Genomic DNA, 141,750 nt, shown 5'->3' on the forward strand with positions numbered 1-141,750 from the left:
CTTCCTTTTATTGAAATGCACACATACATAAGGCAACAGTAACTCAAACAGCCACTCATTACAAACAGGGTATGCAAAAAAGGATAACACACAATATCACAAAGCTCAGATCATCTCAAACTGGTTTCTTGAACATGACAATGAGTTCACTCTACTCAAAATACCTCCACAGGCACCAGATCTCAATCTAATAGAGTATCTTTGGGATGTGGTGGAACAGGAGAATCACATCATGAATTATCGTCACCAAATGTCTTTAGCACCTTAACTGATTCAGAACCACTGTCTTTACTGGAAGAGAAAATATATATAAAATCACAATTATGAAAACAAAGGAAATTGACTACAAAACCAACTCAAAATTTAGTTTTTTGAGGAGTTTTTTGTGGTTCTAATTAGGAATTAGATGTAGGATAAAAGTCGACATCGAGCTTTTAAAAAGGCTGTTTCTAGGGAGTTCACGGTGTCCAGTGTAAGGCTGTGGAAAATAAATCTTTGTGCCGCTAACTGACAAAGACATAGACCATGGTATGCCATAGACCAAAGTAAGTAATAAATACAATATTCGATAATAATAAATCATGTGGGCAGTTTTTGTTTTGGGGGGGTTTTTGTTATCATCGTCCCCGTTTTTGTTTGTTTGTTTGTTTGTTTGTTTGTTTGTTTTTAAAGCTCCCAGTTTTTCACTATTTACAGTGAAATTTCTGTCTTTTACACACAATAAAAATTATTGCTGAAATTGCACTTTTCTTTCTTAGTCGTGTGACGGATTCTATTTAAGTTCTTTACACTTCAAGTAAGGAGAATAATTTGGAGTTGTTTTCTTCATGGGGTGTTGGGTTTACTCTTTACTTAAGCTTTCCTTTCCACTTAATGAATGAAGCTGGGCTGTATGTGAACTATAATGTAAAATAAGTTTGACTCCCGTGCTTCTTTGTAGTCATTTTACTACATGATCTGCTGCATTAGCTGGTTATGCTTATGTTATCACTCCTCTTCTTTCTTTGTGATCAGTTAGTAGGTAACACTTTGAACATATATGAAGTCATAAAACACCTCTTGTCACTGCGCCAATTTCCCACTGCAAGACTGGCTGGCATTTTTCAATCTTGAATTGCTCCCACAGTTACCAGCAAGAGCAGAGCTGCTGGTGTGAAAACACCTGAAGGCTCAGGCAATCTGAATGACTGAATGCGGCTGTCATACAGGATCCACGTGTAACCAGGGTTATTACTGCTCTCATTCATTCCTTTGTGAAAATTAAGTCCTTGAAAACTTTGGAGACATGTTGTAGCTAGAGGACGTAAAAATAGAACCTAGCCTCCAAATTGAATGTAGTTAGTTTAGAGCCGGTCTCATTCCAGTCGAGTCTTCTTTTTCATGGCTCTGAAGCTCGTTCCTCCTTCCTCCACATGAGGACAGTGATTTGCATTTTAAGGTTTGTTTCTTCACGATTCACGAGCCTGCAGACTGTCAGCGACTTTGCAAAGATGATGACTTTTAGCAATACAAGCTAATTGGGTGGAGAGGCAGTTGTTTTTGGAAGTATTCCTCAAGCTCCTACATTTTCTCCATATTTTGTTTTTTGTTTTGTTTTTTAACTTACATGATGTCTAAGATTGTTGCAACTGGTTGCCATACTAATTTGGCAGATGGCGATGTGTCAGCTGCTCATAGTTTTTCTTTTAGTAAGTGTGTATTGCAGTTCCAGAAGCAAGAAAAGTGTGATACTTACTTTTTCTGCTGCAACCATTTATTTTTTTTGTTTGTTTGTTTGTTTTTTGTGATATATTATGAAGAAAGAATTTGCATTGGAAAGGGATGAACGGTGGTAAACTTTTTCCTTGAACACTTGTGAAACAGAAAGCTGCCTGTTTTAAATTCATTTCTGTCCTCCCTCTATCTCTGCTTCCATTACTTGAATTGCCAGATAGGATATAGGAACACTTTTCCCAGAGATGTGTTGCTTGTAAGACAAGCCTCTGTGCAGGAGGGTAAATGTAAAAGTAAAGTGATTCACAGTGGGGGTTCGTGTATCCCAGGCACGCTCCATTGCACAGTACAAGCCATCCTGTACATCATTTTTCATGGAAAGTAATCAGGAAAATGACGATATGGTTACAGCTCATGCATTTCTTGGTGTCTCAGTTACCGGGACATTTATGTTTAGTCTTTAACTTTTGACTGTACTTCTTTAGTAGCAACCAAAACCACATTTCCACTAGATAAACAAAATTATATTTTCTGTCCAATATGTGTGATACTGCATGGAGTTATCAGTCTTGGTGCATATTTGTGTGCTTTTTCTTCTCCACGGTATTTGCAGTAGAGATATTATTGTGAGCAAACTATAACTTACTAAAAGTAATAAGACACATGCTGCACTAAAGCCTTGGGCCACTCCTCATTTCTTTATATTTTCTGAGGAAAATGGGAAATAGGTGGAGCAATTTATCAAAAAATGTGGAACTATAAAATGAAAATGTATAAGGCAATAACATAGACTGTGCATTTATAACCAGCTTGAAAATCAATATTTGGTATGACCACATTTATTCTTCAAAAAACTCTGAACTTTCTTGTAACTTCCTTAAACAATCTTCAGGAATAGTTCTTCAGGCATCATAAAGGACATTCAGAGCTCTTCTCTGGATGTTGGATGCCTTTTTTCTGTCCTCTGTTAAAATGATCTCACACTGCTTTAGTCATGTTAAGGTCCAGGCTCTGGGGAGGCCAGTCAATGACTGATAGTGTTCCACTGCGCATTTTTCTATGGAAATGTGTTTGGGATCATTCTGGAAAATTAAACTGCTGCATTCAAATGCTTTCCAGATGGTATTGCATGGTGGCTCAAAATCTGACTGCACATTCCAGAAATTTTGACAGGATCCCTTAAACCAGCAGTCCCCAACCCCAGGCCACGGACTGGTACTGGTCCGTGAGTCGTTTGGTACCGGCCCGCAAGAGTTGAGGCTCTGGTGGGGAATTTATGATTTTCACTGTTTTTATCGTTAACTCGGTTTCCCTGGGTCTTTTCCCGTGTTGTAGTTGTGTGTCTTATTTTGAAAGAAATATTTACACGTTACCATAGTGACCACAGAGCATTAAGGGGCAGAGAGGAGGATGTTACTCTCAGTGTTGTTGGCACATTTCAGGAGGACGCTGCTAATAAGGTTACACAGTAACACAGTGAATTTGCATTTATTATTATATTTACAAAATACCACAGTTTTTGTCTTGGTCGTATCATTTTATTTTGGTGTATTTATCCGTGACACCTTAAAGGCCGGTCAGTGGAAATATTGTTGGACATTAAACCGGTGTGTGGTGCAAAAGAGGTTGGGGACCGTTGCCTTAAACCACTTGTTGAATTGCAGCCCCAAACCATGACAGAGCCGCTGCCATGTTTTACAGATGGCTGTAAACACTCACTGTTGTCTCTTCTGGCCTCTTCTCTACATACATACTTTTTTTTCCTGTTTCTTAAAAATATGGCTTTCAGAGAGCTTTTTATGCCCGTTACACCTTCAGACTTTCAGCCTACACAAACACAGCCGTGTATTTGCAAATTTAATTTGTCAGCAAATTGATTTTTGAACATTGACATGTTATAGCCTCCATTTGTGATTTGTATGTTACCCATGCACACAAGCAGCTTCTGTGAAATAGGCTCCTTTAGACACAGCACCTTACCAAGCTGATGTGATGTGTGTTTTTTTCTCAAGGTCACCCACATCTAAGTACTCTATTACTCTAGCTAATAAAAGTAGTAACCCTGGTTCTTCTCCATTTTGCGCTGTGCTGCAATTGTACTGTCACCTAGTTTCAGGAAATTACCCTTCAAAGTAAATCTAGTTTCACTTAATTCACCTCGTTGCCTTAGTTTGATTAACATTTAATGCGGTCAAATTGTGCTGTTTTTTTGTTTGCTTTAGGCCTTGCTTTGACCTGCGGTGCTCTCTGAATCATGGCAAGCTTTGTCTTTTTCTAGGTCATCCTGTGTGTGTGTGTGTGTGTGTGTGTGTGTGTGTGTGTGTGTGTGTGTGTGTGTGTGTGTGTGTGTGTGTGTGTGTGTGTGTGTGTGTGTGTGTGTGTGTGTTTTAAATCAAAGCTTTCTTCTTGTTAACACCTGCTCTATTTTCTGTACTCGGACATCTTATTAGCATTGATGCAGATGACACTCAAAGTTTCGCTTGCATGTGTAATTACTCATTAAAAACTACACTGACAGTGATTTATAGTATTTTAGTACAAGTGGGTTCTTCTTTCCAAGTCACATAAGAAAGTAGAACAAGGGGGGAAAGGAAGATGCTGAAAGAAGGAGAAAAAGACTGACAGAAAAAGGAGACCAGTGTTAATGAGATTGTCTGGGACAGGAAAGCAATTTGAGATGTTTGCCTTGCAGACTGCGATCAGCTGTCATGATTAATGGTCTGAATTTGTTTTTTCTGCCACTTCATTGCGCTGATCACCTCTTCTTTCTTTCTACATTTCAAATAAATAAGAGTCATTGCTGTAGCACTGATACACATTCGATGCACACAACCAATACAGAGACTGCAGGAGAACCGTAACATAAAAGCAACCAGAGAAAATTCAGAAACACTGTACAACCCTCCTGTACTTGATTTTCAAAAAAACCTATTTTCATTGCTGTGTACTTTCATTTCACATTTGACATCAAAACTACTTAGTTGGGGCTAGGAACAGATTGTGATTTGGATTAAAATACACCCCTTCACACCGTTTACAGCGATGTGCAGACTTACGGGTCAGTTAAAATGTGACACCAACTTGAAACTGGGGCACCAAAAGACCCCTTGAGCGTATCTCAGAAACCAACTACATGAAGACAAGTTCATATTTCTCATTTTATACTATTTGTAAACCTTTTATAAACCACATCTTTTTCTTAAATTGCATGTTTTCATACTTAAACTTGCTATTTTGAGTAGAAAGTGTATCCACACTTACAAGCATGGCTACCTGAAGTGCTCTATGAGGACAGTGGTGGATTTTTTTTCCTTATCTTGGTGCATAGCAAAAAGTGTTTGAATGAATGTTTCATTCTAAAGAGCTCACTTTTAAAGTTTGAACTGGAACAGGATGCCACCGTTGCAACAAGTCAGTTTGGGAAATTTCTTCCCTCCTAGATATTCCAAAAACAACTGTAACCACAGCAGCTCTTCATCTATGTTAAACTCTCATCTATGGAAGCAGCTGTGTGGTAAGAGTCACACCAAGATACAGAAACTAGCATGAAATCTCAGTGAAACATTGCAAACACAATTTCAGGTAAGTTCATAACACACCATGTTCAATTTAAGGCAGCATTTCTGTGGAGGGCCTCCAGCTCGCACTGGAACGGTTCGCAGCCGAGTGTAACGCAGCGGGAATGAGGATCAGCACCTCCAAATCTGAGGCCATGGTTCTCAGCCGGAAAAGGGTGGAGTGCCCACTCCGGGTCGGGGATGAGTTCCTGCAACAAGTGGAGGAGTTCAAGTATCTCGGGGTCTTGTTCGCGAGTGATGGGAGAAGGGAGCTGGAGATCGACAGACGGATTGGGGCTGCGGCTGCAGTAATGCGGACGCTGCACCGGTCAGTCGTGGTGAAGAGGGAGCTGAGTGTAAAAGCGAAGCTCTCAATTTACCGGTCGATCTACGTCCCTACCCTCACCTATGGCCACGAGCTGTGGGTAGTGACCGAAAGAACGAGATCGCGGATACAAGCGGCGGAAATGAGCTTCCTCCGAAGGGTGGCTGGCCTCTCCCTTAGAGATAGGGTGAGAAGTTCGGCCATCCGGGAGGGGCTTAGAGTAGAGCAGCTGCTGCTCCACATCGAAAGGAGCCAGCTGAGGTGGTTCGGGCATCTGGCAAGGATGCCCCCTGGGCGCCTCCTGGGCGAGGTGTTCCAGGCATGTCCCACCGGGAGGAGGCCCCGGGGCAGACCCAGGACACGCTGGAGAGATTATATCTCTCGGCTGGCCTGGGAACGCCTTGGTATTCCCCCGGACAAGCTGGAGGAGGTGGCTGGGGAGAGGGAGGTCTGGACCTCTTTGCTTAGGCTGCTACCCCCGCGACCCGACCTCGGATAAGCGGATGAAGATGGATGGATGGATGGATTTCTGTGGTACAATTCACATACTACCAAAAGAAAGTGCATGGCGTGAGCAGAACTGTGTGTTACGGGAAAGTGTACTAAAGGCCTGCATGTCTTCTGTCTTCCATATGGTGGTTTATGTTAGAAACTATTATATGCACGTCCAGAACGTTAAACCAGCGGTCTCCAATCTTTTTGCGCCACAGACCGGTTTATGCCCGACAATATTTTCACGGACCGGCCTTTAAGGTGTCGCGGATAAATACAACAAAATAAAACTAGTACCGGTACCGAAAAAAAAGAAGATTTATTCATAATACGTGTGAAAAGACCAAGGAAAACTGAGTTAACGATAAAAACGATAACAAAATAACGCTAAAAACCGATAAAAACCCTGAAAACCATACATTTCACACCTGAGCCTCTACTCTCGCGGCCCGGTTCCAAACGACTCACGGACCGGTACCGGTCCGAGGCCCGGGGGTTGGGGACCGCTGCGTTAAACTACTTTACTAGTTAAAAGTACTAAAGATGTATTATTCTCGTAAAAATAAACCCATCTATATACTACATCTATGTACTGCACTGCAGTGCAGCAAAGCCAGTCACAGTAACGCTGCATCAGTTTTCTCCGTCTCTTCCCTCACTACGGCTCCCAGTTGTCGTTTTTGTCAGACCGAAGAAAAGACCTTTGTTGTTTTTCTCATCATGAGGGATTTTTACTCTTTTAATCTGACAGTGGATTACAGCTGTAAATGGAGCTCGCCTACACAGACTGTCAAGAAAAAGCAGAGACACACAGAGAGCAGCTACAGTCAAGCGCCAAGCTGGATGCATGTTATATTTTAGGATTCGTTCAAAAGCAAATGATAAAAAGGTCAGCGGAAGTCCACATTAATATGTCTATTGAAGGTTGATCTTTCTATTGCAGTTTAAAAACAAATAAGTAAAAAGTAACTCCATCTTTTTTTCGATGCAGTATTTCACTTAGTGAGCAGGGTGTTGAGTCTAGACGACCCGCTGTACATGAACAGTCAGTGATTTTCAGAGGGCAGGCAGAAAGAGAGAGAAAGAAGCAGAGTGTGACAGAAAACAATAAAGGAAACGTGATTACCGGCACCTATCATTGGCTTGTTTGTCAAGACAAACAACATTCATGGCCCTTCCAACATTCTTCACCTCAACACTGATGATGAAAGCCAGAGCCCTGCTGTCTCCCTTTACCTCTTTTCTTGATACTCATATGCACACACACACAATATCATCTAAAATATATCTTCTTTTTCTCACTTCTTCTTCTGATACTACTTCTTTCACCAGTACATTTGATCTCTCAAGGGCCTTTGACACGCAACTGTGGAAGAAGCGAGAGAGGAAACTACCTGAAGTTCAGTTCCAGGTTACAGTAAAAGCAAAGAAGGTGAGTCATTCCTCGTGTCTTGCCTCCAGGTTTCACCCTGACTCTGCAAAGAGGGAAGTTTGAGGAAGAGATTTGTTCATACCATGGCTTCTGCTGATGGGTTATTCATGGGAATCTTATTCAAGTTGAGCTGTTGACTTGCAAGCAAGTCATATTGCTGAACTCCCAATTCTGTGTCAACCTCTCAGAGCAAATGATGGTGCAAGTCAGCAGTTTCTTTCCTGAGCAGAGCTCCCAATTGAGAAGAACGCAAATCAAAAAGTTAGTTTTTATACAGCGATAACTGGTAACTTCTTTACCACAAAGTCAGGAAGCTTTTCCGCCATTATCATTCAATTTCCTTCAGTGTCCAGTGTTGTGTGGTCAATTTACAGAAAGGAAACTAGAGACGATGAACAAAAAACACAGATTTTAATCCGCTCAGTAAAACAGATCTACACATGCTTTTTTTTTTTTAATAATATTAAAATATATCATTAATGATTAAAAAATAATAATTTTTACAAATCACAGTTGAAATAAAAGGATTGAGCAATGTGTAACTTGGTTAACTGTCCATATCTATAAGGCAATAAAAAAATAATTTTAAAAAATAGGTGCTGTATGAGCAAAGCAGCTAGGTTAATTTAGTACATTCATCCGAAAGTGACTTCTCAGAAAACTTTCCTGTTTTATTAAACAGGAACGTTGAAGTTAGCAGAAATTGCTTCCTCTCCTTTGTCGAGACTTTAATACAAACATGCAAAAGGAGCAATAAGAAAACTTGTCTCTTAAGATGACAAATCACAGTGGATTCTTTTACTTGCTAATGTCAGCTCTGTTTCCACAAACACATAGATTTTTACTGATTTTCCGTCAGTCTCAATCAATCAATCTCCCATCAAAGACCAGAGTTTTATCTACAACATGCAACAGGACATGGACATTAAATAGAAAGTTGCACATTCCAAAGGATTCAGATGCAAGCAGAGTTATTCCTGGTTCCAGAGACAACAGGCAACCTTCGTTCCAAGATGGCAGTAATTTAAAGGACAGTGCAAACAGGCAATGAGAAGCATATAATACATAACTCATATGGGGAGAGCGATCACTTTTGCTTTGGTTTTTAATCAATGTCTATTTTTATATTTCTCTGGACAAACATTGCTTCCCTGCTGGCTCTGACAGAACACCACTGTGTAACCACCTCGCAGAGCGACACTCCTATAAATTAATGTGATGGCAGTTTAGTGTGTTGTCACATCTGTCGTCAAGCCGTCTTATGACTCTACTGTAAAAGTCGAAATGGTGCTCTGAAATCAGTCTGCAGAAAAAGAAAAAAAAAACACCAAAGATCCTCAATAGATAAGCCTCCTTCTCCATGCTGACCATCACTTCTATTGACCTCAACAGAAAAAAAAAACCTCAATACCACCATGTTGGGGGACTGAAAAAGTAATTTTATTATTCTACTAAAAAGTTCAGTTCAGATTTCTAATTATATATTAAGATATTAATATTTGGGGGTCCCTCTATTGATTAATTATTGCCATGCAAAATCTTACAATGTGTGATGTTAAAAACAGTGTGGTGCAAGTTTACTCGTCAGAGGATCCAGGTCAAAGTTGAAATTCTTAGTTTACAGTTTAATATTTTAAACAAAGTTCACTGTCCTAAAGATGAACCAGCTTATGTTCATTTCTTCAGTTTGGTTGTATATTTGTTATGGCCTGATCTGAGCTGTTACTGACAGACTTACTGGTTGTTATTTTTGCAACATGGGTCATTGGTATCAGTCTGTGGCAGACAATAACTGGTGTTGAAGAGCATGTGGAAGTTTGTTTGCCTCATGAGTGTCCCATCTGAGATACTTTGTTCAGCTGACACTGTATTAACATTAGCTCGCTGTTGTTGTTGTTGTTGTTTTTTCTTTTCTTTATTCTTTTTCTAGGCTGCAAACACCAACTTTTTCTTTGTTTATGACCTCAGGCGCCATTGCCCTACAGGGACCTTCATGCTGGCATACTGTTCCTGCCTTTGTGCTTGTTAGAGCTTATACCAAACTCCCGGAGGAAATTCACGTAGAAGACTGGCAGCACAGAAGGAGAAGCCTACTCCTCTAATGACATAATGCATGAGAAAAGATGGACTGAAAAATGTACAACTGGTGTGTCTATCTACAACAGTGGGGAGGAAAATACAATGAAAGAAGGATGTGAGCAAATATTTATTCCCATTACTTGTAACAAATATGTCTAATTTTTGTGGTCATATCCTGTGTCACTTTTTTCAGAAAAAGACTTGCATTTTGTTCGATTCTCACAATGTCTGCTGACACAGTGGCTGAGATTTAAAACAAAGGAGGCACTGAGAAGAGAGTCAGCCTTGAATGGAAAGGAGACTGTGGGAATGTTGCCTATTAGACAGGTACCAAGTCACACATTGACATACATTTGATTACATGTTGCCACACTGAAGACCTGCACTCTCTCTCTTCATTCCTTCCCGTCACCCACAATCTGTGTTTAAATACACCAGCCTCTCCATCCTCTTGTGGTAATTGGATCCAGTGCAGGGCAGAACAGATGAGGCGGTCACACAGATGGCTTCTCACAGGCTTAATCATGCATTTCAGATTCCTCCTAACTGGCAATTGGAAGTTATATACTATTGGACACCGCGCATCAAGGAAAGGGGGTTTAGCCAGAGTCAGCCAGATGGCCTCTGAACCCTGCTCCAACCCAGATGGAGTGAGGAAAACGTTTACTGTGACAAAGACCCCTAAATGTTTCAAACATTTGGCTTTTCAGATGCCAAAGATTTAACAGCATTGAGGCACAATGATCAAGGATTAGTGGTGGGTTGTAATGACGTAGATTTAGCCAAGTTTGAATCTGTGGTACAAGTGTGGTGTCTTAATGGAGCATTCCCACGACTGAGACAAAACTTCTTTTCGATCCAATTCTTGTAATTAACAGAGTGTGACCATCAAATATATCAAAGATGGATGGATCGATAGATGGATGGATGGATGGACTTGAAATGCTGGCTTGTATGGTGATCTTGCCTAGCAACTGAAGACTCTTGAGCTATTTGTCTTTTTCTTATATCTGAATGCTCTACATCTAGGTGATTATGTCCACTCAAAGAAGCGTTACCGGCATCTTTCTCCTAACGCACCACTGAGCAAACATATTGTACTTTGAGTTTACACCTCCTGGGGCAGTGAATTGTGCCGTTTCTCTCCCCCCTCTGCTTTCCTCTGTTTTTGTCTCCACAAGTTCTTGTTGCTTTGAGTGAAAACTCCTGAGAAATGAAGGGAGATGGGGACCAGAAGAGAACGGTTTCTTAGAAAGAAGTGATTTATTCCCTTGACTTTCCACCGGAACGTCATGAATAAATTCAGTTAGGTAAGCATCTATACATGGCTTTCCGATTGTTTGGTCTTTTCCTTGGGGAGAAAAGATGGGAGGGGTGCTACGGTTCACAATGTGTGGATATTTTACTCTTGCAGCATCTCAGAGAGACAACTCAGCTCATATTTTACAGAATCTCTGCCCTACAAGGCAAAGTCTATACAGTTTCCATAATGCCCGTGTCATAATTCCAAATCTATTCAACATTTATCAGATAAAAGGGTAAAAATTCACTCTCAAAAAAGGTCCAAGGATCTGAGTAGCATTGTATCGAGACTTAAAATCTTCCCAAAATTAATCTTCCCAAAGTTGAATTTCTAACCAGACAAGAAGATGTCAACTGTATATAACACTACCTACCAGTGTATGAATGTGAGAATGAATGAATAGTGGTATTGTAAAGCGCTTTGGGTGCCTTGAAAAGCGCTATATAAATCCAATCCATTATTATTAATCCATTATTACCTTCTTCCATGGTAAATGAAGAACTTGTGCTTTTCGTTGTACAGTGGAGGTTATATGTGGTTATAATAATAGAGGAAATTATCTACTTTACAACATTTGATGTAAAAGCAATTTTAAAACAGCCCACCAAGACCTCAGGTTGGCTCATGATGTCCAGCAACAATAAATTAAATTAAGCACTGCCACTCAAGTTCTTGCCAAAAGACTCCCTTCTCCCTTTTCACAGTACTGTGTTTTTGTCCGTTAGTATGTGTGCTGTTTTTACTCAATCCAGCTCTCTGCTCTGGGCATACAGTAAAAAAGAAAGTGCACATTTAACAGACAAATACATGAGGTAAAACGTCAATAAATAGGATGTTAATTAGCCTGACTAATTTATTTTATAGGGGTGGGTTTAATAGTTTTCAGTAATCTTATTTAGAAAAGCCTTTAGTCTCCAGAAGCATCTTTTTTCAGAGTAGCCTGTAGGAGGAGCGCTGTTCCTATCCCCGTTATTTAATATACTGCCTTGGGAGCAGAACAGTCGCTGTGTTGTTCTTAACTGAAGTTATACTCTCCCATTCCCAGAGGTGCAACACACACTCTTTTAACTGTAAGGTTTTTCATGTCAGGACGCAATACAAAAATCTCCTGATCCTTAACGTTATCTAAAATCATTTAAGTATAACCTCAGGTGAAGGAAAACAGATTACACGCCTCATTATTTATTTAGCAACAGCCAAAATTAAGAATCAGTCCTGTGAAAAACCAAGTACACCCCACGATTCAGTAGTTTGTATCACCACCTTTAACAGCAATATGAATTAATCATTTTGTCTCTCGTGTCATTGAGGAGGAATTTTGGACTACAAAGTGAAAATCTTGTAAAATCGGGAAAAAGGCAAATATTGTCGGGCAGTTTAAATAGGGACAGGAAACAAGTTAACCTTCTCACTCAGATAGTACTATTTACCTCCAAATAAGCATTTTACCACTCTTTGTTTTTCTGGATTTGCTGTCAGTCTTTCCTACAAATGTGTGCCTACAATTCTTCACTAGAAAAACAGCACTGAGGAGTTTTAATGATCCTTGAAGCCAGCAGAACAGCCCAGCGAGCCGCATGAAAGGATGAACAAGAAAGGAAAAGTATTATTGGAATTTAGAGAAGCCATGTTATGTCTGTATATGAGAGGTATAAAAGTTACCATAAAATTTCATCATGAACTTGCAGTGTTTAGATTTTGAATTAATGAAGCCCTCCACACTGGATTAGAGCGCTGTGGATGCCCCGCGGTGCAGCATCCCTGAAGGCGGTTCAGGGTTCAGTGTCTTGCTTCAGAGCATTTTATCTGTGATGGTGTTTTATTATAGATGCAATACCACCAACTGAGCAGAGATTTCAGAGAAGTAACTGAGCAGTTTTTATTAGCGTTGTCAAAAAATATTAATATATATATAAATGATCATTAAAAACTTCAGGCGAGGGCGTTCCTATTCTACTGTATAGCACATAGCAAAGACACCCACTGTTTTAACAGAAAGACAAGGACGAGCCCCTCTGCTGGTTCTATGAGACCTACAGGCAAAGAGATGCTTTGAACATGACATGCTGATGTTTAGCAAGTATTATCTTTATCATGTCCAGCATCTTTATTTTGGCATGTTAACATATCAACACAGTAATTATAATTCATCCTGCAGAAGACATGAAGGTGGGGACCAGATTTCGTGGCTGCCATGCTTAAAATTGTCACGCGAGAGCACAAATGTCAAACTCATGGTGACACTGAGACACATGAAAATCCATTTTACGACTTGAGTGTTGATTATAAGTTGCGACATGTTGCTTTTTTATAGTCAGTCACTCTTGATGTCTGGGCATGTAAAATCTTTTACACATGCTTTGTCTTCTTAGCTCCTTACTTTAGCAGAAAGGCTACAGGAATTCCAGTCATTCTTTTTAAGATTTTATTAACGTTTATTACTGTATATTTAAAGGTTGAATACTCAGTGAAACTCCTGTGTATATAACTTTTTCATTAGTAATATTTTAATAGCATTAATAAAGCCATTTTACAACCTATAAAAACTAATAAATGATGCCTTATTTGAAAATGCTCCTACTGTTACTGTTCTGGATTATCTAACTCTGCTTACATTTTTAGAAAAACATGCACATAGTTGGACAAAGACTGTCTGGTGGATATTCAGAAACTGTGGGTATTAGCAAAAGTGTCTTTCTTTAAAGGACAGCCCACAGTGCTCTCTCTGTTAGCCTGCCGGCAGTATGGATACAAGGCCAGCATTTCATTTAATGTTGATTGATTAATGTCTCTGTAGTGAGAACATGGAAAAAGCTGAGGGTCCCATGTGACTCCATTGCAATATAGGAATAGAGACGGCGCTTGTTCCCTTGTACAACCATCTATGATTGTCAAGGAGTGGCTTAAATATGACTGGAGATGTCTCCATACACAGTGTTACAGGAGAAAAAATCAATACTAAATGTTTAACTCAGTGAGTTTCATTACTGCTTATCATGAGCAACTCCTGATTCTGGGAGCCTTTCTTCCCTCTTCCCTTGATGTTCTTATAGAAATCATTTTCCTTTTTGTTTGTAACGGAGGAAAAATATCCTGGAAAACCTGCTTTTAAACTATTTTCTCCAGCTCACAGGTGGATATGTGGGTGAGCGCAGCGCTTTGGTCTGAGTACACGGATACACTGCTGTTCTTTAACGTCCCAGTTTGAAGGCCTCATTAGAGATGTTCATCACTGTGTGGGGCTTCTGTATGCAAACATCTTTCTTCCTAACTCCCTGTGTGTGTCTTCTGAGATTCTCCACCAGTAAAACAGTGAGAAAACCCGGTTTGTCTGCAGGCTTGAAGTCAGCTAAACTTTTCTCATTAAACTGCAAAAGCGCTGCCAAACTCTTTCCGTTTTATTCAGTTTGTTAATGAAAAACTTTAAAGTTATGTCGAACAGGCAGTTAGGGCTTTTTCAGCTTCTCTAATGGTGCATGTATGAAGCAGAGAAAGACAAAGCCAAGTGGCTCCTGTGACTCGATGCAATTCCTCAGCTCTCACCTGATCTAAGAGTAATATTTACATTTATTTTGTTGGCATGGAATGTGTAAGCTTTTGTTTCTTTATTGAGGTAAGGTTTGTTAGGTGCACCTGTTCGACTGCCCATTAAGATGAATATCTAACAAGCTACCGACATGGGGGCAACGTGATGCTTTTAGGCAGGTGGACATGATCAAGACAACCTGGTGACGTTCAAACTGAGCATGAGAATGGGGAAGAATGGTGTTATAGGAGACTTTGAAAGCGGCACGATTGTTGGTGCCATTCAGACTGCCTTCAATATCTCACCTGTCTCCAACCAAGGATGTGTAGTAGCTCAAATCAGGGGCCATTCCTGTCATCTCAGAGCAGGACACTGAGGCTACAGTTCACACAGGATCCCCAAAATTGGACAACGGAAGACTGGAAAAACATTGTATGGTCTGGTGAGTCTCAATTTCAGCTGGATTAAATTTAACAAGACATAAATTGTCAATTAAAGTCAGAGCACATTAGCTTGGATAATATATTTTACACACTTGGGATGTTATGCAAATTACATGGGAAATATGGTGTCTTTTAACTCCAGCTTTTAAAGGTGACCTCGCTATTAAAAGTCCACATCTCACTGATTTGACACACAAACTGGCTGTGCAGATAACAGACGGCTGACAGGTATGACCACCATCATGTTTAAGCATTCTCTGTTTCATTTCCCTACCATACATTGTATTTGTATTCGTGCATGTCCAAATCCAAATCTGAAAAAGTTGGGATGATGTGATCATCATTTTGTGAGCTTAATATTTTATGTGTTGTCAGTGTCCTATTGTGAATAAAATATGGGTTTTATGGGATTTGCAAATCAATATATTCTGTTTTATTTGCATTTCTCAGTGCATCAATTACCTTCAGAATCAGTGAAAAATTTGCAATAGTTGATTAAAAAGCAAATTTGTGTTTGAAATTTCCCATAAATCTTTGCTGAAAGCACATGGAAAGTCACTTGAAATTAGTTTTTTCACTTTTATCACTTTCCTCTGTCTATATGAATGATGATCTGTACAGAGGTTGCTCTGTGTTGCTCTTTATTACAGGTCATTTTGTGCAAGCGAAATCAAAAATAATTTTGAATTTCACAGCTCACAGTGCAGGATTCCGATTGATTCCTTTGGAGAAGGAATTTGCCCTGGATGAGCTCCATCGGTGAAGGTGGTTCGTGTGTGCGTGTGCACCTTGAAGGTGCATGGGTATATCGTGAGCTTTACTGGCTTACATGCTGTGCTGCTGGGAGGTCTTGGTGAGCACCAGGATAAACACATACCTGCATACTCATTCAAATGCCAGTTTGAAATTCCTACTCCTGCTGACAAAGAATGGAAAGGCAAAAGTAAAGCTTTCCAGATGCCTCTGGCAAAAACATTAACTACATGTGAAATGCATTTGTTTCACATACTGTAGCTCCGGGGTGACTGCCTTCTCATCTGAGAATCACCTATTCATGGCGATGCTTTACGGCATACGCTTAGATATTTATTTGAGGAAATCCACTGAAAGAATACACTCTTTTAACTTTAATGGTAGCCATATTTCCTCTGTGTTTGCAATTATGTGAAAATCACAATCAATACACCGAAATTGCCTGTCAGCTCTGATAACCCTGCACAGTTACAGGTCTTTACCCCTATCTGCAAAGCCAAGTTACATAATCAGCGGAGCTGCAGAGCAACTCCTAAGCTCAACAAAATCAGTGATGCTAAACGATGAGGGAAGAATGCCAACCCCATTTAGGTTCTTTTATGTTTTTGGCTTGGCAAAGATATTCCTTGTACCTTTTCTCATTTTAACTACCCAGAGTTGGAGCTTTGCTGCTGACCATTTGTGCCTCTCTGTTCAGGGATCTGTCAGTATGTGGGAGTAAAATGGAGGTTGGCCTTTTTGCACTGTGGCCTGAGATCATGTTGGCTGAAACCTTGGGTCACTACAAAGTTCGTGTGAGCAGGCATTCTCTTCGTTCTTCCCTCTAAAGCTGCTATAATTTTAAGTTCAAAGAAATAAAAGTGAAACAAAAATACAGCACTTTCAGCTTCACAGTGTCACTAATACAGTAATATAGTTATATCAAACCAAGTGAAATTTAGATAGATAGATAGATAGATAGATAGCGACCGTGGCTCAGGGGGTTGGGAAGCGTATCTGTAACCGGAAGGTTGCCAGTTCGATCCCCGGGCTCTCTGTCCTGGTTGTTGTGTCCTTGGGCAAGACACTTTACCCTACTGCCTACTGGTGTTGGCCAGAGGGGCCGATGGCGCGATATGGCAGCCTCGCTTCTGTCAGTCTGCCCCAGGGCAGCTGTGGCTACAACTGTAGCTGCCTCCACCAGTGTGTGAATGAATAGTGGCATTGTAAAGCGCTTTGGGTGCCTTGAAAAGCGCTATATAAATCCAATCCATTATTATTATAGATAGATGGACTTATTTCATAATTTTCACTTTTTTATGAGATTTCTGACATCATGCTTTTGATATTTGATATTAGGCTCCAATCTTAGGACTGATCAGTTTTGGGGGTTTTTTGTTTTTTCGTAGTTTTTTCTGTCATAACTTCTTTTGCTTTTAGTCCCGTAGACTAATATATGATTAAAACATTTGCTGATGCTGCCTGCAGCGTCCAAAGCCACCCAACCCCAGCGGTGGATACTTTTTACTCTAGTCCATCTACCATTTCCCTTGCAGCCAGAACAGCATAGTTAATTCACATGTGGCATTCGATTTAGCATGTTATTGATCAGTTTTTCCAACACAAATTCAATACTGTAGAATCTGGGTTTAGCAATAAAAGAGGAACTGATTTAGTTTGTTGCACCGCCTCACACACTATGTAATTAGGGATTTGTTTTCTTTCTGCTTTCCCATGAGACACTGGTGCATGTGCGTTTACAAAAAAGAACAAGTACTGGGTCGACCATCTGCAACCACTGAAGGGTTTTATTTTGCTTAAGAACACTGAGCAAAGTGTGCATACGTGTTTGCTGCCACAGTGGATGAAACAAGTCTTCCAAAATACAGCCTTATCACGTCGTGAAACAAGGTAAGCAAGTGCTTCCCATTTTTTAAACAGTCCACATCAGAAGACAGGTAGCACTTGACTTTTGTTCAGGATACTGAAGTCCAAACTTGGGATCATAGTTTAGGTGAAGTTACACACTAGATGTTAAAAAGGTTCACTCTCATTACCATGACAACTCTCTGTTGTCATGGTAATGCCATCAACCTTTAAAGCATAACTTTAGGCCCTAATGACCTATGGGGGAGGACAGTCTCATCAGTCAGGAGTGCTTCATACAGTGAAATAAAGGTTTCTGTGATTAGTCGTTTTCTCATCATGGATTTCAATTTCTGAATCCAACTTGTGACTGCAAACCCAGTAGCAATCTCTGATCACTGCCGTCTCTGAATTTTACAGCTGCTCTTGTCTGCCAATGGATATAATGACTAACTGAATGAACAGAGTTGCCCCTCTGTCACTATAAATCCATTCAATTACACTCAGAGGTCAGTGAATAAAAATAAGGCACTGACATGGCCTACTGCACCTCATGTTTATATCAACGTATTGCTGCTGCACACCTTGAGCATGCATCATCTTGCAAGGGATTTTTTTGAAAGGTGTTTATGACCTTTATGTGGGTTCAGAGCATGTGGTTATGTATATTGCAGTCATAAACACGCTCTATCATTATATGCACTTTTTCTGTAAAATGTATATGCATGCATATATACTGTATGCATACTGACTAAAAACACAGGCTAAAAGCAGAAGCTGTTGAGATAGGATAAAATAATAAAAACATTTTATGAAATGGGAAATACGTTTTTGTAACAATAAGAAGAAGAAGAAGTAGTACCAGATAATCATTTTTTTCAGTGTATTGCTGCACAAATAGAAGGATCTCAGCTTCCTTATAGAAATATTTCTATATACAGTCTCTGTGCTGGTCTTCCAGTTCAGCCTGTTGTCAGTGTGGATGCCCAAGTACTTATACTCATCCACCACATCAACATCCTGTCCCAGGATAGGCCATGTAGCTGTCCTTTTCTCTCTGAAGTCTCTCTGTGATGTTATTCACATTCAGAAGCAGATCACTGTCGATCGAGGACACTGAAGATATCTACCTATTCGGAACCATGATAACAGGGTTCTCGCTGATCTCTGATTTCATTGCAATGTTGACCCTGTGCTAACTTGCATATGACAAATAAAACTGAAAACTGAAACTGAAGCTGATCGGAGCTGGCTTGACCCTGGCTTATCGGAGAATTAAGAAAGCGGAACCGGCTGTTCAAACACCCCCAAGGCTGCCCGCTGGGATTCCCATTCCCATTCCATGCAAGGCCACCTGGGTTGGCTGGAAGACTGTTTACTTAGCCTGGCAGGGCGAAGGACACTGTCTCAGCTGAACTATGGACACGCACACACATACATATACTGATACTGATAAGCACTCACCGACGCACCTCCAACGCTTACCTCCCCTCTGATGTGGACATCGAGTCAGCTGGAGGCGCAGTCGAAGATTGCAGCGGTCCCAGATCAGATGTACACACTGGAACACTTTCCCATGCTGCTTGTCTGTGTTTATTGTGCTACGGTGTGTTGATATCTGTGCATTCCTGTATTATCCTTTTGTGTAACACATTTCAATGTTTTTTTCCTCGCTACCTAGCCTGACCTGTCTCCCCAATGTGATGTTTGTGTATTGTATGTACGGCCGGCAAGGTCTGTCATCTCGGTTTTGGCAAAAGACCTGCAACTGACAAATAAAGGCTATCTCATCTCATCTCAGACCACTCCACAAAATCATCCCCTAGTGCTCTGTACTCCTCCTGCCCATCACTAAGCTGTCCAGCCACTGCAAAATCATCAGAGTATTTCTGTAGGTGGTATGACCCGCAGTTGTACTGAAAGTCTGAGGTGTACAACATGAACAGGAAGAAAGACAGTACAGGCCCCTGTGGACCGCCTGCACTTCACCAAATCAGACAAAGCACCACCCAGTCTCACATACTGCATGCAGCCTGTCTGTCAGGTAATCAGTAATCCATGAGATGATGGACGTGTTTGCTGACATTTCTGGTAGCTTCTCTCTCAGTATCAGCAGCTGAAACATGTTAAATACAGTAAAAAATCTGAGAATCTGATCCTCACCATGCAGCTGTTACAGTTTAAATGGGTGTAAGCTATCTGCATAAGAGATAATTGTCCTCTCTTGAATATATTGGTAAATGGAAATTCTTTTATGATCAAATCCCAATTAGTAATTAATGAACATAAATAATTTTTAAAAACTCAGCCATCATCTCTCATTCCAGAAATCCAGTAAATTTCAAGTAAATGAGACAAAGCAGAGGGAGACATTAAATACAGAACCAACCCATCCTAACCACTGCAGGTTATTTTAATGGGGAAATTATTTTTTTATTATTATATCATCATTCATATAATCAGAAGTAAAGGTGTATATAATTTTTTTTTTTAAAGCCTGAAGGCACGAAAGGAAGGCTGATGATTTATCTGTATTATTTGTGAAGAGTTGTGTTTTAATGTGTTGCTAATCAAGAGTAAATGCAAAAATAATACATGTGAGTGTCGTATTTTCCCCACGGCGCAGTGAACTGTGGAGAAAATCCTTGGACTTTTTTTCTGTGGGGAACAGTAGAAGTAGTTATTGAATGCATTTATGCTGTAAATATGGTTTATAGATTTTGAAGAGAACAGTTCTAGTAAAATAGCATGTGTGAAATGTGTGAAAGCTTTTGATTTTTGAATGCTTGCACTCTCAGCGAGGCCCGTGTTTTTCACCATCTCACCAAACAACATCTCCATCTTTTCCTTTTGCTCTTTATCTTTTTCTTAAAGTAACTACTAAGAAGTTGTCCAAGGGTGACCTCAACAGAGACGGCAAAACCTTTCACCGGATGGTTCAAAGAGGACATCTTCCCTCTGGAGCACTTCTGTGTGGATCCACATACAAAAAAAATGGGAAGTTTTCATCAGGAATAAAGTAGATATGTTATTCAAACTGTGACCCAGACGTGCTCCTCTTAGCTAATCTGATTTAAAGCTATTTTGGTTGAAAAAGGATTCAGCAGTATAAGCTTGAGACTGACTCTGTAGAAATAAGACATTACTAAAACATCAAATAGAAGCTTAAACTAATCATCTCACGCTGGCATGTGGGAAAAGGTCTTTTATCGCTCTCATTACTCACACACTGTGTGAGTTTAATGCACACCGTAGGCAAACGTTACCAACCGTGTTGTGATTTCTCAGGTGTGTTGCTCCAATAAGACCGGTCAAATAAGTTAGTGCTCACGTTCTTTATGAAGTCAAACTAAAGCTTAAATAAGGTTTTGTTTCAAAACCAGAAACATGTTATTCTGAAAACGTGAGGAGAGTTTAAATTTAAGCTGAACTTTGTATGTTTTCCTTATAGTAGCTTCACAGTTGAAGCACCTTCTTTTGGGATGAGGGTAGGGCATTGTCTATAAATGTTGGAACCCATAATAGGCTTGGCTTGCAGGAGCAGTTTCAGACAATCATGGTCTCTTCAATCTGTTTCAGATGGTGTGATTAGAGAGTGATCTGCTGCTGGCAGCATCACAAAATATCTCATTTTTGGAGCCGTCACAGTAATTTCTCCATCTGTTGGTGGAGACATAACGCCCCTCCTTAACGCAGGTAGAAAGGCAGCAGATTGGCCTCCTGCCTGATCCTCAGTGGGCGAGCTTTTATAGAAGGCATGTGTGCTTTTAGTATGTGGATATCTATAAGTAGACAGGATAGGCCAACATAGAAAGGATGGTGTTATCAGCTTTTCCTTCATGGACTATATACTTTAATCAGGGGGTTAAGCAGTATTTTCAGCACAGTCACAATCATGTAAAATCAGGAAATACTATAAGACTCGAATGCATTGCCAAAACATGCACAACTAATCATTTTAACATACTACGAAGTACTTGAATAAAAACCCAAGGCAGGTGCATGCAGAGGTTTTTTGCTAAAGGATATTCTTGGGAATCTAACCAGAGGAAGTAAGACGGGAGCTACATGGTACTGTCCTGCTTTAGTATAACAGATTTGTCACCACACATGTTCCGTTGTGCTATAATAAGATTAAAGTGCAAAGAGCACAGACAGAAAAAGAGAAGAGGTGACCTGAGAATCTGGGTTATTAACTTAAAAAGAAGTCAAAGAAAACTCCCACAATGCACTGTGAGTTTAAAGCAGCTAGGGCGACGTAGAAAAACAGGCAACCATACACCATCAAAAAAGCAACTTAAGTTCACCAACATATACCAAGTCACCACAACAGAATGTCACAACACCATATTTTATTAAAAATAACAATATTGATATTTTTATGATATCGAGAGAAAACCAGAGAAAGAATCAAATTGGTGAAATTGCCATTGAACTTTTTATAACTTTATGTGTTTTCTCTATTTTTAGACAAATGAATTGAATTCTAGATGTGTGTTATCATATATGAACACTACTTTAACTAAAACGCTAAATGTTTTAGTTAACTGTAACGCTTGGAAGTGTCGCAGTTCAACACTGCCCTCTGCTGGTTGTTAAGCTTGGTTCCAATGAGAAGTTCCCACATGCATAAATTGTATTTTTTCTCAGTTTTTTAAAATTTTATTTCTCTACAGCTGCACCAAATTGTTATACAATTCAAAAACTAGTGGGTCAGATGTCAAATTTCATTATGTTTTGATTTTACACATTATGCAAAATCATGTAAGAAAAATAAGCAACTCCAATGTGCTTTTCCTGGCTTAGATTACACGTAGCTCTGCACCATAAACTTGTTTTTGAAGAACATCTACATTCGTGATGCTTCTTGACAAATTTATTTTTTAAAACCCTTTCAAAAGTCTGAGTGATACTTTTCATATTCCAAGTAAATATAACCATGAATACACAAATGCTACCTTCTTGTGATAGCTACTAATACAACTGCCTACACACAATTTTTAAAGAGAAGCTGCACTCACAGCAGTGTCTTCGTCTTAAACATATTCATGTTGTAGTAAATGCAGTTTACTTCAATGAGAAATAAAATAGTCATGACACATTTTATAAACATGTATTCATCTTTATTGGCCAGATGAGTTTAGCTCAGACAATAACTCCATATTGTTTCAGAACATCTGTGTATTTTGCAATCTTGGACTCGACGTTCTTTTCTGCCTGCTTGGTCAGATTGATCAGTGTCTTTTTCTTGGTGTAGCGGAGCTTAGACTTCTCCTTTCTCTTCTCCTCCAGAGTGGCTGTGATAGCCTGGTACTTCCAGCCAACCTCATGTGCCAGACGCCCAAGGAGGGCGAACTGAGGGAGAAATGAAAAACCATATGAAAGCAACAGTTCACAAACTAAATGGTTGTGCCTGCCAAACTCAAAATTTACAGCCGAATAATCGTAAATGGAGTAACCTTATTGTCACCCTTTATTTTCTTTCCTTAACAAAAAACAACCTTGTAGGCTCACCTTGCGAGAGGGCTTCAGACGCACAACTTTAAGAGCAGCTGGGACAACCATGCGCTTCCTCTGTAAATCAAATAAAGCAAAATCAGATAACGAAGACAACAGCACATCTGAACTGCTATAGGCAGCGTGTCTCAGACATCATTTCTTTTCATGGTTACTATTCAGACAAGGCAGTTAAGATGTATGGCATCACAGACAGCACAGTCAAAGCCACTTGTGGGGGCCGTAAAGATTAAGGAAAGACATTACCAGCATACCTTGTCATAGGGTGGGGGGATACCATCAAACACCTTCAGCCTCTCCAGAGCAGCCTGACCTCTCTTGGTTTTGTGAGGCAGCATACCTGTTTAAAGAGAGATTGTGCTTTAAAAAAATAAAACAACCTCAGTTTCCATCAACATATGCTAAACTGAAAAAAAGTCAGATGTCTGAAGTCTGCTTCATCAATAGATCATTAGCTTTGCTATAAACAGCTTTACTGTGCTAAGCAAGTATCATAGATGAATGCAAATACACCCCTTCATGTGCCGGTAGTGTCACTTCCTCACCTCTAACGGTCCTCCAGAAGATCTTGCTGGGAGCCCTGAAGTGGTACGGACCACGAGAGGGGTTGGTGTTCATCCTCTTGCGCAGGAAAGCCAGGTACTTCACTGCAAACAGGCACATGATCCAGAAGAGATATACATTAGCCACATTACACATACATCAAGATACATGCAAGGGGCAACCATTGCTTTATTAAGTAATGCTGATGCCTCAGATGGTAGTGCATGTAAGGTTTTCTCATGGTCTGTGAAACTCAAACTAGTAAAACATCACCGACAACAAGCATTTTAAAGGACTGAAAATAGGACATAACCCTACTTACGCTTGTTACGGTAGAAGTTGCCAGAGATGTTGATGCCTTCACATCTCACCACCACCACTTTGTGGCCTAAAAGACAAAATGCCAAAAGTTAATCCCAACAGTTAAAGAGAGTAGCAAACAGGTGCAGATACTGTTTGTTTCCTGTCTCAGATGGTAGTGCATGTGAGTTTTCTCATTGTCGTTAAACTCAACCAAGGCAGTTAATACAGTCATCATCGACAGAATGACACAACAGCAGCCAACTATGAACACATTGTTCATCAGTCTTACATGCTGCAAAACACACTGTGCGACATGGATCTGACACAAGTCTGGAAGTTAAAGGTAAAGTTTCATCGTAGCATTGGTCGGTCTTTGTAGCCATCTGTGTGTCTGCATGTTTTGTGTGATTGCATCTGGACCATGTGTAGAAAGAGCATACAATGCTCTCTGCAGGACTTTTGCACAAACAGTCATTTTTCACATACAAAATGCAAGTGTTTTTTTAAAGACATTACCCACCTGAACTACACATGAGGACACAAATATCAAATTTTTTGGAATGGAAATCAAATACTCATCCTTCTAGTGCTCGAATAACCGTATAATTCCTAACTGATGCTATGTAACAAGAGCCAGTAACTAGAGAATTCCCAGAGCAAGTGGACATCATGAGTATTTTCAGAAACAATACTACTGACACTGTCCACAGTTCAGGTGTGTAAAACTATACTAGATTATGTGTTACAATCCAAACCACCTTATTTTGCACAGTTTACCTCCAACAGCACCCCACAATGGCTCAGCTATTTCAGGTTAGTTTGCACTGCATTCCTACTGAATGGTCAGCAGGTACAGCAGCAGTCTCATTATGAGATACTGCTACAAAATTTCTGACACTGTCAGGATATTGCTCCAAGGAGTCCATGCATGTAGTGTGATACAACAGCTAAATTCGAACCTCTTGACTAGGACAGTCCAAAAATCGCACAGTGTATACTTAACTTAAATTGTTTATTATCAAACATTTATATTGTTTATTACCAAAATTCCTATTAATCTCTGAAAACTTACCCAGAAGAACCTGTTTAGCCACAATGGCAGCAAGTCGGCCGAGCAGATGGCCCCTGCCATCAAGCAGCAGAACCTAAAATAAAAGGTGGGGGAAAAGGATATCAATGCTTTATCCTCACCGTGAAAAAACATCCTAGTAATTCCCCTATAATCTTGTATAGTAATGTTAATCAACTTGCATTTACTATCTACTTGACAATCGTCACATTATCAGCCTTGCACTAACATACAAGTTAAACGGTAATAAAACGCATTTAACCCCATCACTGTTTAATAAAGGGGTTTACTGTGAACTGAACTGTATTTCTGGCTCCACGTCACTGTGATAAATGGCACATGGGACACTATTGACTTGCCGGTTGAGACATGACGTTTGCTTAGCATCTAAACGAAACCGCGCTGACGATTAACCTTGTATTTTTTGAGTTGAAATGTCATGAAAGGTTCCCTACACAGAAGCAACGAAATACCACCCATTAAATTTAGTTAAGTTTGCCGGTACGTTTCCCATACGACCATATATCCAGTACACACGTTAAACCTAGCCTCGCAAGCTAACAGCGTTGACTCAGGGAAGCTGCCATGATGAAGGCACGCTCACTCGGCTATAGCGAGCTGCCTCAGACATTCCCTAAAAATAGGTCTCAGAAAAAACACTGAGCAAAACAACGACTACACAAAGCTGTCCCAAGTTATCGCCAGTCGCTTAACTGCAAAACACAAGGTTTTATTTTGCCTACAGAGCTGAAAAATGATATAATATCTCCAGAGCAGCTTCCCACCTTATTGAACCGGTCCGCCATGATGTGCGAAAAGAAAGACAAACGGGGTTGCTCGTGGTAAAAGGCAGGGGTGGGCGGAAGTGACGACAGCTTCCTTCGTTCTCGTGGCTCACAGGCTATGAAAAAATAGCGCCACTGTTGGGCGAATTAAGTTCAGTATTATAAATTATGTATACTATTATGTATTATATAATTATATATTAATTATATAGCAATCGCAGTTTTGCTTTGCTGCTCCAGGACCTGGACAACTTGTTGTAATTCTGCTCTCTACCAGAAAATGCTGAATGAGAATGTTCCATCATCAGTTTGTGCCCTGAAGCTCAAGCACACTTAGTTTAGGCAACAGGACAATGATCCAAAATGCACCAGTGTCCACTTCTAAAGGGGAAGGGAGAAAAAAATAAGTGGTAAAGTCCTTTCAAGCTTGAAAACTCAGTAGATGTACCTATGATATCAATTTGAATATCCTAGGTAGGCTAGGTAGGCAAAAAGCAAACAAAGAAAAAAGAAATCATAAAGGTGTTAAATACTTTTAAAGATCTTAATAGTATTAAATTTATATTACCCTACTTCAGATCAAGATGGCTTTAAGGAGCAGTTTGAAACACATATTGACCAGGTCACATATTTGTGGTGCCAGATAACTTTAATTATCTTTTTTTTTTTACCATTTTTATATCTCACATTAAAGGTGTGCTGGTTGCAGCTTAGTCAATTTTATCACTTGATTTGCTGCCTATTGTTGCTCATTGAAAACAATGTTTCTCACAAGTTCACAAACTGTTCACTGAAATAAAACAGTTGCATGAAGCACAGATTATATTTAGTCTTTTTCACTTTGGCATTGTACCTGTGACATACGGCACACCAATGAACAACATCACACAGGAAAATGTTCTTGGAGAGCATGCCATGGAACCCGTACTCATTTCTTTTAATCAATTTTAATACCTTTCAAGAATTTACATAAGTACCATCACTCAAACATTCATGACTGGCATAACACAGTGCACGCAGAAACTAGTGTGGTTACTAAATGAGTCTTGGACAGTGAGGAGAAAAAAAACAAAACTTTTGTTTTATTTTAAAGGCTTCACTCAGTCATCATGCTTCAGCTTTCTGATCTTTCCCTTGTGGCGGTCAATCTCGCGCTGGAGACGTTCAATCTCCTTTTTGTGGTGATCAATTTCGTCCTCATGGTGCTGCTTTAGTGCTGCCAGCTGCTCCTTCTCCTTGCGCCTTATATGAAGAAAGACAGATATCACGCAAGCTTATTTTCATGTAGAAGAGGTGGAAAAAGTGGACAAAAAACTGTCTCTATAAGTTGAATTTCATACTTGAAGTACATCTCCTCCTCTGCAGCCTGCTTCTTCCCCATGGATCCACCTGCCTCTCTGATAGAGCCTCCACCACCACCACCTTTCCCGGCACCTTTACCCAGCTCACCCAGCTGAGTGGGTGGGGAAGTATTTAAGAGAAAAACAAGTTTAGTGAATTAACTCAGCAACAAGCAAAAAAATAAACAAACCCCAAAACCCAATAATAAATGCATAAATAAAAAATAGAGCTCTGAGTATTTTCTATAAAGACATTTCTTTAACAGATGGCAGCTTAAAATTAAACATTTCTTAAAGTTACTTTCTTTCTCAACTTTAGTGATCAGGGCTTTCTGTGTGATATTAAGGTGAATCTGCTGGACACTGTGAAAACAAGCCCACGTTGAAGGTCAAGGTTTTATATTTTTTGAGTGGGTTAAAAGGCTTCTTTGTTTCCAAGGTGATAATGGAGATATCTCGAACAGACCAGAAACGCTTTTTGAGCAAAACCTAAACGTCTGAGAGGACAAAGCAGCTCACAAAACCAAATTCTTTTTCTGAATAGTCTGACAGGTGGCAGTGCATACAAAATTAACCCCCTTGGCATATATAACCTATAATTATTAGGTAATAATGTTCAATTAGAAAGCTAATACCACAGTGCTACAGCAGGTGAACCTGTCATTAAGGTTTTCAGCTAGCAAAAATGATGAGGCTAAACATGTCACACCGCTGTATAACGGTTACACGGTATTTGCAATGAAGTGAGGCGGTTGCAGGACGTTTATTACCTGGTCGGATGACATTCTCAGCTGTGAGGTGACAAAAGTCCTGATATTAGGCCTCAAAAACCTCGCCATGTTTATGAAAACACCACTGACAAGTAGTGTCGAGCTTGTCCTTGTCCACAAAAATACACCACAGGACGGCGCCATTATGTCCAAGGCGGGGGTGCCAACAGAAGATACGTTAGTTCAATTAAATGATACATTTAAAAAATCTATTCATACGATGATGTATTATTTCAATTTATCTGCTAAATATATTTCATATACATAACATGGAATAATAACATAGTGCAGAAAAAACACAGTGTTTAATTCCCGCAGTGGTATGGTCTTAAAAATGGACACCGCATTGCCTCTCTTTACGTAGCAGCTAACCTTATAATTTTTGTTATGCTACATACCAATAACGCAACACGATGTGTGATTTTTTTAATTCATTTTTTAATTAATTTAAATACTATATACATTCACAGCTAGTGAACAAAAAGGGGTTTAAAATGTTTTTTAAACAAAAAAACAAAATCAACAATAACAATGGTTATTTCTACTTTTTTACATAGCTTAATTAAATAACTTGTGAATTGGGTTTTTTTTAAATTGATATTTTAGTACACAGTAATTTTTTATCTAAAGAAATAAGTTTATAAAACATCAATTTATTTTTAAGCTGAGCATCAGGATGGGGAAGAAAGGGTATTTAATTAACTTTGACCATAGCATGGTTTTTAGAAGTACTTCAAAATCTGCTGATCCATTGGGAATTTCCCACACAACCATCTCTAGAGTTTACAGAGATTGTAGGAAGGCAACAGTAATTCAAATACATGAATGTACATGCCAAACCATGAACCAGATGGGCTACAGCAGCAGAAAATCACATGAGGTGCCACTCCTGTTAGCTAAGGAAACTGAAGCTACAAATCTCAGAAGCTCACCAAAACTGGAAAAAAAAAGAAAAAAAATTTCCCCTGATCTGATAAGACTTACCTTTTGCTGTCATATTCATGTTAGGGTCAGAATTTTTAAAACAGCATGAAAGCATGGATCTGTCTTGCCTTGCATTAATGGTTCTGGTGTTGGTGGTGCAGGGGATATTTTCTTGGCATCCTTCTAGCCAAAGATCAGAACATCTCTGTACTCACATGACCTCGAGTCTCCAGGTCTCAATCCAATAAAGCATATTTGGGATGTGGTGGAACAAGAGATTTGCTTCATGGATGCCCAGGAACTGTGTGATGCCATTATATAATTATCAAAATCTCAGGAATGTTTCCAGCATTTTGTTGAATCTATGCATTACAGATATGGTGTAAAATGCCTCAATTCATACAGAGAATATATCTATATGAATTAAGGCAGTTTTGAAGGTATAAAAGGGGTCCAACCAGGCTGTGCCTAATTAAGTGTCCAGTGAGCATTTTGTGTGTGTGTGTGTGTGTATACACACACACACACACACACACACACACACACACACACACACACACATATATATGTAAAATTAAAAATATATTCCAAAGTCATCACTGGATGTAAATCTTATCTTTTGTGTGATTTTCGCAAAATTTTTTCTAAGTAAAACAAGCACCCCAAATAAGATAAATGCTTAGAAGATTTTATTCAACACTGCAAAGAAAGCATACACCCCCTCTCTGAGCAAACCAAACTCTGGCTCACGTGGTGAAATCTTGCCATCTCCCTCCCATAAGTCCCCTATAAATACTTTGCTTACCAGGTATCGCTGGCATGAAACAAAGAGAAAAACCAAACAAAAACTATGAAACTCTACACGAACTTAAAAATTCAAATCACATTCAACATTTTTTTTTCAACAATTCACTCCATATATCATTACTCTAATCACCAAAGTTACATATGTACAGGTATGGTTGGACCCTACATGACAAGCAGGTGCTTAAGAAAATTAAAACAGCAGCCCCTCATTGCATGTAAAAAACAAAACAAAAATAACACGTCTAATGTAATGTTCAAACGAAACATTTCGCACCGCTCTGTTCACTAGGTGATCATTATGGGTACAAAGAGGAGAATTGGAGGCACTCGTATTTTGTCACTGTGACAAAGAATCTACAGAGTTTCTCTTTAAATAAAAATTAAAAAAAGCACTGAATTGATTAGTAGACTCATGAATATTCACTTGAACTTGACAATAAATGTTGCACTTGCTGTACAAATCAATCTGGCCCGTGCATCTGTAAAAAGCATTGTAATGAGTAAATATACTGTATGACTAATCATCTTAAATTAATATAAATAAAAAAAAAACCAACTTAACATTTAACAGCCAAATAACTTGTCAATTTCATTTGAGCTTACTTAGAAGGGAAAAAGAATGATGTACTGAATAAATTGTACAAAAATAAAAGGATTTCTAAAAACAAATCTATGAGTGCAATCTGAGAAATCTGATATGTGCTCTGACAATTGCTTTTTTCTTTACACGTTGTCCAGATCTATCACACACAGCAAGTGTGTAAATGGTTTTTCTGAATAAAAGAAAAAGAACAGTACAGGCTTAGATTTTTTTTATGGTTGCCTTGTGCTGATATGTTTTGGTTTTGTTTAAAACTAACTTTCAAAGAAAAAAAAAACAAAACAAAGTATGGCAAGTGAAGAAAAGGATAAAATAAGATAAAATTTGCTAATGGGGGGCAGAAGGGAAGGAAAAAGACCAGGGTGCATCACAGGGCCAGGAGCGGTCTGCGGAGGCCCTTCGGAGGAGGCAGCGGTCGCCGCTCCCCCTTCCTGCCCCGTCAGTCTTGCTTGGTGTTGCCCAGTGCTCTGAGGCGCTCAAGGAGAGGAGGGTGGGAATAGTGCCACATGGAAAACAACCAATCAGCAACAGGGAAGCCCAGGTTGTCTTTGTTCAGCTTGATGAGAGCCGAGTAAAGCTCTGAGGCTTTGCCCATGCCGCGAGCAAAAGCATCTGCCTGGAACTCAAACCTGCGACTCAGGACCGTCAGACAGAAAGACAGAACCTACAAAAGCGAGGAAGAAGAGAAATATTTAAACATCTCAAAACAACAGGGTTTAATTATTCAAACTTTCATGATCTCACACATACCTCGTTGTAAGGAGAAAAGATGAACTGGAAGATAATCATCAAGCCTATTAATGTGGGCTGGCTGTCATCGAAGCCAAAAGCTACAAACAGCTCCTTACGTCCAATCAGAACAGCAAATAAGGAGAAGCACAGGAAGGAATTCATCTGAAGAGATAAAAATAGATTCAGTTCAATCTCTGAATGTCTGTAGTATGATCTAATCAGGCTTTTATATGCTTTGGGATAAAACAAAAAGACATCCATCTGGGAGAAATCACCTGACTAATGACGATATTCTTGACGGTATGACCAAGCTTCCAATGGCCAAGCTCATGACCCAAAACAGCAAGGATCTCTGGGTTGTTGCATCCTTGTTTTTTGTTCTGTGACAGAAGATTCAAAATCAGTCACCTAAAATTTCCAACAACATCAAGCCTAAACATTAATACATTTAATACTTTGGGCTTTTCCCAATCCTTTATTAAAGGATTTTAAAAGCAAAACAGAGCTTAATGACAAAAAAGATATATATCTTTCAAGCTCTCAGACCAGTTGTTATCAAGCAAAAATCAACCAAAGTGTGTTTCAAGACAAGTAAGAATACTCTGTCTTTAAAAGTGTTTTTATGAATCAAGTGAAATTCTTCGCAACCTTGGGCTTGGCTTTAGACTCGCTGGATGTCTCATCACTCTCTGGCTGCTCAGGCTGTGACTCTCCAGCCTTGTTGAGCGGCGAGTAATCCTCCAGCAGTGTGTCAAACAGCACAATGCGTTTGTTCTTGAAGAACCCGTAGAAGTATGCATTGCTGTGTGAAGAACGTTTAGAACCTGGAAACAAGACAAAAATTCATGGATCTCCAACCAACCATCGCTCCACAATGTAAAAAAAAAACAAACAACATACTAATGATTGCAATGTAATAATAAGGGGCTTGATAATGTAAGGAAAAGACTCTAGAACAACAGAGAGAAATCCCCAACAAACGACCCACAATGAGCAAGCACTCTGTGACAGTGGGAATGATAACTAAAAAGACACATTCAAGACATACCTTCAACTACGTAAATTTTGGTGAGGGGGAAGCTTATGCTCTTGGCCATGGCTTCGATATCTGTCTTTAACTCTCCATCTGGCAATGGTGTGAATTTGTCAAACAGGGGAGCAATGTAATCAGCATAGATGGTTACAAGTACCTTAGAAGACAGAGATGACAGGATGTATTACAGGTGTAGTATCAACTATGTACTTCTTTTGAGTTTCTCACTAGTTATCTGACAAGAAACCCATTTTCTTATTACACAGTGATGCATTTTCAACGTTTTCACAGAGCAAGGCGAATGCGCCACTAACCAGAGAAACGACCAGGGTAAAGAGCCAAGCATAAATGAAGAAGTAGTCTCCGCCGATCTTTATGATGTACAGCAGCAGGGAGGTCACAGGAAGCAGGATGCACTGAGTGACAGCAAACTTCTTCACGGCATCTTTGAGGAAAAACCCCAACGTCTGAGAGGAAGAGCAGACATTAAAAGAGAACAGAGTAAACAGGAGATTAATACAGTGTGTTAGAGTTCTGATTTCTTTTTACTTCTTCACAGATTCTCCGGTCTTTGAATTCATTTTGGGTTTAAACAGACAAAATTTCACAGTCAAAAACTTCAGTCCATCAAAGTTCTTATTACATTTTAAATCGTTTGTGTTTTTGACATTAAACAACAAAGACACAGCTTCAATATGAGCTCTGGAGCCCATCAACTGTGTTAACTTCAATCCAATCAAACTCAAGTTAGTCTCGGCAACAAACAGTGAGTGCATTCCAGCCAGTGTACCTGCTGATTAAAGCCGTGCTTCTCCTCAATGACGAAAGTGTTGTACAAACTCCAGGGGAGTCCAGTTATAGCACTGAACAGGGTAGCAAGCGTCAGAAACACGAGGGACTGGGTGATCTCGTATTCTGGACCAAATCCAAAGCGAGCAGTCACAGAACCAGCGACAGCCCACAGAAATGGTATTCCACCCAGTAGCAGAATCAGCTGAAACCGTTTTGAGCACAATATTTTAAATGTGTGGCATACAGAATGAGTTACTAGGCTAAAACAACGGTGTCTTTTAGTTAAATGATCTTACCGTCCCCTCGGTCTCAGAATAGAGTCCAGACCAAAAGCTGAAGTTGCTTTTATCCAGCTGGTAAAGACGTGACTTCTCAAATGTTTCAGAATCCATGATCTTGCCCAGCTCCTGCGGTACATGGGTTGTTGTTCTATATATCCTCCTCTGCAGTGTAGGAAGACGTGCGCATAAAGTTACATTAACAGTGAAAATCATCAAGGTACTGATGTAGGGATCCAATGCGGTCAGTGTAACTGTCCAAGTTACGTATTTCAGATGTGCATTTTTCAAGTGTTAAACTCAAAACTTGACAAGTATCACATAATATAATCAATACTAATCCAATTTGATGTTTTCCTTTAAATATGTGTTTCAAAGAGCAACTTTTTAACTTGTTGAGTCAATACTATACAATCGTGTGAACGATATTGCAACAATTCGACCTTTGAGCTGGTAGGTGAGGCCAATAATTTGTGTGGGGGGTTTTTATACTAGGGATACCAAAATCTACTTTGAAGTCTTTTAGCTCTTAATCACTAAATTTGAACTAAAGAAATTTCACAGAACAAGTAAACATTGCCTACTGCCATGAATCTAATGATTTACAGGAAGGCCAATTGTGTTTGATAATCGTGTGAATCCTTGTCCATATTCTCATAAAACTTGCTCTCTGCACTCTTTCCATGTGTGTACTAGCATATCAAGACTACGTGATAATGTTCTCGGTTAAAGACGTTCTCTGTATTATTTGCTACATCAGTTCCTGTTCCTAGAGGAACTACACCCATCCCAACACTGTCGTGAGATACTTTTCAATGTGGCTTAACTGAAGTGAATAAAAAAATGTTTTAATAGGATTCAAATAGCTTCATATTTCACATCCACGTGTCTGGGCGTGAAATAGACCAGTAAACATTTCCAGCAAGCTGATTATGGACTCATAGCTTTGTGGTTTCGTATTAAGAAATCTTACGCTGTTGTGTTTTGAAACTAAATACCTAGAATACTGAATAGCAATAAAAGTCTAACCCTGCTAAACGGACCCCTTGGTCGCATCACATATTCAACTGTCAGAATATCCTATATTAAATGCAGACTTTATGAAAGACACAGCTCATAGTGAGTTCACGGGAGATTAAAATCAAACGTTTTAACCACTGTCAGCGGTTCGTTGATTTACGCTCTGCTTTTATTATAAAGCAAAGGGATTTAATCTGGTAAACAATTGACTCACCTGTCTGTAAGAAAGATATGCCTCCCAAAGGTATACTGTCCATGAAAACCCTAGGACAGCGTAAAATATCTGCTTTTCCACCGGCAGGTCAAACATAGTTTCAACCATCTTTGCTCTGTTACTCTAGCAGTTAGCTAAGCAGGCTAGCAGCTAATTAGCTTCCGCTCTACACACACTCACAGACAGCTCTTTAACCGTGAATTATGGGAACTATGCCCCTCCGTCAAATAGACAGATACAGACTAAAGTTTAGATCTTTGCATCCAGTTTTCATTCCTAAGAAAAGTCTAGGCTTTTACAACTAACATCATTCCATTCATCTCAACTACCGAGCCCGTTGGTTATGCGTATCAACGAATTCGGCACCCAAAGGAACGTCTTCTATAACTTGGTTCCGCAGTGGATTTTCTTAATTTGACTGACTCACTAAAGAGTTCAAATTTTTGTATTTCGAGAAAACACCTTTATTTCAACCCCCATTAATAAATATTCTACACAAATATTCGTGTAAAATGCAACTACGAATGCAAATGTATATTCACACTATTTAAACTCCTAATAAAGCATAATTTATGGTTTTAGAGTATTACTTTTTTTTTTTTTAAAGCACTAGAACTACACGTTTATTGCTGGCGGTAGCGGCCCCATTTATCCCATGAGCATGATAGCTAAACAGACGTGGCAGCGCAGGAAATGTTGACTTTTGCTACTTAATTCCTCTTCTCGGTTCATTTTGATTATTTACATGCAATCACCACCGATAAAATAACGGTTTTTACTTCAACACAACAGGAAACGTGTCGGATCCTGTACCACACCCATTTTATTCAGTACAAAGTACGCACACATATAAAGTATATATTAATGTGGCTTTTCATATCTATATAAATATGGATTTAAATAACTAATAATTTACCTTTAATTAAAAACACTTTAGACATGTAAAATTTTAAATACTAAAACCACACAGCTGCCCCCAACCCTTCCCGTGCACAGAATCTGTTTATTTGCAGTGTCGCATCTGCAAATTTTAACCACACATGTGCCAGGCAAACTGGATTCTGACAGACCTTCCGGCAGGGCCTCCTGAATACTTCTCATGAGCGAATACTGTAATTCACTGAAAATTAAGCCCAAAGAAGTGTTGCACAGCTAACGCTGGACTGTTTGGAGTTTAGGAGTTTGGGACTATAAACGATGTCCGTCTTTGCCTGATCCATAAAATAATGTAAAGCGCTAAGCTTACTTTTTCAGTTAACAGTTTTAATCTGAGGGAAGACAATAACATTTACCAAGAAATAAGAAAATTAGTAATTTACTTGGAAATTTAACAAATTAATAAACAATCCAGAGAGTCAAGACTGTAAATTCATTTCCACATTTATTTTATTAGAAAGTGTTACATACATGTTGGCCAACACCTGTCCACTGCAACCCAACACTGACTTATTATAAACTGAGGTGAAAAATAACCAAACGTATTCCTTCATGGACTTTGTAGTAAGGAAATATTTTCAGTCACATTTTCACAAAAGTGAAAAGGCCTTGCAATTCGCTACTGACCATTTCCAACAATCTGAAAAGCTGTACATTTATCTCAGAGAACTACAGTATATACACTTGTGACCAGGATTTAACATAATAGGTGTTATCTGAATGCTTCATTACAGATGTCTAAAAAACCCAAACAATCAGCTGGATCTAGTGTGCAGTGTTTAAGCTTGTTTTTTAATTTTATGCTAATTACTACAACTGTTCAGTTTGGCAACTTAAAAATAGCAAAAACATAACAGCATCATCATGGTTGGGAGAAATAAAAATACTGATACACAGCTGTGAAACTAAAAAGTCATTTACCATAGCCATGTTAAAAAGGTGCTCGGTTAAACTAACTTCCAAGAAGCAGTTTGCTGTTGTTGGTGTCTGTTGGGAAGAGGTCAGGGAGGGCGGTGGTGCACACGGGTCTGCCCAGGACCACCACGGGTCTGAGGTACTGAAGCTGTTTAATTGCCAGGTCCCCACACCCAGCCAGGGCTTTGTCCAGGATGGACTTCAAGTTTTGGACTGACGTGAAGTCCCCAGTCATAGAGTGGGGCTTCAGCAGTGGGGAATGAGTGCGTCTGCTGCGGGTGTGAGAGATTCCTAGCTGGTTGTTCTCTTTGACAGAACAACTACGTCTGAAAGTGTCCCGCCGTTTTGCTAATCCTGTATTTTTGTCTTTTGGAGCGGTTTCTTGTATGAACTTAAGAAATGAAGACTCAAACCCCATAGGCTTATAGCCAGCAATGTCAAAAGCCCGTGGAGAAGCACTACGAGACTGAGAGTCTTTTACGTTTGAAGGCTGTTCAGACAGCTCGTTCATCCTTTTCAGGGGCTGGCGAACGGGAGGACTGGACAACGTTACGGATCCATTTAATGTTTTACTACCATCTTTGTTGCCCGATCCATCTTGGAAGCCCTCTTCAGTAGTGAAACGAAGTGAACATGGTGGTGAGAGATCAACAGTGACCGGGCGGAGCAGAGGCTTGATTTTATCCAAGCTCAGTCTCTCCTCTGGTTTCTGAGTGCTTGGTGTTCCTGCAGCAGCGTCTTCAGCATGCCCGCCTGTGCTCGGCTCACCATATAGCACCTCGTCTGCACCAACGAGGACACCATTTCTCTCAACAGGTGGCAGCTCCTGCTCTTCTTCTCCAGGGAAGCTCAGTGCATCATGATTGTCCTCATCCTGCGTGTCCCCTTTGATGGAATGAAGACTCACGGGTGCAGGCTGTGCCCCTGCGCTTTCCGACTCTGCTTGGTACTCCATTTTAAGAACCCCATTAGGGACGCACGTGCCTGCAACAGTCGGTCTGGCGGACTTCCTTTGAATGAGTTCTTCGAGCTGCTCGGCAGTAAAAACAAGCTTATCTTCATTCTTAAAGACATCTTCTCGGCGCATGTGGTGGACCTTCAGGTAGTGACGGTTCAAGCTGTGCATGTACGTGACGACAGAATCGCAGTCCTGAACCATGCATGGGTAGGCCACTCGCAAGCAGCGATCCTGGCACATCTGTAGTGCTTCTTCGTGAGATCTAAACACGTAACTGCTGAAACAATTTCTTTTCGCTCGCTTTTTCTCTCCTGAGACCTTTTTCTCCGCAGCACCCTCATCACCCAGTTGTTCTGACGTAGCTGTCACTTCAGGCTTTGGACTCTCAGCCTGTGCGGTGGGTGAACCAGGTTCCTCTTTCTGAGGACTCTCTGGTGTGACTATAAGCTTCTTTTGACACCCGGTAATAGACTTCTTGTGAGTGCTCTGCAGACGTACCACCAGCGAGTCGTACAACTCGCAGTGACTATAAAGAGTGTGCTTTTTAAGCGCACCGTCATGGCTGAACACTCTTGTGCAGCCGTCATACTTGCACCTTAATAGCTCAGGTGGTTGCGAGTGGTAATCACGAGTGTGACGCACTAAGCTGCTTTTAAGGTGGTAGGAAGCATTGCAGTTTGCAAAGTGACATTTGAACTGGGGTTGAGGTTCATCTGAGTTTGGGAGAGGCCTTTTTTTGGCAGGCTCTTTTCTCACTTCTGGACTGTGGTGCACATCAATATCTTTTTCCAACAAAAGCTGAGAGCGATTGTAATGATGTACTAACTGGAGGTGGCGCACAAGACCTCCCTGGGTGGAAAAAGCTGCATCGCAATTTTTTGCCACACAATGAAAAGGTTTACTGAACTTATCAAGTATATAGCACAGATTACTTTTGGCTACCAAGCGTCTTGTCGTTCTGACTTGCTGTGTGGTCTTATCTTCACTTTCCTGTCTCTGCTCATCTTCCTCTCTACCCTTTGCCTCATCTTCCCCTTCCTCTTCAGATGGGGAGTGATTATCAAAGTCTTTTCCATTTTCACTTATCGCTGTTGAGTTTTTGGTCTCTTGTTGGTGTTGCAACTTGGGGAGCTCTTTCTTTTTTACCTTTAGGCCGTGGTTTGTCAAAGGCGCTGTTAGTTTTTTTTTAGATTTGGACACTTTGTTTCCCTCATGCTGTACAGATGTTACACTAATCTGATCTACGCAAGTCTCACTCATGTTATGGAACTGAATATAATGGGCCCTCAACACGTGTTTTTCCCTGTGGCTCTTGGAACAAAGGTGGCACACGTAAGGCTTAAAACAGGTGGTTTTCAAAGAAGTCAACCTTTTGGCCTGTTCAATGGTACGGCCATGTCTGGTGTTATAGTGGCGCAGTAAGCTGTAACTTTGAGCCGTTCTAAAGCCACAACTTTTCATCTCACAAACATAGGGCTTAGCACTGGCTAGTGATTCACTACCACCTTCCTCAGTGGTTGCTTGTTGAGTGAGGACTTTAACCTTTTCCTCTGAAAGATGTGGTCTCTTCTGAAGCAAGACAACAGGGGGCTTTGCCATAATTGCCTGATGAAGAGATATTTGAGACGTGTTTGAGTCCACGCTGGACTGAGTGGGTTCGTTTGGCAAACTGTCGGAATTCAGGTCCAGTCTACTGAGCCCGATGAGAATCTCTTTGAGAGCATCGTTTTTTGTTTGAAGGCTTAAAGAGTTTGTTTCACTGCTTTTGGGATGAGTGGAAGCTTTTTTTTCTTGGCAAGTGTCCACAGGTTGAAATGGAGTTGGGTCGTTTTGTCCCTTCTCTTCATTCTCCGGTTGATTTTCAGACTTTATCCATTTGGACTTGGATCCCTGCTCATTGTCATGTTTGTGTTCTTTGTTCTCCAGTTTGAGATGTTCTGGGTGAGCACATTTAAGATGTCTCTGGACATCTCTGGCTCTGGAAAACGTCATGCCACACTTCTCAAAGCCACAAGTGAATTTACTTCCATCAAAACACACAGCCACCAAAGTCATTGTTGCTTTGGGCTCTTTGACGTCAGATTCCTGCAAGGAGGAGGAGCAACTCACTGACGAAGCATTCAGGACGTCTCCATTTACAGTGTCAGATTCAACTGACTTAGTAAGGCGAATGGCTGCATCAGTAACAGTCTTAAAAAGTTTCCGCTTTGCCTTCCTTTGAGCCTCAAAGTCCTCTTCAGAGAAAGTGATGTTGTGTGTTGACAGATGCTTTATAAATTCCTTTTTGGACAAGTAATACTTTCTACAGTCAGTACTAGAGCAGGTAAATGCCGCATCTCTGAAATGCTGTGCTTCATGGTGATAGATCTGTCCCAAGTCAGAGTATGTGACATAACAGCCTTTGAGCTGACACTGGTAGTTGAGCTGATAGCCATGGGTTTGCTTGTGTGTGACAAGTTCATTGGAAGTATTAAACTGCGCACCACAGCCTATAACCACACACGCGTAAGGCTGATCACCATAGTGAACTCTTATATGTTTGCGATGATGGTAAGCTGAGACAAAATGACGTCTACAGAAGACGCACTTTTCCCGCTTGTCTCTCATCTGGTGAAAATATTTCACGTTTTCATCACCTTTGTGCTCCGACTTTAAGTGGACATACAAGTACTTGGAATGTTTAAAAGTTCGTGTACATCCAGTTCCTGGACAGGGATACTCATCCCTGTTCTGCAGTTTGAAATGTTGGTCGATGTAATCGAAAGTTACATGCTCGTCGCTGTCCACATGTTTCTCTGTCCCTGTTTTGGCTTGCTGCACAATATGCTGCAAGACATCTGGATCATGGGTGGATTTGTAATACAGCATTAGAGAAGGATCGATGGTGATCTCACCCGGTTCAACGTCGTCATCTTCTTCTATCGTTTTCTGTACTTCCTCAGTCTTGGCATGATTTTTGACAAGATGTGTTTCACTCTCAATGTGTTTTTTAATGTGAGGAACGAGTTTCTTCCGACTCTCGAACTTTTCCAAGCAAATAGGGCAGGGGTGGTTGTTATCCTCTGCATGTCTTTTTGAGTGGTGAATTACTTGGGTGTCCGAGATAGACCTTTTACAAATGTGACAGCAGAAGTTCTGTTTTTTTGCCTCAGAATCACCTTTGATGTCTGTTTGGTTAATAGACTGTTTTTGATCTAGCTGTTCATGACTGTCAAGACCTCCATTTATCCCATTTTGGTGCACCGATTCTACTTTAACAGTGACTCCCTGCAGCTCATGCAGTTTATCCTTCTCAACGGCCTCTTCCTCTTCCCCTTCTGACTCTGGCCTCAGCCCCAGAAGGGAGATGCAATGATATTTTAGAGTTTTCCAGTCCCAGAATTCGGGGTCAAAAGGCCAGTAAGCTTTCAGTGCTAGTAGCAACTCACAGCGTAGTGAGTTGGGAATAACCTCACTGTCCTGGTCATACTTTTGGTCTGGGCGCAAGTAGAGCTCCTCAAGACAGCTGAAGGCTTCCTGAGCAGGGCCAAGCAGGAACTCTGTGAGTTGGCAGGCACGCAGAACCTCAAGGTCGTCTGGAAGAAGGCAGGACACCGTCTTACAGACAGAGATCTTCGATTCCGAGTCATCCTGCTTTGGAAGTTGAAGGGCTTTCACGCAAAGCTCTACCGACGCAGGTATCCCTGGTTCCTCCGCCTAAAAAGTGATATGAAGAGTTATATTCCCATTATAGAGTGCTGGGAAATACAAAAAAATACCCTGTTACACTGGCTACATAAGCCTCTAAATACACTGCTAAAAAAATTAAAAAATTAAATTAAAATTAAATTAAAGGAACACTTTGAAAATACATCAACTTCAATGAAGGCAGCAGGGGGCTCATATCCATACTGATCTACACTGATAAGGACTGGTTACTGTGTCAGGAACAAAAGGATTCCACATCATTTGATGAAACTGAAAATGATAAACCTACAAAGTGCTGAATTCAAAGACACCCTGAAAGTCAAAGTGAAAAATAACAGGCACGCTAGTCCATTAGGCTAAAATTTGTCCTCCCAGATCTGGGCCAGGGCATCAATGAGCAGGGCATCCAATCTGTCTCATACATCTTTGTTTTCACTCTCCAGTCAAGTAAGAAGTAATGCAAATATAGTCTGCCTGCCCCCATAATGCCAAACAACTAGAGCTGGGCGATATGAGATTTTTTCATATCACGATAGGTTTTTTTCATTTCAGGCGATAACGATATATATCACGATATAAGCCAAATAACTATATTTGTAAGATTTAAATGTGCCATTGCTCACAAGTAAAATGTGAAATAATCAGCAGCTTGTTTTTATTTAAATATTTATTTCCCATAATAAGTTCAACAGGGTAGATGTACTTAAGGAACATGAGACTTTTTCAGATAAATAAAGGCAAATATTACAAACTACACAAAAGGCAGCCGCTAAAGCGTTTAAGTTTCAAAATAGAACAAACGAAACAGACTACTAAATTGTCAATTCCACTTAGAAACAAAATATTAATTCTAAAAATAAATCTTAGTTTGTTTTACAGAAGAACAGACAAAACTGACTAACTTTTGTCAATATCAAATAAACTGAGAACTAAAAGGAAATTCTCAATCTCTCCTTGTTGTATAGCTTAGCTTTTCAAACAGTTTTAACAGTTACTTTAGTCTGACAAAAGCCGAATGACGAATTAGCGCTTCCAGTCAGAGACTGAGGCTACGTCCACACGTACACGGGTATTTTTGAAAACGGAGATTTTCCGTTTTCGTTTTAAAAAATAATCCCGTCCACATATAAAGGCAGAAATGAAGGAAACCGCTGCTATGAACATGCCAAAGCAGCAGGTGGCGCTAGATTCCTAACCGTGCAGAAATGTTGGCCAATCAGAAGTCTAGAAGCCTCGGTGGGAAAAAGTAAACAAAGCTGGGGCATAGAAGCAGAACTGAGTCGTATGTGTGGAGGGACAGTAACTGTGTGTATATGTAAGCATTTAAACACTGCAGAGAGTAGAATTAACAGTAACAGTATTGTAGAAATTCATTTCACCGAAACAATAACGTGGCGCAGTGTGACGCATGCACCGGTTTATTGTATTTCCAGACTTGCTTTCGGCACAATTTATAGTGCACGCTACTCTATTTTTTGTCAGACTTGAAATAGCCGAAATACCTTCACACTACGGAACTTCTATGGCTCTTCCGTTCGACAATCTCTCCGGCGTTGGAACCATCATCTGTTTTCTCTTCGGTCACGCTCGGTTGATTTTTCTAGTCTGCACACTCATTTCCTCCATTACCCGCTGGCTGCTTCCCAAACAAACACACGTGCGGCTTGGCACTTGTGCTGTACGTAACAAGTCACGCGACGTGACGCTGCGGCTGTGATTGGTTCGGCTCTGCGCTACTTAATTTGGATTGGCTGACCTTTTTTTTTTTTTTTTTTTTTTTTTTTTTAAAGAGGACAAGAGCGGCGAAGTCTATCGCGATAGTTTAATTTCTCTATCGAGTAAAAGTTATATCGCGATACATATCGTTATCGTTCTATCGCCCAGGTCTACAAACAACCTGTTCCATTTTAGTATCACAAGTGTAAAGCACGGGTTTTCACACTCACCTCTGTCTGAATCACACGGACCAAGTAAAGCAAATGGTCGACTGTTTTGGCAATGGCACCTAGCTGAAGGCATCGTTCCAGAAGAGACACTGGTGAGGGGTCAAGCCTCCTCTGAAGCTTACTCCACAATAAAATCAACTCCCTTTAATTTAAAAAAAAGAAAAGAAAAAGTTTACACATATAGTTGTTTGTGAATGCAAAAATTACCAAAGAATCACTTTCTTTTAAATAAATTCCTACATCAAGTCTAAAAAAAAGAAAATTAAAAGAGAAAACTTGTCTTTAAAGAGAGCCCACTCACCAGGAGCAGTAAAGACTCTGCTGCTGTAGCTGCTGTGTCAAGAAAGTTGTGCACAGGATGAACGCTGTATTCTCCTCCCCCTCTGTCTCCAAATTACACGTGATCTCAAGTACGTCCTTGCAGTCCAGTCTCGATATCTACAGGAAACATAATGTTGGCTGCTCAGCAAACAACGAAAGAGGCAACACATCTCCAGTCACTCAACAAAAAGTTACAAATGCCAGAAAAATCAACATCCATGGATAAACGTGTATCTTTTTGTATATTTAGTTTTATGTCAGTCATATACTACCACCAGAATATGGTGATAAAATGTTCTCCCAGTATGATTTAATACAAAATTTGCTGTTTTCTAAGATGCAGACCTTTGAAGAAGTAGTGCTGTTGTAGCTGCAGTACAACATTTTAAAATGTTTAAATGTTTCTGGAGGAATTTCATGACCCCATGAGGACAGAAAATAGTCTTAAACTCTAATGGGGTGAGCATGCCCTTGGAGGCATATAGAAAAAGCGGGGTAACTGAGCCACAGAGGCAGGAGCGCAAAAAAGAAAAAAAAAAAAGAAGATAAAGCACATGCAACATCTGGATAATATTCTCATACTAGTCCATCGATCCATCCATCTTCATCCGCTTTGTCCGGGGCCGGGTCGCGGGGGCAGCAGCCTAAGCAAAGAGGCCCAGACCTCCCTCTCCCCAGCCACCTCCTCCAGCTTATCCGGGGGAATACCAAGGCGTTCCCAGGCCAGCCGAGAGATATAATCTCTCCAGCGTGTCCTGGGTCTGCCCCGGGGCCTCCTCCCGGTGGGACATGCCTGGAACACCTCACCCAGGAGGCGCCCAGGGGGCATCCTTGTCAGATGCCCGAACCACCTCAGCTGGCTCCTTTCGATGTGGAGCAGCAGCTGCTCTACTCTGAGCCCCTCCCGGATGGCCGAACTTCTCACCCTATCTCTAAGGGAGAGGCCAGCCACCCTTCGGAGGAAGCTCATTTCTGCCGCTTGTATCCGCGATCTCGTTCTTTCGGTCACTACCCACAGCTCGTGGCCATAGGTGAGGGTAGGGACGTAGATCGACCGGTAAATTGAGAGCTTCGCTTTTACACTCAGCTCCCTCTTCACCACGACGGACCGGTGCAGCGTCCGCATTACTGCAGCTGCAGCCCCAATCCGTCTGTCGATCTCCGGCTCCCTTCTCCCATCACTCGCGAACAAGACCCCGAGATACTTGAACTCCTCCACTTGGGGCAGGAACTCATCCCCGACCCGGAGTGGGCACTCCACCCTTTTCCGGCTGAGAACCATGGCCTCAGATTTGGAGGTGCTGATCCTCATTCCCGCTGCTTCACACTCGGCTGCGAACCGTTCCAGTGCGAGCTGGAGGCCCTCACCCGATGAAGCCAACAGAACCACATCATCTGCAAAAATCAGAGATGAGATTCTGAGGCCACCAAAGCGAAAGCCCTCCGCCACTTGGCTGCGCCTAGAAATCCTGTCCATAAAAATTATGAACAGAACTGGAGACAAAGGGCAGCCCTGGCGAAGCCCATCACCCACCGGGAACGAGTCCGACTTATTGCCGGCAATGCGAACCAAGCTCTTGCAACGGTTGTATAGGGATCGAATGGCCCGTAGCAATGGGCCAGACACCCCATATTCCCGCAACACCTCCCACAGGACACCCCGAGGGACACGGTCGAATGCCTTCTCCAAGTCCACAAAACACATGTAGACTGGTTGGGCAAACTCCCATGCACCCTCAAGTATCCTGGAGAGGATAAAGAGCTGGTCCAGTGTTCCGCGACCAGGACGAAAACCGCATTGTTCCTCCTGTATCCGAGGTTCGACTAACGGACGAACTCTCCTTTCCAGCACCCTGGCATAGACTTTCCCAGGGAGGCTGAGGAGTGTGATCCCCCTGTAGTTGGAACACACCCTCCGGTCCCCTTTCTTAAAGATGGGGACCACCACCCCGGTCTGCCAGTCCACAGGTACTGCCCTGATCTCCACGCAACATTGCAGAGGCGTGTCAACCAGGACAGCCCTACAACGTCCAGAGCCTTCAGGAACTCGGGGCGGACCTCATCAACACCAGGGGCTCTGCCACCAAGGAGTTGTTTAACTGCCTCAGTGACCTCGCCCCCGGAAATTGGCGGGTCATTCCCCTCATCCCCAGACTCTGCTTCCTCCTCGGAAGACGTCTCAGTGGGATTAAGGAGGTCCTCAAAGTATTCCTTCCACCGCCTGACAATTTTCTCAGTCGACGTCAGCAGCGCTCCGCCAGCACTATACACAGTGCAGGTAGAGCACCGCTTTCCCCTCCTGAGACGTCTGACGGTTTGCCAGAATCTCTTCGCGGCAGTCCGAAAGTCTTTTTCCATGGCCTCTCCGAACTCCTCCCACACCCGAGTTTTTGCTTCAGCCACTGCCCGAGCCGCATTCCGCTTGGCCTGTCGATACCTGTCGGCTGCCTCTGGAGTCCCACAGGCTAACCAAGCCCGATAGGACTCCTTCTTCAGCCTAGTGGCTCCCTTCACCTCTGGTGTCCACCAATTGGTTCAGGGATTACCACCACGGCAGGCACCAACCACCTTGCGGCCGCAGCTCAATGCAGCAGCTTCGGCAATGGAGACGCTGAACATGGTCCATTCGGACTCAATGTCCCCAGTCTCCCTCGGAATGCTGTTGAAGCTCTGCCGGAGGTGTGCGTTGAAGATCTCGCGGACTGGGGCCTCTGCTAGACGTTCCCAGCACACCCTCACTACGCGTTTAGGTGCACCAGGTCTATCCAGCGTCTTCCCCCGCCACCTGATCCAACTCACCACCAGGTGGTGATCAGTTGACAGCTCAGCCCCTCTCTTTACCCGAGTGTCCAGAACATATGGTCGCAGATCTGCTGATACGATTACAAAATCGATCATCGACCTACGGCCTAGAGCGTCCTGGTGCCACGTGCACTTATGGACACTCTTATGTTCGAACAGGGTGTTCGTTATGGCCAAACTGTGATTAGCACAGAAGTCCAATAACAGAGCACCGCTCGGGTTCAGATCAGGGAGGCCGTTCCTCCCAATCACACCCCTCCAGGTCTCGCTGTCGTTACCCATGTGAGCATTGAAGTCTCCCAGCAGGACAACAGAGTCTCCAGGTGGAGCACCCTCCAGCACCCCCCCCCCCCCCCCCCCCCCCCCAGGGACTCTAAGAAGGCTGGGTACTCTGAACTGCCACTCGGCGCATAAGCGCAGATGACAGTCAGGACCCGTTCCCCGACCCTAAGACGCAGGGAACAAACCCTCTCGTCCACCGGGAAAAACCCCAACGTACCGGCAGCAAGCCGAGGGGATATTAGGATACCCACCCCAGCCCGCCGCCTCTCACCAGGGGCAACTCCGGACTGAGACAGAGTCCAGCCCCTCTCCAGGAGACTGGTTCCAGAGCCCAAGCCATGTGTAGAGGTGAGCCCGACTATATCTAGCCGGTACCTCTCAACCTCACGCACTAACTCAGGCTCCTTCCCCACCAGAGAGGTGACATTCCATGTCCCTATTGCCAGTCTTGGCAGCCGGGGGTCAGTCCGCCAGGGCCTCTGCTCCTGGCCGCCACCCGGCACACAATGCACCCGACCCCTATGGCGCCTCCTGCGGGTGGTGGGCCTGCGGGAGGATGGGCCCATGTCTCCTCTTCGGGCTGTGCCCGGCCGGGCCCCATGGACTAAGGCCCGGCCACCAGACGCTCGCCCTCGGGCACCCTCCCCGGGCCTGGCTCCAGGGCGAGGCCCCGGTGACCCTATCCCGGGCAGGGTAAACTGTTCCCTCGGTGTCCTTTTCATAAGGGTCTTATGAATCGCTCTTTGTCTGGTCCCTCACCCAGGGCCAATTTGCCATGGGAGACCCTACCAGGGGGCAAAAGCCCCCAGACAACATAGCCCCTGGGATCCCTGTGACACACAAACCCCTCCACCACGATAAGGTAGCGATTCAAGGAGGAGCTCATACTAGTCTGATTTATAAAATGTATAAGAGAGCAAACTAAAAACTTCCTCCTGACAAAACAACAACTTTTTTTTCCTTCACTGTATTATAATAATGAATGTTCTCTCTTCATGGCAGAGAAATTATGTTATATTTATTTAAAAGGCCATTTTTCCATTTCACTCTCTCACACACACAGAAAATGCAATAGGACACTCGATCTAAATATCACTGCACCGCTGACTCAAGTTTTCTTCACAGCTTTATATTTATAAAGTATAATAGCCTCTTTCTTCGCTCACTTAGACATTATGTGTGGAAATGTGAGCCGTTTGATTAAACAAAACTATTTTTGTATCATTTTTTTAATCCCGAGTTCAAAGCTGTGTGGCTTTTGTATGAATATAAAAAAAAAAAAAAAATGCCCAACATACTGACAACTCTGTGTGTGTAATAAAATTACACTTCTTTCTTTTCTGATCATGCAAATCCTATACCTAGTCTGCACTTTTATCTGAAACACTGGCGAGACACTGTAATCAAAAGAATAAAAGGAGACAGCATGTAAAACAAATCCAAACACTGCTTAGTAGAGCAGGGCGATATGGCCAAAAATATTTATCACGATATATATTTGAAAATTTGCGATAACGATATAACCGACGATATAATTGATGCGAGACAAAATACAACTCCACAACATTACTAGCGCAAAAAGACAACCTTCCATTTATTTTCACTTAAACAAGAAGCTGGTTTTTATGTACATTTAAGCTTTATAAAAATGTAACAGTGCAAATGCAAATTCCTTGCTGAAAGTTTAACCAAAAGGCATTTCCAGTAGAAATGGGCTGACATATCCTGAGCATAACCATATATAATATCCACTGAAGTTAAAAATAGGTGCTTTGCAACATTAAACTGCAGTGTGCAGTACGCATTTTTCGGACCATAAGGTGCACGGGATTATAAGGCACATTAAGCGAAACAAAGCAGTCAGATAAATCAAACTTTATTAAACTCATTCTTCTTGCTTCCTCCACTTCTGTACCATTGATTCATTAATGTTGAATTCTCTGGCAGCTGTTCTATTCCCATGTTGTTGCAGTATATTAATGACTAACCTCGTATTGTGGATGGATTATCTCAGTTGTTCTCCTGACTGAAGTTTGGTCCGTTTACAGCATCCTGCCATGCGATTGCATTTGTCTCTAACCATGAAGAACCTTCACATTAACTTTTATAAGTGGAAAAGTGTTAGTGTTCGTCCTCCAGCTTCACTGTTTATGTTATGCTAACATAGCTGTATCGCTAGCGATCACGTAGCACATCATTATATACCAGCTAGCCCAACTTCAGTAACCCTACAAACGTCACTGCTGTTTAGTTTCCTGTCTTCATTTATGTTGGAAGTGATAGCAGAGCTGTACGTTTGATTTTTTTCAGAAATCTCTCAGTCAGAACATGCAATATCATGCTTAGGTAACTAGCGAAACTAGCGAGCTAACTTCCGCTAGCTTCCTGCTAACTTCTAACTCCGTTAAATGTAATAACTTTTGTTTTCATGGATGCCTGGAAGTTAAACTTTATAGTTACACCTGGTAAAGCAGCAATGCTGATCGTTTTATTAAAGATGAAAGAATTTAGACAGTTTTTAACTCTAAGTGATGCTGCAGTGTTGTTTGACCTGAAGCATACGGAGTTTAGGACCCAGATTACTCCCAGATTTAAGAGCATCTTAGTCCGACAAATATGACAATGACAACGGCCGCTTGCATGTTCTGCAAAAAAATGTGCTTTGTTGTGTATCTGACGGACAAACACCAAACCAGTTCCACATCACGGAAGTTGCACCATTTTTACAAACCAATTCTGGTTCATCTGTTTCACTCAACAATCGGCCATGTGCGTATGAAAACAAAGGCACTGCGCATGCGCGTTTTACTCCCATTCTATCGCGATATTTCATTTTCCTATCGTTGCCTAACATTATACCGGTATTACCGTGAACGGTATAATATGGCCCAGCCCTACTGCTTAGTACAGGAATTATCAATAGTAACTGACAAAGAATAATTATTATGCTAAGGTTCTTCTGTGTGCACATGGGTTAGATTTATGTACAAAGAAGCAGGCTAAAACACTTTTACAGCATACAATATAATGCCAAACTGAAACTAGGCCACAAAGCACCCAAATGTTCTATCGGCTGGAGGATTTTCTGAGTCCTCCAACTGAAAGCCAGAAAACTGAAAGCTCAATTTGCATGTGGGTTTGAAGCTCTAATTTTGGAGTCAGTGCAGAAAACCCTTATGAATAGGTAAATTTTTTACACTCATTCTAAAAAGATTTGACTTGCAAATATGCCCCATTTTTCTTTATCAGCTAATATCAGTTACAGATTGCTTGTGTATGTGTGACTGAATACTAAGAATGGATGCTTTTGTCTGTCCTCTGAAAGCTTTGGGAGGCCATCAGTCGTGATCACCTGGCACACATTCTGTGTCACACTGAACGCTTCTTATATTTTTGATACTCTTCACGTTGGTTTGGTGAAAATGATAAATGTAGAAACTCATTAATTAATTTACTGAAACACCCAAAAGTCACCAAAGCAACCAATCCCAGCTCACAAAAAGAAACTGCTGGAATACCTCCATTATGGCCTCTTCGTTGGGCAACAGGTGACAAAGCAGGGAGACATATGTCTGACGAAACGTGGCTTGATTAGAAAAGGTGCTGCATTCAGTGCAAGCTTTGGCCAAAACCACAGCTTTGGCAATCTCGCCCATCTTTTCCAGATGTTTCACCCGCATCTCCATGAAGCCCTCGCCCTCCAAGCTGATATATGCATTAACTAAAGACAGAATTCAAACAAAATCCAAGTCACAAATAAAGAAAAAGCCAATGTAGTTCTAAGTAACTATAGTTTTCAAATAAAAAGAACCTAGTTGATTAGATCCTAACCTTCTTCTGGGTTAGTCAGCTGCCCGGTGAGGAGAGATGTAAGGACAGGGTTGCTCCATGCCCCTCCCTCTCCTGTGATTTGGAGTAATGCTTGAAGGTCTGTGCTTCCATACTGTAGCAGGGTATCATGGGCAATCTGCACACAACACAAAAATGGTAACGCTAAATACAATAACATTGTTCGGTCAGCATCTTTATAAACATTCATTTTCATGAATACAAAAAATATAATTATTAAGGGCTATGTTCCCTTTATGGAGGCAGCAGTGCTGCTTTCTCTCTGTTGATGTGTGATAAAATGATAAATGAACAACTCAAAAGGCTGTCACAGTTTGTGATTCAGCACAAGCGATATTTCATTATCTGCTCTACACCAAGCGAAACGTTTGTCACTGTTCACATCTAAAAAGGAAAACAGGTGACAGCTCAGCACAGCCTGGTTTAGAATTACTTTTTCTTTGCTGACAAGTCTGTCTGTAGAAATTAAGACTTTTTTTCCTCCTTTTTGAAATGTCATCAATCAATCAATGTCATTCAGCATGTGGGTGAACTAAACTTAATATAGTGACTTCGCAGCCCAAAATCTAGTATCAAAGAAAGTAAGAGTACTTAAAAACCTATATGAGACTTCAGCTACAGAGCTATTACATTCCCATAAATCTTCTCAGTATGTCACAGTTTTGCTCAGCTTGAACATATTGAATCAATTTAGCAACGTATTCTGCCAACTCTTCAGTGCACATTTGCCACAAGAAATCAAGTCCACAGCCATGCGACCCACCCCATGAGACGGAAGCGCTTCACTTCATCCTTTGGAAACAAAACTGCTGAATGTAAGAAAAATTGAAACACTATTCTTTTTAAGTCTTGTATCTTTAAATCCTTTGAGAAAATAACTAACTATTTCAAGCCTGATACTGAAGATATTCACACCTAGATTGGTTTCATATTGAAGTACAGATTTGACAACCTGTGAAGAGTGAGAGGTTATAAAGACAGATGTTTTAGACTCACCACGGGGTAAATAAAAACAAAACAATGCTGTCCACACCAATTTGAAACAGCTCGTCTTTGGGTTTACTTTTAGGAGGGCTTTTACAGAAAACGCCCAAAGACTCAACTTGACCCCCCCCTTCACAGACACACACAAATTTACTTTTCTCTATGCAGTCACCCATCAGCAAACAATGCTTTGAAGGTCCTGTACCTGAACAGAGTGGTGGAACTGAACCCAGGCTTCATATGGGATTTCATTCTCAGGCACTGACAGCAACAGTTCAAAACAGCTCCTGTAGTAAAAACAAGGAGATGTTTTATGACACTATAATAAAACAGTGCAAAACAGAACAGCCAACGACAGTATGAAGAGTGTGCAGAGTATGATCCAACCTTCAAGCCACCATGGCCGCCCCCCTACAAGGCAGTGTTCCTAATAATTCAATATTAATATTCACTAATATTCCTGTACACATGGATCTGTGTGCATGCCAATTAATATCCTTATAAGTAAGTAAGTAAGTAAAATTTATTTATATAGCGCTTTTCACAGATAAAAATCACAAAGTGCTTTACAACACAGGAAATGGGAATATAAAAACAATATAACAGTAAATAAAACAATGTAAAACAATAAAACTATAAAAACAGCATAAGAAATTAATCAAATGCTTTTCTAAATAAAAATGTCTTCAGCTGTTTCTTAAAAGAATCAATGGAGTCCGTGCAGCGAAGAGACAGTGGGAGAGAATTCCACAACCGTGGTACCACAGTCTGAAAGGCCCGATCACCACGAGTTTTAAAACGAGTGCGCGGTACCACCAGCAGTCTCTGATCTAATGACCTTAAAGCCCGAGAAGATGCATGTGGTTTCAGCAGGTCAGATAAATATTGAGGAGCCTGACCATGTAGGGCCCTAAAGGTTAGAACTAAAATTTTAAAATGAAACCTAAAATTTACAGGCAACCAGTGAAGGGAGGCCAAGACTGGAGTGATATGCGATCTTCTCTTGGTGCCTGTTAAGAGACGTGCTGCAGCATTCTGCACAGTCTGAAGACAATTTAAGGCTGATTTGTTAAAACAAGTAAAAAGGCCGTTAGAGTAGTCTAAACGAGAGGAAATAAAAGCATGAATAATCATCTCAAGTTCAAGCTTTGAACTTAGGCTTCAGGGGATCCTTGTCCAACAAGGATCCCCTGAAGCCTATTACCGCTGACATTAGAGTGGGGTGCGCCTTCAACAGACAGCCGGTTGCTGGCAAAAAGAGAGAGGCAACCATTTATACCCACATCCACAGACAACTACAATTGTGGTGGGAAGCTGGAGCATCCAGAGAGAACCCACACGGACCTATGGAGAACATGCAAACACACTGAAACACTGCAGCTGACCAGATACAAAATCTTCTCGCTATGACGTCAGTGACAATAACTGCATAGTACACAAATATTGAAAAGTGAAGGTGCTTCAATTATTTTGTTTCGTTGCATCAAAACATTTTCAGCAGTGGCCAACTCGTTTGACCGTACGTCCACAGCTTTTTTTAATTCTTCAAGCACCATTCTGTAGGCTTGTGTAAAGATATTTGCACACAAATTGTCTAATTACCAAATAATGGTTATACAAATGTGTCCATTCACATACGAGTTTCTGTTCAGATAGCATATTGGTTTTAACCACCATAACTGCGCTTTACGTGTCAGTTAATAAGTGGGCTGATTTCACTTAAGGTCTTTGTATGTTATAACTTGGCTCTTCTCCATGGCTGGCTAACAGACCAACAACAACATAAGCAAGAGTAGCCCACTCCATCTGACAAAGCACACCCTCTACATGTAGACTGGCAGTCTGTGACTGCCCACAGATTCTTTTAGCTACCTCAAGAAAAAAGAAAAAAAAAAAAAACTCCCAAAAAACAAAACAACAACAGCATTCCATGTTTACAAGTATGTGCATCCCTCCTAACCAGAAATGTATGCTTTTCTTCATCACTAACCTAGCATTGCAAATTGTTGTGTAGTTTGTGTACAAGCAAGCGGCCACATGTTGCAAACTGCAGCAAAAACAGGTAAACAAAATGTGCATTCAAACAGTGTTTTTAAACCTAAAAACAAATCAGCATGCTGAAGAAGTTTAACATACCGTTCACATGACTAATACAGTTTATTCAGGATAACAGTGGATTTTCAGTGCACATGTAATGAGACAACTCCCTACACCTTTGATCGCATCATGCCTCTAAACCTTTCCTGGCTGAAGACGTATGACTGGTCCTAGCAATGAACACAAAGGCACAAATCTCTGACCTAGTTCAGCTCATGTTGAGAAAGTCACAAAATATCTTAGATAACTCATTTGTAGTACGAGACCTTTAATGCCCCTTCAAGGACGTCTTGAAGCACATCTAATCCCAAACAACAGCCACTCAATCCCAGTCAGTGTGAGCTTTGATTTCTTTTTGTTTTGGTTTGCAAATGACAGTTACTTAAACTAATATTTTTAAATGACAAAACCAATAATGCTATAGCCTTTAAAAAAAATAAATAACAATAATAATAATAATAATAATCATCAGTTAGTACCAGGAAGCACAGCATGCATATAACTGTGCACAAAATGAAGAACAAAATTAGCTGAGGTTATTATTACAGTTACCACTGCTTACGTTTTACACTTAGTATCACTGCATACCTCAGATTTAAACCATAGCTGTGACATTTACATCAATTTACAAAACCACTTATTTCCTGTGTTGGCAATTTACCCTCTATATTTCAGCAATGTTTTCCCATTTTCAACGTATAAATGTACTTTTATGCCCTGGGCAGAGGCAGGCTGCAATTGCACCAAATCGGTTGGAGGATTTCCATAATATTTAGTTTCTTGTTTGTACTCGGACTGTTGTGAGAAAGCTAAAAGTCTTTCATATTAGGAAAGCCACCTATTGTACTATGTCTCTTTCTGGACTCCTGTATGCATATAAAAGCTTTGCTCACTCTACAGGACGAGTGCTTTATTGGTGTTTCGTTACCCATTCAAATATGGGGGGAAAAAAAAAAAAAAAAAAAAAAAACACACGCACACAGTCATTGATATACATACTGCAAAAACATTTGTTTAATGTTCTTAGACCAATGACGTATCTGGAATATTTCATTTGTACATTCTCCCCAACTCCATGTTCTGCTTTGAATTTATTAAGCAAAGCAAAGAAAGAAAAAAAAGGAAGCGAAACTGAAACAAAAAATAAAACTGAACCCAACAGAAAAAGACATGTTAAGAAGGCTGAACGGAAAAAAGCGCCAGGATCATCAGTGCCTCGGAATAGCGGCAGGCATATGGAGAACACGAATAAAGCATTTAGTCAGATTGCAAAGTGTACTTGTGAGGATTGGCAGATGGAAAAGAGGGAGACTAGACTCACTCCCACTGGTTAATAGTTATTACCACTTAGGAAAGAAACAATCAGCGTTGGTGTCTTTAATTGTCAACGCTTGATCTCATTTTCAGACAGCACAAGCCTGCTGTATAGGTGTAATGACTTGAGTTTACAGAAAATGCTTGAATTTGAGCTACATTAGACAAAGTTGAGTGAGCAGGCTATTAAGGACTTTGTAAATAATTGAAGAAGCTGAGGGGAGTGCAGCTGTAGAGAAAACAATATAAAAAATTAAAAAAAATAAAGGAAAATGTGTTTTTATAATCTGTGTAAAACAATCCTTTCTTGAATTTTATTAATATAAAATATGTTTTGACCAAATGATTTGCCTGCTGATTGAGGAATTGGTATTATTGCTTCTCTGATCAGGAGTGAGGATATTGTTCGTGTAAAACTGCTCTCTCGGTGGTGCTGCAGGTAAAGCCGTTTGCAAGTGGTAAAAGATGGAGCCCTGCAATAGAACTGTAGTAAACAGGCTTCCTGTCTAACCAGAGAAGATGAAGGCTGAAGACACAAACTCTCAGAAGAGCTATTCACTGGAAACTAGTAGACAGAGAGAGGACAGGCCCACCTGCCCCATCCCTCTCGCTGTGGGGAATGAGGCACAAGGGGGGGATGTTACTGTGAACAGGTCTCAGGTGGCCCACCCCCACAGAACGCATGCAAAATAACCCAATCTGATCCTGCAGGAGGTGTTTGTATCAGACTCAGTCACTTCTCTAGTCTACTGCATTTCTTTTCTGTTTGGTGCTTTCACTTCCTTTTGCAGTGCACACTCAGAGCCTGTATGACACACTACCAAGAATGTTGATTCCAAGTTCCAAGTTCAACTTTATTGTCACTTCAACCATATACAGTTTAAAAATACACAGTGAGGCGAAACAACGTTCCTCCAGGAACCAAGGTGCTACAAGACAAGTTAGTGCAAAAATAATAATAATATATAATATATCTAGTAATAATATTGTGCAAAAGAGCATTTACAGGTTGGTGTGTGCGATGGTTTGGTGGTGTAGGTCAGTGTGTTTGCGCTTTGTGTTGGTTAGTCAGTCCAGTCTCAATGTTTTGAGGTATTTGAGTTAAGCTGAGTGATAATGTTAGTGTATGTGTGTGTGTGCGTGTTTATCAGTCAGTCCCTTTTTGCTGAGGAGACGAATGGCTTGTGGAAAAAAGCTGTTGCACAGTCTGGATGTGCGTGCCCGAATGCATCGGTACCTTTTTCCAGATGGCAGGAGTGTAAAGAGTGTGTGAGAGGGGTGTGTCCGATCAGCCACAATGCTGGTGGCTTTGCGAATGCAGCGTGTGGTGTAGATGTCCTCAATAGAGGGTAGAGAGACCCCGATGATCTTCTCTGCTGTTCCCACTATCCGCTGTAGGGTCTTGCGGTCTGATATGGCACAGCTCCCAAACCAGACAGTGATGCAGCCGCTCAGGATGCTCTCAATAGTTCCTCTATAGAAGGTGGTCAGGATCGGTGGTGGAAGCCGGGCCTTTCTCAGTCTTCTCAGAAAGAAGAGACGCTGTTGGGCTTTCTTGTGCAGGGAGCTGGTGTTGAGGGACCAGCCGAGGTCCTTCTCCAGGTGTACACCCAGGAATTTGGTGCTGTCAACGATCTCCACAGAGGAGCCGTTGATGCTCAGCGGTGAGTGGTCGCCTCGTGTCCTCCTAAAGTCAACAACCATCTCTTTTGTCTTGTCAACATTCAGAGACAGGTTGTTGTCCTTACACCAGTCCGTTAGTCTCTGCACTTCCTCTCTGTACGCTGACTCGTCGTTCTTGCTAATGAGACCCACCACGGTCGTGTCATCAGCGAATTTAATGATGTGATTTGAACTGTGTGTTGCTACACAGTCATGAGTCAGCAGTGTGAACAGCAGAGGACTGAGCACACAGCCTTGTGGGGCCCCAGTGCTCAGTGTGGTGGTGCTGGAGGTGCAGTTCCCGATCCGTACTGACTGAGGCCTTCCGGTCAGAAAGTCCAGGATCCAGTTGCAGAGGGAGGTGTTCAGGCCTAACAGGCTCAGCTTTCCGATCAGTTGTTGGGGGATGATCGTGTTAAATGCTGAGCTGAAATCTATGTACAGCATTCGGACGTGTGAGTCCTTCTTGTCCAAGTGTGTCAGGGCAAGATGGAGTGCAGTGGAGATGGCGTCGTCCGTTGAGCGGTTATGGCGGTATGCAAATTGCATTGGGTCCAGTGAGGGGGGCAGCAGGGTCTTGATGTGTCTCATGACGAGCCGTTCGAAGCACTTCATGATGGTGGGTGTAAGTGCGATAGGGCGGTAGTCATTGAGACAGGACACAGAAGACTTCTTGGGCACGGGGACGATGGTGGTGGCCTTGAAGCACGTGGGGACAACGGCACTGCTCAGAGAGATGTTGAAGATGTCGGTGAGAACATTTGCCAGCTGATCAGCACATTCTCTGAGCACTCTGCCTGGGATGTTGTCTGGTCCAGCAGCTTTACGTGGATTGACTCTGCGTAGAGTTTTCCTCACCTCAGCTGTAGTGAGACACAGGACCTGGTTGTTCGGAGGAGGGGTGGTCTTCCTCGCCGCCACGTCGTTCTGCCTGTCGAACCGAGCATAGAAGTTGTTAAGCACATCTGGGAGGGAGCCGTCACTGTCACAGGCAGGTGGTGTCGTCCTGTAGTTAGCGATGGCTTGTAAGCCCTGCCACATGCGTCGTGTGTCGCCGCTGTCCTTAAAGTGGTTGTGGATTCTCTGGGCGTGTGCGCGCTTCGCCTCTCTGATGGCCCGAGAAAGTTCAGCCCTCGCTCTTCTAAGCGCCACCTTATCTCCCTCTTTGAAGGCAGAGTCTCGGGTCCTTAGAAGTCCACGCACTTCCGCAGTAATCCACGGTTTCTGGTTGGGTCGTGAGATGATGATCTTGGAGACAGTGACGTCATCGGTGCACTTGTTGATATAGCTGGACACTGATGATGTGTACTCCTCCAAGTCAGTGAAGTCGCCGTAAGTTGCAGCCTCTCTAAACATGTTCCAGTCAGTGCTCTCAAAACAGTCCTGAAGAGCAGAGATGGCTCCTGCTGGCCAGGTTTTCACCTGCTTCAGAACCGGTTTTGATCGCCTGACGAGTGGTCTGTATGCTGGAATTAGCATAACAGAGATGTGGTCTGAGTAGCCGAGGTGGGGGCGGGGCTCTGCCCGATATGCGCCGGGGATGTTTGTGTAAACAAGATCCAGCGTGTTTTCTCCCCTCGTTGCAAAGTCCACATACTGATGGAATCTAGGAAGCACTGACTTGAGATTTGCATGGTTGAAGTCCCCAGCAACAATAAACAGTCCATCCGGGTGTGTATTTTGCAGTTCACTGAGCTTTGTATACAATTCCCATAGCGCTTCCTTAGCATTAGCGCTAGGTGGAATGTACACTCCGATAATGAAAACAGTGGTGAATTCCCGTGGTAAGTAAAAAGGTCTGCATCTAACAGTCACAAACTCCACCAGCGATGAGCAATAACTAGAGACTAGCACAGAGTTCTTGCACCATTTCTCGTTGATGTAAACACACAAGCCGCCACCGCGAGTCTTACCGCACAGAGCTGCATTTCTGTCGGCGCGAAACGAGGCGATTTTTGTAATGTTAAAATTAAAAAAAAAAAAAAAAAAAAAAAAGGCTGTGTATCCAAAAACATTAAGTTACACTAGTAAAAAAACATGTTGGTATTCCTTTTGTTTCAAAGCATAATAACTGAGTTTGATATACCTGACATGACATTTGTTGTGATATGACTATTACACATGCACACAATACGTATAGCCTTTGTCTATACAAGTTATATTGAAATGATTTCAAATTGCTCCCATGCATAAACCAGACATTCAAACTACTTTGACACCTATGACACCTCGCACACATTCTCATGAGATAATCAATTGCTTATCTCTCATAATTCAGTATATTTTACAGTACTCACAAAGCTAGCCGCTTCAAAACGAGGGCCACTCTGTCGGACTCTGCCGTGAGGTGGGATCGAGCTGAAGCAAAGCAGTTTATGGACAGACAGTAGACCTCCAGAAGAGGCAGCCCATGTTCCATGGAATTCCTGCTTCCAGCATAGTGCATCAGTGCCTGCAAAGACACACAAAGGCATCAGAAACTGAAAAAAATTGTTGATGAAGCAGATTTGAAAGTAGAGTAGAAATATGTAGTAGCAATGTTCAAAAACTACAACCAGAAGAGGAAGCATTTGCCATGGATGATCAAAGGTTTTCACCTTAGGGAGATGCCTGTCTATACCTGATTGATCCCAGCTGACACACTGTCTGGTGTGTGCCTGCTGTGCTCCAGATTGGGCCTGAGGGGACTTAACTGTTGCTTTAAAACAAAAAAAGGAAGGAAGACTTCATACAGTACATGATCATCACACATACATAATGATCTCATACTGTATATGACCATTAAATTTGAGTTCTTGGGATGATTCAACCTGGTATAATTTCACACAATTTAAAACAGAATCAAATTCAATTAATTAAATTAATATTACCTACAAGAAACAGGTGTTTTATATAACTCAACATTTACTGTTAACAGGGAGGAAGGTCTCGTTTCGCGCAAATACTCAGCGATCAGCTGTCCTTCAGGAACAGAGAAGTCAACATCTACACCCATCTGTCACCTGCTTGTAGTTGGTGGGTATACACATTAAATCATCATAGCGCTATCAGCATCCCAGGAGTCTCATTTGCCAGATAGAAGGAACTTTTCTAGGTGGTTCTCGTGCCCACAGAGGCACTAAATTAATTCCCCTCTGTCTAAATATACAGTACCCTCTCAAAGGAAGGTAGGAATAAAGTCTAGGCCCTAAAGACCTACATCAGTGTACTAATTACATCCCTGAGATTTCCGACTGGAATTGGGAGTCACACAGATCTTTTTGCCTTTGTTTTACGAAAACCTGGAAGATTGAAGTTAAAACTGTACTGAAATTGAGTTTTAGTGTTAAATCAAGTGTCATTTTACACAGTTACCAACACCAAACATGGGAACGCATACAATCTTTCAACTTACTTATAAGGGGGAAGTTAGAGCTGTTGAAATCATTGAGAAATATTCAAAAGCAGACCTGTCAGGGTGAACTAGCTAATGAATTACTCCTGCTATACCATTCTCAAAGGCTGCTGAACAGGTTTCAAGGGAAGCTCTCTAATGGTTGAAAAACTTGCAGAGTCCCTTAAGCAGCAAAAATGAAAGTGATACCTAGTTTTTAGTTAAATCAGATCCTTTAGAAAGCGGAAGCCACAGTAATTTCCCTACCATGATGACTAGATTTGTGTTTTAACTGGACTCCAATCTAAGATTTCTTTAAGGGAGACTAAAAATCTCCATTGTCGTAACTGACAGATGCGCAGGTTTAGAAACTGTCACATTTCAAGAGCACAGGAAAAGCGTATTTTCTTGAAAGTGGTCAAAATGCAACACTCCTTAGTAGCTAAACGCCCCCCAACAACAAAAATATTATGATAAACATATCTCGACGCTGCCCCGCCCCACAGGCATGCAGTAATACATGATCTGCAAACTGTGTCAATAAATTCATACAAACATCTGTATTACATTTTCTTCGTTGCCACCATAATCACTTCCCAAATAAAGCAAAGCTAAAAGACCTTTGATCTTTGAATGTAAGGCGACTCGAACCTGCAAATTGAGCAACAAATCACTGAGCTGCAAATAAGTCCAACGGCCGTGAGTTGTTTGGGTGTAAAAATAATAATAATAATAATGACAAAAAACACAAAAGCATATGCAAATATGCGCAAAAATAAACGTACTGCAATTGGGTGTAATCCTAACCTAAACTTGGCCAGTTAGCTAACAGGCCAGCAATCGTTGCTGGTAATTCTGCTTGCGGGATGCGAGAGGGAAAAAAACAGTCCTCGGTGAGCTAACGATAGGCTAATTGTAGCTTCGATGCTGCATGTACACATTACCTGACAGAAGTTATCGCAGTACTCCGTGGAAGACGCTACGGAGATTTCTTGTTGCCTGAGGACGTCCTCGAAAGCTCTCAGTGTGGCCAGCAGGTTTTCCATTGCAACTAGGGTATCTTCGGCCGTGTCCAGGGCCCAGTCGCTCCATTCGTGCTCTGGTTCGACATTATTCTCCGCCATCTTCACTCTCCACCACAGCGCGTATGCAGTGCAGTCTGACGACCCCATTCAATGCTGTCGGAATATTTAAATACGTCAGCTGAACTGACACCAAGATCACCTGAAAAGTAAGTAGAGGGGGTGGTAAGAGCAGAAATACAAAGTGGGCTTGTACTGTTATATTCAGGCCGTTGTTGCTATTCCTTTTAAACCGCAATATCGATATACTTTATTTTCTATCCAATATAAACTTTGCTCTCTAAATTTATGCGAACAGTAATTCAGTTATTCTGCTTGATTTTAGCTCTGTGTGCTTTTTCTTACATCCATCTCTTTCTATTCTATTTTTTTCAGTCTGAAAATAATAACCTTTATTACAGTTTTTCTCGGGTGGTACACTGACACTGATAGTTACGCAAAGCACCAAAAGGTAGCGTGACATAGAGCATAACACACCTGACAGTTTATCAGACCAGAAAAAAATCAACTGCACTGTACCCCCCCCCCCCAAAAAAAAAAAATCGTAATAATTGGTTGATCAAATATTATTCAACTTTATTCAACTTCGGTGGCAATTTTTCGCTAAAACTGCATGCCAAATAAGTGCTCAGCTAGCGCCATTAGTAAAAATCCGATATTCTAGGAAAATAAATGTTAATCTGAAGTGAATTACGATTAAATATAATTTTGTTAGCGTTTAAATTAAAATAGTTAAGGTGTTTTTATTATCGCCCCACTGTTCGAGACCGGGAGTTTCGCGCCCTCTGGAGGTGACTGCGTAGTATCGTTCTACTCCATTGACCCGGAAATAGATTTCACTTCTCTCGGTCACACGTGTGAAAGGTAAGCAAAGTCTGAAAATAACATCTGCGACGGCTTATTAGATGTAGATCGGCTGCAGTAACGATTGATTAGACGTTGAACGCATATTTTTGATCGGTATTTGTAAATAGATTCTAAGAATATTAACTGGGAAGTATCAGTGAAACAATCGAAAGATTTTAATGTTGACACAAGTCTGTGACGTGTCTGCGTTCATTTTGGGTGTTTAAAACCCTTTTGTTTCACACAGTACCAACTGGTTATCATGGGGAAGTCCAAACAAACCCGAAACCACAACAATGGCAAGAAGAAGAACATTGCAAAGACCTGGAAGACAAAGCGCAGGACCAAAGACCTGGATCAGATCCACTCAGACATGAAGCCTGACACAGCTGCTAAACTGCTGCATCAGGAGGTTGACTACGATGTAACCGGATGTGCACAACACTACTGCTTACACTGCGCGTAGGTATTTCTCTGTTTACTGTAACAGTCCATCTGTTAACTGACTTTGCTTGATATATATGCTGCTTACTAAACTCTTAGTCTTCATCAGTATTTCCTTTAGTAAGATATTTAATATTTCACCTTAAGTTCTGCCGAACTTTTCCCATTCGGGTTGGAAAAGAAGTAAATCTTCCCATATGAAAAGCTGGAATGGAGAAATATTCTGTGTTGTCCAAGTCTGAGGCCACAGGTCTCAGCTGGAAAAGGGTGGCGTACCCAATGATGAATGATTCGAGCAAATTTCAGTCCTAATCCAGGGTTCCAGATCCTCATGGCTTCCTTAAAATGAAATGCCCTCTTCTTATACTCTCTTATGCTGTGAGCTGTTCATCTGTTAAATTTTTAAGAAATATAGATTTTATTTTAATGTGATGGCTCTTCTTGTTTTGCAGGAGATATTTTGTGGATATGAGATCCTTGAAAGAGCACTTCAAAACTAAAGTGCATAAAAAACGGTAAGCGGACCACTCTACAGTCACATATTTGGACTTACAGCTCGTAATCCTATCCATGTAAGTTTCATGGCTTACCTCCTTTTTTCCCCATCCAGACTGAAACAGCTCAGAGAAGAGCCCTACACCCAGGAAGAGGCAGAGAGAGCAGCAGGCATGGGCTCATACATCCCTCCAAAAGTTGTTGAAGTGAAGACCCAACCATTAGAGGAGGACATGGAATGAAAGCCTCTGACATTAATCCACAGACTGATTAACTCATAAAAGAGGCATTAGCAGTTAATGCTTGCAGTTATTGTTGTCACATACTTTAGTAGCAAATCTGAAAATGCCTTTTGTGACAGATAATGTCTGTTTTTCAGCCAGCTGTGAGAAACGTGGTTGTTAAACTTCCATCACCAAGTTCAGAAGACTTCTCCTTACAATCAGATGCATTGTCTGCCTATGTAAATACAAAGGATGGTGGAATGTTTTCTACAATAATAAATTTTGTGGAGTTGATTAAGTCACATTACACATGTGGAGTACAGCAGTGCAGTTAGAGCTGTACCTGAACTTACCAGACAAAGAAATAGAGGAAAACATGCATTTCTGTACACAAAGTAATATTTATTTTTCACTCTAGTTGTTCATTTAAAATACTGGACAGTTAACTAAGTTTGACTATTGATAGAAAATGTAATTCTGCTGTGTACTGTAGACCTTATTTTGTTACTGCTTCAAATGGAGGGAATTGGAGATGTGCATAGTGATTCAGATGTCTGCGACCAGGCTAACTTATACCTCGTTAAACTTCTAAATGTTCTTAATTAAACAATCTTGAGACAACACTGCACAGAGATCATATCATCATGTCTCATTTTACAGGTCACAAGGATTGGGAATGACACAGTTGGAGTGCTTGTGCTTTAGTTGGAGGCACTGGGTTTCACACGTAGTCCCCTATTTTCAATGGCGTAGTAACTGAGCAAACTATCATAATTTTAAATATCAGGAGTATTTTTAATGCTTCAGTGGAAATTCTTGGCACTCGATGGCTGTGTGAAATCTACAGTCCATGAGCGTTACCAGTGCTGTAGCCACCTTCGGCTGTTTGTTTGTGAGTCTCTTCATTCAGTTTTGAATTTAATTACCGAAAAGCTAATCTGTTAGGTTGAAATCAGGTGACGGATTGAAAAATATCCCATATGTTTGTCTTGAGAAACGCTTGGGTTGCTTTTGAAGTATGCGTTGAGCAAGAATCCGTTTACTGTGAATCTGTGAAGCTTTGAACAGTTTTGCAGTATTTGGCTGAATCTGAGCGGATAGTATAGCCTTGTACACTTCACAATTCATTCTGCTACTTCTATCAGCAGACACTTCCACTGTCAGCCATACATGCCCATGCCGAAACATTGTCTCTACCATGTTTGAAAAATAATGTGGTTTAGTGTAGATCTTTCTCCATACTTTTATCTCACTGGTTTCATCTTTCCGACAATTTTTTTTCCTTTGCAGCCTAATCTGGTCTTCCTGTTCTTGAGTGTAACCAGTGGGTTTCACTTAATTGTAAATCCTGTATTCATGAAGTCATCTTTTGATTGTAGACTTTCATAATGATATTCCTTCCTCCTCAACAGTGCTCTTGACTTAAATAGCTGTCGTGAAGGGGATTCTGAAGCAAGGCAGTAACTGCGATCTTCCGCTGTATTTGTCTTGTGTGGTTTTTCAGGCATTTTGCGTTTCTGAGCTGGTCACTGCATTTTTTCCCCCCCTGCAGAACTGTACCAGGTTGGTCAACCCTAAAGTTTTAGCTCCCACTCTGATAGGTTTGTTCTGGCTTTTCAGCTAATCATAGCCTCCCTGATAATTTCTCTGGGCCTCATATCGAGAAATCCAGTGACCAGCTACCAAATGCAAGTTGAAAAATTGGAATAAACTGCAGGTCTTTTATTCATTTTTAATAGAATAATCAGGTATATCAGGTGTCCAATTATTGTATAAAGTTGGCTATAATTCCTAAGCATTTACTGCAATACTTTTGTTCAATCCCTCACATGAAAGCTGGAAGTTTGCATTTTAATCACAGCTTAACTTGATGTAAAATCCATTGTGGCGGTGTACAGAGGAAAAACTACCATAACAACATATTGACCTGTCCAATACTTATTGACCTGACTGTATATGAAAACCCACATTCACCTGTTCACATTTATATTTGCACTTCAGTGGTTTTATCTTGTCACACACACCTGTGCGTGTATTGAGGGCAGTTTGTGGTTCAGTATTTTTCTCAGGGACACTGTGATACACAGACTGAAGACATTTAATCTGTACCTTTTAAAACAACAGAAAAACCACAAAATAAAGTTCCAGAGAAAGAATACTGGAATATACCGCTGTAAGGTTCTTGGCCATTCAGGAGTAATGGACACACATAGAGAGACAAGTAGCTCTTTAGTCCTCCTTTGGGCTCCAGATGCGAAAGTCAGAGTTTATCATCAGAATAAGAATACATTAATAAACCCTAAGGAAACTATGTGGTTTACAGTTGCTCCAAGACAATAATAGTAACAGATTACACTAATTGTATAATACAATATATTACAAACTTTTAAAAGTATAAGAATTAGCTCATTTATACATATCAAAAGTGTTACAGAGATCAAATATATATAATTAACATTTTACTCTAACCTGTACAACTTTGTCTTTGTTATTTTACTGTAGAGGATGTGCAACTATAGCAGTGTGTACTGTGCATTAGATGGAGGAGTTGTACAAAGAGACAGGTACAGGCAGGAATGATTTCCTGTGTCATTCAGTGGTGCATTTGGGTAATCTCAGTCTCTCACTGAACGTGCTCCTGTGACTGGCCAGCAGGTCATGGAGTGCGTGCAAAGGTATTGTCCAGCATTGTCCTTATCTTGGACAACATCCGCTTCTCCAACACCACCCTAAGGGAGTCCAGCTCCGTCTCCACAACACTGGCCTTGTGGATCAGTTTACTGAGCCTGTTGCCATCTGCAACCTTCAACCTGCTGCCCCAGCATGCAACAGCGTAGCGGAGGGCATTGGCCACAACAGACTTGTAAAACTCCTGAGCATTGCGCGACAGATATTGAAAGACCTCAGCTGCTTCAGAAAACGGAGACAACTCTGGACCTTACTGTAGAGTGCAGTGGTGTTTGGTGTTTTCTATGAGTACACCAAGGTATGGTGTACACATAGATGATGAGCTGGAGATGATTCTGCTCACACCAAGTGACAAAGGAGTCAACCACAGCCCGGTACTCCATCTCATCACCCTCATTGATGCATCCAACCACTGCAGAATCATCAGAAAACTTCTGAAGATGGCAGGTCTCTGTGCAGTGGCTGAAGTCTGTAATATAGATGGTGAAGAGGAAGGGGAGGTGCTCCTGTGTTGCTTATCACCTTGTTAGACACACAATGTTAAAGACGCACATGTTGTGGTCTTCCTGTAAGGTAATCAACAATCAAGGACACAAGAGATGCATCCACCTGCATCACTGTCAGCTTATCACTCAGAAGGGTTGACCTGATGGTATTGAATGAACTGGAAAAGTTGAAAAACATGACCCTCACAGGTCTCACCGGCTGGCCCAGATGGGCGTAGACAAGAATGAGCAGTTAGATGATGGCGCCCTCAGCTCCGAGGTGGGGCTGGCAAGCAAACTCAAGGGGATTCTGATGTGGCCTGACTGGGTCGGGGCTGGGCAACGATAAGTCTTTCCAGGGTCTTCACAACGTCCCACAGGCCTGTAATCCTGTGGCACTGAATTGATATTGCACTAAAATGTTGAGGATTCTGTGTGAGATAAGGCTACTTTAGTGCCTTTTGCTTGGGGGAGTAACCTTTTAAATGGGCCTATTGTACATCAATGATAAATACATTTACATTTATAAACCCATGGATTTTCGTAACTCATATGCCACCTTTTGAGGTGAGGAGGTGTCCATAGATCAGCTATAGCTATAGGTTCAAACCCCAGCTCTGCTGAGCTTGGCTCTTGAACAGGACCCTTATCCCCGCAATGTATATATTACAAAGCAGCAGATAAATAAATACAAACCGTCAATGCATTTAAGATAACCCAATTAATTAAGTGATACATGAATTGATTTTTCTGTTTAAAAGTAAGAGCGGAGATTTTCACTTTAAGCAAAAAGCTTCTTACATCTTAGCACACGCTTATGACACAGCATCAAAGTAAAGGTTTGATAGTTTTAATGGAGTGTTTAATTCTATTGCAGACAAATCTAACCATTAAAGAGAAGATAAAAAGAAACAAATGTTAAACCTCTGCTTCTAGATTAACTTACATGAAATAAAGGTAAGTAAAATCTAAATTTTGGACAGAGCCATTTGGCAGATACATTTATAATTTAACTCATTATAAAACAGTTGCATTGTTGCGTGAACAATGCAACCCTACGTCTTTAAATACAGCTAGTGCCCCAGTGTACCCAGTAGAAAGATTGTAAAGTTATACTTCCGGTTATTACTTTCAAAATAAATCGTAGCGCTTAGCTTAGTTTAATTGAGTTTTTCTTTTTTGCCAGTAACCAACAACAACTTTGGCATTTTGCTAAAAAAAATATTTGAATTCAAAACAAGTTGATCATAATATCATCAAAGAATTGCTACATTACGACACTCTCGCGCTTTTATTTTGAACGCCAAAACACTATACATCCGCTTTACCGTGCCAATTACATGCTAGCTTGACACCTTAACTGCATCCATATGGCTCGAGATTGGATGTGGGAAATAAGAAATCTGTGCTGCTAGCTAACGTTGCACAGCTGTTGCCAGCGGGGGTAACGGCCAGAGAAGAAGCGAGATCCTCTCCTGCGGGACAGAAAAAGTCCCGCTAGACTCGTCGCACTTTTTAAAAGAGCAAGTTTACACTGAAAGACGAACATGCCTTCGACTAAATAGCTGTGGTGGAGGTCGAGGATGGCCGCAGACGTAGATAAAAGAATCCCGGAGGAAGAGAAAAAGATTGCGCCGCAGAATGGGAAGCAGAGCCCGGGCTCGAGATCCTGGATCTACAGGGGGATGTGGACTTGGGTGGTCGTCTGTGCTGTTCCTCTGTTCGCTTTTGGGATAAAGTACTACCAAGATGCCCAGCTCCTCAAACGTCATGTAAGACCCAAATCTGTAATTATGTTATATCACAGTTTAACAGTGATCTCGACTTGGTGGGTCTAGCTGTGTTAATAGAAACTTTGCAGTGACCTTCTCGTCCTTTTGAGGACCCATGATTACATTAAAATCAGCGCAGGGACATTCTGCTGTTATCTTGCAGTAGTTTTCTCTGTAACCGATGTGTTTCGATTATTTATTTAGCGGACACGCAGTCACCATAAAGCTCCACATCTGCAGTTTTTCCACCCCCGTAGTGTTTTATTATAGGGGGGTGGGTCTTTGTCACAGCTGCTAAAACTCACCCCCTTGTCCAAATCCAGACTTGTTTGGTTACTGAGGGTCTCCAAGTTGTTCTTGCACCTCCCTCCCCCTCTTCCCTCCATTGTAAGGTCACTGGTAGGCACGCGTCTGCTTCAGAAAGGGTGGTTTGACTGAAATGCATGCTAGGAATCTGCCTCCTCAGGGATGATCTTTATCCAGGCAGGATGCTCAGTCATTTGGGATAATGTAGCACATTACTTTAAATGTGTCACACATCTGAGCGAATGTTTTTGTAGTTGTAATAATTTAAAATATTTGCATTTCATGTGATGGGGTCTTAATGTCCTAATATTTTTTATGCTGCATTAAAAAAAAGCATATGAATTGACCGTGAAGATCAGTCTAATGCATGTGTCCCTCCAATAGGAAGAGAGTGTTCGGACACTGGGTGCCGAGGGGCTTTTTCTCTTCTCCTCTTTAGACACGGACCACGACTTCTATCTCAGTCCGGAGGAGTTTAAACCTATTGCAGAGAAGCTCACAGGTGCATCATGTTACCTTTCTTTGTGCTTGTCACTTTTGTCCAATCATTTTCCTTCAGTCTCCTTTGTTACCTATCCTTGTGGTCACAAGCTTACATATACTCATGAGGCATGAATTTCAAAGTAGGGCTGCCAGAAACGATTATTTTGATAGTAGACTAGTCACCGATTATTTTTGCGATTAGTCGACTAATTAGATCATGCATCCATTGGACGTAAAACGTACAGTTCATTGCACCAGCATGCATCTGCTCTTATATAACTATCATTAGCTTATAGCTTTAAGTGTGTAAGGTATGTGCTAACTAAAAATAAAGACAAGATGATAGTTTATTACATTTTAATGAAATTTGCAGATTGTTTCGGTGAAGTTTAATAAACTCCTTGCTATCTAAAATATAACAGGACACCGGAGTATATTCTCCAGCATCTCACACTTCTGATAATCAGCTGTCTGCTTGACGTTTATTCAGCTGTGTAAAAACTATAACTTTAATCTCAGCCAAACCGATTTACTCAGGAACAAATAAAATACTAAAAAAAAGCCAAACAATAACATTTGTAAGTTATCTAAGTGAATTATATATGTTTAACCTGAGTAGCGAAAGACAGCAGTGGGTTTGAAAACGATTTGCCGGGAGTCCGGTGCTCTCATGGGGTGAGCCTTGCCCCCGGCTAGCTATCGAGCTAGTGGGTAACAGACGTCTCCGAAAACGTCGGAGCGCTTTTGAAAATATGTGGTGTCCTGATAAACTGAGCCGATATTTGAGGTTTACACAGCTACATTCTCGCCTGAAAATATGTTAAACATTTATTTTGTGACCCAGAAAGAATAATAAGAGTAACATTAAAACTAGCTGCCACCACTGTTGGAAACTGAGCTGGGCTGCGCTATGAATTCTGGGACACAGCTTCTTCTTCTTCGGGGTTTAACGGCAGCTGGCATCCTTGTACATGCAGTGCTGCCATCTTCTGTTTCAGTCCGTTATTACACTTAAATCCTACTACGTATTCCTGCGGCTTTTGTGATCTTACAAAGCTTCAAACGACGCGTCGACTATTAAATCAGTCGTCGACGGTTTTGATAGTCAACGTAATCGTGACTATTCGACTAATCGTGGCAGCCCTATTTCAAAGTAATCAGATTTTACTGATTCGTTTGAATAGTTCTTTTTTTCAGGGTGGAATGATTGTGCAGCATACATCTTTAAGAGAAACTACCAGCTGTAGTCAATTATGATCACTAAGGAGAAGTTAATTGGACTTGGCCTTCAAGGTTAAAGACATTACAGAACCTTCGGCACCACTTAGCTATAAAGCATGTCTACTTGTTCCATCCTTGAAAAAGAACAGTTCAAAGAAAAAATTAAATGCCCCAAATCATCATGACATTCACGTACATGAGTGTATGTAAACTTGTGACCACAAATGTATAGCCTCACACTGACTCTGGTTTACTTACAGGGATTACAAACCCAGCGGATTTTGAGGAGGAAGCGATCCATGATCTCAACGGGGAGACTTTAACCTTGGAAGCCAAAATGCAGCCTCTCCTGCTTGACTCCATGACAAAAAGCAAAGATGGTTTCCTTGGAGTAAGACAATACCAAACTCTGCGTGCTTCCTTTATGCTGCTGGTTTATTGTTCTCTTTCTCATCGCTGCTCTACAGCGTCTGCAGAGGACTGCTTTAATCAAAATCACAGCACAGAAAATCCCAGAAGGGGCTAAATTATAGCATGTTGATGCAGTTATTGTTGATAAATGTGCTTGTACATTGTCTGACTGTCTTACTCAGCTCTTTGTGAATGCAGCTCATTCAAAAGGTGCAAGCAGCCTTGAATTGAATCCAGAATGAAACTGCTGAGAATTTGTAATGCTTGTGCTTTCCAAAATTACCTTCCTCCATCTCTTTCAGGTTTCTCACAGCTCTCTGAGCGGGCTGCGGTCTTGGAAGAGCCCAGCAGTGCCTTCTTCGTCCTTCTCTGCAAGCCAGTTTAGGGTGTTCTTGCCCCCGAAGAACAAGATAGAAGTCGGTGACACATGGTGGGTGATCCCCAGCGAGCTCAACATTTTCACTGGATACCTGCCCAATAACCGTTATCACCCTCCCACACCGAGGGGCAGAGAGGTAGCCTAAAAATCCATCTCTGTTTGGCCTATGGTTAGATTGTAACATGCGATTATTGCACTGTATAGTGGCTGATGGTTCTTTGGCTCTTGGTGCAGGTACTCATCCACTCCTTGTTGAGCATGTTCCACCCTCGGCCCTTCATCAAAACCCGCTTTGCTCCGCAGGGTGCAGTCGCCTGCATCCGAGCCAGCAACGACTTCTATTATGACATTATCTTCAGGTGAGGAGGGAGTAAGGAGGATGGCGGTGTTTTTTAATACGTTTGAACTATTAAACTGCAAAATATGTGTATTATGCATTAGTGCTGATTGATGTCTAAAGCACACAGTGAATTTTAAATTTATTACGAGTCACTGTGTTCACTTTATTATTCTGTCAAAGGTTTTACAGGAATTCTGTGTGGATGAATTCCACTTTTAGTTCGTAAGGAAGCAAAAGATGGAATTATTTGTTTTTATGCTCATTCATGACTTTTTAGTTTCCAGCTTTAGTTCCATATGACAGCCACAAACCATAGACAGAGTGAGCCCGGTTCTGCCCCCCCCCCCCCTGCTATCGCCAAGTTCTTGTCACAGGGAGTGGGCTGATTGTTGGGGTTTTCTCTTTATTATTGTAGGGTCTTTACCTTGCAATATAAAGCGCCTTGAGGTGACTTTTGTGGTGATTTGGTGCTATATAAATACAATTGAATTGAAAAAGCACTCTAATTGTAAATATTTAAAGCAGAAGTTTCAAACTCGCTCAAAGGCATGTTGGAAAATGAGAAAAGCACGTATGTTGATGTGCTTTAAATAAATATGTAGACTGCCCTACGATCAACTCACAAGAACCCGTTTCACAAGCCTGAATGTGACAACTAGTGGCAGCTTTTAGAAGACAAAATTCAATCAGATAAAACACAATAATGAAGATTTACTACTTGTGATCTTGCATGTATTTCTACAAATCTCACGGAGCCTGTTTCAGGGGCCTGAAAGCAACAACTCAGTACTCATGTGGGAGATTTCAATTAAAAGAAAAACAGTTAGTAGTTATAGTAGTTAAAATTCTTTGACAGTAGCCTTTATCTCATTGCAGATGGTTGTACAGACCATTCCTTACACTTGGTAAATAAAAAATCAGTCTCCCGCCTCTCGCAAAATTGTCTGCCTCCAAAATGTCCTGAAAACCCAAAGTGATATGTGGGTAGGATTCAGTTAATTCTTGAGTTTGACACCTGTGGTTTGAAGTCTTTGTGATGCTGCTGTAGTAAAATAAAGCCTCTGACAGCTTTGTGAAGGTCGAAAATCAAAACACCGTGCAAATGTTATGACCCGACTCCCTGGTTAGTTCTTGTAGGGATTTCTGACAGAGACTTACGTGCTCTCAATTTTTACTCCTTCTGTTCACCCCCTGCAGGATTCATGCAGAATTCCAGCTCAATGATATTCCAGATTTTCCCTTCTGGTTCACACCAGGCCAGTTCACTGGCAATATTGTCCTTTCTAAAGACGCCTCTCACGTCCGCCTCTTCCACCTTTATGTCCCCAATAACAGGTAAATCCCTCTCATACACACACAAACTGTCACACGTGTTCATATACTCCCCTATCGATGGATCGTTGTGAAGTTTGGGTGCCACCTGTGCTGTGTTACAGGTCTCTGAATGTAGACATGGAGTGGCTCTACGGAGCCAGTGAGAGCAGCAATATGGAGGTGGACATTGGTTACCTGCCACAGGTATGGCTGTTTATCTCAACACTAACTGTTCTCATCACTGTGTAGCTACATCAGTATTGTTTTTGGCTGACTGTCCTAACTTAGTCTTTAAGTTAAGTCACATCTATTTGATTTCCAGTCAATCAAACAGTATTAATGTCACGGTAACTGCCTGTTTTGACTTTAATTTAAAATACATATGGATTAAATACTTATGAACGTGTGGAATTTCACAGAATGTAAAAGATGATCCTCAGAAAAGACACACAAGAGTGTCTGATGTAAAGCGTGTGTACTATGTCTAACGAGAACTTGCGTTTGCAGTTAGAGCTCCAGTCGGCGGGCCCGTCCACTCCCTCCGTCATCACTGACGAGCAGGGTAATATCATTGATCGGCGTGACAGCAGCAATGAGCCCATCCAGTTTGTCTTTGAGGAAATCCACTGGACCTCTGAGATCAGTCAGGAGGAAGCTGCTCGCCGCGTGGAGGTCACCTTCTATCCCTTTAAGAAGGTAATTCTCTATGTTCGAATAAGTTGGTGATTGTGTTATTGCACACAGTGTCGGTGTAACACTGTGCTCCTTCCCAGGTGTCCTACCTGCCTTTTTCAGAGGCTTTCGATCGAGCCCAAGCAGAGAAAAAGCTGGTGCACTCTATTCTGCTGTGGGGAGCTTTAGATGACCAGTCATGCTGAGGTGAGATAATGTCATGCTTCAAAAGTGCATCACAGTCATTAAATTTAAGCTGCTAGCTTTCTAAAGGCATACCATTACCAATTAAATATTACTGTAAAGTGCACTTAAGCCCATTTTCTGAAATGGCAGGTAAATACAGGTGTTACTAATGATGTACTAATTATGTTAATTAAGGATCTGTGACAGTTACTCATGTCATTATTAATACCTGTGCTGGTTAATTATAATTCATTCAGTCTGCCAACTTTGACGACCATTACACCTATTTGGAGTTCTACCTTGTTCCTAATATGTTCACCGTATCTTTGTCTCCTCCCCACGCTTTTATAGGTTCGGGGCGAACTCTCCGGGAGACAGTCCTGGAAAGTTCGCCCGTCCTCGCCCTCCTCAACCAGAGCTTTATAAGCAGCTGGTCTCTGGTCAAAGAGCTGGAGAACCTGCAGGTAAGCAGCTACAGTGATGAAAAATCCAGAAAGTTGTGCAATTACTGAAAAATGTGCTTATCTTCTTACTTTAAGTACAGCTGTGTTTCCACTTAATAAATATCCTGCTTCCTGTTTTCCCAGGCTGATGAGCAAAACCCTGCGTTGAGTGAAAAGGCTCGCTTACACCTTGAAAAGTACAGTTTTCCTGTGGAGATGATGGTGGCTCTGCCCAATGGAACCATTGTAAATATTATTTTTCATAGAATTAAATCATAGGCAAAAGCACACTATTGGGAATATTAGGATAATAAATGTTGGCTATCTGCATTCTCCATGTTGCATTAGCAGTGAAACGACACAGTCAACTGTAAGGCTGATGGCAATGAAATAATAAAAATGAAATACGGTAACATTAGCTTAAGTGGATGCATCATATCCCTGTAAGTGCCCACTAGGGGTGGGTTTTTATAATCGATTCATCGATTAAAATCGATTCTGGCTTGAATAATGTAAAATCGATTCATTAAAATCCTGAATCGATTTTTTTTAATATAAATTTATTTTGCCCGAAATGCCAGAATCTCTGGTGACATCTCACAAAATTTCAAGAACCACCAAACAGTTAAGACAGTAAATGAGAGCAGGTACATGGATTCTGCACATAGACTTAAACACACAGCGCCCCGCGGATCAGAATCAGATGTCGCCTTTCTCACAGTCGGGGCTGAAAGCCGACAGCTCGCTGATTCTGATCTGTCGGCGGGTCCGCGCTTTGTGTTCACGCCCTTAATGAGCCGATTCTAAAGCTGTTAGTTTGAGCTCTCTCCAAACAATATTGACCGAACCAGCAGCAGAAGAAGATCCAAACGCTTCACATAAACATCGTCATGAATTCCCTCTGACTTTTACTGTTTTGCTTCCACCGCGATGCACAGCTCTCTCTCTCTCTCTGTACTTCAAGAACAGTTTCCCTTTCTTCATTATTCGCTTGCTTGTTACGCACAAGTCTACTGTTGTTTACAGCGCTGTCAGCCGCTGTTTTTTTCCCTTTTACATTCTTCCGAAAAGAAAACCTCATTTCTGCTGCTGAACAAATTTAAACTTTTTAAAATTATTCAAAATGCAAACCGCTGTAACGTCAGAGGTAATGTTCATATGTTGATTAATGGTTTTCTTTCGTTTTTGATGTACTGCAGAATATTTTTATAAAATCCCAGGCCAGGAAAATCATCTTCATGTTTTTCTGTGTTTTATCTTCAGCTACTTTGACACAAAAGCATCTGCTGTGACGCTCACACCTTTGATAAAGTCTTGCGAGTGTCAGCTTCCTTTTTATTGATACAAAAATATGTAAATGTACTGATCTGAATTATAATATTTCTGACTGTCAAAATTTCCCAGATTTAAATCGAATTAAATCGAATCGTGGATCGAATCGATTCGGGACCTTGTGAATCGGAATTGAATCGATTCTAGAAATCAGTGACGATACCCAGCCCTAGTGCCCACACACTAGCCAAACATAATAAAACTGGCAGAGATATGGAAGACTCTGCCAAAAATGTACTACATAGAAAGTTATTTACAGTTTTATTAGCAGCTATTGCAGAAAGTCTTACTTTGAAAATGCCATATTAACCCTGACTGACCAAGTATAGATGCGAAGAAGAAAGAAGCCTCTAAAGCCTTTTATCCTCTTTTATGTGGTTTCAGGTTCATCACATCAATGCCAACTTCTTCTTAGATCAAACTGCCATGAAACCCGAGGAGGAAGAAGCAACTTTCAGCTTCTCTGGCGGCTTCGAAGATCCCTCCACATCCACTTATATCAGCTTTCTGAAAGAGGGCTTGGAGAAAGCCAAGGAGTACCTGGCACAGTAATGTGTTTGAGCTTAACCAGACTGGGCAAATGATCCAAGATTAGGAAAACCTACTAAGCATCTGGTGGCGTTCCTCTTCTGTGTGTGTTGGCAGCTGGAAACATTTTTGCCTTCTGTACTCTTTGCTACTATTTATTTGGACGACTCTCTCGGTTAAAAAAAAAAGAAGTTTTATATAGTATTTGTATTGTGACAAGTAGAAATCCAAAGGCCTTCCACGCTGAGCAGGAACAAATACAGTATGTCACACATTTAGACTTGCTCTTTATCCTTGTAGCTGCTGAATAACTTAGCTATAAGATATAGATGGAGGCCTACCAAGTCCCAGTCTAGTGTCAGTACCATTCTTTAGTGCGTTACATCCAGTATTGTGTTCAGTATTTCTTCTTTTATGTGGTGGTGTTGCATGTGCAGTATTTATTGACTAACTGAGCTTCTCTGCTGAGTGTACCCAGAGACGGAGCTGCTGTTGTTGTTTCCTCCAGCTGTGTTTCTGCAGTTAGTGAAGGCTTTGCCTGAAAGCTCTCCCCGAGCTGGGTAACGCCTGATGTTCTTGTTGAGGCTGCTGGAGGGAAACACCCTTCTCTGACTCGGGACAAAGGCATGAAGAGGAACTTAGAAACTGGACTGGAGAACGTAAAATGAATGAATCAGACGTTTTCCCATATAGCTTGTGTTTAAAACCAAATGTTACAATCTATTCACAGAACGATATGACCACACCAAAGAACTTCTCTTTTACTGTGTAAGCAGATGAATTTGTTAGGCTGCTTTCCTATTATGGCTCATATCTGTGTAAATCAGGGTGAAAAACAGTTGGATTGTTTCTTTAGTGAGGAGCAAATAATTTCTCTGTCTCTCTTCCCATCGTATAAACAGAACAGTTGGCATCTTCAAGTCCTAATTTCAGAACAGAAGAGCCCAATGATCTCACACACACACACCCATGTGAAATATCTTGCTGCTTGGAGCCTTTAGAGAGAAAACTCCCTCAATATTCTTCTGTAACTAGCAGTGCCGTTTGATTTTCACTTGTATAACAAAAACATTTTTTTTTAAACAAAGAATTGTTTTCTTTATAACACACACACACACACACACGTTTAAATTCACATTGTGCTGATTTTTATTAACGCATCTACAGTACTGTAGAGTGTAGTTAGAGTAGATTGGTCTATCAGAGTAAGATACAGCCGAATGACATAATTACATGAATCTGAAGTATTGATTTTTGCACGTTCAGAAACCACAGTGGTGAATAGTGACAAATGAGGCTGTTAAAGTCAGAAGTACAGATGATCTTCTATTCAGAAGGCTTTCTAAAAGCGGAGCTCCAAGTGTTCGGCGTTCATTTTAGCCGTCTGCGTCACCGATGAACGAAAAGCCATTAAAGTGATGATTAGTGGTTAAGGAAGGGAAGTGTTTGCGAGAGTTTGGGCTGTACACATGCAGTTCAGAAAGCATTGAAGTGGGGGCATGCTTTAACTATGAAGGGAGACGTTTACACAATAAATAATGGGATATTGTGATGTTACCGATTCATATTAACAGCAAAGTGCAGTCTGAGATTTATAACTCACTCCATTTGTAACGTAGTCCATCGAAAAATTAGGATTCAAAGAATCCAGTTCAGCTCTACAGTTCACTGTAGCACAACTTAGTTTGTTTGCCAAACCCACAGGAATGAGTCGGCCACTAAGCAGTCCACCCTCAGAGCCCACTCTGACAGTAGGCTGTTACGGATCAGCTTTATTTCAGTTCACTTTGTTAAAATCCACAGCACTTAATCACATGGATTAATCCAGAAGTTTAAGGTTGATTGTTTTCGTTTATGGATGTTACCATGAAATGAAGGAGCTGCTGCATGTTTCCGCTCAGTGATAATTCTGTCTCAATTAAAGCCGATCAGCAGCGACGACGTGAAACAAGCTGAAACGTCGTCCAATCTCCTCAGCTGAATTTCCACACTTCTAGCTCCATGACTCGGAAGTCATCGGTTTCTGAAAGGCAGCAGTTATTAAAAGTGTAGCAGGGACTGCTACGGCCCAGGTATAGGTTCTCATCCACCCACAGACCGAAGTGACCACTGTGGAAAAAGAGGGAGACGGTGGTTAGCGAAAGGAAACCGACCCTTCTTGGCTTGGTTTGAAAATTAGAGCAATATTATTTTTTGTAAGCCACAGAAGTATAAATTATGGAAGAGTGGAAGTCGAGAAAGCTACTTAATTACCTGCCTCCACCAATAGCAAAGCAATCCAAGTCTCCCTTAATAAAAAAGGAATTCTCTCCAGTCCACTTGAAACACTGCAGAGAGACATCAGATAATCATCTCACATTTATAACACACGGAGTGTCTCTGTTTTACCTCCATCAATTCATTTTCCCAGGAAGCATCATTCATCACAACTCAGATCCATTCCTTCAGTCATACCATCCTGTTATTTTGCATTTTAAACGGTTTAGAATATATTTTCTACACTAAAGAAAAAAAAATCTGGATTGGTTACCTTGAAGCGAGGATGCAACATGAAGAGAAACGTTTCTCCTGTACCGTAAAACATCTCACTAGACCTCAAAGGGTGAGAGAGGAAGGCCCCAAATATCTGATTAGAAAAAGTCATAAGAGAAAATTAAAAAACTAAAGACTAAAGATATATATTGTTTATTTGAGATAGAATAGTTCATTTTTACCAATCGATATGTTGGTAAGTCGCTAGTATCGGCCAATATTTGCAGATATATTGGTATTTTCAATTCAATTTTATTTAAACAGTGCCAAATCACAACAACACGGAAGACCGTACAATAATACATACATATATATTCATTTATAGCAGCTGATGAATGATAAATTAAAAGACGAGTAAAGACGAGAAGGGAGAAACACCGTTCAACCATATTATACGCGTTAATGTTTCAGAGTTGGCCATCCTGCAACCTCCGTACTGTAAATGTGTGTTTGGAACACCACAAACACGACAACCAGAATAACCAGCTGATCTGAGAGTTCGGCAGAGCGTGAAAAAGTAATTCAATTCAACAGTCACCTCAAGGCCTTTTATATTGTAAGGTAAAGACAGTACAATAATACAGAGCCAAGCCTGACAATCAAATATCCCCCATTAGCAAGCGCTTGGTGACAGCAGGAAGGAAAAACTCCCTTTTAACAGGAAGAAACCTTTGGCAGAACTAGGCTCAGGGAGGGGCAGGGCCATCTGCCGTGACTGGTTGGGGGTGAAAGAAGGAAGACAGGACTGTGGAAGAGAGCGAGCGATTAATAATAACTAAAGATTAAATACAGAGAGGTGTATAAACACATAGTGAGTGAAAAGGTGAGTGAAGAAGAAACAGTGCTTCATGGGAAGCTCTCAGCAGTAATCTATGACTTGTGGCAATAAAGCAAGCACAATCATATTATCTTAACAAGTACTTATAAATACTACACATAACAAACATTAGGGAAATCTGCTGATAGTCTACTGATTTATCAGATTTTAAAATCACCAAATATCGGTCATGGAAATCCTAGACTGGTCTGGCTCTAGAGCTGACAGTACATTTTTACCTCATCGAGCGCATCCTTGATGACAATAATAACAGGCGAGTCCGTGCCGCTGAGTTTTCTGTAAAGAGACTTGAGGCTGGCGCCGTGACGCGACGTGCTGTAAGCCAGCTGCCATGTGTAGCCAACAGTCCTGGGAGGAAGCTCCTTACACAGCTGGAAACAGATGAAAGGCGGGAAGTAAAATAAATGAAATGAACATTAGAAAGGGTGACATAGCAATTAAATACTGGAGATACCATCTGTGTGTGTTTTCTAGAAAATGTTAGGAAACTGGCATTTATTCATTTCTGAATAATGAACTACCTGTAATAATAATAACAACAATAACAGGCATTGAAAAAGTAATGGTATCTCTTCCGTGTCAACCCCACAAGTTTTATTCTGCTCATGTGATTGTAGCGTTTTCAGTGTGAGAATCATCCCAGTCACTCCTTCAGCATCTGCTGACTACAGGTCATTATGCACATGAACAGAAACGTCTTTCTGGGAATTCCTTAACTGCATGATTGAGCTTGCATCAAGACATTTCTTGTCAACCTTTAATTAAGCAGAAACACCACAGAATGAGTGCCACTACTCTAGGACATCTATATAAGAGCAGTGTGTGAGCCAACTCAGCTTTCTTTAAATAGTCTCCTGAAGATACTTGGCCATAAAACACTAAGCAGTAAATCTAACTGTATTATACTGTCGCTTATGAGGTCAAACAGTTCTTTTCTTACATCATTTTAAATAAGATTAGCTATTCCTCTTTCAAAGTAAGAAAACAAAAACCCACTTTACATTTATCTTATAATCTGATGAAACCCTTTAAAACTTGGGAGGCTAAAATGATTTTCAAATGCATATTTAGTTTCATCAATACTTACTTATATTTACTTAAAAAGTCTCAAAAAGGCAAAAAGGACAGTAATTTCTGTTGCATATAAATACAAGCTGTTGTTTATCATAAGCCCGGTTTTAATTTCTTTATGTCTTTACTTAAAGAACCTTTAACTTCTTGTGTCCCCTTGAATTCTGAAGCTAAACCTAGATGCTCTTACATCATCAGATGATTAAAACTCACATATAAACGCTTGTTTGGTCTCACCAACCTCTCTGACGTGTGAAGCCTCCAAAATCTGGCTGTTCTCAACAATATTACTGAGTCCTTCGGGGTCTCTATCAACGACCAAGAGCGGCTTGTCTCTACTCTCCTCCATCAACACCATCTGCAAAAAGACACTTGTACATTTGAAAAAAGCTGTTTTTCTTCTAGAATATTCTAATAAAAACAAGTTTTTCTTCATCAGGAAACAAATGTTTTAACCTGCAGTGCAGGTCACAAACTTACAAACGTTATTCTCCATTATCGGCATAAAAGTCCGACTGACCTCATCTCTCATCGTCTGCTATCCTGTGAGACCCAAACAATAATAATCCACTCACTTCCCAATCGTCCCCTGAGTGTCTCTGAAGCAGCTTGTCCTCATCCTCCTCTTCCTCCTCCTCCTCATCTTCAATGAGTACGAATTCCTCATCATCACGGTCTCCCTCCCCGTCCTCCTTTCCTCCCTCAAGCATACACAAGTCTGGTCGGCAGTGTTTTAAGTAGGCGTACAGCTCGTCGGAGCTACAGCAGGGAGGAGAAGGCACTCGCTCAGAAATGTTGAATCGACAAACAACACGACAGCTGCACCAACACAGTGAGAGCGTGGCACCCGGGTGTGGTTTTCTGCTCAGCTGCAGGCGGAGAGGTGGGGAACGCTGGTTCAGCTCGTTTATGTGGCTTTCAATTATCCTTTTACTGCCGCAGATTTTCTGGTTGCATTGTTTTCCTGAGATTCAGCTTTCTCAGAACGGAGTCAGTGCTTCGGTGAGGATCGCTCAGTTAAAGAGTCACTGTTTGGACTGCATGGATGTTACATTTGAATAGCCGTGTGAGAAGTATTCACAATCATTTACTTGAAAGTAGTGATGCCAGAGCATGTAAGAAAATCAGAAAGAAAAACAGCAGTAGGGTCGAATTTAGTGTTGTTACATTGTTTCTATTATTACTGCATCACTATTACTGATGCTGGCTTACGCACAGCTAATTGGAACTACTTCATACTATAGATGAGAAGGATAAATGTAGCTGTGAAACAAAAACACTAGAATTTATGAAATGTTATAGAGTAGAAATCTAGAGTTGACTAAAACCATTATACAGATTCAGGTACTGGCACCGAGTCTGACCAACATCGTTTTATTATTGGATGCCACAGTGGCCCTTATTATGCACACACAAGCTGACAGACTGACTCTATTTTTCTGAAGACAAAGTAATGTTTATGTGTCCATTGTTCGCTGAGTGGCAAAAGATAAGCGTGCCAAGTAAGCATTTAACGAAGTGACCCTTGTTAGCACGAGTACAGTGCTGGAAAAAAGCACTTTTGTCACACTTACATGTTTCATTTCATCAAACAAATTTAAATATTAGGGGTTCTTCTGACCTCCTAAATAAGCCTCAAATGCACTCTCTGAGTAAATTTGGTATGCTGGCCCCTCCTGGGAAAGTTCACCACTGTTCCAAGATTTCTCAGTCTGTCCATAATGATTCTTGCTGGAGTCCCAATGCCTTGAAAAAGACCCTTTGCAGAGTAATAAATCTCAATGACTTGGCATTTTTAGATTGCCCCATAATATGATGCTTTTGAGGTCTATTAGCCCACTTCAACTTTGCCACACAGGTTCTATTTAAGTGATTTCTTTATTCAACAGGTCTAGTAGCAATGAACAAGTGGAGGGCTTTACTTTTCACACAGGGTGTTCACAGCACTGTAGATGGATGACAACATAGCCAGTTAAAATAGTTGGCATGTCCTCTCTAGCTCAGAAGATTTTATATTATGTTAATAAAAGTTGATCAGTGCTTTATCGGTATCTGGAAATATGACGTTGATACCTGAAATTGATGGACAAGACTGTGGGAGCCGGAGAATTTGCTAAAGCAGAAAGACGAGGACTTGTGTAACAGAATGACGACAGGGTGGAATATTTAAATACTTTAGTTCTCTGGCTGAATGTGCTCCTCTGAGTAACCTGGATTATAGAGCACAGCGGCGTGGGCTCGAGATTTAACCAAGAGCTTTCATTATAAAGTGCAGTTGTAAAGGTTAGGAGTCTTTAAAAAGCTCTCCTGATTTGCATGACAAGAAATGCAGTGATTATTTTAAGTCTGATGGAGTTTTTCTTTAAATCTTTGATACTTTTCTTAGAAGTGCTTTGGTTACCTTTCCTGTGACAGTGCAAGCCAGGTATCCCTTTTAGGTAATGCTTTGGCTGGTCCGAGGTGAAGACCTCCGACACCCTTTTTCTTTCCTGCCGATGGCTGAACCCGCAGCCTCACAAACATCAGACCCCCAGGACTGCTCGCTGATGACCTCTTAGGTGCTGTGAAGGAAACAAAGAGCAAAGATGGCCTCACGTCAAAGGAATAACACATCTAACACATCAGCCAGACAGACATACACTCAACAAAAATATAAACGCAACACCTTTGTTACTGCTCCCATTCCCCATGGGATGGACGTAGAGACCTAAAATTCATTCCAGATACACAATATAACCATCCCTCCCAAACAGTGGTCACAAATCAGTCCAAATGTGTGGTAGTGGGCACATCTGCTATATTGAGATAATCCATCCCACCTCACAGGTGTGCCACATCAGGATGCTGATCTGACATCATGAGTAGTGCACAGGTGTACCTCAGACTGCCCACAACAAAAGGCCACCCTGGAATGTGCAGTTTTTTGCGCTATTGGGGGTCTGGGGACCCAGAACCAGTCAGTATCTGGTGTGACCACCATTTGCCTCATGCAGTGCAACACATCGTCACATGGAGTCTATCAGATTGACAATGTGGCCTGTGGAATGTTGGTCCACTCCACTACAATGGCTGTGCGAGGTTGTTGGATATTCGTGGGAACTGGTACACGCTGTCGTATACGCCGGTCAAGCACATCCCGAACATGCTCAATGGGTGACATGTCCGGTGAGTATGCTGGCCATGCAAGAACTGGGACATTCTCAGCTGCCATCTGCCCTGAACAATGTGAACCATGATTCATCCGTGAAGCGCACACCTCTCCAACGTGCCAGACGCCATCGAATGTGAGCATTTGCCCACACAAGTCTGTTATGGCGACGAGCTGGAGTCAGGTCAAGACCCCGATGAGGACGACGGGCATGCAGTTGAGCGTCCCTGAGACGGTTTCTGACAGTTTGTGCAGAAATTGTTTGGTTGTGCAAACCAATTGTTCCAGCAGCTGTCTGGGTGGCTGGTCTCAGACGATCTTGGAGGTGAACCTGCTGGATGTGGAGGTCCTGGGCTGGTGTGGTTACACGAGGTCTGCGGTTGTGAGGCCGGTTGGATGTGCTGCCATATTCTCTGAACCCCTGTGGAGACGGCTTATGGTTGAGAAATGAACATTCAATGCACGGGCGACAGATCTGGTTGACATTCCTGCTGTCAGCATGCCAATTGCACGCTCCCTCATTGCTTGTGGCATCTGTGGCATTTTGCTGTGAGACAAAACTGCACATTCCAGGGTGGCCTTTTGTTGTGGGCAGTCTGAGGTACACCTGTGCACTACTCATGATGTCAGATCAGCATCCTGATGTGGCACACCTGTGAGGTGGGATGGATTATCTCAATATAGCAGATGTGCCCACTACCACACATTTGGACTGATTTGTGACCACTGTTTGGGAGGGATGGTTATATTGTGTATCTGGAATGAATTTTAGGTCTCTACGTCCATCCCATGGGGAATGGGAGCAGTAACAAAGGTGTTGCGTTTATATTTTTGTTGAGTGTAATTCACATTCAGACCTGCAGTTTGATTTTTTACAGAGGTCTTCTCCATTTCTTCAGATTGCAGTTGGTCCATGTTCACTTTGCTCGCCACCTCTTGACTTCCACAGCAGAAGGTGGCAGCACTGCTCAGGACAGCCAGGCTGCCGACCGATGCTTCAGTCAGCACCTCCAGAGGGCTGCTATCCAGCTCCTGTTCAACTTCAGCCATGTCCTTGCTCTCTGCCTCCTCATCTTCAGAAACCTCCTTGGTCGGGCTCAGAGCCAGTCTGGATAAATCAGCTGGAGCAGCAGACACCAGAGGTGGGCACGACTCCCCCTTGTGATTCAACTGACCTTGTTTTTTGGCCATTTTCAGCTTCTGGAAAAGTTTTTTCCCTTTTCTCCTGAAAAAAGTGAAAAAAAGTGGTTATACTGGCATTTCATGTAATCCGATATCCACGTGCTTAACTATGCATCCCTGCTGACCTCTGCTGAGAGGTGTTGAAGTGAACATGTGAGATATCAGAGAAGAAGGAGACAGATGCCAGATTGTCAACAGAGTATGACAGAAGGTACTCCTCGCAGCCATGCTCCTTCACCAGAGGATGTGTCTTACACGGATCAAAGAAGATTTTATTAGAAGTCACCAGCAGGATGCCTGAAACACAACCCTGACAAAGAGAGACAGAAAATGCTAACGTTAACTTACAAACGTCCAAAAAAAAACCAACCTTCTTAACCTGTTCTTCAGACTCACCTTACGATCAGTGATGTAGCGGCAGATCAGTTTGAGATATGGCATGGGCTCTGGTCCCTCCCCCTCACAGCACTCTGGTGGCAGAGCCAATAAGCAGAGCTGCCCATCAGGCATCGGTACTGCCTCCACATCCTGTCGGGATCGCAGGTAACAACAAAATACAGCGTTTAATAGAGAGTAAAAGGACTTTTAGTCAACAAGCTTTTTGGCTTTAGTCAATGTAAATGTTTGACCTGTTTCTGTTTTTAAGGTCTTAAACTGAAGATAACATCAAAAGCATTTTATATCTGTATCAGTGCATCATTTGTCAGATGTTGCTGTTTGTTCACTGCCCACATCACTTTTCCAGCCTGTTCTCAGAGCTGTGATGTTTTTGCTGCTCGTTTCCACAGTAACAGTCATTTGATTCATTTTACAGCCTTCTGGCCTCATGTTTTTCTCACCACGGCTAATAACCGTTATTAGCCCCATAATGAAAGCTTCTTGTTTTTTTCATTACAATCATAATCTTCTTCAGCTTCTTTATTATTAATCCATCGTTTTTCACGTTGACTTGGCTGTGGATCACCTTGTCATATTCAGCTTTAGTCAGGTCTTAAGCAAAAGCACCAATATCTGAGTTTATAAATACTTTTATTAATAACAGATCTGCAATAAAAATCTGACTCTCAAAAAAAAGCTCAAAAGGTTAGCACAAAAATGCACCCTGGGTATCAAAATGTCACTTGGAAATGTCAAAATATTAAATATGAGTGAATATTTTCATGCATATAAATATAAAAAGGATGGGCATCACATTAATTAATTAATGCCATGAACAAACATATCTAACACATACTTTGGGTGCTGAGGATATTTACAATCTACAATCTAATTTATGAGAGACTCAGTATTTAAAATGTTGACCCTTCTTCTTATTAACTTCTGTAATTCTCTGTGGCACGCAGAATATCAGCTTCTGGGTGAAAACCTGATTGATGGGGATCTATTTAAGCATTATCAGCTCCAACATGCTAGAAAATGAACAGATTTAAACAGAATTGTCCCTGAATTGTTGGAAGAGAATGTTTTTTTTTCCAGTATGGTGCCACGGGGAAAAAAAACCAAACATTTGGGTGTTTTGTTAAAATAAAACTCCGCAGGGAACGTTTCGACTTGGAGTTCAAGGGGTAATGTGATGTTATGACCAGACAATGATTAAATACAAATTACATCAAGAGAAGCTGTTATGGTTCAAAACAGCCACTTATTTTTTTGTAAGCATTTACTGCATTTCCCTCTGCAGCTACCCTGGCCAAATGTTTACACAATACAACATGTTCTGCTGCACTTATCGGCTGTTTATGAGGAGAAACCGAACCTAATAATTGCAATAAATGCACAATGTAAGAGTAAAAGGCTGATTAAAAACTGTGATCTGGAGCCTTACAGATAAGTAAGGATGCATATCACATGGCCTAAAATGCCTTCAGCAGCTGGCTCCTGGGTTTGACTCCCAGCCAACTGGACCTTTGCTACAAATCATTCCCCGATGCTTTTCCCACTCTTCCCGTCTGTCTCCACTACGCTCTCTGAAAAAGGCAAAATGTCTCAGACTACCACATTTAAGTTCTTACGCTTTCTTAATATGGCACCAATTCCTTACATTAGTCATTTCACGGTCCTTTCTTTACACTGTCACGTAAATACTTTTTATGATAAAAAGAAATCCAACAGTTCCCTTTGAGCAAACACACCTTAATGACTGTTTTCTCTCATTAAACTGCAGGGGACAGTTAAATGCCTCACAAACCAACCAAATTATACGTCATACAGAGTCCCATATTATGGTGCCATGATAACATGTTACTGAACGATGCTACAAAGTCTTTATTATAATCTTATATACAAAGTAACTATGATCCTCAGCTATGAAAATATCAAATAGCAAAGTATATCTGTATAAACCATAAAGAAGCATAAAAGTGGGCTTTTTTTTACCACTTACTTTCACTTCAGTCACATTTTTTAAAAACAACAAAACTGCAAAATCAGTACTCTCGGGATTGCACCACATGCTATTATTATCAGTTGTATTTCTGCTTACCAGTAGTTTGTCGTATTCTGCTTCTGGTGACGGGGACTGAGGCTGAGCAGCGAGTGGATTCAAAGGGTCTTGATCTACTTCCGCTTCTGGTCTCTCCTTAGTATCGGAATCCAGTTCTGGATGCGACGATCCTTCTCCAGGAGAAGTGTTTTTTCCTTTTGGGACGACCAGCTGCTTAAGAGAAAATGCCATTGTAAGAATAGCTGTGACACTCACGTGGGCACACCGTGTAACACTGGAAGAGAACAGAGCAGTTCCTCATTCTACAGCCCCGCATTTTCCTACTTCTTTGTTTGTAGTGACATCTAGGCTCCATATAGGGCTCTGGATGCGAGGTTGAGCACTTTGTTTTACAGCCACAATATACCAATTTAAAGCATTAATGTGACAACACTTAAAGAAATTATGACTTTGAGCCTGTTCTTTCTCATAAACATAAGTTCTGGTTGGGTAGTGATGCATACATTGGTTTAAGGTGGAGCAAAAAAACAAAACAAAACACTTTCACAGGCAGGCAAGAGGGAGGCACTGCTTTGCATTTCAAATCAGCTGCAGCAGATGTGTCATTCTGATGTGTGTACACGCTTAACAGGCGCACTAAATATGTGAGTCAAATGTCAGCAGCTATCGTGTGCTTACAGTTGACACTTACCTCTCTGGCGATGAGGGTAGCAGACGACGAGGACGGTTTAGTTCCTGTAAGGGTGGACTGGTGACCCATGTCGCTCTCCTCCGTTGAGGATGCATTACTGTTAAACTTAGATGAGACGCTGAACACACCATCCCGAGGGAGACCCTGAGTGGGGAGAAACACAAACACAAGAAAGTCTCCGTCAGTAAATTGAAATGTGATTACACAACACAAGGAGAGGTCATATTTTAATAATGAAAGATATAAATGGGCCTGTTTTGGATTTGCCTAGTACACTACCGGGACCAAATAAAATATATAATCGTTCTGCATTTTTTTTATTTGATTGTTTGTGTGCAGCAAAAGCCATTCGGTTCCTTATCAGAGAGTTGGTTTAATATAAATACAGCCTCCTTAAATGCACATGGGGACATCATTTGTGATGGAGCCCTCTGTGCGCTTCCAGTTTAAACAAGTTCAAACATCAGAGAATCGGATTGAATTTCCAATAAACCTGTGGACTCTCTCTCTCTCTCTCTCTCTCTCACACACACACACACACACACACACACACACACACACACACACACACACACACACACACATAGACACAAACACGTAAGATCATCAATTTGAAACAGTGGGAGTAAAGCATAACGACTGTCATCGGCTGACAGATGGATCCATCGACCTAAATTTTATTAGTGGCGCCTGACATATTATATAACCGTGGAAAATCACAGTGCTCTCGTGTGGGCGTGGGCTTTTAGCCGCGTCTTAGGACATGGACATGTACGCATTAGTGCCGGCTAACGCACAATAATTTGGCGAGTTGCAGCAAACATCTCATTAATACACAATACCTTAGTTTGACAACTAAGTGTACACATAAATGCTGTGAGTGCAGTGCATATTAGATGCAGTGGAGAAAACAGCGAATGCACCCAGATTTCAATGTATATCAATCGGTCTTTATTCTGGAAACTTGGCCCGTGGAGACGAAAAAACTCATAAAAAGACAAGAAACAAAATTAAAAACAAACAAAATACACCCCAAATCGCCCTCCCACAAACAGCCAACTACATCTGTGTCTCATCAACAAAGACGGATAACGTATGTGGTTTCAAACCTCATATCCATTGAGCCCACATTCTCATTCTCAGAGGTGTTGAGCCTCTAAATAAACTTACACATGAGACTTCTAAATAAAGCTTCAATTGTACTGACTCCAGCCGTTACAAACATCTCACTTGCACCGAGCCACCTCGGTTTCTTCAATAATAACCTCAGAGTGTCATTATGAGCTACCTGAAGTTGAAGCGTGCTTTCCTGTAGTTCTCCATGTGCCGTTTACAGAGGTGAACAATATGCTGTAATTAGAGAGATCTTCGCAGTATCTTTACACACATTTCATGCATGTGTAATCTGGCATTGCCTATAAACATAATCATCACCTGCCATTTAATCTGTAATAACATGTCCCAGATCTTTTTCCTTATTATCTGCAATGCTAAACGCCTGTCCTCAACTTCTTTGACATACATCAACATAAAGATTTAAAAGAGCTGGAGACTAAATCTCTCCTTGTCCAACTCCATTGTTCGCCGCTAATAAAGCTGAAACGCTGTCTCCTGACTTTACTCGAAGCCGCTGGTTGGCATGAGAATAAGCCACAACCGTCACGATGTATTTGGGTAACCTTTTTGAAAACAGAGAAGTCAGCCTAACACTGGCATATTTATGACGCTTGACAAAAATGATCATAACCTTCATGCTTTATTACCTGGTAGGTCAGGTATAGTATGTGCCCTAATGACCATGAAGTCAGTGCTTCCAGTATTATCCACCTTCTACAGCTCACTAGGAAAACAATTAAATAAGGTGCTATAATGCTTCTGTCATTATGCAACAATGTTATTTGTTCCAGAAATCCCTTCGACTGTATTTTGGAGCGATATCCTGCAGTTACTACAAACTCTCACCTCTTTCCAGAAACCTGTCATATTGTTACATAGTAGCTTCTCCTCCAGCAGATCAGCTTTTTTTTTTTTTTACAAATATGGACTGCATATTTATACTTAGCATTAGTGAGCTTCTTATCCTCAAACACGGACACCTGTCTGGGTACATCAGCTAAAACCCATTTATGAGCTTCAGCATGATACTCTGCTACATATTTATTCCAATCAGATGTGTAGAATGAAGTACCCATAAATGCAGCTATTTAATAAACTAAGCCTGCTTTTTAGAAAAGCCCAGATTTGGATAAAAGTTTCAAGGCTCCCTGTTAAAGGAATGTCTAATCACATGGACGCTAAGACACCGATCAAACTGTCAAAGGTTTTATTGTGCGAGTGTAAAATATGTGTTGATATGGGATTATAGGTACAGGTAGGTGTGGTGTATGCTGCACTAAATCAGGTGACGAGTACACTACAGCACTTTTTAATCTGTGTTAAAGATACACTTCTATGAAAAGGCCACTCCTAGAGTGACACCTATATGTGGAGAGCTTGTGTGTCCATTGTGAGTTTATGTAAGTTGTTAATAAGTGTTCAGAGGACTGGTCAGATGTTAGAGCTAGCAGGTCTGAATTAGCTCCTTCACTTGGTTTATCACCCCTGATAATACATGTTTAGTCTTTTAGCCGTCTACACATTAAATAGAATACAATTCAACTCTCTCCCAGTGTGATTTCAATTACCAAAAAAAGAAAACTGCACCAAAGCATAACAGCATTTAAAATAAATACAGAGCAAATTTAATTTCAATGAAAAAGGAAAGGATTAAAAGTGGGAGAAGGCAGAGGGAGGACAGACAAACAAATCTTCTCATCTTTTACCTCATTGCTACATGCTTTGTCATTCAATTTTAAAATCCAAGCTGACAAACCTTAGAATGAACGTCTGAGAATGCAATCCTCCTGTATTTGTTGCAGAAGCTCTTAAACAGACTCTCTTTGCCCATGGTGTCTGACAACAGCTGAGCAATTTCTGATTCTCAATCAAAGAATCTGACTCTCAACTCATCGCTGAACCTTGGACAATCTTTATCAAATTCTCTGAAGACCATAAATTATGAAACCAATTACTACCCTCAAGCTGCTAACTCTGGGACACCCAATGATATAAAGTTACATAAATCAGCCAATAAATCCATAAATTCCAAATTTTCTCTTCCATATTCCCACAGCTGCGTGCCTCACCACCCACAAAAGGTCAAATAAAGTTTAAAAGAAAACCATGTGACTCACCCTGCTGCTTGGGCCGTCACCTGACGATCCACCCACTTGCTCGTTTGTCACTACAGTATTGTTCAGATCCCATGAAGTCCCTGTGTGGAAAAAAAACACACATTTCTGCTATGCCATTCTGGTATGATAAAGCACTCTGAGCAGCAGCAGAAGTATGAGGAAGCAGCTTAATATCACAGTTACTACAAGTCTGCTTGAATACTAGTTTAAGTAATGAACATGAACCAGCCAGCAGGCTCTACATGTCTGTTATAAAATGCTAATTCAAGCTGCAGTTCTTCCAGCAGCGCTTTGCTTCTACATGATGCAAACAGCCTGCCTGAGGATATCGAACACTGCAGGAGTACCTGCGAGGTAGTACTGCCGCAGCTTAGGGTTTCTGATGTGCGGGATGTGGTTGAGGGGTCGACACACAATTGTCTGGTGCTGGAGCTGGCTGCTGGTTGTAGCCTCCTGCAACACTCGGCCTGATGGTTGTGTCTCCCAGGGCCGTTTTGCAAACTGTGGAGGCTGAGAGACACCAGCAGGCAGCTTGGATCCCAACCTGAGGCACAGAGAATCAAAAACAGATTTAATGCCTTTATATTAAAGCTCTGCAATGTTTAACAAGGCTCTGTACTAACACGCCAATAATCCAACTAATATTTGGTTAAATGTAACTTGACCAAACATTTTAGTAGCTGCCAAGAAAGTTTTTGCATAACTCTGGGGGGATCTTTGACCACTCTTCTTGGATGAATCAGTAGGATTAACTTAAATTTGTTGGTTTCCTGGCACAGATTCGCTTTTAAGTATACTGCACAAATTTTCAGTAGGACTGCGGTCTGAGCATTGGGAAAGAAATTACGGAAGGTTAATGTTAGCCTACTTTAGCTATTCCAAAACCAGTTTTGATGTTTGGGATCACTGACCTGCCGGTACACCCAGTTGTGTCCAAGTTTTAACTGTCTAACTGTTGATTTGAGGAGAAGGTGAAGAATTTGGAAGTAGTCCTCTTCCTTCATTATTTCATCCACTTTGTACAGTGTACTCGTACCACTGGCATCAAAACACCCCCAGAGCATGATGCTACCACCACCATGCTTACAACTGGTACAGTGTTCTTAGTTTTGAAAGCCTCACCTTTACTCCTCCAAACATGCCTCTTGCCATTGTGGCCACAAAGCTTAATCTTTGTCTTGTCTGACCATAAAACTTTCCTCCACTGTGGACAATGACACTGATATTCCAGCAGTTTCTAGTTCATCGCAGGCTTAATCCTTATTGGTTCCTGTGCAGTTCCTGAACATCCTAACCAAAGTCAATTTAGGCAACAATTTAGTCTTCTTCCAGACTTTGGAAAAAGTGGTGACATATCTGAATAACATCTACTTATGCACAATTGTTTGAAATGATGATCGTGAAATCTGCAGTTGTTTAGAACTCTGCTTTCTAGATCTTCACTGAGTTCCTTGGACTTCCCACTGGTCTGAGCCTGTCAAACAGATCTTTTTTTTATTGCTAACAAAGAGAAACTACCAAGTTTAGTCAATCATGATCACCAAGGAGAAGTTAATAGGTCTTGGCCTTCAAGTTTAATAACACTTTAGAACTTTCAGCACCACTTATTGAAAAGTGGATGTGTATAGTTGAATCTTTATGTTTACTTTTGACCCTGTCTGGATTAGAGAATCCAAGATAACTTCAACCTTGTGACCCAATTCTGGCATTTTAAAGTAATTTAAGAAGTGTTATGTCCAATTATTCCATCCTGGAAAAAAGAACCGTTCTAGATATAGTTAAAAGTCAAAAATTACCATGACATTAATGCCCATAATGGGTGGATGTAAACTTCTAACCACAAATGTATGTAACCATTGGCCGAGAATGAATATTAACACTCAAATATAAATTATATTTTAAGGTGGACTTTCCCTTTAACAGCAGGGATTCAAAGATTGTGTTGTTTAGAGTATCTGAAGTGTGAATAACAGACTACAGCAGCGTTCACAGCCAGAGCCCAGTTATTTATAGGGGAGTAGGAGTTGTCTTTGCAATGGCTAGAGAAGAGACTGAAAGAGTTCTTGGCAAGATGCTATGGCTCTCACCCACATGATGTGACTGAGCGTGGAGTTGTTGGAAATTTGCATTTTGGGATTCTGTTTAGTAGTCAGGCATCACACACAAGGACTAAATTGTAGCTTACTCAAGCTAATATCAGTCAAACATATCACAGACATGCTTTCTTCTTTGCTTTCTTTCCAGTAATCCAAGTATTAGAGGCCTGACCTGGTCTTCACATTGCCGAAGTAGCTAGTCCTCGCCTTGTCTCTCTGGGGCTCACGGTCCATGGCTCCTAAAGTCCCAGCCCTCCTCACAGACTGAGCCATTTTCTGTTTTTCTTTAGTCTGTTGCTGGCAGCAGTGGCAGATGCAGAGGGACGAGTGGCTCAGCTGGCATCCTTCCTCCTCCTTTTATTCCCCATGCCTACCTCCTGCCCCAGTTATGGCACCTACACAAGACAGCAATAAAGTCAGAAAATGTGGAGGGATTTTACAAGCATCCACCTAATTATGAAAGAGAGATGAGTGAATCAAAAGCCTACACTTTACCCTAGAAAGAAGTGAGATACACATTAACAGGGTTAATCCAAGCAGGAGAAATGTTTTGCACACTCTTAAATAGGTTGCAGCCTGACCAAAATGATAAGACCTGGGAAGAAAAGAGCCATTTAAATCTTCAAATCAAACAAGCAGAGCACAAACTTATATGATGCCTCATCAACGGCCAGTCACATGCTACTATAGCCCTGTTATAGGTCAACTATCACAATAGAAAGAACGCAATAAGATAAGCATTGAATCTAAAAAAGGTTTACTTTTTACGCAGTCGGAACAGTGGGATATTGCAGGAAAACAATATTACAATATATTGCAACACTGAACTGTATTAATGTTTTCCTTCACCACCGTCTTTTTGCTCAGAGAGATCTATAAAGTAAGGTTACACACACTATCTGACTTATTAACCCTCTATCCTCTCCCAGTGGCATACTATGAGATAATAAAGGGTGAGAATACTCAAGGGAATTAAGACAGATTTCCAGTTCAATAAAAATATCCATCAAAATACGTGCTTACAGTCAATGGGAACTATAGTGATCAAAGATTGCTGACCAGCTTACCGTTTTGTTTTGCATTTCTGTAACTATGTAAAACAGGATATTGTTATGCAGGAATGTCCTTATAGATGGATCAGATAATGTATGTGCTGGCTTTTTAGCTGGGGAAGGCGCTACTTAGGCACTACTTAAAACTATGTTCACGTCGTAATATATGCACCATTGTAGCTACAGCCTAATTCCTGCATTTCATGTGGCATCCCAAAGCTCACATCCCTGAGCGATTAGTTATTTGTTATATCTGAATTAGCGGCAACAGCAGTGTTAGCTAGCTTAGCTTTGTACTGCATACTTTAGGAACATTACACGATCATAGGTTAAAAAAACGATAATAACATGCTTCATGTAAATGTATAAGGTGTCATTATCAGCGTGGAGGAAGTAAGCATTTGAGACGACATCACAGAATCATCAAGACAACAGCTATGGCAAAAATATATATATTTATATACATTAGCGGCAGATTTGGGGGAGATGGGGGATTTATAGGAGCAGCAGGTTAACCGAGTGTTGTCTTCACTGACCTGTGTCTAGCCCAGGGATGGAGACGGGTGGCGGTCATATGAGCGCGTCTTCATATTGCAGTGTTATGATATCACTGCAGACAACAGTAACAAGTTCCGCCCTGTTCCCGGCGTCGCGCCGATTCACAGCTACCTGTCAAGATTGTTCCTCCACCATCGGCAGGCAACGGCGAAGGCGGAAGTATGTAGCAGGGAAACATCTTGTCTTTTCACCGCATCTTTTCTCATTGCTTCTGAGACAGGATGCAGCCGACGTTTTGGGACACAGCTACAGAGGACTAGTTTGTCCAAAGAACCCTTACTATAAACGTCAGAGAATACAATACTGCGCACGTATTTAGATATAAATACAGGCATATGCATTTCTTAAAGAATATTATAATCAAAGAGTACTATTTTCTAAAACAACAAATATTATAAAAGATTACTGTTTCCCTGAAATAAAGTAGGGAAATACAGTATGCGACAACAAAACAACAATAAAAGACAAAATATTTCCTACTTACCTGCACATGGTTAAGCTTCACAGCAAAAACAGAACAAACAAAACAAAAATTAATGTAATCAATTTATGAAAAATATAATGCAGGTAACCACTCACTTTATTAGGTATACCTGCTTGTCAAGAACTGTCTTAAATCCTTCATGGTACAGATTCAACAAGGTACTAAAAACATTCCTCAGATTGACATGACAGCATCTTACAGTAGCTACAGATTTGTTAGCTGCACATCCATGATGCAAATTTCCTGTTCAACCACATTCCAAATGCACTGTATTGAACTGAGTCTGTCTGTGTGTTAGTACAGTGAACTCAATGTCATGTTCAAGGAACCACTCTGAGATTATTTGTGTTTTGTGACATAATGTGTTGTCCTGCCAAAAGCAGACATTAGAAAATGGAAACGCTCCCGTCATGGTCATCAACAATTACTTAAGTAGGGTTTTGTTGTGTTTAAATGAGGCTTGCTCAGCTGGCATGAAGTTACCCAAAGTGTGCTATCCCTCACACCATTACATCACCATTAGCAGCAATCTAAACTATTGATACAAGGAACAATAGATCTATGATTTCATGTTCTTTATGTTGAATTCTAAAACCGGAATGTTGTATCAAAAACTGAGAGTCATCAGATGTTGTATCCCAGTCTTCTATTGTCAAGTTGTGGTGAGTCAATATCAAATGTACCCTCATTTTTTTGTTCTTAGCTCTTGGGAGTGGCCAGCTGTGGTCTTCTACGGCTTCAGCACATTTGCTTCAAGGTTTGGTGCTTTTGGAGAGGTTCATCTGCATACTTTGGTTGTAACCAGTGGTTGTTTGAGTTACTGTTGTATATATATATATGGTTGTGAAGGAACCCCCACCCCCACTGCCCAGATCAGCAGTCCAAACTTTTGGCACAAACATCCATCCTATGTTCATGTCACTTAAAACACATTTTTTTCTTCCCCATTCTGATGTTTGGCTTGAACATCAGCAGGTTATTTTAATCATGTCTAAATTAATTGCACTGGGTTTTAAACATAAATCCATACGGGATATTGAAATGCACTACCTTATACTGAGAAGTACTTTTTGGCCACTTATATCATTGCATTGTGCAATTCATAATCAACAACAAATAATCCGACTTTTGTAGTAAATAGCATTAAACACCTGCAAGACTTTATAAACCCTCAAATTATAATTGTACTATTCTTAAAAGTAGGTCATGTGGTGTTGAGGGTTGGGCTCAACACAGCAATATACTGAACATAGTTTGACAACAATAACAGCTCGTGGTTTTTGGTAAAAGATATTCGTGGATTTATTTGTAAGCACTGTTCACTTCCACCTGTAGGAGGTGCTCTAGAACCAAGGAAAGGAAGCCCGTGAAGCTGCAGCCAATCAGATCGCAGGACAGAGAGGTACAGGTTTCCGGCCTGCTGAACGACAACAATCTGAAAGACGAAGAGGAGAAGCTGCTGCTTCCACTTCATCGTCGGGATTGTAGTCATTTATAATCAGCGGTAAGTTACAGTTTTCAAGCTTGTGCTGAATTCTGTTAAGTTGTACGAAACATGCTGAGATATGTTGATGAATTTTACATTTGAGGGGTCAAGCAGGGGGCCGTTTTTGGCGCTGCTAAAGCTAGGTGACGGTGCCTGTGTTTGGGACCATTTTTTAGGTTAGCTACCCGGCTAATGACAAACTCAGCAAAGCTGTTCGCAAATCACAGGACTAAATGTTATCTTTCTACCGCTTTGCACCTGCTTTCATCCAGTTTAACGTCAGACAAAGTAGCATGCGTCGTTTTCATTAATAAAATTACCGGTTTTAGCTACCTAGCAATTTTAGCATTCACGATTATTACTCCGTTATTTGATGTTTACCAGATAGACGATGGAGTGTGATTAAGCTGTACCAGCTCTGACTAGCTCCCGAGGCGTGACAGTTTATAACACCTGTTTACGACTCGTTTTTTAAAAAGAAATTTCTCAAAAAAGCCACAATCAAATGAGTGCTGATAACTTAACTGTGTATTTGAGCCTTTTATGGCGATTTCTGATGTGTTTGGAAAGTTTGGTAAGTAACACGAATCGCCCTGCATTAGTACTAAGTAACAAGTCATCGATATTCACAACTGCTTTATATCATATTTTACTAAAACAAGCAAAATCAAATTTATGGGAGAGTACTAGTTCTTGTGAAGTAACCATGTGTTCAGATTTTTCCTGTTACTCTTAAACAGTTTTGGGCAAGTTACTTTGAAAAAGTAATTAATTATAGTTACTAGTTAGTTCTTCAAAAAAAAGTAACTGAGTTAGTAACTGAGTTACAATATTCTAAAAGTAATTTATTGAAAAGTAACTATTGCGTTACTTTAAAAAACGTTTAACCCTCTGGGGTCCAGGGTATAATTGGCAATTTTTAACTACTTTTGATTTTCCCTCCCTTCTTATTTGCATCCATTTACCTTCGACCTTGATTTTTTAAAATAACCATTTCAAACTATTTACAGAACAATCAGCTGTTCTGGATTCAATAAGATGCCACACAAATTATTTGTGCCACTCTGAAAAAATAATTTCTGTCCACTATAAGGGAGAACATCAAAGCCTGATACCTGCAGGTCTGACAGCAGCAGGTGTATCACACTCCAAACACGCTAAACATCACACATCTCTCACATCTCAAAACTCGCTCTCTCTCTTTTTCTGCTGTCTCTCTCTCTCTCTCTCTCTCTCTCTCGCTGTCACTCCTAAAACTTCCCCTGGTTTTTGGTTTTTGCTCATAAGCAGAGAGTGCTTGCTAGCGCTGTGCTTAGACCAGGGGTGGGCAATTCCAGGCCTCGCTGGTGTCCTGCAGGTTTTAGATCTCACCTTGGGTCAACACACCTGAATCACATGATTAGTTTGTTACCACACCTCTGGAGAACTTCAGGACATGTTGAGGAGCTAATTTAGCCATTTAAATCAGCTGTGTCAGTTCAAGGACACATCTAAAACCTGCAGGGACACCGGCCCTTGAGGCCTGGAGTTGCCCACCCCTGGCTTAGACAGTAAACGTGGCGAAACTATTGAGGAAAAAACACCGCGTATATATTGTTTATTATGACTCTGGTTTTACGTGGCCTATCAACACAATTTAAAAACTGGTTTATATCACCTTGTTGCTTTGTCTTTAAGTGGTCATGTGATTGGCTTACCACGACTACTTTATTCTTCCTCAGTCAAACAGCAGCACTCATGCGATTGTTTTGCACCCTTAGCTCCAGGTGTTGTGCTAGACAGTGATCGTGATTACCGTCTGCGGGAGTGCGTGCAGCTGCTTAAAGCTGTAGCGTCCAGATTACTTACAGCTACTTCCGTGCAACTGATATAAGATGCAGTAAGCTGAACACAGCTTCAACCATCTGTTTGTTGAAAAATAGTAACGGATCATATTTTCTTGTTAGTAACTGTAACGGCGTTGTAACGATAGGAATAGTAATTAGTTAGATTACTCGTTACTGAAAAAAGTAACGCCGTTAGTAATGCCGTTACATGTAACGCCGCTATTCCCATCATTGCTCTTAAATAATAAGCAATTTTCGGTCCCGAGAACTGGCAGTCTCTCTCACATGACATCTGTTTACTGAAATTCTCTGTCTTCAGACACTCCCAGCAATAAACTTTGGTGTGCAACTTCCTGATGAGACGAATGAGACTGATCCACAATTAACATGGAAGCAGAAACGGTAAGTTTTAAAGAGTGTTTTACACACACGGATTGTTCAGAGAAACAAATCCAGCAAGAAAAAAAAACTTATGTGTTTTTATTGTTTGCAGGAAGTTATACCCATCTGGCAAAATAAGCCTCACGGATCCACGCGCAGTGTTGTGAGAAGAATAGGTTCCACTCTTCCACTTAAACCTCCTCAAAGGGCATGCTTCCAGGTATATGAAAAATACTGTATTCTCCTAATTATTCTGTCCTTTTTATATAAAAAAAACGCTGCTGTATACATTAATGTCTTTGTGCATTAGGAGCTACCAGGTCTGCCTTCTCTTCGTCCAATGGACGGGCCTATGGTTCCTACCTTGGCAGACATAGCCTGGATTGTTGCAGATGAAGAGGAGACATATGCCAGAGTGAGGTGAGTCTAGACTGAACCGAATAGAAAGGTAAACATGAAGGTTATGGAGTAGTGCCGGGTTAATTCTTCTCAACAGCATTAAACCAGACACTTATTTTCCAACTTAGGAAACTGATATATTGTCCTATTTTCCTGGTGTTTTTTTTTTTTTGTCCTTTTATTCATGAAATTTGAAAAAGGTCGGATTAATTACAGTGCCAATGTTTCACAATAGACACCTCTATCTGATGAACTGATCTCTTCTGGGGAGTTGTTAAAAGGAGACATTTGTACCCTGGGGAGATAAACAGACTCAACACCTCAAATCTGTTTTTTGTGACAGTAAACACTTGCTCTTCTGTTTTTAGAAGTGACACACGTCCTCTGAAACACGAATGGCGACCCACACCGCTCCTGGTGCTTCACAGGAATTCATCTGTGCCCAATTTCCGCCGTGAGGGCAAAAGGATGGAGGGGCTGAAGAAGCCTGGCGTGACTGCACTGAACCGTACTACAGCACTGCAGGATGAGCTCAGCAGACTTCGAGCGCAGATCGCTAAAATTGTGGCAAGTGATTCAGGTAACACAACCAGAGATTTGCTACCACACTGGTAAGGTGTTGTCAGCTGTTGCTATATCAACCATAGCGCTGTGGTGGGTGGAAACTGGCAGTCTGGTTAAATGAGGTCCGCAGAGGATTGGAGCTTTAAGATTGCTTTATTGAGCCTGTGACAGAGTTACTTTTCCCATGACTGTGTTTCCTTTGTTGCCAAGTCAGCAGCCCTGATTTTGCATGGCTCTTTGGTACTAAGATATCTTGGCATCAGTTTGTAGGTCAGTGAGTAAAGATAATCTCTGAGAGTTACCCATTTAATATGAGCTCTATTCATTTGCATTGTGTTCTTTGTGTTGTATTATAATTCAAATAAATGGATTCTGACTTTAATTCTGATTTATGATTTAAAAAAATGGAAGTCTTCATCTATCAGGCAAACAATTCCACTAGAGTAGGGATGGGCAACTCCAGGCATCGAGGTCAAGTGTCCTGCAGGTTTTAGATATCAGCCTGGGTCAACACACCTGAATCACATCATTAATTCGTTACCAGGCCTCTGGAAAACTTCGGGACATACTGAGGAGGTCATTTAGCCATTTAAATCAGCTGTGTTGGTTCAAGGACACATCTAAAACCTGCAGGGCACCGACCCTCATGGGCTGGAGTTGCCCACCCCCTGCACTAGAGTATGATCACACCTCCACCTTAATGTCATTAATGGGGAAATGGGCTATAGAAACCAAAACGAAGAAGCTGTAGACATGTTTACCTTTGTTATTTAATAGGCCACTTGAACAAGTGATCTGTGGATCCAGCTTGAAGTGGCTCTTTGGAACTGATGTTTAAGTACTTAGGTACTGATTTAAAATTTCCAACTGCCTGATGAATTGATTTTGTGCACAGCTGTGATGTGTGAGCACTGGAGGGAGCTCACACATAGGGGATTACGTGAACTATGAATAATTAGGACAATAAGACGTAGAAGCAGTGCTTAAAACGCTTTATGCTTGTTTATGTTTATACTTTGACTTTATATTAGATTCAAAGGAAATAATCAGACGTGGCTCAGTTTGAAAGGTGCAGTTGTTTATGTGGGACATTACTGAGAGGCACAAACTAAACAACTGCTGCACAGACCATTTCTCTGCTTTCTTTCAGGCTCTAACCCCCTCACCCCAGATCTGCTCTCGCCTGATGACACAAGCATGAGCTTTTCCATGGCGCCTTTCGAGGCGGCGTCCTACCAGCCGGCCCCCACGGCGGCTGCTTCCTTTGTCATCAGCGACGTCACAGAGGAAGAAGAACCGGAGGAAGAGGAAGATGAGAAAGATGCCGTCTCTGTGGTTTCAGAGCTGGTCCCTGACCCTCTGCCCCCTGTTTCTATGACAGCATCAGCTACCTTTGATTTGGACAGGCCTAGCATGGACTTCCGGGAGGCAGAGGAGGATACAGTGTCGCTATCAAAGTCCACCAGTTTTGCTGATGTTATGGACATCCTGAAGGACATGAACCGCATGAAGATGAGCAAAGACAGGTAGGAGATGTTGATGTGCAGAAAGCCTCAGAGTTCTCAGGTTTGTAGTCATGAATTTAATGGTTTTGGTGTTGTGATGCAGGTACAACAGAGGCTGCACTTCCCTCAGGGAGGAGGACTCGGCCTCGCTGATTTCAGAAGCTCTGAGGAAAAAGTTTGTCCTGAAGGATGAAGATGCTGCCTCTGTGAAAAGAAAGTAGTGCGATCATGTTAATAAGAAATACCCAATCCTGCTGCTCCATGTAAGTCTGGGGAGAGACTCAGTTTTTGTAGTTCCTGTTTTAAAAGAAAAAAAGAAATTAAACCTTTGACCACAAGTGTTAGGTAACTGTTTTTTCTTAGTTGCTTTTTTCTCTTTTCCTCGTGATTTTTAGGCCTTTGCCTGTGGATAATGTACCCGTGGATCCACAACCTCGCTCCTCAGACCCAAGGCAATAGCTGTCTGCCAGAGATAGAACAAAAACACTTTGTCCCAGACACTTAAAACCAGTGCGGGTGCATTGTGAAGGGGAACAGCCAACTCTTGGTAACAGTCAGTTTAAGCACTGCGTCACACAACACTTTCAGTGTGTTTCTCTCTAAAATTTCTTAGTTTTATTTTCAAACAGACTTGATCCCAATGATGACCAATCACTCGGTCATGTAAATCTGATTTGCTTTTGTTTTTATAATACTACACCGGGGAGGCTGACATTAAACCAGTATCATTTAGTTTTTGGACCCAAATTGTGGAATGCCCCTCGCTTTGAAGAGGGTACTGCCCGTCTTTCTTAGTTTTGTTTTCAGTTCTTTCACTAAGGAGATGCAAACCTGTTTTAGCTATGTCAAGAAGTCCTCTCGCATACTTGAAAATGTGTATGTACAGATGAAACAGCTGTAGTGCATATGCAGGGAAGTACTGCAGGTTTATCATAAAAATCATTTAGGATGTTTGCTGTTGATGTGTGCATTTCAGTACTGAGTCTGTGGAAATGCACAGCATCATGTACTGTTGTATTGCTCGATCCACTACACTTCTGCCCTTTAGTTTCAGAGTAACATCCAGATCCATAGTCAGTGATTTTACAACTGAAAGGGGAGAGATTACATTGATAATAAAGAGGACAAAGGAGGGAAATATGCCCCCATCCTGAGTTGTATTTCCAGTAAAGCCAACAACAGATGCAAGCTTGTACAACTAAGACTCTTAACAATTTTGCCTGTGTGCAGCATGACTAGTTGGTAGGGAAAACCATCTGTATAATGTTTATAATGTAATATTAAACAGGTGATTTTACTTTAGGCAGAGACTAAGCTTATGTGTAAGAGAGCTTTTACATCGTGCAGAGTTTTTACAGAAAGTCTATTTAGATCGGTCCACGCCTTACCTGTTCAGATGCCTAATTTTATCCCCTTGTTTATTCAAAGTGCCATGGGTTTGTTTCATCCATCCTGCCCTCCGTTTGTCCTAAATGTGCCCTTTGTTCTCAGCTTTTATATTAAGACTCCCAAGCATACAGTTAGCCTGTTAACCAGCTGTGTGTATGTGTGACATTCACAAGTGTTAGGTTTTTTTTATTTAAAAAAGAAGAAGAAAGTTGTCGCAAGAAAAATACTTCCACACGTGTCCCTCCTCCTCTGTTGTTGCTGTCATGTCCTGGCTGACAGGAGTGGGGATTTTCTTTGGTGTGGTTTTGCTGTGTGAAAAGATACTGCTAGGATATTTGTGTTTGAACTGAACAAGAATGTGCACATTCCTGTCTTCATGTAGTGGAGTTCAAGTTTTTCTTTGACTTGCTGGAACTGGCTCCAAGCTGAGTCTCGGTAGATCATGTCACATGCTTGACTTGAACACTGAGGAAAATGCCATATGCAAGTTTAAATAGATTTACTAAGTCTCTAGACTTGAAATGATGACCCACACACCGCATTCACTACCAGCTGCGTCACCGGTCGTCAGACTTGCTCCATTTGCTTTGAAATTCTAGTTTGAGCATTTGTCGCCATTGTATCTCCATGTAGTCTTGAGCCTGTCAACACCATTTTTTTTGTCATGTAAGGACTTGTAAATAAAGAATGTGCTGATGTTTTGAAACAGCGTCATTTTTTTAAAAAATTACCATGCAGCGATGGACGTTACCACAAGAGGGCAGTGCAGGTAAACCAAGGAGTTGATGCTCTATTCAAAGGCATGATGGTTCTTTGTTCAGAAACAGTTTGGCAGGTCTAAGTTCAGTAAGGAGGCAGCCTACTATTAGTTTTAGCGCTGGTGCAAAGTAACTTACAAAATAAAATACATTTCCTCATGTACTGTGCCAAAGTGTGATTTGAAGTTTCTTGTTCTTTGGTTTAGAAGCTAATTTATACTTCAAAGGAAAATCATGGACTTAAAAAAAACTCTGTATACAAAACCTACATTTAGATGAAACTAAGCACACATTAACTATATAAAGTAAATGATCTAAATCCATATTTCAACAATAAATTCATATCAGGTAGACAGTGGAATTCTCATAGATTTATGAATGGTATCCACTTATTTTGCATTGTATGTTCTAAATTATTCCACTGCAAGTCACAACTAAGTTTTGTGGATTCAGCTGTTATTGTTGCCCAATACAGAATATTTTATTGATATATTATTAGTGATGCCTTCACATGCAAGTAGTATCATGGTGTCAAAATAGAGCTAATTTTATCTTGTGCAAAAATGGGTCATTTGGCCCTAACAATGAGAACCATTTTATAAAGAGGTCAAATGTCAAAATGCTCACATTCAACCAAAACAATGCTAACAGTTGTCAAATAAATACAGGAGTTACAAAGGTTCTCTGAAATGTAGTTGGATGGAAAAAGTAGCATAATATCAAAATCCTCAGATTTAAGTGTCTTTAAAATTACTTCTGTAAATGATGTGAACAGCTGTATTTAGTTGCTTTCCTTTCCCGATGCAACCTAACTCTAGCCCTCATGTAGATAATGTTAGATAAAGTTTAAGTGCATGTAATATCACATCATACCTACTAAATCTCTTCACTTGATTACTCCAGTGGAGTGTCTGTACTCATGTGACTTTCCACAATTATTGTTAACCCACATTCTTTCCCATTTCCTGTTTTTTCTCGGGATGATCCGGCCCCTCAGTGAATCGCAGTCTATTTTCTGTGAGAGTCCTTGGCCTACTTTGTCCCTCTTCACCTCCACGATGGACTTCCTACCTATTTTAGATACAGGGAGATGTCTGTGGAGAGCTCAATTAATAGGTCTCAGTGTCAAAATGAGGCTCCTCTAAACCTATAAATAAAGGCCTTTAGTTCAAAGTGACATTGACACATTTTCATCACTACGACACTCGTTAGAAGAATTTCAAAGCGGGCTAATGCACTTTTGAATGAGCAGCTGCAAAAAGTTCCTTAAAAATGTCAAAAGTGATTAAACTTGACAGAACAAACCCAAACTTGGAGTTTCATGCCAGAGACGTGAGTTTTTACTTAGAGGTTGCTGTTCTTATAAATCCTGTCATATATGAATTCTATATTTCTGACTTCAGACGTCACATCAGACAGCACAATCAGCACCCTATCGGACTATAGACCACACCTCAAATGTGTTATTCCTGACTCAACTGAGTAATGACTTATTTCCAGTTGCAGAAGTGAGTGCAGCAGCATATACTATGTAAAATATTGTTACTGGCAATTGTTTTGGTGATTTATTGCTTAATTGCTTTACCTAATTGCTTTACCCCCCTCCCCCTGTTAGTACACAGTACATTTACAGATGTAAGCACCACATTCTGGCACCTGCCTCTCAAAGCAGCAACACCTCTAAAAATAGGTCACTATAAAGCCCCCTTCTCACAACAACAACACTTTGGCTTGCGCTGTGCACGAGTGATTTGCTGCGAGCAAATTGCAGCACAATGCAAGCGGTGCTTCCGGGAAGTACTTCCATGTGACTTTGACCACTATCACCTTAGCACAAACATATATAAAGAAACTGACTTTAGAGATTAAAAGCACTTTTTATACCTACAAAATGTTTTTATTGCAACTTTAAAGTTAGTTGTTTTAACAGACTGACTCATCCTTCAGCCTCAAGTGGTCATTTGAGGAACTGCAGCTTTTGGGACCTGTGTGGCTTTGGAGTTTGGGCCATCGCCCCAAACTGGGAAGCAGCTCCAGCCAAGTTTCTGCTCTGGAAGAAGAATCGAAGCAGCAAGCATGCAAACAGTTAGAGCATCTGTCATTCTGGTCAGCATGTCTTGTCCATGTCCCTAACCACTAAAGCTTTTTGTCACTGTCTCTTTACATGACGGGAAGCTCTACAGAAGTCTGTCTTTGGAAGAAGAAACATCCCTCACGTGTCCCAGATGTTTTTTCATGCTGCCCAGAGACATCTGTTACTTTCAAGAACAATATGATCTGTGGGACTGCTTTTAGGTTGCTTTGTGGCTGTAGAATTGGATGGGAGTTTTACTTTGAGCAGAAGGGTTGTCAGGGCTTCTCGTTTTGATTAATCCGTCTGACAAATGTGCAAACAGCTATTGCAGAAAGGAGGGTGTGCCTGAGTTACAGCTGATGGAGTGATGGGAAGCCAGCCTGCAGCCATCAGTCTCACAGCTCAGGTGTAACAGAGAACATGTCACAGGCGCAAGAATTTATAATAGCACATTCATTGCATCTTTCCCAGGGAATGGCTTCATTCGTAGCTCACACCTCAAAATACACCATTAGCATTTGAGATCAAAATACACGCACTGAGGCTCCAGAGAAATGTGACATTAATATATCCGTGCAAAGACTCTGACACTGAATATTAAAGAATGATACAGTAATTAATGTAATAACATATAAATGACACATTTTCTATATCTATCCAAAACAGACTTTCAGTTTTTTAAATTGTTACATATATTTTGAATATGTTAGTTGAAATTTGCGCTTTGAGACAACATTGAGATTTGTATATTCTCCCTTTGCTCGAGCTGGTTCTCTCCAGGTACTCCAGCTTCATCCTACAGTCCAAAGACATGCTTGTTAGTTTAACTGATGACTCTAAATTTGCCATAGCCAAAGTGAGCATTGACAACCTATCCAGGGTCCAGTTTCAGCCCTAGAATAGCTGGGATAAAGCATTCTTTGTCAAAATATTGCAAAACTACTTGGTTTTCAGGTAGAAACCATGAAGCTGCTTTCACTTCTGCATAGAAATGTCACTTTTGCAGCTCAGCTGTGGAAATACCACAGGAAATACCAAAGGTAAAGTGCACTGGGCTTCATGATGATCAAAACAGCTCCCAAACTCTGTGCTCCTCATTATCCACCCAAGAGAAAGAGCAACCTGTGGAAACATGAGTGTTCCAGCGTTTCATTAATAGGTCAAGTGTTTGCTTTTTTTGTATGTGTGTGTGTGTGTGTGTGTGATTTATATTGACCACGGCAGCATTATGTAAAGTGCTAACGGCAAAGCAATCCCAGTATGGCTTCACACCACTCTGATGTGCGCAAGACTTTTCAATTGTGTCTACCATACAAAGAAGAAAAAACACAGAATGTGTAAAAACGTAACAGCTTTTTTGTGTTTGCGTGTTCACTTCAAGTGTCATCTTCCACGTAGTATCGTAGCAACAACCGACTGAATGAAGCAGCAACTGAGTGGATGACAAGGGTCTGGGGTAACACAAGCACAGCATCTGCTACTTCTACCCGCCCACCCTCCCCAAGAGTCACCCACGCATCCGCCCGCGTCATCAAGACACAGAACCAACACTTATGACTCACAACAGCAAAAGCTCCACAAGAGCTGTTGCAGCTCAATTGAATTCACTCTGTTGCTTCTATTTTGGGGCCTTTGTAGTGCTTCTATCTTATTAGTGGGTTAGCCCTCTACATGATTGCTTTGTGATGCAAAGTAAATTGCGTCTGTAAGTGGTGCTGTTGATAGCACTCGAGTGCGGCGTTACCCTGCCTCTCACTTTAACAGCGCGGCGAACCTGTTGCAGCTCTTTCCAGAACATCAGAGTAGAATACCTGTAAATTTACACAGTGTTAATTTAACTCTCACTTTATCTGCCTTTTATTTGATGCTACATTTGCTGAATTTCTTTTCTAACTTCAATTCGCAACAATTACTTGCTTTCTTAAAAAGTCAGGACTTAATTATTTCTGTCACTTTTTTATGTCAAAAACAACATAGACCTTTAAATATGGCTCTAAAAAGTGCAAGTGAATTGATAAATGACAAGAAAAGATGACATGAAAGGTGAGCGATGTAATGAAAATGAATTGCAGACAGGTCTAATGGGTTCTGTACGGGCAAAGCAGAGCACCTGATACCTGTCATTTGCTCAAATGCGTCATTTGACATCACAAATTGGAGAAAGTAATCTTTATGGCCTTAATTCAGCCTGCAAAATGATCATGCATGACATTTGTTTCATTAGATGGCTTTGTAAGTAAATATCTAGAAAGCAGTTTAACGATCGGCTCATCTCAAAATGTAGACTCCCAAATTTGGTAAATCTGGTAAACAAATAGGGCTATGATTGTTTTCAGAAATGATAAGGAGATGGATGCATGAATTAACCCCGAAGCTCTGAGTCATGTTTTGATTAGAAATTGATAAGAGCCAGTTTGTGAGTCCCAGATGGTACCCAGTATTGTGGCCTACATGGCAGCCATTAATAAGTGATGCAATTTCTGTAGCTAATAATATGATATGCAGAAATATGTGTTGACTCAAAGGAAAGACTGGATGTAAATAACAGTTTTCTTAAAGTGGCCTGTTACTGACATGAATGAAAAAAAACTGATGAGCTTACTTTGTACAATTTATTCAGACGGATTTACTGGTCCCGTTTAGACCACTTTACATAAACATTACTAGCAAACTGCGGGTATTAACGGGCAACTTTTTTTTTTTTGGTATACTTTATTAATAATCCCTTGTAGAGAAATTTTAACCCATTGCGCAGCCACCAATCTAGCGCCCAGGGAGCAGAGTGTAGGGACTGTAACTTGCTCAGACGTACCTCAGGGGAGCTGTTCGGTGGATTTGAACCCCCGCATTTCATCCCGATCATTGGGCGAACCTAGTGAGCTTTCTCCTCCCGAAAATGAGACCGACGAGGATGGGATTCGAACCCACGCGTGCAGAGCACAATGGATTAGCAGTCCATCGCCTTAACCACTCGGCCACCTCGTCATGTGCTGCTCGAACGCTCAGGGTATTTGAGAGACCCATATTATTATTAAGGAATTTTGAAAGCTCAAGTTCGTGTTGTTTGTGAACTACCACTAGAGTTAATGCATCCTCATTCATCAAGCATCTCCTGTTTTAAAACTATGCCTTTAAAAATTAATTAAAATTAAATTAAATTAAAAATGAAATAAGAGTACATATATTCACAATATACAAGCAGTGGCAGCACTTAAGCACATCCTCACGCTTGCGTTATCGCTGAAGATATATATATATATATATATATATATATATATATATATATATATATATATATATATATATATATATATATATATACTGTATATGAATTAAAGGCAGGGATTAACAGCGCAGTTGGAGTCCTTCTCTCACTTTAAATAAAACATCCCATTTCATGCCAAGTGTGCACTTCTAATTACATGGCTGATAAAGTATGTAACCAGTGATCAAATATGAATTTTATGGCCCAGTCCTGTTTATCTGTACTTGTTCAGATGTTCCACTCTGTCACTGTTATGAAGTCATAAAGTATCACCAGTATTTGAGTCACAGACACATTTATTAACCAGTAAATATGGGCCAACGTCTCAAAGCATGAATTTTCTGTATGTGATTCTCTGTCTTTCAAAATGTCTGTGGAATTTATAATTAAAATATCTATAATTAAAGTTCTTGTTTATAATTCAAAACAATGAATATCGTTTAACTCCTGGCTTATTACTCTCTCTACTTCTACTTCTATATATTGTAGGTATTTTAGGGAATATTATGTTTTCTTAGCCATTTAAAAAACTGTGCATCCTGTGGGGAAAAATGGACTTGAGATCTCAATACTAAGAGACAGACTAAAGCAGTGTTGATGGTAAAATTTTAAAATGATGACCATTTTTGTCCTTGTCCTGGTCCTCTGAGTTAATGTTATTTCAAATGAGGAGTGGTGGTGTTTTCAGTTCTCATTATGTGTGAAATATGTTCTTGATGTATAATTCCCTTTGAAAACTGTGGTGTATCAAAAGTACAACCTTAGTTTCAAAGTTTTCATATCAGGTCATCAGTCCATCCATTTACAACCATTTTCTTCCACTTATCCAATTCAGGTTAGTGGTTTGGTTGGAGCCCATCCCAGCTATTAGGACATAATAAAAATACCCTCAGAAGAGCAACAACACATGACATATTACATCATGTCATTATTTATTTAACAAAAGCTAAGATAGTTTAATTCACTTCTAAAGATGGATTGGTCTGACCAATGAATCAAGGGCTTGGAAAGTGGAGGGAATAGAGGAAGCTATTAGCTTAATTGTATATTTTTGAAAACAAGAGTAGTTTGAGAAATCACTGGTATTGTGGTCAGCGTGTTGCTTCGTGGGATTTTGTTGTTGGTAACGAAAATATATGAGGAAAAAAACATAGTAATAATCTTTATAATATAAATTCCACAAAAACATCAAAAGCTAGAGAAGCCCTTACAGAAAACTTCAGCTCTGACATGATGATTGTCCATTATTTGCCGGTCAGTAAATGTGTCTGTGACTCAAACACTAGTGATTTCCCTCAAACACATTTTCCTGCTTCATAACAGAGACAGAATGGAACATCTGGGCAACTACAGATAAAGAGTACTGGACCATAAACCATCCTTTTTGACAAAAATGTGATCACTGGTTGCATACTTCATCAAATATGCAGTTCTTGTAGAAGTGCACACTTGGCATAAAGTGGGATGCTTTATCTATATTCTGGGATCAGTCCAGCCATGCAACCTGATTCATTAAAGAAGGATTCCAACTGTGCTGTTAATCCCTCTATAACACGGCTAGCCAAGATTTACTGGTTGCTTTAATAAGGGAACTGGTTAGCTTTCTCTCTTTTCTGCCTTTAATTATATACAAGTATAAGGTTGCTGAAGATAGCACAAGTGTGATGCTCACTTGTGAGTGCTTCAACATAGATGCAATTACCATATCCAGTAATGCAAAACCTTTAAAATCACGACTGTAACTTTAACTAAGTTACTGAAAATATTAAAGTCAGTTAGTTAAACTTGACGTTATCTAGATAATTCAGTCTTGATAAGTTATCATTCTTGGAAGACAGACCTGAGGAAGAGATTATTATTTGTTAAATACACTGTAACAATGAACAGTTGTTCATCCTCTCACAGAGATGTGATCCTCTTAATGAAACAGGGGATCAGCTGTTCTGTGTTGCTTTTGGCCTCTGTTGTCTCATTAGTCCTGACTGGCACACAGTAGGCTAAAAAGTGACCAGCTGGAGACCAGCTACACTGTCAGGAAGTGCGTCACTGGATCAAATACAGTGATGCAAGAACGGTGTATCAGTTTGAAAAGCTCCTACTTAAATCAGCATTCAGTAAAATGAACAAAATGTTCAATATCTCAATCAGCCGAGTTTTACACCTCTCGAGTGTGAGATCCTGTGAGGTGTTGAAGACTCATGAATCAGCAGAGACACATGAGGCAAAGTTGTTGTTTTAGAAACCTGCCATTAATATCAAACTGTGGTGTTCACAAAACATAAATGTGTGCACGCTTGAAGGGACATATGGACACGCCACAGGTGTATTATGTCTTAATTTCTCCAGAGGGTTTGGTGGAAGAATTGATGTCACTTTTCTAAGGGGGACTCCAACATATGATTCTCCATAAAGCCATAGCTGTTTTATTTTATTTTGTTTTTTTATCTCTAAAAAGAGATCATTAGTGAACCTCAGAAGTGTTCAATTTCAACATAGGGCAACTTTTCTGCATTTTTACTATTTGTACTAAGCTAACATTTTATTTGTGCTACTCTTTCTTATGCTGTGCACAGATACAAACTAGCAGGAGTAAGGAATATGTCTTAATATGTCTTAAAGGTAGAGTGAGGACTTCATGAAAACAAGGGCGTGGGGTAATGGTGTTCACCAGCTTGTTTCTTATTCCCTAGTTATTGATCATCAAAACAGTGTTACCCTGGTTGCAAGTCAAGCAGGGTAACACTGTTTTAATGATGCCAACCGTGATTTAAAGCAACCTGATAACAGCGACTAAGGAATGAGAAACAATCTAATGATTAACCATGTATGCTAAAAAACAAACATATGATTATTTTCAACTTAATAAGATGAAAATTATTTTCATAACTTTTTAAGAGGTCAGAAACAAAGAGGATTTTTAGTAGCATAATTTAAACAGAAAGTGTTTGTAAAAGCCATAATAACAAACTGTTTTACTGATTTCAGTCCTGCTAATCCTCATGCTAATGCATGAAATGAACTACGAGACATTTTTGTATATGTTGTGTAGATGACAGTGTAGCTCACGACAGAAATACTATTAGAAAGTGGAGTTTACCATGTGACAAAGGTCCCTGAATCAAAGTAGGTACTGTGTGTAGAGATAAAGTTGGCTACACGTGGTCAATTGTGAAAAAGTGAAAGCTCTCTCTCCCTCACACACACACACCTACTCCTAGCTCTCATTACTTTATTGTACCCTGCAGAGACCAGTCTTGGGGTGGCTCTTAATAAGATAGGCTAATTAGACTGGGTTCTTGGGGAATCCACTTGCCCATTACTGTAACACATGCTGGGACATTTGTGTGTGTCTGCATAAATATGTGTAGGTGTGTGTCTGTTGTATATGCTGGTTCATTTGTACTTGATCACATCACTTTTTGAAGACTTACATTTCCATCCATCCATTCGCTTCTGTTTCAGGGTCGCGGGGGGCGCTGGAGCCTATCCCAGCTGTCATAGGGCGAGAGGCGGGGTACACCCTGGACAGGTCACCAGTCTGTCGCAGGGCCAACACACAGGGACAGACAACCATTCACACTCACATTCACACCTAGTGGCAATTTGGATTTTCCAATTAACCTATCCCCACAAACTACATGTCTTTGGACGGTGGGAGGAAGCCGGAGTACCCAGAGAGAACCCACGCAAACACGGGGAGAACATGCAAACTCCACACAGAAAGATCCCGGCCTGATGGTGGAATTGAACTCAGGACCTTCTTGCTGTGCGGCAACAGTGCTAACCACTGTGCCACCGTGTAGCCCTTACATTTCCAATTTCATCAAATATGTTGCTTCTTTATTTCTCTACTGTTCGTGTCCAGTGAATCCAGATAGAATTACAATATTTGAAGGCTTCAAATTTGCTTGTTTGATCTGAAAATATTCAATTCAACAGAAATGCTTTGTAGTGGCTTATAATCTCTCTTATAATAATTTACTGTACAGAAGCTTAAATGCGATGATAGTAATCTTTTATCCAGGAAGTAATTTTCTTATCAATTTTCCACTGTGTTGTCAGAAAGTCACAGTTGGAATGAATCTTAAAATGAGTAATAATTACACAACAGATCTATCATTAGTTATGATAGCTAATGATCCAAACATTCACTCAGTCTATCAGCCCTTCAATTCATCCCTGAATGTGACAACACTGATCATGTCTTCTTGGCACAGAAACTGATGTGAACGCCATATGTGTGTGAGCAGGAGACTACACTCCAAGAATAGCTTGGTGACATGTTGAGTCTCCCAGAGGAGCTGCGAACCCAACAGAAAGAGGCAAAATGTGGAGTTTGGCACATGCAAGTGTGACAAAGTCTGAGAGGGGATTTCATAACCTCATGGTATTCAAGACACAATGAGCGGAACCAGTCACCAGTGGCACCAGTGGATCAGACCCACTCTTCAGTGAGTAAAGCGAGGTTTTAATCTCATATTTGGTGATTTTTTTTTATAAGGACACATCATGAATGAAGAACAAGTCAGAAGTGTTACTCATTCATGTCGCGATAGCAAGACATTCATGAAGATCTTTATGACTTAACATGAATCACACTGCCTTCTTACAATTACTACTAGCATAAATACTTTTGCGCCCTTTTTTGTGCCACAAATTTGTGCCACAAATGTCATGTTTTCAGTAACTTTGGTGGATATAAGGTGTTTACAGCCTGTTCCTATTACTGAACTTTTGGTTCTGATGGAAATCTGGTAAAGAAATATTTCTCCAGTTAAATAATTATTAATATATTGCAATCATTGTAGACAAACAGATGTTAAATAAAGATATGCGAACAACCAGAGGATTATTGATGAAAGCTCTTTTGCATGTAAATCACTGTTAAAACAGCCAACTAAGTATGCTGATAAAATGTAATTAAACCATTGTTGTGCTACCACGATCAACAGGTTGTGGACGTTTTGTGCATTAATAGAATGTTAATGTTAGCATTTTGAGCATGTTAGCATCAGAGACTTTATATAGATGGATGTGCCCACCATGACATGAGCCTCATGGTAAAGCCTCTAGGTGAGCATTTTGGCTGTTACAATTTTATGAAACAAAATGTGTTTGGAAACCAGACGTTGTGAGGGAAGGAGAAACACTGCACACTCATATCTCAATTGTGAGGTCAACCTGCTCTAAAGCATATCCTGTTTTATCGTCTTTTTTGACTCCAACACGGTCCATGAAATAGAAAAACCTCATTCTGTATCCAGAAATGCTTGAAACTACCTTGTTCCAAGTGTTATTTTCAAATTGTCCCATGTTGTCTTATCTGGTAGTGGCCGATGGCTGGTTCTGGATGCTTCTTCCTGTTAAAAGGGAGTTTTTCCTTCCCATTGTCACCAATTGCTTGCTGATGAGGTCATGTGATTGTTGGGATTTTCTCTCTATTATTATTGGGTCTTTACCTTAACATATAAAGTGCCTTGCGGTGACTATTATTGTGAATTCGTTCCTGTAAAGACTAAGCCTACGCTTGAAGCCACTGAGGTGTTCGATGGCGGAGGTGACATGATGCCACTGTCATGAATGACACTTGAGAGTGCAGCTGTACTTATCTTGTCCGTTTAACACATTTATTGCTTTCCATCAGTTGCATTTGTAGTTCAACAGTTCTCTTAGTATACAACTTCATTTAACATAAATCACAACAGCACAGAGATCACAAATTGTTTGCTCCTTCCGACCAATAACACTTGACACTAATTACACGTGCCTACCTTAAACACTGTACCATAAAACATATTATACCATAAAAACACAAAAAGTGACCCCTAGTGGCACACATAAGGTAACAACACAAAAAGGCTCCTACAGTTCCTATATAAATAAAATTAAACTGAATTGAATTGAATTAAATGGAATTAACTAACTGACTATAAAACCAGATTTCCCGAGGAGCTGCCCACTTCTGGCCAACTTAGAAACACTTAAGCTACATACACAGTCGAAGTTATTTGTAGCATTGTGGTGACTAGAGACCGTAGAAACTGAATTGTAAACATTTCTCATCTTCCAGGAATCTTTCTGCCATTGAGAAAGAAACATACACAGTAAATTTCCCAGTGTTAAATCAGCAGTGTTAAAGTGTATTTACTCTAATAGAGTCATTATAACGACAGCTGGAGCAAAACGCCTCCCAGTGTGGGTGATAATTCGCGGAGTTAAAAGAGGCAGTGTCAATGTTACTCTAGAAAGCTCCTCCCACCACAGACTCCTTTTCAAACCAAGAGGATTTTTCACGACGCCATTTTCTTTACATCAGTTACACGGTAAGTTGTTCATATTCACTTATTAAAACCAACAATTTGACATTTTAAACACAAGTAGCATGTTAAAATAAGGTTACATTCCTTTTGTCCATGTTTATTATATATTTCATTTTGTACCTGAAGCAAATGTGACATTGTCTGTATGCTAACGTAAGGTTGTTAATTAGTGTTGGCTAAGACTGTAAGGCTTGTTAATTTATTTCAGTGTGTAGTGGTGATTGTGTTGTGTTCTAGCATGTTTGAAATTCCATTAAATTAAACCCTCCATGTGTTGGGAGCTACATATTAACTAGGGGTGCAACGATACACAAAATTCACGGTTCGGTTCGGTTCGATACTTTGGTGTCACGGTTCGATATTTTTTCGATACAAAAAAAATGTTCATGCCTTTTTAATTTGTCATTTATTAAAATTATAAATATATATTTTAACTCAAAAGTACAGTTTTTAAATTTAACCCTAACCCTTGTGCGTGTTTTTTATTTTGACAGCGAATGCGCACCTGCGGACCACTTATGTGCAGCCCTGGTTATTTAGCTTGTCATATTGCAGCCACAGAAATTATTTTGTCCATGAAACCATAAAGCTGCACTTTCTTTTTGCCTTATAGTCTGATTTGTCATAACTTCTCCGTTTTGTGGTAAGCTTTTCTTTGGCTGTCACTTCTTCACCCTGACCTGTCTTATTTGGCTCAGCAGAACTAAAATATATATCTGTCTGTGAAGGTTCTCAGTCATCCAGGTCATCGTAGTCAAATATAAATCCTGCTGCTTTTACACACGGACTCACATAAGCTCAGCGATTCTCTGCGCGATCAACCTCTCACATGTTTAAGCTGCGGGAAATTTCACTTGTCATGTTTGCATAGTAAGCTAACGATTAATAAGACGATGTCAGAGGAATTGGTGCACAAATTATCATCACTCACAGATCAGTGCTGTCGCTCTCTATACACAGTTCGCACGATTGCAAAGTGAAAGCAAAAAAACAAGCGCAAATTCAAACGCGATTTCAATATGTCACATATTGACAGTGGCTCACCGATGCCAATGACATAATTACCCAGCTACATTTCCGAAAGAATGCAAAAGCATTGACATATATTTTTCCTTCTTACAATAGCCCGACGGGCAGGGAAGAGATAGATTTTGGTAACCCGACTGAAAAAATCGCTATCCCCAGGACGTCAGGCTAGCGATATTGCAAGCCCTGTATCTGATTGAGGAATCATGCATCTTTGGAAAAGAGAGTTTATTACAGAGAAATGTCTCTTTCCAAAATAAAAGCTATACTATCCGCTTCTTCTGGGTTATATTCTCAGCAGCATAAGGAGAATCATGTGCTAACAGCTGTCTAAATGACTCGGCTAAAGTTAGTAGCATGCTTGTTGTTTTTGTCTTTGCACTAGGATGATGTCGGCGTAAATGTGCAGTCATATTCGTTGTGTTCCCACTAGTGCTTTCAGGTTAATCTCGTTGAAATGACCTTAACACCACAACATGGCAAATCTCCGTTAACGAGCTACCGCCGATCGCCCCGTGCATGGGGCTAGACGGCCAACACGTTAACGAGCTAACTGCGCTAACACACTAGTTCCCACCCATGTAATTGAGCATTGCATGGCACATCCAACATACTGTTTTACTTTAGTCCATGACTCGCTTACCTTCAGGGTCATACGTCACATGAAAACCAAAATAATTCCAAACGCCAGATCTGAATGAGGGTGGGGGAGGTGCCCTGCGCTCTTCCTTCTGACGATGCTGTCTGTGTTGAGCGCTCAGTGGATCTGCGCTCGACAGTGCAGCCTAGGCGGAGTAGTCGAACGCAGATTCACTGAGCGCTCCACACAGACAGCATCGTCAGAAGGAAAGTTGATAAAATAAATTACAAATGTTGTATTGTTCGATACATACGCGTACCGAACCGAAAGCACTGTATCGAACGGTTCAATATCGATACGAATATCGTTGCACCCCTAATATTAACATTAGCTAGCTAACTAGCATTTTGGCTAACCTTGATGCACGGGCAATTCACTTGTTATTGTTACATTTTAAATTATGTAAGGCAAGCATTAACTAATTAAAATTTTACACTAATGTTACATATTTCACTTCTTTTTGGATACCTAGCTATAGAGGTCGTTTTCAGTAAGGTTATTGTCTTATTTCAATTCCGCTGCCTTTAGCGATTTTACAGTTACAGTGATTACAACCAGCAGGCAGTATAAACTTGATAAAGTATCCAAAATATCCAGGATTCAGTTTGTAATGTTTTCTTTTAGTAGTTTGAACTTAAGATGGCAGTGTTTGTATTTGTAGTGAGTTAACTTGATGTTAACTAATGATGGTATTGACACAAGTTACCTTTTTCCATTTTGGTTAGCAGACTGTTCAGTATGTTAAACTAAAGATGAACAAAATACTGACTCCCTAGTGCTAAGTTAGATCAGACAAACGGTAAAAGTACTAGTAATTATTTTAGTTTTGTATTGAGAAATATATTTCATGTAGGTGAAATACTCATTTAGTAAAGGCTTAAAAACTACAGCCAAGGGGCTGAAACACCTTGTTACACTGAAAAAAAAGTAACATACAGTGTAAGAAATAACAATGCAAGGCTGTTTTACTGGTATTTATGGGACTGGTTTAATATTAACATTTTCTGTTTTCAGTAGTTCAATGAAGAGCACTGACTATAAGAAATTACTGTCTACAGGAAGCATGCTGCTTAAAGCAAAACTGGGAGGTGTGCAGAAATTTGCTAGAGTATCTGAGCCAAGCCTTAAGGAATTTTGATTGCCGGTAAGAAACCAACATTGTATAAAAAAAAAGGTGTTCAATGTGCTTTAAGTTCTTTTTGTTATTTAGTCTCTTCAAACTGCATTTTATGATTAATTGAAAATGATCTACGTTTTGGAATCATCTTAGCTACGAATGTATATTTAGTGGAAAAACTGTATAATGTGAGTGTCACTCCTAATCTACCACTTATCAAGCATGTTAGTGGCGCTTAGTAATTTAGTTTTTTTTTTATTTGAGTCACTTTTGAAAAAGTATCTTGAAATGATCTTCATTTTAGGCTACAAAACATTAGATGTCATGTAATCTTTTTGTTTATTCAAACTTGTGTGCTTGTTTCCAGCATTTGCAAAGTTTGGTGTGCCAGCCGTAACAAAAGGAGTGAAAGTTTTTGATAGTTCAGGGACTGAATTGGATGATGATATATTTGAGGATATAGTAACAGATCCCTCAACTGGGGTACTAACCATCAAATATGAAAAAGGTTTGTTTGAGTGATGTGTGTTTCACTGGATGTCATTTTTTAGTATCATTATTACATTGCTTATTAAAAAGAGTTTATAAAATGTGTCTATGGAGGGACCATGTAAACTCATTTGTTTTGCTCCTGTTTTTGAGGTCTGGAAACAGCTGCTGCAGAAGTGTCTCCTGAGCTGTCCCAGTTATCATTGCCACATTCATCAGATTCACAGGGTACGGTCATCCTTTCAGACAGCCCTTTTAGGAAACGTCAGAAGCTGGATGCAGAAGCTAAGCAAGTAAGAGTTAGCAGATTTCCACATTCTTCTAACAGTGTCATTTTTGTTTGTAGTTTAAGTGTTCTGAACTGCAGTGGTTATATCAACATGTAGAATGTTTTTTTTATTGTGTTTTCCAGTTGGTGGAATCGATTCTCACCAACAAACCTGGTGGAGAATGTATAATAAATGAATACAATCGGACCAAGTCTCTGGTGTCTGAAACCAGAAGAAAAACATACTGGTCAACATACTGGTAGCTGACTTGACAGAAAAAAATGGGTAATTTATTTCTGGCCCTGTGATTTTACTATTATTTTAAATCTCTATGAATTCCAGGGAAGCTGACTAGTTCTTTTCCTTTTGATCTTGCAGTACATCACCACCACGGCAGGTAAAAGAAATGTATGCCAGAGGAATTGTAACCTTTTTCTCTTACCTCAGTGGCCCGTACTCCAAAAATGGCTATGTAAGTAGCTCATAGTAATAACTGATACAACCAAAATCACGTTTAAACATTTAAAATCCTGCTAAAATGTATGTCCTTATCAACTCTTCATTGTTACATAACTTATTTTGTTTATTCATTTATCAGTGTCTGTACATGTCACTCTCCAAGGAACATTATTATGATGGCGAGGGTGGCACTGGGTACTTGGCCTGGAGGATTAAAGCCATACAGAGATGCACTGCTAAAGGGAGGCGATTATCATCTAGAGGTAACATTTATAATTCAGTGGAAATGCATAATACTGTTCCACATTGTGGTTCTTTATTAATAATGGTTATTAAATGTTGTTATTAGTTTTGATAAAGCTGTATTTCATATTGTCTAGCACCAGGAGATGGATCATCGAGTGAAGACCAGTGTGGTGGACCAACTGTCAGACGAGAGTTGCAGTTTGTTACAGAGAAGTTACTGAGTGAGGATGAGTGCAAGGAAGCAATCTCTCTGATGAACAATTCAGCTGATGAAGACACAGTCACAACATGGTCCTTGACCTCCTGCTGTCAAGCAACATACTGTCTGTTTTTCCACGTTTCAAAGATATCAAAGGCTTGGTGAATATTTGTCATTACTTTGACAATGTAAACACACTTTAATATTTTATAGAAAGCAGATATAATTCTCTATTCTCTATCCCTGTTACAGATCGAACAGGATTTTGTACTGATGTTTGGTGAGGATGTATCAGGCAGGTTGCTGGAGAGGTGGCCAACAACATTCAAAAGAAGGATTATCCAACAAGGCAGAAACCTTCCTTCTACCAGTGACCTGGAAGAACTCTTGCTGGCAGCTGACTCTCCTGAGGATGCCACTGAGGTTAATGCTGACATTGGTGAGCTGTTGTTTCTTTGATTAGCACATTCAAAGCATATATAATGTTTGTCACAGAACAGTTATCCTTTTTGTCTTTTGGGTCTACTCAAACATTTTATCAATGCATTGAAATATATTGTTGATGATGATTCAACTTTATTAAAAACAAATAATTTTTGCAGGCTGGGACAGTGACCTCTCAGCAATTCTATTGCTATTACATCTGATTCCACCATCTGGTCAGGGTCGGAAGAGACCAGGAAAGGTGTCAGCTTCTCAAGCAGAAAGGTGTCTTGTGGTCTTCAAGAAGGTTTGTGTTTCTTTTCTATTTTTATGTTATGAATTACCAATTTAAGAAACATTTGATTCTTATTGCCTGTCTGTATTTGTCTTTTCAGACTGGAACAAATATCCAAAAGCACCTTGATGCCATCACTACCAGCACTCAACCCTACCTCCTGGCTGTTGGGGTGAAAAAGAATGACATCCACCGGTTCTTCATTATTCTTGACAAGAATGCCATACCATGCAAGTCTACCTCTTCACTTGGTGCTTTTGATGAACTGTTTAAAGCACATTTTGTGTTTGGCACATCTTACAACACTATGCTTCACAACATGTACACGTTCATCCAAACCACAGGTTTTAGAAAATATTTAAATACCAAACACCTTAACTATTTTGACCAACAGGCTGACACTGATGTTAATCTACAGCATGATGTGGCAGTTAAAGAAATTAGCACTATAGGGGACGTGATGTCAACTAATGTAGAAGAAACACCCACAACATCTGAAAAGGTCAAATAAGAGCACTTTGGATATGTGTGCCTCTGCTGTTGGCTCACAGTAGCTGTGCAATCTACTTTGAATAGTTTTGTCTCCTCAATGGAGGAAGTGTTTTTTGAGATTCATACTCAGGCTAAAGATGCAGCCTTACAGAGTGTACCTTTACAGTACACCACAAGTAAAAATAAATATAATAGTAATAAAATAAAGCATTGGGAGTCCTTTAGCCTGGAAAGATTAGCTTTAGGACCAGGAAAGATGGTGACACTTGGAGAGCTGGAAGAAGGTCCAGAAATTGCTTGGAGCTGTGTTGTCTACCAGTTTGTTTTCAGCTAAGTGGATAACAACACGGTATAGAGTACCGCCCTGACTTTATCATCTGTACAGATGTAGTGTCTGAGATTCCGGTTTTTTGTAAGATCAAAAGTACTGTTGTTGTTGTAGAGACCCACCTTTTAGCACATCCCAGCACACCCACTCACTTCACCAGATGCACCTTGTTTAGTTCTCTCACCTTTGATTGGGTGTGGTGCTTGTCCTTGATTGCACTCACCTGTCACACATTATATGTCACACAGTACATAAGGACTGCATTCACTTTTGGCTCACTCTTTCCTCACTTCCACACGGGGCGGCAGCTGAGGTGAGGTTCTGTTTGGGTTTTTATTTTATGTAATGTTAAGGTAATGAGTAACTTGAATCTGTTTTCTTTCAGCATTGGCAGTCCATGTGTGTCTTTGTTTCCTTCCTTTTTTGCCTTATTTATTTGAGAATAAAAGGAGTACCCTGAAAATAATTCTGCATTAGATGGCTGCTTTTCTTATTCTAACCGGATGAGCCCATGAAGCTGATTGCTTCAGCCCTGAACCTTCCTCCCTTCAAAACATGGTCCTCCGAGCCGGAGAGGTATTAGCATCATGGATACACAGCAGCCATCTAGAAAATCCAGTCGTGATAGTAGACCTCCTGCCTACCTGCAACAGTATGAAGTTCAGTACCCTGGAGCTAGAAGAGCTACATGTGAGACAGAGAGCCAAACTGAATGTCAGCACAGTGATAAAGACACACATGGGCTGCAGGATCCTGTCGGAGAGTCAGAAAGACCACCAGAGACATCCCTTGTTCCTTTACCCACCACCCAAGATGAGGTCATGAGGGAACTCCTAACGACCATGAGGGAGATTAAGCAATTTATGGTTCAATCATCTCCTTCCCATTCTCGTAGCTCCAGATCTTCCATTCGCACAGTCTCATCTGATGGAATCAAAGCTTCTGTATGCAGTTTACGAGCCAGTCCTCAAACACATCAACAACATGAGCAGCTCCCAGTGATTGATACAGTAACCTGTCAATCACCCTTCCAGCCCCCGCAGATTAGCCGTCAGTCTGGCTTAGTTACAGCTGCCAGCCCTCCTTTACCTAATTCAACAATACTAGATGTTGCTATCCCTTCAACTGGTTTGCCTAGACCAGTCCTTGCTACAGAAGATGAGACTCCCTTTGATTTCCTGGCCTTATCACGGCAGGATCCCGACCAGATCTCATGTGTTCAACCTGCTGTTCCTTTAGCTGAAGACCCTGTTCAACCTCTCATTCGCATATCTGACCACAAGCATTGCCCTCCTCTAGAGCAGCAACCAGCTACATCCAATACCTCATATGAACAGAAACCTTTGATATCTGGTACTGCTAGCTCGGGTCACTCCTCTAGCACGAGAACACATGTATATAAGCTTGAAGGTCCTTCATTTCCAGACCTTAGTAGAGAAGACGAGATGCAATACAGGATGTTACGGATGGCCCTTACAAACCTTCTTGATCCTCATGAGACAGAGCACTTCAAATATCATGTCCTTCTTGATCACCTCAAAGTAGACCAAGCTAAACGATTAGCTCTTGCCTTTTCCTACGCTCCTGACCCATACACTCAAGCCATCAAAGCCCTTGATGAGCGTTATGGGCAACCAAGACAGCTGGCATTGAAAGAGCTAAAGAATATACTGGAACTGCCTCCTATCAGAGCAGGTGATGGCCAGAGCCTTGATAATTTTGCTCTTCGAGTACAGGCTTTAGTTGGGTTGCTTAGCACTATGGGAGAACAAGGACGTGCAGAACTAGACTGTGGCTCCCATGTCGATCGCTTGTTAGTGAAGTTGCCTGCAGAGCATTTCAGTCGCTTCAAACGGCATGTTTACAGGGAACAGGGAGAAATGACGTATACCTTGCCTTTGTTCTCATCCTGGTTGCAAATGGAATGCAGGTGTCAACCAAAGAAGGCCAGTCCTGTTCCATCCTTCAACCAGACACGACCTGCCCGTAAGTACGCTTCTCCACTTACAACAATATTACATGAAGCAAATACATCTGATGATTCTGTACATGCAACACAGCCGATCATGACAACTAAGGCTACATGTGCATATTGCTGCTCACCAGAACATCACATTAGTAAGTGTCCTGGGTTTATTCAGAAGACAAAGGATGAGAAAACAAACTGGATAAAAGTAAACAAACGGTGTTGGCGTTGTGCTAGGAATCATCAGGCCGCAAAGTGTGACCTAAAGAAAGCATGTGCCACCTGTATGGGACTACATCTCCAGATCCTATGCGATGTAAATAAGAGATCTAAAACTGACACTCATCCTGTAGTGAGGACGCTATACTTTGATAGACCTAGTGATTGTCCTAGTGTCCTTTTAAAGGTCGTGAAAGTGCTCCTGCGAAATGGCAAAAGAACCCTTGAAACATACGCAGTACTTGACGATGGCTCCCAGCGTACCATTCTTCTGACATCAGCTGCACAGCATCTCAACCTAACTGGGGAAGCAGAGAGATTATCACTTAGAACGGTCCGTCAGGAAGTTGAAACTATTCATGGTTCTTCCGTAAGTTTCAAAATCTCACCCATCGCACACCCAGAGAAAACCTACACAATTACTAATGCCTTCACTGCAAATCACCTAGCACTTTCAGACCACACCTACCCTGTATCATCTCTCCAACGGAGATACAAGCATCTTCAAGGTATCCCATTACCCATTATTAATAAAGCAGCGCCACTCCTGCTCATAGGCTCAGATCATACTCACCTCATCACGCCTACTGCTCCATTGAGACAGGGACCATATGAGTCTCCTGCAGGAGTTAAAACCCAATTAGGATGGACACTTCAAGGCCCGATCACAGATTTTCATCCCCAGAGCAGTACAGAGCACGTGCAGTGTTTGTTCACATCTCTCAGTTCATCTGCAGATGTACTGCGTTATCATGTTGAGAAGCTATGGCAACTAGACACTTTACCTGAATACAGTGAGAAATCTGTGATCCGATCAAAGCAAGATCAACTGGCACTGGAACTCCTTGAACAGGCCACAAAAAGGGTTGAGATCCATGGTGTTAATCGCTACGCCACTCCTCTTCTTCGGATGGCAAACTTTCCTCCTTTGAATGTCCCTCCAAATGTAGTCATGTCTAGACTCCGCAACACTGAGGCTCGGTTAGCTAAAGATCCTGGCAAAGCCATGTCTTACAAGGATCAGATTTTGAAATTGGAGCAAGCAGGCTATATAGTCAAACTTAGCCCAGAGGAGATGCACAATAGCAAAGAAACCTGGTATATCCCTCATCATATGACAAGTCACAACAATAAAGATCGCATAGTCTTTGACTGCTCTTTCACATTTCAAGGTCAGTGTCTCAATAAGTACCTATTGCCAGGACCAATCCTAGGCCCAACACTTCTTGGTGTTTTGTTGCGTTTTAGGCAACATTCAGTAGCAATAAGTGGCGACATCAAAGGCATGTTTCACCAAGTCCGTCTTCTGCCTCCTGATAAACCACTCCTCCGATTCCTGTGGCGTGACATGAACAAAGCAGCTCCCCCTTCAGTGTATGAGTGGCAGGTACTCCCCTTTGGCACGACCTGCAGCCCTTGTTGTGCAATCTATGCACTGCAGAAACATGTGAAGGAATATCAATCTGACAAAGATGTGCAGTCTTCAGTAATGCAGTGTTTCTATGTTGATAACTGCTTGCAGAGTTTTCCATCAGCAGAGTTAGCTCGAACACTCCTAGACAAATTAAGAAACCATCTATCAGAAGGAGGCTTCGACCTTCGCCAGTGGGCCAGCAATAATCCTGTTGTGATTAGCCATCTACCATCTGAGGTAAGAACGGCAAGTAATGAACTTTGCCTGACTGAAGACAAGCCATCTGGCCCACCTGAACGCACATTAGGATTATTGTGGAATTGTGAGACTGATTTGTTTGCCTATAAATACAGAACTCTAGCCTCACACCCCACCACAATGCGTCGTATCTATGCAGTACTTGCTCGTCTGTATGACCCATTAGGCTACTTACTCCCATTCACAACACGCGCCAAAACCTTGGTGCAAGAGCTATGGAGAAAAGAGAGAGATTGGGACGACCCTTCCCTTCCACACGACCTCTTAGAGGCATGGAAGTCCTGGGAAGAAGAACTTTGTTATCTCCCACAAATTGCCATCCCACGTTGCTATACTTCTAAGGAAATGGATGTTTCTACCACAGTTCGAGACATTCATATCTTCTGTGATGCTTCAGAGCGAGCATATGGTGCTGTCGCATATTTGAGATCAGATGATCTTGAAGGCCATGTAGAACTGAGTTTCTTGTTAGCCCGCTCACGTGTTGCTCCTAAACGGCATTTAACAATACCCAGACTGGAGCTATGCGCAGCCCTACTAGGCGCACGCCTCAGTGAGCTCATACAAACAGAACTCACCTTACCAGTCAGGACTACCACCCTTTGGTCTGACTCGACAACTGTACTTCACTGGCTTCAGTCAGATTCCTGCCGTTTCAAGGTATTCGTAGGAGCCAGAGTCTCAGAAATTCAAAACCTCACAAACAGTCAAGACTGGAGATACATCAATTCAGCCACAAATCCTGCTGATGATGTTACGAGAGGTAAATCCCTGAAAGAGTTCCTTAGCCCAAACAGGTGGACTGAGGGTCCCTCGTTTCTGCATGAACCTCCAAATAACTGGCCCACAGTTACAGATCTCCATCCTGATGATGATCAGACTGAGTTAAAGAAATCCTACTTTTTTGGTATTGTCAGTATACCCTCCCATACATACACACCCAGCTTCAGAACGTATCAAGAGCTATTGGATTTCACGGCTCATTCACTCTCCAACCAAAAGGGTAACATTCCTTCTGTAGCTGATTATCAAACAGCAGAACAAGAAATCCTTCGTCAGGCACAACTGGACAGTTTCGGTGAAGACTTAGCCCGTTTACAGTCAGACAAACCCCTCTCATCCGACAGCCGTCTATTGTGTTTGTCACCAGTGTTGTGCAGGAATTCTGGACTTATCCATGTAGGAGGCCGATTACGGCAAAGCCCAGACTTGGAATTGAATGTCATTCACCCAATAGTACTTGATCCTGCTCATCCAGTGACCAAACTGATCATACAAAATTATGATGACAAACTGCATCATGCTGGTTCAGAAAGACTTTTTGCTGAACTACGTCGGAAATTCTGGATTCTCAGAGGAAGGGAAGCCGTACGCAGGCATCGGTATAGCTGCGTCGCATGTCAGAAATGGAGAGCACAGCCCATCATTCCCAAGATGTCAGACTTGCCTGCTGCTCGTCTTAGGTTATTCAAACCACCTTTCTACTCCACAGGAATAGACTGCTTTGGACCATACAAGGTCAAGACAGGCCGCAGATCGGAGAAAAGGTGGGGAATAATATTCAAATGTCTCACCACTCGGTGTATACATCTTGACCTCCTAAACAGTATGGATACAGACTCCTTCCTCATGGCCCTCCAACGATTCATTTCTCGACGAGGAACACCCCTGGAAATTATATGTGATCAAGGAACTAACTTCAAAGGAGGAGATAAGGAACTACGGGCAGCTTTTAACAACCTTGCTCCGACTCTACAGCCGGTCCTGATGACTAAAAGAATCCATTTCAAATTCAATCCCCCGCATGCACCCCATTTCGGTGGAGCCTGGGAGAGGGAGATACGTTCTGTGAAGAATGCTCTGAAGAGAACCATTGGTGCACAGATGGTCACTGAAGAGGTCTTAAGAACAGTCCTAATTGAGATTGAAGGCATTCTTAACTCAAAACCCCTAGGCTATGTATCCTCAGACATTGCGGACATTGACCCCGTAACCCCAAACCTTCTCCTTATGGGCCGACATGATTCATCACTCCCCCTGGTATCCTATTCTGATTCTGACCTCCTAGGCCGACGACGATGGCGACATGCACAAATATTGGCAGATCACTTCTGGCGACACTTCATAAGAGACTATCTACCATCCCTCCAAAGAAGACCCAAATGGCAGAAGGAAAAACCAGATCTCACATTGAACTCTGTCGTCATGATTATGGATTCACACCTTCCACGAGCCCTTTGGCCTGTAGGAAGAGTGACGCGCTTGCTGAAAAGCCCAGATGACCACATCAGAACTGTGGAGGTCTTAGTACAGGATAAAACCTATATCCGCCCTGTCTCCTGTCTGATCCCCCTGCCCTCGCTTCCTGACGAAGACTGATCCTGATCATATCAACATATTTCTCACTAGAAATATGGGGGCGGCTGTTGTAGAGACCCACCTTTTAGCACATCCCAGCACACCCACTCACTTCACCAGATGCACCTTGTTTAGTTCTCTCACCTTTGATTGGGTGTGGTGCTTGTCCTTGATTGCACTCACCTGTCACACATTATATGTCACACAGTACATAAGGACTGCATTCACTTTTGGCTCACTCTTTCCTCACTTCCACACGGGGCGGCAGCTGAGGTGAGGTTCTGTTTGGGTTTTTATTTTATGTAATGTTAAGGTAATGAGTAACTTGAATCTCTGTTTTCTTTCAGCATTGGCAGTCCATGTGTGTCTTTGTTTCCTTCCTTTTTTGCCTTATTTATTTGAGAATAAAAGGAGTACCCTGAAAATAATTCTGCATTAGATGGCTGCTTTTCTTATTCTAACCGGATGAGCCCATGAAGCTGATTGCTTCAGCCCTGAACCTTCCTCCCTTCAAAACAGTTGTGAAAGATGGCATTGTATTGCTCTGTGGAAAACTGATGGAAACCCTGTGTTTTGATGACCATTATCATGCATTTAGGGTCAGACTGCATCCCAATATGGTGCTGAAGATGTTGAACATAAATGAGCTGTGTTGCTTCTTCAAATCAAGTATGGCATTTCAGATTCCTCCCTGTATGTCGTTCCATATTGCCGTTTTATGCTGAACTAATTCATTGTTTTAAAGTGTTTTATACACTACATGAGATGTTTTTATATTTTGAGCCTGACATAAAAATAAAGCTGTTAAATGTATTATCTAGTTGTGGTTTTTGCTCACTTGTTTTATATGTAAAAGCATTATTAAAAACCAGGTTTTCATGCTGCAAAACAGTGAATTGTGTGTAAAGGTAACACTACAGGAAGAGTTTTAGTAACATTATTTGGTGTAAAATTAATTACAAATTTTACTCTATGGGAGCTAATTTTTCACTAGAGATTAGTGTATGAATAACACAGTATAGAGTAACATCAACTCCCATCAGAGTTCTTTGAACCCCCAGTGTTAATTTCAAATAACACAATTCAGTGTTAAAAATCAGTGGGATTTTACTCAAATAGAGTTAATTTATCACTAGAATAGAGTAAATAATATGACACTACTAGTAGTGTTAAGTTGATTTAACACTATGCGGTGTTACTCTGTTAAATTTTTACTCTGTTTAGAGTTAAATTTACTCTAAAATTTTAACACTATAGAAAGAGTTGATTTAACACCAATTCTGAATGGAACCAAATAGACTCGGAAACAGTGTTAAATTTAACTCTAAGTGTTAGTTTGACACTGCAAATTTTACTGTGTACCCCTGATTAATGTATGACCTGGTAGTAAATATGTTCGAAGGTCACCTAGGCAACTGGAGGCTGGAAAGTCTGCAAATGACAAGCCATCAGCTTCAAAACAATGTGCAGTGAACAAATCAGTTTTATGTATTAGCTTCACTTTTCAGACCTGGAAACTATGTCCAACCTTTATATACAGTCTGTTTCTAGCATGCACATTAACATGTGTTATTTCAAAGCACCCCAAACCCAAGTACAGCTTCACTGGTGATGCTTTTATAACACTATGGAACCAAAGTTGATTTGAAATGTATATGTGCAGGGAGGTCTACTTAAGAAATATAAGACATCCCAAAATGCATTTTCTCGTTAACATCCTATAACTCTTCGTCATGCATGAGAGGCCAGGTGTGATCAGGTAATGGTTCAGCCTACTTGTAAAAAAACCAAAAAGAATTCTGCATTTCTATGGTGTATGTGGTGCATGTGTGTGATATGTTTTTTATTCCTACCCTCAACATCAGCTGTTGCATTAGTATGAAAAAAGAACACATGTTTAAAATTTAGGAATACATGAAAATTTAGTGTGCGTTCTTTTATCTTTGTGAAGAAATAAAATCGTATTACTCTGGATTTAGTTACGGTCACAAATAAGTATCAAACCAAGTCTTTCAAATATTACATTTTTCCTGAGAAAGTAAATAGAAATTTGAGAAATTAATAAAAATGTGCTCTGTGGTTATAACAGTTGAAAGAGGTGGCTCATTGATGGGCATACCTCTTCTATTGTTCTTTTGGCTGATGCCTTATCCACAAGATGTCAACACATGGATCTGTATATTTGATTTGGCATACGGTATTCTTACACCAGAAGCTCTTCCTGATAGAACCCTCCCAAGGGATCCTTCACATATTAGGCGAATGTGATGCAAGAATGTGGCAAGAATGTGGTTGATGGTTCCCATATGCAGGACTAATGCATTAATAACAAGAAAGACAAATACTTAAAAACCAAAAAGCAACTGTGGACCTGAAACTGCACAACTCAGATCTTTGCATCTCCTTAATGAAACATTTCATTGGGAATAATTAACCCCTATTCCTCCAGCCTATCGTCCTCCATCGCTCAGTATTTCTCTCATTTTTTCACGCCTTCTTTGCACTCTTGACGGACCAGCAGCTGAGAGAGGAAATTACAATGTTCTTTCCCTGTCTCGCTTTCACGCTTGGCTCTCTACGCTTGCTTCCTGGCACAATCGGTCAAGCACTTGGTTCTTTCTGTTGACATGAGTCACAATAACCACACACATACACCACATGGACTGAATGTATCATTGACTCGTGCTCGGACTGACTAACCCGGGGGATTGTCTTGTGTTCTCTCCAGGTGGTGGGTTATCGTGTGAAAGCGCAAGACATCAGCTCATTTGCGGTGTCAAATGAGCTGATGTCATTTTTACACCACCCTTACTACTGTGAGAAAATACAGAAGTATACCCTTTGACAAATTAACAAGTCCAGGATGAGTCTAAGTGTTAAAACAAAGTCACACTCTTTATTAAGACTGATTGCTCTTTCTGAAAATAGGTTAAATCTGCTGACCTTCTGCGGGCTAATATAGAAAAACTCTAGACAAATAAAACCATCTTCACACCATCTAAACTACAGAAACACAACCTCTCAGTCATTCACCTCAGCTGTATAGGTACTGTGTCATGACATATGTCAGTCAATCTTTGCACTTTCCTTTTTCTGTGTTTTCTCTGATGTATCACTCTTTAGCGCTGAATGCATGCCCAATCACTGAACTTCATTTTGGATGATCCCGCAAAATGTAGAAAGAATCTGTTTCACCGTGGCTTGTTAAAATAATACATCCACAGTTTGGTGATAAAGATTTGACAAACAAAACACGATATTAATCTTGATGTTAGGAGGTAAACCAACCTTTCAGGAATGTGACTGACTTTTCTGGGATTGAATCCATTCTGCTCTGGATTACAAAAATCAATATGTAGTCTCACTCCTTGGGACTGTGTTGGTGTTTGCATTCCTGTCAGAGTGAGGAGGCTGCAGTCTGGCACCTGCCTCCTTCATCCTGCAACATAACTTCAAGGACATCACATCACAAGGGAGCCCGGAGGGAGGCATCATGATGTATCACTACAGTGAGTATCACATCTATCCCATCTGAGGTGAAGTAAAACGCTTTATGTTTCACTGCGAAACCTAAAGAGTAATAACACTGCCAGTTTCCTCATCAGTAGCTTACCAGTGTGTGAATATACTGGATTGTGTGAGTGTCGGCTTGGGGCTATTCTTTCTGAAAGTAATCCGCGACAGATGGACCTTGAAGGATATTTACTTGCTTAATACTGGTTTGACATTTTGGGAAATGGGGTATCCTTATTCATGTTATTGTTTAGTGTTAGATGAAGGTACAGATGCCTAGTACTTCTGAAGCTCACAAACTAGTATTATTTCCTTTGTTCACACAATAACTGAATGTGACAAAGTGCGCTATTTCTTACCTGAAACAATGAATTTCTTCATTTTTTCTTTGGTTTTGTAAGTGGTTTGGTTTTTTTCATGTCTTTAATCTAATCTAACTGGTCCATGATGTAGTTTAAAAGCTGATAGTCAAACATAAAAGGGTTATCAATCGTTTCATCTAAAGTCAGCAAGGGCTGTTACATCATCACCTTAATAATTTAGTATTTTGCTGGTAAAAACAAAGCTTCTATCTATTTTCAGTACACACATGCTTATATTTGGCTGTCTATCTTTGTGAGGATATTTGGTGACGTAATTTAATACTAGCCCATTATCCCAACAATACAACTACAAGAGTTAGCATAAACCTAATTCTAACCTGGACCCGAGAAAAACCTGTAACCCTGAAACAGGCCTTTGAAGAGAGTGTGAAAAAGTGAGGACCAACTCACTCAAAATGGTCTAGAACCTCAACCTGGTCCTCACTATAATAGCTAAACAAGTAAACACAAATGTGTTTGACCTTGACTAAAGTTCATGAGGTGAAAGACGTTTTTCTGACCTAAAAGAAAGTCTGATAACTCTAAAAAGGAACTGCATGTATATCTGTAATCATGCATTTTTCTCCTTTGCAGCAGAAAAAATATCTCAGGTAGTATTTTAATTCGAAGCAGCTTATTTTTGTGCCATCATCACACAGTCAAAAAAAAAAAATCTATTGTGAGAATTCTTTAGTTAGCGTTAGGTTGGTGTTCAAGCCTTACTCGAGTGAAGTTTTGCTGTCTAAAGCATTTCTGGAAAATTCTCTCAGTCTTTGTCAACTGAATTAATAAATAAAGCAGGTGGACCAATCTGAAGAACAATTTATTGACATTAATCTGAACAAGTGTGCTATACATAACATTTGGTTTGGAAAGAAGCGCATGCACTCGTGCAAAGAGCGTAGGTCCTTGACTTTTCTTTTAAGAAGAGCAATGATCCATTTGAGAATGAGCTTTTTCCCTTTGAGTGCATCTGGACAGACTCGTTGTGTCTCCTCCTTCTCCATCCTTCTCAGCCCTACCCTCCCTTGATCGCTTACAGCTCTCCGCCCTCAAAGTATTGACAACGCGAGGCGCACGGCGCACAGCGTGGACTTGGAGATGTCTTGGCAGTTACGCACGACGCCACGATAAACACGAAAGCCTCCTTCAGACGGACAGGGCACTTTGAAGCCGATCTGGAATTACTTGCAACTTTTGATTCCCAAACCACTTTTTTCCACCCTTGTGTCTTTTCAGTACGTTTTACTCCTCGTTTCTTCCCTCTTCACAATATATCAGCAACGGATCTAAACGACTTATCTTTTTTATTATTTCCATTAGAAGAACAGAAACGATGTAAACCGCTTGGGGGGGAAACGAACTCAGTTGAGCAGTATCTTTTTACAGAGTACAGACAGAGAGGATGATTCCGCCGGCCAGCACAATTCAGGACGAAAGTGGGGGCAAAGAGGACGAACGGGACCAGAATGAGACACCCAAATCCCCGACGGCGAACGCCAGCCAGCAAGAAAGCAAGGTAGGACTATCCCGTTGTTGTTGTTGTTGTTTTCTTCTTTACCACGAAAATGTTTTTCACTGCACGCCAGTGCAACTCTGAAAAGGAAATTAAGCAGGCTAAAAAAAACTTCTTTTAATACGAGATTTAAATGGGCTCAATTGGGATGAGCTCCCAGAAAGAAGACCGCACATTTCCTCCTCCTTTAAATGACCGATAACACACTGATAAAACATCCTAAAACAACCTGATGTGATTAGATTTAAGGAAGCCATAACAAATAATACGAGCTGTAGCTTACAACTGGGAGACAAACCACGAAGATAACGAGGTTAAACAGAAGATAACGCTGAGATCAGTTTAAACTCACAGCAGCAGCTCACATGCTCTCTGTGGTTTTATATGAGAAGTGTACTGTGGTGTTTTTCTTTGGAGGAGATAATAGAGAATAACCTGCTTAGTCCAGCTCTTGTGGGTACTGGTTTACATCAAGCATGGAAAGGTTATTTAAATTAAAACTGAATTAAAAACGGGAAACAATATGGTCTTAAAAATATGTGCATTTTCATAAATAAATAAAAGGCACATGGCTTGGACTTTCTACTTGGAAATGAGGCTGTGTGATAGAGCTGGCAGCTGCCTCTGGCGTTTTACCATCTATGTGGGTCACATGTTGACCCCCAGACTACTACATTTAGCAGTACAATATTGGACTACTGATCATGGCAGTGGATAGCTGTGACAGCTCTTCCCACCACGACTCCCTTGCTGGGCAGATGAATCTCATGCTCCGTCTCCTTCTGACAGCGAGGTTGTGGTTTTTGTATGATCAAGTTGTTGTTCAGTTTTCTTAGTTTCAGCTGAAACATTTCAGCATGGGAACTCGTACTTTGGCACGTTTCGCTGGATATTTCAGCAGACTCCTGGCTGACTTTATGCAATTTCCAAGCTTCTGCCAAACAACCAGACTCACTTCCAGCATCATAGGTGATTTGTCATAGAGCAAAAAAGGCATTTAAAGAAAGTGTTTTAATTTTCTTACAGTCATGATAAGTAGAATAAATTCCTCAGAAGGCTGAACAAGTTTACAACCATTAAGTAAAGTTGTGTTTGTGTTTTTATCCCTCCTTTAAGAATACTGTGAGGCCTGAACATCAAAAGCGCAAGGTGAGCCTCCACTCTTGTGCAAACTGGCGCATACTGCTGATATCAGTCCGTCAGAAGAGTCATGATTGCATGTGAATAAAAGTTGTTCACTCCACAACTTTTATTCCTCTTAACGAAGTCAGTGCCAACCAGGTTAAGTCCATCTTCACCCATATTTTTAGAGGGCACTCTTTGTTTAAGCTGCATCGTATTTGAAGTCATTTGAGTTATAATCCCATGTGATAAATGGCTTTGGCGGATTGTGTTGCAGTGCTCCACCCAGCCCCCATTAACCCTCCCTGCTAACAGAGAGCTGAGAACTCATAGAGATTTGGCGCCATCGAAATACAGCATGAGCTCCTCCATGCATGCACACATGCCTTCACTGTGCTTTATTTTATATACATTAAAGCCACAGTAGAGCAAAAAAGAGGGCCTTTATCATCACACATCATCACACATTTACCGGTAGAAATAGGTTTTCCATCTACTTTTACTACTGTTTTTCTTTTCATGGATCAGCAGGAAAACAGCTGTAACAGGTTGCAGGGGGATGTATTTGTTCTGTAGGTTCATGCTTCTGTGTGTATGCGTTCATGCGTGGGTGATGATGACAGAGAAAGGGTCTAAAATTGATTGTTTCCAGATTGACTTGCAGGACTGATTGATCTTCACCATAACAAAGCCGCAATGATAAGCACTCTAAGCAATTTGTGCAGGCATGTTCACAAAAATGACAAGCGCAGAAACAATGCACCACGTATGACTGCGTCTGCGTGCTTTGCAACAAACACCAAAGAGGACGAATAAATGCTCAGAGGTGTTTACAAAAGGCGGATGTAAAGACGAGTCGGTGCTGTGAGAGAGAATCATTAGGAGTCTTTCCCGACCTATCAGAAAACATAATCTATTTTTCAATCGGGGATTTATAGCCACACCAGCCTGGAAGCTGAACCATAAAATCACATTAGAGTGGCTTAGCAATTCTTTATTATGTGTCTGAGCCCAGATTTGAGTGGGTTTCAGGGGTACACACACTGGTTAAATTAAATGATTTGTCAGCGTGGAGCATTATGAATAGCGTTACTGTAAAGGAGAAGCATAATGAGATTGATAGGGGCTGCTGCCAGAAATGACAGCACAGTGTGTGAGGAATGGTGTTAATGTGATACACTGGCCTAACCAGAAAATCACATTACCCTCCCAGGTAGGGAACCTGGAAGGTTTTCTACTGAAAGGTGATAAGTTGAGACCACGGTAATAGTCATGTTATCGGGCATCAGTGAATGAGATTTGCCTGACGGTTACTGCAGTAATGGACTTGGTCACTCAAAGATTTTCTGTCTCCTCATTTTCTCTCAAGCAGTCTGTCTTTTTCTCTTCTTTGCTCCACTTTTCTTGAACTCATCCTCTCCTGTTTCAGCTGCAAAGACTCAAACGCTCCCTGTCCTTCAAGACCAAGAGCGTCCGCAGCAAGAGCGCCGACAACTTCTTCCGGAACAGCAGCGAAAACAAGACGGAGCTCCTCTCAGACGTGAGCAGCAGCACGGGCCATCTTTGCAACATTGGGATGGCCCCGCCGCACAACACCAACCTCCCCATTCCTCCAGTTCCTCCGGCTATTCCCTGCGCTCCTCCTCCCACGTCGCGCTCACAACCACGCAACCCGATGCAGTTAGACTCAGCAGGACACTGCTTCATGGAGCACATCTTTAAGAAGCCCACGTTCTGCGACGTCTGCAACCACATGATTGTAGGTAGGGGTAAAAGCACTGCTCTCCTTCATCATAACATCAAACACAGCTGAGAAGGCAAATGCCTGATCATCCAATGAGCCCTGCAATCATATCGTGAGGAAAAACCTTTTAATAATGAGCTCTCCACTAGGTGTTCTTCCACCAGAGAAACATGCATTAAAGTGTGCGAAGGGTTGAACGCAACGTGACATGTGGATTTATGCTCCATTATCCAGTATGAATAGTTGGCAAAGCTCTAAAACACACACCATGAGTATCTAAACAACAAAAAAAAGACAATTGCACACCTGACACTGAGCATCTGACTTAATCTGTTGACACGTGACCAAAGTATCTCCATCCTTCTGATTCACACACTGAGCCCAGTCCCTCCATCTGTCTGCTGGGGTGTCAGATAGCCAGCAACGTCTGCGCCAGCACAGCTACCTGTTTTCCCCTTGCCAGATGTTCTGGTTCCTTTGGCTTAACCATCACTGCTAAGGCTCTGCATCTCAGGGAGTCTGCAGTTTGATAATTACAATTTGCTCAACTAGCCCCATGGCATCATGTTTGGTAGCAGATAAGAGAGATCAGACTTCGTACCGGGAAGGTAGACATGTAAACGAGCACCTACGTTTATAATTGTAGTTATGCCATCAGTTTAATATCTTGCAAGAGTTTCTGCTTCTATTTGCGCAATTAGAAGTTGCAGTTCAAGCGCAAAAAGTACTTCATGGTTATGAGGCAGGTGGATAAATGGTGACACTGCTGCTGTGTCAAACAGTGGTCCATTCAGGGTTTTCTTACAAACCAGGCGATATTTATCATATCACTGCAGTGAAAAAGAAACACGTGCACGTCTTTGATTGGTTATAAAATAGTTGTGATCAGATCAGGTACACAACCGTCACTCCATATATACAGACTATTATTCCCAGACACCCAGGTTTTTAAATATAACAAAACACATTTATGCCATTTATAAATGTCTTCATGTAAATTATGTCTCACAAGTTTTGGATGAAGGCTTCTGGACTGTCACAGTGCATAACAATTATCTGTTTGGCTGAACAGTGTAAGCATACTGCTTTTACTGTGGTTGGGATAAGATGTTGTGGTGTGGCTGATTTATAAAATGAATACCTTGTAAACGGGCAGCCTCTTGCTAGAAAGTCCAGAGAGGATATCCACTTTGGTGTTATTTTGCAATAAAGTTAAAGTCAGTACTTGATAATGAGTTTTATGAAGTTCTTACCACAGTTAAATGAATTTATATTGGAAAGTAGTTGAGTTCTACAGATTAATTTTATGATTTTAACCCGGTTTTCGCTCACATTAAAGGAAATTTAGAGGCTTTTCTTGGAGTAACACAGAATGTATCATCACCCAAAGATAGAATCCGAACAAGAGGGAAACTTTTTCTAATGTGAGGCCACAGAAAAAAACTTTTCGCAGCTTTAGCTCACATACTGCTACACATTTATGAACGTTGTAACATACGCTGGTCTGTTTTATCTGGTGTGATCGGTGAGGCGCATCCAGTGGCTTTGAATGAGACTCAGCTGGTCTGTTGGTGGTGAGGATGTGATGCTGCGCTGCCCTCTGGTCCACACATGAAAAAAAGATGCTGCCCTCGTCTTCAGTTGTCCCACCTTAATGAGAACACTATCGCTCTCTGTCTGTCCCTCCCTGTGTGTGTCTGTGTGTTTGTGTGTAATGATATGCGATGGTGTTATCAAATTCTGACTCAACATCCCAGAGTCAAAGAGCAGCACACAGGAGACAGAAGGAGAGACACTAGAGGAGGAGAAAGGTGGACTCAAACTGATTGGATTGATTATTAAATCCTAATGGTCACCCACGAGGAATGTCTCCAGGTTTATGGAGTTAGATAATCATGCAACAAGTTTTTATAACATTTTTCAAGTAAAGTTCACATTTTTATGCACTGATATCCTGTCTTGCACCTCTAAAGGTACACAAATAGTGTTGCAAGCAGATATTTGACTTTCTAACAAAATAAATGAATAAGCTGTTATAAAAAATATCACATACACTCAAAATGTAAAAATATAGCAAGGATGTGCTGTTTTTCTTTTAGACACTAGGATCAATCTAATATGAATTGTTCCTATTTCAGAAAAAAATGCCATATAAATCTATGTGTTTAGTGTATTTATGATGCACCTTCACTATTAAATAATCAGTCTAATACATGTATGCTATTATTGCGTAAGGCAGACATAAAAGAAATAAACACCCACCTTCTTCCTACTGGAGTCTTTTATTACCTCAATGCGTCAATTTCGGTGTGTCATTTAGAATAAAAATAGGTTTAATTATAGTATAGTGCTCGCTGACTCATTCATTAGGTCTACTAGATGAAGGTAAGGTAGTAGAACAAAGAGATTAATTCCTATTTGAGCAATAAAGATATTAGTTTTTAATTCATTTTTCAAAATGACCTGTATGTAAGATAGACGCCCGTTTACTTTCACGTACTGAAATTTGGATTTGCATAACATTAGATGTACTCACAGAATAACCAAGTTTCATTCTTCATGCTGGGATTTTCTGCATCAGCAAGGATCAATAAAAACAAAAGAGCTGTATTCAGTTTTCAAACCACACTTTCCTGCCACTTTAAACTTCTTCTCATTCTGTTCCATGCTTGTGTTTTCTGTCATTTATTACATAGTCTCTATGGTATGTATGGCATTTGCACATAAAGCATCCATCTTCACAGTTCGCTCATTTCCCTGGTAATTTTCGCCTTTTTCTGGCAAGAAAGAAAAAGCTTAAAAATGTATGACTATTCTTGCTCCTGATTTTCTGCGATAACAGAATATGCAGGATATGTGCAGAATATGTCATGAAATCTCTGTCAGCTTATACGAGTTAAACAGTTATTTACTTTCAAAATCCCCTAAAAGACCCAAAGGATCCATGCTCACTCCTGGGATTAACAAAACTCGATATTCTGGCAAAATTAACACGCACTAATCGGTGCAATTAAACTCCTTAAATGTGCATGACAGGTTTAGTTGACCACGGAAAGAAATTAATCTTGTGCTAGGAGGTCAAGGTTTTCCCAGTAGAGATGCTTGGCTGTGGTGTTGAATGACACTTTATTACATCTCCCTCTAATACACATACAGTACTCGTGCACTTACTATGTGAGAGTTTTGTTCGTGCTGGTGTCTGTGGCGTTTTCCGGTATTTTGTTACATTTCAGTGACACACTGCACGTCACGCACACATCTCACACGCACCATATAGCTCTTTCTGTCACCCAGGATGCAAACGGTACGTGCTGTGACATCTCTGATTCTTAATTTATCTATTTTAGTGTTAAATCCAGCAGCTGACGTTGTCCGCCCTGCCTTGAAAGTGTCTCACGCACCAGCACGCCACTAACAAAAAACCATTACCAAATGTTAAACTGCATGGGAGCCATTGGGGAAAATGTCATTGGAGAAAGTCGGATCATGAAAAGTTTAAAGACAGTTAAATGTGAACAAAAACTGATGTATTGAAGTTTGAGCATTGGCTCAAAGCGGTAATTTCAGCATCTGTCAGTTGACGGGAAGGTCATTTATTTCCTGGACTGTAGACTGTATACAAAAGATGGACATAAAGTGTGACAATTTGTCTTGTCCATGAGAGGGTAAGAGGGTGGAGCTGCGTCATTACCAGCTATTAATTAAAGCTCTTCCATAATTAATTGTGATGCTATTTTTATGCTTTTATTAAGGGATGCTGGTGAAAACCTTAAAGCAGCTATGCCTGTAACATCACATCACTTCATGACTTAATACAATAAAATCAGATTAGCTGTGCATAAAATTCTTTGAATGAAAACTTGCTATAGATGCCAGTTGAGTAAAGGTTTTTCTGCATCTCTGTACTGGCTTAATTTTTCAGTCCCAGAGGTTTCCACGTGCTCCAGACTCTTATATCTCAGCAGTTACTGTGGCTGTTGAGATATAACAGCAACAATGTTATCTGACATTAATCAGATATGTGAATAAATAAATAAACAATGCTAACAGATACACTGAAAGGCTGCTTGATGACCGATGCTGTGGAAGAAACTAACTGCAAGTCTGCAAGTAATTGTAAAGAAAGCTTCTTGTGGTCAGAGTTTAAGAAGAAGACGAGGTGGAGGGGTTATTGTCTCAGTTAGGGTTATTTGCACGGGAAATCAGGAGGCGTGAAGTAAGGACGACGGCTTAATGGATCAATGTATGGCTGAGAGAAGGGCTGTCGGGAGGAGAGAGGAGGAAATGGAAGGAGAGAGGTTATGAGGTGAGATGAAGACGGTACAGAAAAGCTGGCAGGAGTCTTGTCCTTTACTGTACTGTAAATGAATAATAAGCTTTAATGGCAGAGTATCCACAAAAAAAAAAGAGCAAATGCCAGAGAGATCAGCACTGTCACTCAGATTCCCCGCAGCTATAATGCCTTCAAGCCCTCAATGAAAAAGCACCTATACACACACGTACACACATCCAGACTAACATCATTATCCTTCCATTACCTCAGGAGGATGGCAGTGTCACCTTCCTATATGTGCCTGCTGAAACACAGCGGTTTGTTCCCTTATTAGTTAATATGGAGGCGTCTCATTATTCCCCCATGTTGGAATGAGTCAGCTCAAACAAGCCGATCAACAACAGCTTGACAAGCGCTTAATTTGCTCCCTGTCCCAGTGCATGGACGAGAGCTTGAATCCGGATGTCTCAGAGATATCTCTCAGGGAGATCGTTTGTTGACCTGAAGGGAAATGAAACTCGAGGTGCTCGTTAAGCAACACAATCAGTTGACCTGATTTAGAGCGACCTAGAAATCGGCGCAGGTTGCTTCTCATTGCCTCCGCGTCTGTCATTGTTGTTCTGTTGTTCTGTGGCGAGGGTTCAGGGCCGGGATCGCGTTTCTCTCAGTTTCTGTCTCAGCATCACTAACTCCACCTCAGCCAAGCGACACAACAGCTTTAAATGGGAAATACAGATACTGTTTTCCACCCATTACTGAGTTTCAAGTTCCTGTCACTGCTGTCCAGATCCAAATAGCTGTGACGCCAGTTTACATTACAGCACATGAAGAGCAGGCAGAGATTTTTCCCCCTTGTTGGCTAAGTAAACTACACACAAAGAGCTTAGTTTCTTAAGCACACAGTATCTCATGTTAACAGTCCTTTTGTGGGGGGTCAAGTTTCCTCTGATTACCTCTGCTCGATGACCCCCCTCGACCCACTCGTGAAACTGAACGTGCATTTCTGAGGATGATCTGGATTGAAATCACGACATTGTTTCCTTGCCACTGTGGCGGGTCCACAGTAAACAGAAACGACACATACTGACAACACTTCTGTGAGGAAACTTGGAGCAGACAGATCATCTTATGTTGTGTCTGTTCCCTTTGATGCTCACAGAAGCAGATCGATGTTTCCTTTCGCATGTCCACATTTTCACACGCACATATGAAGAGCGTGGGCCTAAGCAGGGCACGTGCTTATTGATTAATCAATGAAGAGCCAGAGCTGCATAGCTGCCAGATTCCAACTAATAGCAGCTCTGGGACTTGGAAACATTGTACTCTTTTGTTAATATGAACGAGCTCTCATAGGATATACAGTGGCTGGTTGTAAGTGATGTTTGTTTTTTTAGCGTGGTACGTGCTGTATGTCTCATACCAGTTTATTGATTTTATCTTGCCATGTTAGATTTATTACTCCACAGACTCCCCACTTATTTCATAAGAAGATAAATTAGTCTTTTTTTCATATCTTGCCTCATGTCGCTTGATGCACAGCAGTCATAATAGCTGTCCATTAGCTTAAGCACTAAAGTTATTAGCTTACCAGCTTTGATTTGGACTGATTTATCACTTTTATTGGAAAATAGGTCAAGGCTTTGGCCAGCTTACTCGTCTCTCATTTGTATCTGACTGGAATAGAGGGTAGGGGATGATAACTCTGAGTCTACAGGTAAATATGTCATATAGCTAACTTCTTTTGCCCTTGGGCAAGAATATGGTCTGTGATTGACAGTGATATCACGTTACATTTTTTAGGTTAGGAAGTTGACACGCTGAACTTCTTACCATTAGGCATAAAGCAAGGTCTTCTTCCTTCAAATGTGAAAGAAAAACATTGTTTTTTTATAATGAACCAACGAAATAAGCCGGAAGTTGGGCTACGTTTGCGAAAAGCTTCACTGAAGATTAGCTGCTGCAAACTTCTGAGGATGGCAAACAGAGAAAAAAGGGCAGGAAGGGTCGGGCAAAGAACTCAAGGTGTGTGGGGCATGTAGGGATTTATAGACATACGTGCTCCTCAACTCCTAAAAATACCAATATTCCCTATTTAATGCATATCTACTGCTGGTATCTTTCTTTGTGAGGTTCATTCTGTTATACCTTTAAGACTCCGCCCTGTCCTTCTTATTTTCGTTTCTCTATCCTTCGCTCCATTTCCCTTTATTTTTCTTTTATTAATCTACACACCTGCGTGCACAAATACACACACACTCTTGCTAAATGATTGCACCTGCATCGTTGCATAACTTTTGGATCTCAAATTAATCTTCAATTATCTCATCAGCTGTGAGTCAGGCATTAATAAGTGACAGCGAACCTGCACACAGGTAGCAGTTTGACGAGCGATATTAACACGGTGGAGACACGCCTGGCTCAGTCACAGTCGGACTGATTTTTGTAGAAGTGCACGCTGTGAGTTGCATTTTGTAAATTTTTGTCCCTGTTAAAATGTTCCACATGTCATTTCACAGGTTTTTCTCAGTGCATGCTGGGAAGGGCTCCAGAAACTAGGAATAAGAGTGTAAAAACAATGAATAAATAAATGAGACGCCGTTCTGGACAATATTTTCATCTCCTCTGCTTTTTTTCTCTGTAACTTGCTGTTTGGTTGTAAGAACACAATTTGATTCCAGCTCCCGACATTGCCTCTTTGTCTGTATGTATCAGGCACAACAGCCAAGCATGTGGTGTTCCTGGCGGGAAATACGG

The 141,750-nt window shown here is 41.0% G+C and overlaps 10 protein-coding genes and 3 non-coding genes across 23 annotated transcripts in view; 5 read left to right on the forward strand and 8 right to left on the reverse strand.

Moving 5' to 3' along the window:
* Positions 1–22,569: 22,569 nt before the first annotated feature.
* rpl13a (ribosomal protein L13a) lies at positions 22,570–25,775 on the reverse strand. The gene is made up of 7 exons (XM_004540461.5): positions 25,686–25,775; positions 24,904–24,976; positions 23,851–23,916; positions 23,531–23,632; positions 23,240–23,325; positions 22,983–23,042; positions 22,570–22,823 (listed from the first exon to the last, which is right to left on the reverse strand). The coding sequence occupies exons 1-7, from the start codon at positions 25,704–25,706 to the stop codon at positions 22,614–22,616; spliced, it is 618 nt and encodes a 205-aa protein (XP_004540518.1). The 5' UTR covers positions 25,707–25,775; the 3' UTR covers positions 22,570–22,613.
* LOC111501723 (small nucleolar RNA Z195/SNORD33/SNORD32 family) lies at positions 23,733–23,808 on the reverse strand. Its single transcript, XR_002721635.1, has one exon. It is a non-coding gene; the product is annotated as a small nucleolar RNA Z195/SNORD33/SNORD32 family (small nucleolar RNA).
* On the reverse strand, positions 23,991–24,073 carry LOC111501722 (small nucleolar RNA Z195/SNORD33/SNORD32 family). Its single transcript, XR_002721634.1, has one exon. It is a non-coding gene; the product is annotated as a small nucleolar RNA Z195/SNORD33/SNORD32 family (small nucleolar RNA).
* Positions 25,776–26,616: 841 nt separating the features above from the next.
* Positions 26,617–27,959, reverse strand: atp5if1b (ATP synthase inhibitory factor subunit 1b). Its single transcript, XM_004540462.4, has 3 exons — positions 27,796–27,959; positions 27,026–27,138; positions 26,617–26,927 (listed from the first exon to the last, which is right to left on the reverse strand). The coding sequence occupies exons 1-3, from the start codon at positions 27,937–27,939 to the stop codon at positions 26,786–26,788; spliced, it is 399 nt and encodes a 132-aa protein (XP_004540519.2). The 5' UTR covers positions 27,940–27,959; the 3' UTR covers positions 26,617–26,785.
* Positions 27,960–29,391: 1,432 nt separating this feature from the next.
* zmpste24 (zinc metallopeptidase, STE24 homolog) lies at positions 29,392–34,575 on the reverse strand. Its single transcript, XM_004540463.5, has 9 exons — positions 34,197–34,575; positions 32,981–33,127; positions 32,683–32,886; positions 32,207–32,359; positions 31,908–32,049; positions 31,508–31,683; positions 31,135–31,239; positions 30,878–31,021; positions 29,392–30,791 (listed from the first exon to the last, which is right to left on the reverse strand). The coding sequence occupies exons 1-9, from the start codon at positions 34,302–34,304 to the stop codon at positions 30,567–30,569; spliced, it is 1,404 nt and encodes a 467-aa protein (XP_004540520.1). The 5' UTR covers positions 34,305–34,575; the 3' UTR covers positions 29,392–30,566.
* Positions 34,576–35,558: 983 nt separating this feature from the next.
* Positions 35,559–60,494, reverse strand: rlf (RLF zinc finger). The gene is made up of 8 exons (XM_004540467.4): positions 60,267–60,494; positions 58,247–58,401; positions 51,082–51,163; positions 49,875–50,010; positions 49,562–49,764; positions 42,940–43,076; positions 42,639–42,780; positions 35,559–40,701 (listed from the first exon to the last, which is right to left on the reverse strand). Exons 1-8 carry the CDS (start codon positions 60,492–60,494, stop codon positions 36,085–36,087), a joined length of 5,700 nt encoding a protein of 1,899 aa, XP_004540524.3. The 3' UTR covers positions 35,559–36,084.
* znf593 (zinc finger protein 593) lies at positions 60,425–63,045 on the forward strand. Of its 3 annotated transcripts, none has more exons than XM_004540465.4 (4): positions 60,425–60,553; positions 61,498–61,712; positions 62,147–62,209; positions 62,305–63,045. In XM_004540465.4, exons 2-4 carry the CDS (start codon positions 61,513–61,515, stop codon positions 62,429–62,431), a joined length of 390 nt encoding a protein of 129 aa, XP_004540522.1. In that variant the 5' UTR covers positions 60,425–60,553; positions 61,498–61,512; the 3' UTR covers positions 62,432–63,045. The 3 variants fall into 3 exon arrangements, with proteins under 3 accessions (XP_004540522.1, XP_004540521.1, XP_004540523.1); XM_004540464.3 differs by lacking the exon at positions 60,425–60,553 and adding an exon at positions 61,169–61,268; XM_004540466.5 differs by lacking the exon at positions 60,425–60,553 and adding an exon at positions 61,298–61,364.
* A 3,897-nt stretch (positions 63,046–66,942) lies between these two features.
* selenon (selenoprotein N) lies at positions 66,943–75,828 on the forward strand. The gene is made up of 12 exons (XM_004540468.4): positions 66,943–67,358; positions 68,049–68,166; positions 69,629–69,759; positions 70,082–70,294; positions 70,393–70,517; positions 71,696–71,833; positions 71,935–72,016; positions 72,320–72,508; positions 72,586–72,691; positions 73,022–73,134; positions 73,258–73,359; positions 74,830–75,828. Exons 1-12 carry the CDS (start codon positions 67,170–67,172, stop codon positions 74,995–74,997), a joined length of 1,674 nt encoding a protein of 557 aa, XP_004540525.3. The 5' UTR covers positions 66,943–67,169; the 3' UTR covers positions 74,998–75,828.
* A 276-nt stretch (positions 75,829–76,104) lies between these two features.
* Positions 76,105–93,935, reverse strand: si:ch211-15d5.11 (nuclear receptor coactivator 7). 2 transcript variants are annotated; one of them, XM_014414326.4, is made up of 16 exons: positions 93,796–93,935; positions 92,380–92,602; positions 90,459–90,655; positions 90,112–90,191; positions 86,879–87,022; positions 86,227–86,397; positions 84,141–84,272; positions 83,870–84,054; positions 83,420–83,787; positions 81,816–81,975; positions 79,990–80,173; positions 79,656–79,772; positions 78,562–78,714; positions 77,504–77,599; positions 77,227–77,300; positions 76,105–77,082 (listed from the first exon to the last, which is right to left on the reverse strand). In XM_014414326.4, exons 2-16 carry the CDS (start codon positions 92,478–92,480, stop codon positions 76,947–76,949), a joined length of 2,298 nt encoding a protein of 765 aa, XP_014269812.1. In that variant the 5' UTR covers positions 92,481–92,602; positions 93,796–93,935; the 3' UTR covers positions 76,105–76,946. The 2 variants fall into 2 exon arrangements, with proteins under 2 accessions (XP_014269812.1, XP_012776869.2); XM_012921415.5 differs by having other exon boundaries at positions 86,227–86,400.
* A 1,724-nt stretch (positions 93,936–95,659) lies between these two features.
* Positions 95,660–102,557, forward strand: mtfr1l (mitochondrial fission regulator 1-like). Of its 2 annotated transcripts, none has more exons than XM_004540470.2 (8): positions 95,660–95,805; positions 97,933–98,015; positions 98,107–98,214; positions 98,305–98,414; positions 98,762–98,973; positions 100,108–100,483; positions 100,566–100,725; positions 100,858–102,557. In XM_004540470.2, the coding sequence occupies exons 2-7, from the start codon at positions 98,001–98,003 to the stop codon at positions 100,681–100,683; spliced, it is 939 nt and encodes a 312-aa protein (XP_004540527.1). In that variant the 5' UTR covers positions 95,660–95,805; positions 97,933–98,000; the 3' UTR covers positions 100,684–100,725; positions 100,858–102,557. The 2 variants fall into 2 exon arrangements, with proteins under 2 accessions (XP_004540527.1, XP_076733528.1); XM_076877413.1 differs by having other exon boundaries at positions 95,704–95,805; positions 97,943–98,015.
* Positions 102,558–107,586: 5,029 nt separating this feature from the next.
* trnas-gcu (transfer RNA serine (anticodon GCU)) lies at positions 107,587–107,668 on the reverse strand. The gene has a single exon. It is a non-coding gene; the product is annotated as a tRNA-Ser (tRNA).
* Positions 107,669–114,209: 6,541 nt separating this feature from the next.
* On the forward strand, positions 114,210–120,869 carry LOC143414009 (uncharacterized). 6 transcript variants are annotated; one of them, XM_076877597.1, is made up of 12 exons: positions 114,210–114,271; positions 116,993–117,078; positions 117,419–117,559; positions 117,694–117,833; positions 117,953–118,094; positions 118,188–118,281; positions 118,408–118,531; positions 118,649–118,874; positions 118,966–119,152; positions 119,316–119,443; positions 119,532–120,564; positions 120,637–120,869. In XM_076877597.1, exons 8-11 carry the CDS (start codon positions 118,803–118,805, stop codon positions 119,940–119,942), a joined length of 798 nt encoding a protein of 265 aa, XP_076733712.1. In that variant the 5' UTR covers positions 114,210–114,271; positions 116,993–117,078; positions 117,419–117,559; positions 117,694–117,833; positions 117,953–118,094; positions 118,188–118,281; positions 118,408–118,531; positions 118,649–118,802; the 3' UTR covers positions 119,943–120,564; positions 120,637–120,869. The 6 variants fall into 6 exon arrangements, with proteins under 6 accessions (XP_076733712.1, XP_076733714.1, XP_076733715.1 ...); XM_076877599.1 differs by having other exon boundaries at positions 118,432–118,531; XM_076877600.1 differs by having other exon boundaries at positions 117,706–117,833.
* A 10,546-nt stretch (positions 120,870–131,415) lies between these two features.
* The window catches only part of stac (SH3 and cysteine rich domain), a 36,330-nt gene continuing 25,995 nt past the window's right edge, over positions 131,416–141,750 (forward strand). The window contains exons 1-4 of one of the 2 annotated variants that reach the window (XM_004540471.4): positions 131,416–131,860; positions 132,974–133,006; positions 134,409–134,742; positions 141,709–141,750. The exon at positions 141,709–141,750 is cut by the window's right edge and continues 92 nt beyond it. In XM_004540471.4, coding sequence (XP_004540528.1) covers positions 131,747–131,860; positions 132,974–133,006; positions 134,409–134,742; positions 141,709–141,750 — 523 coding nt within the window. In that variant the 5' untranslated portion in view covers positions 131,416–131,746. The remainder of the gene's footprint in view (positions 131,861–132,973; positions 133,007–134,408; positions 134,743–141,708) is intronic. The other variant, XM_004540472.4, reaches the window with a different exon arrangement.

This window comes from Maylandia zebra, linkage group LG19 (genome assembly GCF_041146795.1).
Source record: "Maylandia zebra isolate NMK-2024a linkage group LG19, Mzebra_GT3a, whole genome shotgun sequence".
Classification (NCBI taxonomy): domain Eukaryota; kingdom Metazoa; phylum Chordata; class Actinopteri; order Cichliformes; family Cichlidae; genus Maylandia; species Maylandia zebra.

Bases quoted from the DNA above. Each gene is read 5' to 3' on its own strand.
- rpl13a (XM_004540461.5), bottom strand. From the start codon at position 25,706: ATGGCGGACCGGTTCAATAAG. The intron at 24,977-25,685 runs GTGGGAAGCTGC...CTTTTATTTTAG, and splicing joins TGGCGGACCGGTTCAATAAG to GTTCTGCTGCTTGATGGCAG. The intron at 23,633-23,850 runs GTAAGTAGGGTT...GCCTGTTTGCAG, and splicing joins CAACTTCTACCGTAACAAGC to TGAAGTACCTGGCTTTCCTG.
- atp5if1b (XM_004540462.4), bottom strand. From the start codon at position 27,939: ATGGCGCCGTCCTGTGGTGTATTTTTGTGGACAAGGACAAGCTCGACA. The intron at 27,139-27,795 runs GTAATAAACGTC...CCACCCACTCAG, and splicing joins TGAGAATGTCATCCGACCAG to CTGGGTGAGCTGGGTAAAGG. The intron at 26,928-27,025 runs GTATGAAATTCA...TCTTCATATAAG, and splicing joins GAGGAGGAGATGTACTTCAA to GCGCAAGGAGAAGGAGCAGC.
- zmpste24 (XM_004540463.5), bottom strand. From the start codon at position 34,304: ATGGTTGAAACTATGTTTGACCTGCCGGTGGAAAAGCAGATATTTTAC. The intron at 32,887-32,980 runs GTAAGATCATTT...AAACGGTTTCAG, and splicing joins ATTCTGAGACCGAGGGGACG to CTGATTCTGCTACTGGGTGG. The intron at 32,050-32,206 runs GTTAGTGGCGCA...CTGTCTTCTAAG, and splicing joins TTACCCTGGTCGTTTCTCTG to GTACTTGTAACCATCTATGC.
- rlf (XM_004540467.4), bottom strand. From the start codon at position 60,494: ATGGGGTCGTCAGACTGCACTGCATACGCGCTGTGGTGGAGAGTGAAG. The intron at 51,164-58,246 runs GTGAGTACTGTA...TTTTTACTACAG, and splicing joins GTTTTGAAGCGGCTAGCTTT to GAGCTGTTTTGAACTGTTGC. The intron at 50,011-51,081 runs GTACAGGACCTT...TGTTGTGTGCAG, and splicing joins AGTTCCACCACTCTGTTCAG to ATTGCCCATGATACCCTGCT.
- znf593 (XM_004540465.4), top strand. From the start codon at position 61,513: ATGGGGAAGTCCAAACAAACCCGAAACCACAACAATGGCAAGAAGAAG. The intron at 61,713-62,146 runs GTAGGTATTTCT...CTTGTTTTGCAG, and splicing joins CACTACTGCTTACACTGCGC to GAGATATTTTGTGGATATGA. The intron at 62,210-62,304 runs GTAAGCGGACCA...TTCCCCATCCAG, and splicing joins ACTAAAGTGCATAAAAAACG to ACTGAAACAGCTCAGAGAAG.
- si:ch211-15d5.11 (XM_012921415.5), bottom strand. From the start codon at position 92,480: ATGGCTCAGTCTGTGAGGAGGGCTGGGACTTTAGGAGCCATGGACCGT. The intron at 87,023-90,111 runs GTGAGTCACATG...CTCCCCACTCAG, and splicing joins GTGACGGCCCAAGCAGCAGG to GGTCTCCCTCGGGATGGTGT. The intron at 83,788-83,869 runs GTCAGCAGGGAT...CACTTTTTTCAG, and splicing joins TTCAACACCTCTCAGCAGAG to GAGAAAAGGGAAAAAACTTT.
- mtfr1l (XM_004540470.2), top strand. The intron at 98,215-98,304 runs GTATATGAAAAA...TTTGTGCATTAG, and splicing joins CTCAAAGGGCATGCTTCCAG to GAGCTACCAGGTCTGCCTTC. The intron at 100,484-100,565 runs GTAGGAGATGTT...GTTGTGATGCAG, and splicing joins ATGAAGATGAGCAAAGACAG to GTACAACAGAGGCTGCACTT.
- LOC143414009 (XM_076877597.1), top strand. From the start codon at position 118,803: ATGGTCCTTGACCTCCTGCTGTCAAGCAACATACTGTCTGTTTTTCCA. The intron at 118,875-118,965 runs GTGAATATTTGT...TCCCTGTTACAG, and splicing joins TCAAAGATATCAAAGGCTTG to ATCGAACAGGATTTTGTACT. The intron at 119,153-119,315 runs GTGAGCTGTTGT...TAATTTTTGCAG, and splicing joins TGAGGTTAATGCTGACATTG to GCTGGGACAGTGACCTCTCA.